Source organism: Oncorhynchus nerka, linkage group LG22 (genome assembly GCF_034236695.1).
Source record: "Oncorhynchus nerka isolate Pitt River linkage group LG22, Oner_Uvic_2.0, whole genome shotgun sequence".
NCBI classification, from domain to species: domain Eukaryota; kingdom Metazoa; phylum Chordata; class Actinopteri; order Salmoniformes; family Salmonidae; genus Oncorhynchus; species Oncorhynchus nerka.
In genome coordinates this window covers 53,843,921-53,960,516 of record NC_088417.1, presented here as the reverse complement: position 1 = coordinate 53,960,516, position 116,596 = coordinate 53,843,921, and the positions used below count along the sequence as shown (strand labels likewise).

Here is a 116,596-nt window from a genome sequence, read left to right as displayed (position 1 = left end):
TATCACATTTATGCATGCAAACACTTACTTACACTACTGATTACGGACGACACAGACCATTGTTAATTGTATTTTGTTTACTTCAGGTAATACACATTTTGTTATTCCTTGTCTCCACGTTGTCTCCCTTTTTGTTACGGACTTTGAGCCGGTTCGTGACAGTTGTCACTATTATTCTACAATGTAGAAAATAGTAAAAATTAAGAAAAACCCTGGAATGAGTAGGTGTGTCTAAAGTTTGGACTGGTACTGTAAGTATTCACACCCCTTTGCTATGACACTCCAAATTGAGCACAGGTGCATCCGATTTCCTTTGATCATCCTTGAGATGCCACGACAGTTTGATTGGAGTCCATTTGTGGCCAGTTATATTGTTTGGTAATAATTTAGAAACACAGCTGTCTATATAAGGTCCCACAGTTGACAGTGCATGTCAGAGCAGAAACTATACCTTGTCCAAGGAATTGTTAGTAGATCTCAGAGATTTGTGAGGAGGCATACATTGCATTCGGAAAGTATTCAGACCCCTTCACTCTTTCCATATTGTTAGGTTACAGCCTTACGGATTAAATACATTTTTTCCTCAATCTACACACAATGCCCCATAATGACAAAGTGAAAACATTTGTTTATACATTTTTGCTAATTTATTAATAAGATGAAACACGAATACCTTATTTATATAAATATTCAGACCCTTTGCCTTGAACCGAAATTTAACTCGGGTGCATCCTGTTTCCATTTATCATCCTTGAGATGTTACAACAACTTGATAGGAGTCCACCTGTGGTAAATTAAATGTATTGGCCATGATTTGGAAAGCCACACACCTGTCTATATAAAGTCCCAGTTGACAGAGCATGTCAAAGCAAAAACCAAGCCATGAGATCGAAGGAATTGTCCGTAGAGCTCTGAGATAGGACTGTGTCGAGGCACAGATCTGGGGAAGGGTACAAAAGATATTCTGCAGCATTGAAGGTCCCCAAGAACACAGCGGTCTCCATCATTCTTAAATGGAAGAAGTTTGGAACCACCAAGACTTCCTAGAGCTGGTCCCCCGGCCGAGAAAGGCCTTGGTCAGGGAGGTGACCAAGAATCTGATGGTCACTCTGACAGACCTCCAGAGTTCCTCTGTGGAGATGAGAGAACCTTCCAGTAGGACAAACATCTCTGCAGCACTCCACCAATCAGGCCGTTATGGTAGAGTGGCCAGACAGAAGCCACTCCGTAAAAGGCACATGACAGCCTGCTTGGAGTTTGCCAAAAGGCACCTAAAGGACTCTCCGACCACGAGAAACAAGATTTTCTGGTCTGATGAAACCAAGATTGAACTCTTTGGTTTGAATGCACATCTGGAGGAAACCAGGCACCGCTCATCACCTGGCCAATACCAACCCTACGGTGAAGCATAGTGATGGCAACATCATGCTGTGGGGATGTTTTTCAGTTGCAGGGAGTGGGAGACTGGCATGAGTGAGGGAAAGATGAACGAGCAAAGTACAGAGAGATCCTTGATGAAATCCTCCAGAGTGCTCAGGACCAGACTGGGGCGAAGGTTCCCCTTCCAACAGGACAACGACCCTAAACACAAAGAAGTGGCCAAATTACCAATCTGACAAAACTACTGAGCGATTTATCTGAGATGGGAGAACCTGCCAGAAGGACCAGTCTCTACAGCACATCACCATCCTGGGCTTTGTGGGAGAGTGGCCAGATGAAAGCCAATCCTGAGAAAAAGGCACATGACAGCACGTCTGGAGTTTGCAGAAGGCGCATGAAAGACTGAGCATAAGGCAATGGTCTGATGAGACCAACATTTTACTCTTTGGCCTATGTGCAAAGTGCAAAGTCAGGAGAAAACCAGGCACAGCTCATCACCAGTCTGACAACATTCTTAATGTGAAGTATGGTAGTGGCAGCATCATGCTATGGGGATGCTTTTCAGCAACAGGGACTAGGGGAATGGTAAGGTTAGCAGGAGCAATGAATGGAGCCAAATACAGGCAAATCCTTGATGAAGACCTGCTTTAGAGTTTACATTCCAATAGGACAATGACCCCAAGCATACAGCAAAAGCAATGCTGGAATGTCTAAAGAAAAAGAATGTGAAAATCCTTGAGTGGCCCAGCCAAAGCCCAGACTTGAATTCCATTTTAAATCTGTGGAAAGACCTGAAGATTGCTGTTAACTGCCGCTCCTCATCTAATTTACGAGTTTGAGAAAATCTGCAAAGGAAGAATGGGAGAAAATCAAGATGTCAAAGACGATCCAGTAATACCCAAGACCACTCAAAGCTGTAATCGCAGCCAATGGTGCTTCTACAAATTATTGACCCAGGGGTGTGAATACTTATGTTAGATACTTCTTTACCTCATTTTCATTTTTTTATAACTTTGTCATTATGGGATATTTTGTGAAGATGGCTTAGATATTTTTTATCCATTTTGAATTCAGGCTGTAAAAACAAAATGTGTAATAATTCAAGGGGTATGAATAGTTTTTGAAGACACGTGTTTGAAATGATTGACACCCTTGATAAAAATGTGCAAGGGTGTCTAATTTTGGACCCCACTATGTATAAGGAGGAGAAGGAGGGTTAACACAGTTGTGTAATTCCTGGCTTATGAATAGGGTGGGTTTGGGGACTATGTGCCAGTTGATAATGCCATGTGAAGACTGAGGGTCTTGTTTTTTTAAACGACAACTACTAATCATATAATGAGACAGACGTGATTACACCAAAGTTAGATTAAATGTACTTCCTGAATTGACCCCAACCCTGGACCACACATTGGCAGCCATTTCTGACAGATAAAATTGAAAATAAAATCAGGTTTAATGTTTTATTTGAAAGTCAAGCCACAAGTTGACATAAAATACAAAATGAAAATAAATGATTTCCATAACTATAAAATAACCACAGTGTAACCGATAATGAAATCAAACAAACATGCACGGTAACAAAAAAAGAACACTCAGATAAGCATAGAGTACATAAAATACAGCCTTCTGATATCTAGCTATCAGTAAACATATCAGTGTTAAGCGTAGAGAACACAAGGTTAATTGGATATATAAAATTAACAAGAGTATAAAATATTGATAAAAGATAGGCTACTCGTTATAAAGACCTTAGTATCTTCTATAAGTGTCACCATGCAGTATATTCCAGCCTCGAGTTAATAAACATCCGCAGAAAAGTACAAGAGAATCACAAGCTCCTTCATCGAACGTATCAAACTCCATTTTTGAAAACATGGCCACCACAGAAGGTGTCTCATGACTTGGCAAATTTGAGTGAGCAATGTCATATAATCTACATAATGCTATCGTAAAGATGACGTAACACCTAGCATAAACATGTATGACGTTTCATGACCAATGTCCTTTAAAGTTCACATGCAGCGGTATGCAGGCTAACAAACTCCAGGTAGCTCCGAGGCTAAATGAGCTAACATAGGTAAATCATTGCACCGTGGTGATGTCTGTGTTCAACTGAAACATAGAAAGTACTGTTTGGCCATTACACAGGCTTTAATAAAACACATAATCCAAATAAATCGTAAACACAATACAAACACTCGCTGCAATCAATTATTTTCGGTATTCCTCACATTTTTTACGTTGTCCATCTCTAACCATTTTTTTTTGCTTTGAAATTTAACTGGATAAGTATCTGACAAGTATTCTTGTGGACCATTGCTTTAAAATGTCTCTCAACTATTACATGCTCTTGCGTCTGAAATGTAAAGAATATATTGTAATGACCCTGGACTTGATAAGCACAGTACAATCCCTCCCAACTGGGATAGCCCTATTGTAATTGTGGATAGGGTGTTCATCTTTAGGCTAGGCAACTGGTGTTCACAGCCCACTACAGACTTAGCACAACTTCCACATTTATCACACTGGACGTCAGAAGTGGGATAAGTGATCGTGGCTTTCGAAGGTAAGTCCTGTAAACGGAGGGGGTACTGATGAACTTAAGAGTGTAACGATCCTTGAAAAGGTGCCTAACGATCTCTTCCAGTGAGGATATCCTTATTGGGATCGGGGGGAGTAGGGTGTTTGTGTCACGATCAGGCGACTGGGGTTTGTGGCCCACGAGGGACCTTGTGCTACTTCCTTGTGTGTCACCATATATCTACATTTGTCACAATAAGAGTCCTGCAGTAGTGGACAAACACTTTGGCTGCTGCCACTTTTCATATACAGTACATACTGTTTGGGATGCTGAATTCAAAAGGTTCAGAATCTGTCAAATACATGCAAGTATGCAACAGAAGCCGTCAATATATGAAAGTAGTAACACTGTTTACAACACTTTGAATAAAAAATAGAATATCTTTGAAAATCAAACTGTGCAAGCTGATTTGAAGTAATTTGCTTCATGCATTGATTGGTGTTATTGGTTTGATATAAAACTGGCCAAAGTTCTGAACATTCTTATGCGTTTTGTGTCCTTAAAACATTTGCCATGGACCATCAGAAAAATATATACAGAGACAGAAAAATCAGATCACCGAATTGACACTCCGCTCACCAAGGGTAAACCAATCGTACCTTTGAGTAAGTGATGATTCTGGCAAATGACAAGAACGTGCAATGTTAACGCAATGAGATCTCAACCAGCAGGCGTGTTTGACAAAGACACACAAAAAGCATATTGGAAGGAGAACGGCTTGACAATGCCCACAATGTTTAACTAGTTATTGTATGTCCACAAGAGTGGCAAACAAAGCTAATCTACTGCAGAACCTGAACCAACAGTACATTTTGGCACATATTTTTCTTGAGTTAAAAAGATGATACAACCCCTTGGTCCTGGTGACTATTATTGGTTCAGATATGGTCAGAACAGACGCTGTAATACTGCCACTAGCAATAGCTAACGATAAGGACTTGGGCAAACTACCTAACTGAAGACATTGTTTGTCTGTGGGGGTCACAACAAGATTGTGAAACTGAGTCGTATGAATAACTAAAATGGCTGCTGCTAACCTGCCCACCACGGGTGCCCCTGGTCAGAGTAGAGCCGAGCACCAGTCTGGCTGAATAGACACGCATGGCTACATCCTGGCAACAGAAAACCAACCAATCCCCTTATTGACAGGAGGACCTCTTCACCTGGCATGGAAGATGAATCTGCTTGGTATATGGTCATATTTTAACCCTGTGACACCTGTATGCGCTCTATGGCACTCTATTGCCTTTACCGTAACCATGACCCTTCTCTCCATAGCATTATATTCTCTGTAACACTTTAGAGGATAAACAGAACGTTAGCTTTTGGGGGTGATCTTGAGGCTCGACTTCGTCTCGGGCCTAACGACACCGGCGCCAATATATCCCCACAAACACCGGCTTCTCAGGCATTATCATCTCAAAATGATCCTGACTAAATTACAGCCATTATGAGTAACTTGAACATTTCCTTCAGAGAGACAAAACATCTAGGTTATTATAGTTGTGATTTAGTTTTCGTTTATAGATTTTTTATTTAAAGTTCAGTTTAGTTTCAGCTCGTCTTCAGACAAATGTAATATTTTTTTTAAATGTACTTTGAGTTGGATAAAATAATTTCTATATCATTTGTTATTATTTCGTGTCAGTTTAAATGTGTGTGTTAGGGACAGAAAGTAGCATTATGCATGTGTGGCAGGCCTATAGTTTCTATTCTTGGGGGGGGGGGGGTATGTCACTTCTTGTCACTGGGGGACAATAATACATAAGGTGATGGGTCAGGCCATAGGTTTGTTTTGGTTTAAATTCTAAATGAATCTTAATGTGACTTGGATTTGAAAGGATAATCGTCTGTGTCTAACTCATTCAGACATTCCTACCACACCGTTCAAAGCTCTGATTGTTGTTGATCATTCTCTTGCCAGTTCTGTAATAGTCTGATAGCCTTGACTATGTTCACCCCGTTGTCAGTTACGACAAGGAGGATCTTCTCCTCTGGTATGTCACTTCCAGTCAATTACCTCTCCGGTGTATAGATGCTAAATCCGATGGAGGTTGGAGCAACGCATGCTGTGCCTTGTTGGAGGAGGGGTGATAGAAGCAGGCTGATATACCCATAAATGAAGTAGTCATTCCTTTCTTGCTCCATCCGTTTACACACGGTCATTTTGTCATGCCTCTTTCAGAATCTCCTTAACTTTCTGGGTTGCTGTATCCATTTGCAAAGCAATCTACCTGTTTACTCTAGCAGCGCCAGGTTTTACATTTGGGATCAGGTGGTTGGTTGAATTATCTGAAGGCTCGTAGACTTGCCAGACTGGATTAATAAATGAACAAGCGCTTCTTCTCTTTTTTAAAACTTGAATTAGGTTCTGATGTTTTTATTCTTTTCATGATAACTGCTAAAGTTGGTTGCTGTTGACGAGCAGATACTAATAAGCCGGTAGCTGGCTTTATAATGAAAGTGTATGATTCTTTGTGGGCACAGTTCAGATGAACGTTGAGGTTCTTTGGGTGTTCTCTTTAATCTCTGTCCCACACGTGCTGCCATCTTCTGACACTCCAATACATTTTATTTTGTCCTTTCTAGCAATGTACTCAAAACAACCGATGCAGACATTGTTCACGCCTATGGTTCACATTCACGCTCGGATTTCTTCCGTTAGCTACAGGTTTGACGGATGCCAGTAGAACGCTACCTGCCCGAATGCATAGTGCCAACTGTAAACTTTGGTGGAGGAGGAATAATGGTCTGACTAGGCCCCTTAGTTCCAGTGAAATCTTAACGCTACAGCATGCAATGACATTCTAGACGATTCTGTGCTTACAATTTTGTGGCAACAGTTTGGGGAAGGCCCTTTCCTGTTCCAGCATGACAATGCCCGCATGCACAAAGCAAGGTCCATACAGAAAGGGTTTGTCGAGAATTTTGTGGAAAAACTTGAGTGGCCTACACAGAGCCCTGACCGCAACCACATTGAATTGGAACGCTGACTGCGGGCCAGGCCTGATCGCCCGACATTAGTGCCCAACCTCACTAATGCTCTTGTGGCTGAATGGAAGCAAGTCCCCCCAGCAAAGTTCCAACATCTAGTGGAAAGTCTTCCCAGAAGAGTGGAGGCTGTTATAGCAGCAAAGGGGCACCAACTCCATATTAATGCCCATGATTTGGAAGGTTCAACGAGCGGGTATCCACATACTTTTGGTCATGTAGTTTTAAAAATGTTTTTCTGAATTATTTGATTTCAGTTTACTAAATTGTTTGTCCAATTTTTGTTTCTATTTTTTTGTTTCAGTTTTTGTTACGATATGTTACTTGTATAACATATTGCCTTATAACAAGACAGTTTGAAGTTTCGGCTTGCAAAGCAGCTCTGCCAATATCGGCACCGCTGTTTACATGAATGAATTTGGACGATTCTAATTATGCTAACTACTGGCAGATTCTGTCGCCATGGGCCTTCAGACACAACTCAAGGTAAGAGTAATTCCACACAAAAATAGATTTAGCATGAACTATCCCTTTCAGAGTTTTTCTTTAGCAACCAGTTTAGTCTCTCTGTCTTAGTCTGCAACTGAACAACATAGAAGGAAATACATATGTCACACAGCACTTGAATGGCATTTTCGTCATTTGAAGCAACGAATGACAGTAAATAGTAAAAACATATTGTTATTAATGGTGGATGTCACCGATCAGTGCCTTAAAAAGTGACCCTTTTAAACATCTTGATATGACATTGATATGAGGTGCAATAGTGTAAACATGCTGATTCTTCAACACGACCCTTTGTTTCCCACACTGAAGATGGAAAGAAAAATATAAAATAGTAACAATGGAAGAACAATACAAGGCCATGTACATATCATTAAAAATGATCTATGCGAGACACATTAATTCAATAAATGCATGAATAAATATATAAATATATAAACTGTGATGACGCAATAAATAAATCAAATGCAATAAATGCCGTTGTTGTTCGAGTAATGCAAAAAATAGAAACGGCGTAGAAACAAGTAAAAGGGATTGATGGTTCGATAAAGAGAAAGCGAGAGATCGGGCGGTCGAAAGCTCTCCGCATTACATTCAAAAAAATCAAATGTCTCTGGAATGATTCTTAACGGACGTGGGATCCCACGTCAGATCCTGCTCTAGAAAAGTCTCTGCAATCATATTGCACTTTTGAAAAGATACTTGACAATATAGCGTTTGGGGCTTGAATCTCCTTGTGTATCTTCTTTCTCCGCCGCTTGCCACTGTCAGAGGTGTAATAAATATATAGATAAATAGCCTGTGGAAAGCAGGTCAAAAGAGAAAGTGCGACATCATCTACGTGAGAAGAGATGCTAACGGTTTTGGGGACTGTACCAGTGATGCTTCTGAATGATGTGATAGTCTGTCTTGGCCAGACAAAAACCCCACTCTTTTCACACTACCATTTCAAATAGTTTAAAATGATGCTAATCCAAACTGTGTTCCGGTCGGGAATAGCGGTATCGAGTCACAACAGAGTCAGAGCCAGGAACAAGGCTATGGCACGCTGTTTTTGGCAGGAGTCGACTGATGGATTTCCTGCCTCTTCTCTCTCTTCTTCCGCTCATCCCTCCATCCAGCCGTGGCCGTGAGCCTGTCAGAGCCAGGCGAGGTGCATGATGTTCAAAGGCGCAGGCATAACACGTACAAATGCATGCACACACACACACACACACACACACACACACACAACAGCTGCTGTGTCTCTCAGTTCACGCGATTCAGGTCAATTGACAGGAGTCCCATGACTTAGGAAGCGTCAGGCAGTGGCGTTGCCATAGAGATGACCGACTGACGTGGCACGGTGGCAACGGCCGCCGGCAAAAGAGAGAGGGAGGGAGGGCCTGGTCCGTCTTTGGTCCCGTAAAGCACTTGAACATGGCACTCCACTGGAGTATATCAAAAGCGCCGGTTGCTAAGCTAAGAGTGTGATGTTATATAAAGGTAAATTAAATCAAACATGTGTGTGTAAACGGGGCGTGTGCAATGCAGGCAGAATCTTTTTGCCGTGCTAAACTCTATTTTGTCCATGGCAATCTGTAGAAGCGAAGGGTAGCGTATTCTGAGGGGATGGGAGTGGGAAGAGGGGAAAGATGTGATGGAGGGGGGAGGAGGCAAGGCTACACCCAGTGTACCACCCAATACAATGACCCCCCCTCCCACCTGACATATGGCTGGTCACAGGCTCCTAAAGGGACCCACTCAGCCTTAAGGCGATGTATAGCCCTTAGAGACGCTGGCAGATGCATGAGGGGTGCAGGAGCATGTTAAAAGTGTGTGTGTGTGTGTGTGTGTGTGTGCATGAGATAGTTGAAGGCATGTAGAGAGAGTAGTCTTGCCTACTACTTACTAAAACGATATACATAATGTGTACTAGTCATACTATTACTATTTAGAATGTACTGTTTAGTATATGTAGGCAGTAAGCTTAAAGAAAAACATACCAGGCTCACCCATACTGAGAATGTGACATCTAACGCACAATTGCTTTGTTCCCCACCATTCTTTCATTTTGGTAGCTGATTATCAGCGGTTTATCGGCTGTTGTCACACCTACGTGGGTCTGAAAAGACACTTCTCTTCCTCAATAGTGTGCAGTGAATTATACTAGATGGAAAGATTAAATGAGTATGACATCCTGGCATTTAAAGCAAACAAAATGTTCAATATTTCACATACTATAAAACTTTATATTTTCGCATACCCAATCAGCCTACTATTTGGAACTCAGACATGGCCTGTGTGTTTGTGTGTGTGTGTGTAACAGTGAGAGAGTCAGAAAGAAAGCTGTGTGTATATGTTGAAGGGGGTGTTGGGTTGGGTGGAGCAGGGGTGGGGGGGGATTAACCGTTTAACTGATGCTCGGTTTAGGGGGGCGAAAGGTCGTCAAGATGACAAAGGTCAAGCTCCTTCGACATCTCATGGTGAGAGCGGCGTCATATGTTGATGAGTGTGATGCAGGTGATGAGGCGCACGGTGACCGTGCCCGGGAGGTCGTTGTCTTGGCGGTTGCCCTTGTCGCGCAGGTGGAGTGTGTGCTGCTCCTGCCGGTCGTTTGGATCACTGGACAGGGTCACCTGACCCAGGAAGGTATCCACAATTACATTCTTATTGTAGATCTATTATGGTCCAAGGAGAGCAGAGAAGAAAGAGACAAAGCGGGAGAGAGGGGAAGCATAGGAAAAGTGATTTTCAAAAAGTTAAGAGTAAAACATTCAAGAGATAGAGGGATACATACTGTATGAACACAGACAGACAGATACACAAAAAAAGAGTTCCTCCTCTCCGTCTGTGCTTACCTCAATGTGGATGCCTTCCTTGGGCTTCTTGCGGTAGAACAGGCCTTTGACATCGAAGTTGGGGCTCCGCGTGTCCTTGTGCACTGGCGAGCGCACTCTCTCTCCCTCACAGGTGATGATGACGTACGGGTCCGAGGCTGGGAGGGAGAGGGAAGGAAGGATGAGGGACAGCTGTCAATCTCTGTATCGACATGGGAAGTGTAAACGTGTGTGTGCATGTGTACTCAACTATGCAGGCCAAAACCAACTCGAGGTCTAAATGAATCCAATCCAAGCAGACAGGTGGGTGGAGAAGGGCTTTAGTTGCTTGTGCTACTAGGTAGGTAGAGGACACGGGGAACTATAGAAGACTATAAATCTGAAAGGGAGGGTTTCAGCCATATGGAAAAAGGTATTCCTAGACATAGCCCTTTGTGGAACCATTTTGCTTATATCTATCCAATCCTCTTCGATCTACATGAAGCTAGGGGTTAAGGGTTAGGACATGGGTATTCAACTCTTGCCCTACGAAGTCCAGAGCCTGCTGGTTTTCTGTTCCACCTGATAATTAATTGAACACACCTGGTGTCCCAGGTCTAAATCATTCCCTGATTAGAGGGGAACAATGTAAAAATGTAGTGGAACTGGCTTTGAGGTCCAGAGTTGAGTTTGAAGGGGTTTAGGGGCTAGGGGCTGTTTCTGGGCTGAGCCAAAGCCTATTGGACTATTAACTGTGCAATATGTCTAGCTGTAGCTAAGCCGCTAGCCACTAGGTGATGCTGATGTACCTCCTTGTGTTTTGGCCGGGTGCCTCTTCTTGTTGGGAATGAGACAGTGCAGCTCTGTGTATGACCAGAAGAGTTCACCTTGCAACACATGCTGGGGCACGGAAAAACACACTCGCACAAAATGTACAGTACACACTTAAACTCAAGTTACCCATCAGCAGAAGAGTTTATTGTGTCGACCAGAACCTTTCCCCTCCAAATATCCCCTATCCTTTCCAGCATGGTCCAGTAACAATGGTGGAGATACAACCGGGCCATCCTAGTATAGCTCGTGTGAAAATGGTCTATGCAAGTCAGCTCCCAAAGCCTCCCTTCGACATGGGTGCATACTGTAGCTTACTTTACTGTAGGCCTACTATTTCCTACTGGAGCCTTACTAGCTTACCTCCATTAGAGTCCTGGCCCTGGAGTCCCTCAGCACTCAGAACATGGACCTGGGTGACCAGCTGGGGGTAACCACACATGCCCGTCCAACACGTCTGTGGGGGTTCATCTAGGTTCAACTCTCTGTTGGGTAGGGAAAGAAAGTGAATATGGGTGTCATTCATTTTGGTGAGAGTAATGGCAGTGGATGACAAATGACGTGAAAAGGGTTCTGGGTCCACTTAGAGAATCAATTCAACTTTATTCATAGAAACCCATACAATTCAACGTCAACAAGCTAAAATCCTTTTATAGAAACCCATACAATTCAACGTTATCAACAAGCTAAAATCCTTTTATAGAAACCCATACAATTCAACGTTATCAACAAGCTAAAATCCTTTTATAGAAACCCATACAATTCAACTGGGGTGCATGTTAAAGGGACCCTCCACTTTTTTGAAGTATGTAGTAAACTGCAAAAAATACTTGAACCCCAAGTGTTGTAAAATACCAAGATGAACTATCCCTTTGTAAAGGAAAGGAGGTTAAACGGAAGGGGTGTGGGGGTGAGTCTGTATGTCGGCCGGCTGGTTTACTTGCAGTCTGAAGGCACGTCGGTGAAGACCCGCAACAGGAAGTCGCCCTGCTGCCCGGGGTCAAAAGTCGTGGGGATGATGACGTAGCGACCCTCCTTGAGCTCCTTCCTGAGGAAGACGCAGCGCGAGTTGATGTAGATGGAGCCCGCCACCTTCTGCTGGGCCGTGTGCATGCGGTACTTTCTGTTCAGCTCCACCTAGAGGACGGGTAGGGACATGACATCAGGGTCACATTTTAAAGGGAGACGTTCAAGGTAGATATGGCATCATCAGGCAGAGCAAGTATAGAGGCAGAAGCAGGGAGACAGATATAGGAGGTGGAAAGATGGCACATGCAGGGACTGAACCAGGATCCTTACGTCTTATCTTTTATGTTATGAGTAGCAAGGAAGTAAAGAGATGGCAATACCATGAAGTAAAGCATGAAGAGGCAAAAGGAAAAATTCATGTGGAGCGACAGTGTGTTCATCTTCCTGTGTATCCATCTGTGTGTGTCCATCTGGGTGTGTGTTAACATCTGCGTATGTGTCTCTTAAACTCGGTGAGTCTGTTCTCGTGTGTGTGTCTTCATCTCTGTGTGTGTGTGTGTGTGTGTGTGTGTGTGTGTGTGTGTGTGTGTGTGTGTGTGCCCGCATACCCGGTGAATGTCGAAGCCTATGGCCAGGTTATCTCCTTTGCCCTCTTTGGTGGTGGCTCTTCTCTCCTTCTGCTGCAGGGCGATCAACACCTCATCCTCTACCTTATTCACATCAAACACATACTGCAGAGAGACATAAACACACTAATTAGAACAATCTCCTCAAATCAAATACAGAATATGCATTACATGCAAAGACACCAACAGAAAAACAACAAATAAACTTACACAGTACAAAAACACTCCTACCCAGCCTCCCACCATCCACCCACTTCCACACATCCTCCACCCTCATGCACCCCACCTGTGGGTTCTGGAGGAAGGTGGCCTTGTGGTTGATGCATCCCCCAGAGCGGTTCCTCAGAGGGTCTTGGCGGGGGACCCAGGAGCCCCTCATCACTTCCTCCTCCCATGTTTTGTGGATGCTCAGATAAGAGGTGTTGATGAGGCGGCACAGGATCAGGTCCGTGAAGTACTGGCAGAAGTCATCAAACGTCATCCTAGGGAGGGAGGGAGGGAGGGAGGGTATATTTAGGAAAGTGCCGCTCAATCAGTTAATAAAATTCAGATGAATTAACTAGGGCTGGTTTCCCGGATACAGATTAAGCATAGTCCGGAGCATGCTTTTTAGTCCAGGCCTAGGCTTAATCTGTGTGTGGGTAAATGGCCCCTAATGTTTTAATGGGGTGGGTGTGTGTGTGTGTGTGTATGGTGGTCCCTCTCACCAGAATTCTCCGTCATCCTGCACGGTGACGCCCAGCTTCTCTCTCTCACTCTTGCTCACCTTCTTCCACTCCTCTGAGCTGGGGGCACAGACATGAAATTACCTCATGTTCGACAGTATGACACAAACGAAATTACAGAGCAAACACACCACTGAAAAACCCTTTGGATTGGAGATTCCCGAAGTTCAGCACCACATGACAACGGACAGCAATTTTCTCAGGAGCAGTCATAGATTAAAACAGGAAGACTTACCCCGGGAAGTAAGAATTGCAGGTATCGGCAATACATAGCAATTGTGTGTGTGCCTACGTGCATATGAAAATAAACCTCTCTTCTGTTTCTATGAAATTACTGCCAGTTCCACAACTTCTGTGGGACTCTGTGACAAACTTCCACATTAAACAATAAAATTACATTTCTCCAATTGTGATCAAACCCCAGATATATTATACATGCATTCCTATGACTATATGAATGAAAGGAGACGACTCCTTTAATAACACCACTCAGTCACTTCCCCTTTAAGAACTAACATCTCTCTCCTTTACCTACTCAATAATTCAGCTGCCTTCATGAGCGAGCCCTACAATCTCTGCTATGTCATTCAACCTAGCGATAAACAATAGGACACAACAGGAGGAGGAAGAGAGAAGCTCTTAGTCTTCTCCCCATCCTATTACATGATAAATGCCATAAATTAACCGTTGAGCGTGTGATTTGATTATGTTAGATATTTTTGGGATTCTATATTTTTTTTAAACTGTGTGCCTTCAAAAATAATAACTGTATTATTATAATCTTTACATTTTTTTACCATTCAACCAAGTTTATGTATAACAATACGACTCGTACACATCTGATTAACTCAGTTCCAAACAGTTGAGTTAATGGAATTCACTCCACAATATAATAGTCACTGTACTAACAGCACCCCTGCAGATATCGGAATGACATTGTAATGGCTTTCACTTTTTGTGTCTCCTTCTTCTGCATTATTACTGAAATGTAAAAAAACAAATGTAGAGCCTACCCTTCATTTTCCCTCCACATTGTTGTTTTTCTTAAAATAAATAAATAAAACAAAAACACACATTCACAACAGTTAATTTATGGCATTTATCACCCCCCCTCCCCTCCTCCATTTCAGAAGATGGAGAACACCTCTTTCTCCACCTCATTACTCCTACACGGTCTAGTCGTTTCGAGGCAGTAAAGGCACTCTGAATAGGAGAAGCTTTCATTAAGCAGTGTTGTGTACATCGAATTAGAATAAGAATTCTAAATCTAATACTATGGTTGTGTAGTACCACTTCCGGGCCTGAGGAGGCAGTGTTGTGTATTTACCTGTCGCTCCAGGGCCCGCTCCACTCCTTCTCTCCCCAGGGGTTCCTCATGCGGATCATATTGAGCTTCTCTGACTTGAAGAATGCCAGCAGGCCCTGGCCCAGACGCACCTTCTTCACGTCCGTCACTGCGTATGCGTGGCCCTTGACCAGGCCACAGTCTAGCCGTGCCTCCATGTCCTCCACTGTGGTCGCCTATGAGACAATTAAATCAATTAATTCATTTAGAAATATTTATTTGTGCAGCACATGTCATACACAGAATGTAGCTCAAAGTGCTTGAGTTGTGACAAGGGGCGTGCAACATGCGACAAAATGAAAATGTGCATTCAGAATTTTTTTTGTATGATGCCTATTGAACAAGGCCCAGTCAAGTTGAACTGAGAATTGGTTTGTTTGAATTGAGCTTGCGGCCTAGACGGCTGGTGCTGTCCCTTGCTACTTGATCATCAAAGTATCATTGAGCACAAGACCCAGATGTAATGAGCCTGTTTCACAAACAAAGTGTGATGCAACGACAGCAAGGGAGCAACTACTAAGGAGACAGAAGGGGGAAAAAGGATAAAGAAGACAGGAAGGTAATGAGGGAAACCAGGGTCGTTTTCATTAGTGCACAACGTAACAAAATGTTTTGCAACGGAAAACAAAAACAAGTGTTTTTTATTGGGAAAGGGGAATACCTAGTCAATTGTACAAATGAATGCATTCAACTGAAATGTGTCTTCCACGTTTAACCCAACCCCTCTGAATCAGAGATGCCTTAATCGACATCCATGTTGGATGAGATCATTTAGTCCCTCCCCGTTTCAGTCCATTTGGTGCCTACTAAATATGACCCAGGGGATCCTACATAAAAAACCATACATGACTGTTCCTGCATGCACAAACCCTTCTCATTGACCTCATAGGCTCTCAACTTAAGCATACTTAATTGCGTGCTGATGGGCCATCAACTGTGTATGCGCTTCCCATTGTATTCAAATTGGTTGAGTATGTTGGCTACCAGAACATTCACACCTGGCCCAACGGGAAAGCAGTTGTCTGGACTTCAGAGAGCTAGGCTTTTGCTTAGTATGAAAACAATATTTGAGGTAGATTAATGATATTAATAATCATATTACACATTGTAAGTTTCTAGGACATACCAGTTGTTCACAATTCAACCGAAAGTTGTGGAAGTGAAATGTCTGTCTCCAATGGTAAAAATGAAAGGCAATTCTATTTTACTAGGCAAGTCAGTTAAGAACACATTCTTATTTTCAGTGGGTTAACTGCCTTGTTCAGGGGCAGAACAACAGATTTTTACCTTGTCAGCTCAGGGATTCGATCTTGCAACCTTTCGGTTACTAGTCCAACCCTCTAACCACTAGGCTACCTGCCACCCCATAAATTGAAAACATTTCTGACTTGAAACTGATAGTTGGATAAAAATATACTAAATTGACAAAAAATATTTCCATTTGAGATTTTAGCCATGTCATATTGACCAAAAGCGGAGTAAACAAAATGCATATATTTTATATGATACTTTTAGCATTTAAAAGAATGAATTACATTTTTCATTTCTCTAAGATATTATCTTGTTTGTACTTGATGTAAAGAAGTGACATTTCATATCACTATGTGAATGTGTGTAAATACCATATAAAATACCACAGAATTTTAGGTAAGGGGTTAATTGTAGCAAATGTTACGATTAACCCCCTTTACAAATCAGAGTCTAATCTGAGTCTAATGAGAAAAAACAACTAACGATTGTCATCAATTAAATCAATCAAAATATCTCTTCTTACTGATAAAAATGATGTATGAATAGATAAATGTGGAATGTTCGGAAGGTCAATAATCAGAAAGAGAGGTGGCAAGAATATTTAGAATTCGGCCTGAACATCATTTAAAATAAAAAAAATAGGCCACTACCTTATTCTGCCTCGGCCCGTAGGCTCTGTGGAAGACGTGCTTTGAGCATTTGCTACCACACACATCATTTTTCAAACCATGCTTACAAAAAACAGCAAAGGGGGGAGGGGAAGACAAAAAGCAATTAGGAGTCTGGGGAGAGATGCACGAGTGTGGCTTTTAAGATGCCTTTGTTGCATTCCAAAATCAGACCTCCTCACAACAAAAAGCCTGTGCGTAGTCAAGCATTTTTATAATGTTGCCAGGACGTTACAACCATAACCAAACAACAACCACCAAGTCATGGGTCATGTCCGAGGAATTAAGGACTAGGGTTTTCGGTGCGGCCAGGGCCGTTCGTCTAGCTGACTCGTTTGTTTAGCCATTATATATTTTTTCGTGTCCATTCGGTTGTTATTGTTCCGTAATAGAGCCTAATGAAAACTCATGAATATAAAAGGCCTATCGCTGCCAGTTGAGCTAGTGTACTTGATTCGGAATCACACAATGTTGGACTGTAAATGAGTTCTAGTGCAGAAGTGGACGAGCGCAGACAATCAAAAGGGGGGACTCAGTGCCTGTGTTCCAAATGTGCAACTTATTACCTCTACAGAGTACTACTTTCAATAAGGGCCCATAGGGTTCTGGTCAAAAGTAGTGCACTTTGTAGGGAGTAGGGTGCCATATGGGACGCAGTCAGTGGCTGCCCGGGGGAGAGTGGAACTCGTACAAATGGAGCTCCCAACAGCAGATGTTGCGTATTGATGAACAGATGAATAGACGGACTGACGGATGGACAGATAAACAACAAGCAGATTGAGGATGACAGGTAGATGGATGGATAGAGAAGAGGACGGTATTTGCATCCTGAAAGTGTATATGCACTCATACAAATTCAGGTCTCATCAGCAGAGAGAAAGCCTTGTATGATTACATTGATAGATGATAGATAGATGGATAATCACAAAGGATGACATTTTCCTCTTGTAAATGTAGACTTTGCATGAGCCAAGTAACCGCAACTTTGGAAATAGACGGGATGGCACATTATCATGGTGATTGCCAAACGCTGTAATTTGCGATTTATGTTGCAATTTTTTGGTGTTCCAAATAGCACAAGGCAGAAAAAAACATTTTGCAATGGAAAACAGGAAGTACAGGCAGTACCTCCCTGTTTTCAAAGCATTTTTTCTCATGTTTTGTATTGAACATGACCTAGATCTCCTAACTGACCCCCTGGCTGCCCCTGATCCAAAATGGCTGCCTAGTACATCTCTTCCCCCTGAGTGACTCACCCGGATGGAGCAGCTGATGAGGCCATCCCGGTTGTGGACCTTCAGCACTCTCTCAAACAGCTGGTTGCGGGCCACCTCGTCAGTGGCCATCTGGCCCTCCAGCAGGTCCATGGGCTCCGACACGCCCCCTGTGAAGTCCACCAGGGCATCCGCCGTGTTCCCGCCATCCAGGGCCTCGTAGCAGCCGTACACTCTGCAGGGACAGGTCGAGGAAGAGGAATACATGTATGAGTTCATCTCTCTATCTACAGTGCACAGTTGACAACAGAATGACAACTGAACCTCTTGTTTGACTCCATATCTCAAGATGTGATGTGACTCCACATCTCAAATCATAAAGACAGTGGCTAGTAGATACAGTATCATGAATCAGTTAAAATAGTGACAGACAATAATAAGCCTAATTCTAAGACATTAAAGGCTTATAAGATGTTATAAAGCATTATACCTACAGGCATTAAGTAAAGCGTTACCAATTGGAAATATTTATTTACCTGAGTGAGTGAGTGCATCCTCGTTCTAAAGACTTTTTCTGCATTCCTCAAATACCGGGAGAGTAAAACATACAGTAGCATTTGATCCTATTCTAGATGATATTCCCCAGGGCTACTGAGGCTGCTACAGTCCTGTATCTCTTTATCCCTGCCCCTAGGTGTTCATTACATTGTAATGTTGTATTACACATTGTCCAATTGGGACAACAAATTGATTGATTGCTTGATGGATGGATGGATTGAACGTTTAAAACATTTTTCAACCAGACTGTACGACACATTTCCCAATTTGGACAGTAAAGCCATTGATAGATTGATTGATTCATTGACTAACTTGGCATAGGCCTTCTCCACCAGTGCGCTCCAGAACTCGTTGCTGTCATCCGAGTGGCAGTAGACCAGCTGGTTGTCCACCGTGGGAAGCCGGTCGTCGATCACCACATCCACCCACTCTCCGAAGCGCCAGAAGCGGAAGTGGAAGATCCCGACGTACGACTCGGGTGTCTCCGTGTCCCACTCCTGCTCTTTCCAGTCTGGGATGACCTGAAGGGAGGGAGGGAGGGGGGTGGAGCAGAGGGAGAGGTCAGAGAAGGAGGGGGTGGATGGAGATGAAAGTGGGAAAGAGAGAGGGGAAGGTTGGGAAAAGGGCGGAGGGGGGTGGGGGCGTGAAAGAGGGAGTGGGTGTGGGTAGGCAGGACGCGTAGAGGGAGGAGGGGGAGGAAAAAGAGAGTCAGAACGAACAAGCCGCGTGTCGGCTGAACTCGTAAATACCACACCCCCTTGTGAGTGAGCCTGTGATCCCTGCTGGACATACCTCTTGTCTCCAACATGTCACCCCCGACTAGCCCGCTGCGTTCCGGAGGATTAAGGGAATAAATGTAGTGTATCACCTGGGCTCTGGCAAGTATACATCCAGAGGAGGAAGAATACATGGAACAGGACAGAGGGACGGGAATGATTAGAGCTGCAATGAAGTACCAGCCAGTCATCCCCTTCCCGGGGGCTCCCCCTCGGACTGCGATGGGCTGGCTGGGGGGCAAACAAGACCGCACTTAGCCCCCTCGCCCACACACCCGAAATACCCATCAGCCATCAGGGCTAAACAGGAAGTGTAGTAATGAGACGCCACATAATGAAGATGTACTGCGGAGTGCAGAGGGCTAAACTTGATGGAAATGAACCACTGTTCCTCCACTGCCCTTGGAGATACATGCTGGGGAGTGGTGGACTAAGAGCCCTGGTCGGTGGGTCAGTTCTGGCAGGGTGGTTCTGATGTGACCTTTGTTCTGCAGATCAAGGGGCTGTTCTGTGTGTGTGTAGCAGCTCCTTTAAGAGGAGAGGATAAAAAAAACAATACTGCACCATAGAAACCCCAAGTCACGTGAGAGCCCTTAGGAAGCCAGTGACACAGAGAGAAAGAGAGGGGGTGAAGGAAAGAGAGAGAGTGAGAACGAGGGAGGGGGGGCATCAATCTAGGGTTTCATCCAGAACATAATATAGCTCTATAATAACTTTACTCTCTCTGCAAAGGATGGACTGGACTCTGGCCAGAAACAGCAGAAACCCCATCCTCCCTCTGCCTAATGTTCTGAACATTGCAGATAGAAATATATCAGGTAGAACATAGTCGTATGAAAAAGTTTGGGCACCCCTCTGAGGCTGCATAATAATTGACTCTGTCGTCACAGAAAATGATCACAGTGGCAGGCCATTCATTTTCTAATAAAAGCTGAGTACTGGGGAATTGTCAAGACAAAGATTTTTAGTGTAGCAATATTTAGTTGTATGAAATTAAATGAGATGTGAAAAATAGGCTATGCAAAAATGTGGGCACCCTTGTCATTCTGTTGATTTGAATACCTGTAACTACTTAGCACTGATTAATTGGAACATACAATTGGTTTGGTGAGCTCATTAAGCCTTGAACTTCATAGACAAGTGCATCCAATCATGAGAAACAGTATTTAAGGCTAATTGCAAGTTGTTATTCTCTTTGACTCTCCTCTGAAGAGTGGCAACATGGGGGCCTCAAAACAACTCTCAAATGACCTGAAAACAAGGATTGTTCAACATTATGGTTTAGAGGAAGGCTACAAAAAGCTATCGCAGAGATTTAAGCTGTCAGTGTCCACTGTGAGGAACATAGTGAGGAAATGGAAGACCACAGGCACAGTTCTTGTTAAGGCCAGAAGTGGCAGGCCAAGTAAAATTTTGGAGAGGCAAAGGATGGTGAGAACGGTTAAAAACAGCCCACAGACCACCTCCAAAGACCTTCAACATCATCTTGCTGCAGATGGTGTCACTGTGCATCGTTCAACAATTCAGCGCACTTTGCACAAGGAGAAGCTGTATGGGAGAGCGATCCGGAAGAATCCTTTTCTGCACACACGCCACAAACAGAGTCGCTTGAGGTGTGCAAACGCACATTTGGACAAGCCAGCTTCATTTTGGAATAAGGTGCTGTGGACTGATGAAACAAAGAGTGAGTTATTTGGTCATAACACGACGTTATGCATGGCGGCAAAAGAACACAGCGTTCTAAGAAAACACTTGGTGGGGGTTCCATCATGCTGTGGGGCTGTGTGGTCGGTGCCGGTACTGGGAATCTTGTTCAACTTGAGGGTCGCATGGATTCCACTCAATATCAGCAGATTCTTGGGAATAATGTTGAAGAATCAGTCACAAAGTACAAGTTACGCCGGGGCTGGATATTTCAACAAGACAACGACCCAAAACACTGCTCAAAATCTACCCGGGCATTTATGCAGAGGAACAAGTACAATGGTCTGGAATGGCCATCTCAGTCCCCAGACCTGAATATCATTGAGAATCTGTGGGATGATTTGAAGCGGGCTGTCCATGCTCGGCAACCATCAAACCTAACTGAACTGGAATGGTCCAAAATACCTTCAACCAGAATCCAGGCACTCATTAGAGGCTATGGGAAGCAGCTAGAGGCTGTTATTTTAGCAAAAAGAGGCTCTACTAAATATTGATGTGATTTTTCTATTGGGGTGCCCAAATTTATGCACCTGTCTAATTTTGTTTTGATGCATATTGCACATTTTCTGTTAATCCAATAAACCTAATTTCACTACTGAAATAAAATGCTCAAAAAAATAAAGGGAACACTTAAACAACACAATGTAACTCCAAGTCAATCACACTTCTGTGAAATCAAACTGTCCACTTAGGAAGCAACACTGATTGACAATAAATTTCACATGCTGTTGTGCAAATGGAATAGACAACAGGTGGAAATTATAGGCAATTAGCAAGACACCCCCAATAAAGGAGTGGTTCTGCAGGTGGTGACCACAGACCTCTTCTCAGTTCCTATGCTTCCTGGCTGATGTTTTGGTCACTTTTGAATGCTGGCGGTGCTTTCCCTCTAGTGGCTCAGGTAGTGCAGCTCATCCAGGATGATATATCAATGCGAGCTGTGGCAGGAAGGTTTGCTGTGTCGGTCAGCGTAGTGTCCAGAGCATGGCGGCCAGTACATCAGGAGACGTGGAGGAGGCCGTAGGAGGGCAACAACCCAGCAGCAGGACCGCTACCTCCGCCGTGCAAGGAGGAGCACTGCCAGAGCCCTGCAAAATGACCTCCAGCAGGCCACAAATGTGCATGTGTCTGCTCAAACGGTCAGAAACAGACTCCATGAGGGTGGTATGAGGGCCCGACATCCACAGGTGGGGGTTGTGCTTACAGCCCAACACCGTGCAGGACGTTTGGCATTTGCCAGAGAACACCAAGATTAGCAAATTCGCCACTGGCGCCCTGTGCTCTTCACAGATGAAAGCAGGTTCACACTGAGCACGTGACAGACGTGACAGAGTCTGGAGACGCCGTGGAGAACGTTCTGCTGCCTGCAACATCCTCCAGCATGACCGGTTTGGCGGTGGGTCAGTCATGGTGTGGGGTGGCATTTCTTTGGGGGGCCGCACAGCCCTCCATGTGCTCGCCAGAGGTAGCCTGACTGCCGTTAGGTACCGAGATGAGATCCTCAGACCCCTTTTGAGACCATATGCTGGTGCGGTTGGCCCTGGGTTCCTCCTAATGCAAGACAATGCTAGACCTCATGTGGCTGGAGTGTGTCAGCAGTTCCTGCAAGAGGAAGGCATTGATGCTATGGACTGGCCTGCCCGTTCCCCAGACCTGAATCCAATTGAGCACATCTGGGACATCATGTCTCGCTCCATCCACCACAGACTGTCCAGGATGCTTTAGTCCAGGTCAGGGAGGAGATCCCTCAGGAGACCATCCGCCACCTCATCAGGAGCATGCCCAAGCGTTGTAGGGAGGTCATACAGGCACGTGGAGGCCACACACACCACTGAGCCTCATTTTGACTTGTTTTAAGGACATTACATCAAAGTTGGATCAGCCTGTAGTGTGGTTTTCCACTTTCATTTTGAGTGTGACTCCAAATCCAGACCTCCATGGGTTGATACATTTGATTTCCATTGATAATTTTTGCGTGTGATTTTGTTGTCAGCACATTCAACTATGTAAAGTTGAAATCATGGAAATTGTCAGGGGTGCCCAAACCTTTTCATACGACTGTATATGTTTTTCCTTCAGATTGAATAAAGCTGACACGATTTCCTATTCTTTCTATTTCTATCTGAAGTTAAAGTTGAGCAAGCTGGTGGTGGGAGAAGTCAGAAGTCGGGGTTATTGTAATGGCTGTAATGGAATTAACGGAACAGGTATCAAACACATTAAACACATTCCATGTGTTTGATACTGTTCCTTTCCAGTGACACCAGCCTGCACTGGTTACTTGGCAGACTGACAAAGAAAATCTCCGATTTCGGTCACACTTAGTTAAGTAAAGTATGCGAGAGAGGCAAGCCTACGCTAGCCGAGCACAACGACGGTACAAATGTGAGACAAAACAAATATGTGACAAACACACAGCTGTCCCCTGTTCCTCCAAGGGCAATCCCCGCGTCGCTACTGCAGATGTCATTAGCTCAGGTTGCCTAGAGCTCATCTTGCCAACCAAGAACGACAAGACGGCAAGGCCCGCCCCTCATCTCAGGGTGCTGTGGGTGTGCACAAGTGTCTTCCACTCACACATACTGCACTCAATAAAGAAAGAGGTAGAAAGAGATAGGAGGAAGAGGCCAGAGTCCAAAGAAGAGCTGCATGCGTGTGCCTACCTGATCCGGTGACAGAGAAAGAAAAGAGAGAGAGAGAACGTGACCAAGAGAGAGTGAGGATTCCTGAGGACTCAGTCCAGGCAAAGTGTTTCCCGTTTCCCCCTATCGACCCATCACACTCTTGAACCTAAACCAACATGGCCTCCCAAGTCACTCTGGAGCTGCCTTTCAGGCCCGACGCCCATCTGACCGAGGTGATGCGTCAGCGGGCCCAGTCGCTGCAGCAGCGTGGCGGGAAGAGGCAGGACGGCGAGCGCCTCCTCCGACCACACGAGGCTATCTACCGCCTGGACTTCTCCCAGCAGGCATTGCGTTTTGCCCACTGGGGAGTGAGGCTGGTACGCTCAGGCCGCCTCACCGTGACTGCCACCTCACAGCTCTGGACGCCCGACCTCACCCACCTGATGAACCGCCAACTGCTGGAGCCGGCGGGGGTGTTTTGGCGAGCTGAGAGCGACGGCGATGACACACCCGTGCACCAGTATGAGGCAGACGCCCAGGAGTTTGGTGAGCGGATCGCCGAGATGGCGAAGGTGCGGAAGACAATGTACTTCCTGCTGGCATTTGAGGAGGGTGTTGGTCCGGACGCTGTTGAATGCTCCATCAGCTTCCAGGTGGACCAGAAGTGAAGACTGTAGGAGGAAATGGCAGACGGAGGGCAAGGTACAAGGCAGACATTTTGGTTATGTTTTATTTAATTTGACTATCCTCTGGCCTTATGAGCAAGTACGTTTGCCATTTCTCTTTTTGTTGCCTTTCTTCATGTTTTTCCACCTCAACCAGTCCTCGTCGGAGAACAACTTTGTTTTTCGTTTAGAATTTCAGTAATTTTCTACATATGATACTTCTTCTTAGAGTTAGAGGTAAAGACGTTAGGGTTAGAGCACGGGTCTCAAAATGACGACCTGCGATCCAAATCTGGGCGATTTAATGTGGCCTGCAGTAGTTGTTAGAATGCTGTACCACAGGGGACAGGACAGACAAATCGACCGACCGGAGAGACCACAACTACTCACGTCCTCTGGGGTAGAGGAAGGATAACACCTCAACACCCTCCACTCCCTTGACTCAATCACTTCCTTTTTAACACTCTCTTCCATCTCTTCATCTTCCTGTCTGAAACAAAACACAAAACCTTTATGGATTGCAATATGCCCTTTCTACTGTAGGTAGACTTTCTGTAGGGATTCAGGTAATACTAGTCTAGTGTATCAAACGACTGGAGCATTTCTGATGTTGAAATGACTATTAAAGATGCAGTAAGTGCTTCACCTGTGAGTGGACTTTTAATCTTCAATCATGTTTCCTTCAAATCTTTGTAGAGCATTCAGAGCCGTACTGTAGCTACAGTCAGTCGAGTCTAGATATGTGATTATTCATTACTTGTAAGGTTTGTTTGATACCATAACGTGACTAATTAGAGAATGACTACTTGTGTGTAATTGATGTGCATTTGAATAAATCGTAACAAAAAGACAAAACGGTTCTCTGTGGCATTTCTAACAGACTAGCTACACAACGTCAGCTCTGATGTTTTTCAATTTCAATGTGTGTGTGTACGCACGGATGCACATGTTTATGTGTTGGGTGTCTGCCTGCCTGTGTCTGCGTGTGTGTGTACTTACGGATCTAATTTTTTCTACTGGCGTCTGACAAAAACAGCCTGGACTCGTCCAAGAAGAAACACTCGCTAAAAATTTTCCTGTGATGGTTTTTTGCTATGGTGTGCCCTAATGAACACGACACAGACTGGCTTCCTATTACCTCATCCATCTCCGTCTGGCCCCGGCCCGAATGACAAACGTCAGAGAGGGGGATTATATCTCCACAGCAACCGGCACTTAAACTCCCTCCCTCCCAAAGGTCACCCCGTATTCATAAACATGTCAGAACAGAAGTGCTGATCTACAATCAGTTCAGCTTTTTAGATCATTATGAATAAGATACATGGACGAGGGGGGGACCTGATCCTAGATCAAAGCTCTGAAAGGATTTATGAATATGGACCGAGGCCACCACAAAGACAGAGCTGAGGAGTGGAGAGGGAGAGATGGAGGGGAAAGGAAAGAGAGAATATGTTGGTGTGTAGGAGAGACAGAAAGAAAAAAAGAAAACAGAAGGAGAGATGGGCACCACAAGCTTGTGCACACACCCCCCTCCCACATACACCGAGTCACCCACTCATTCACCACAGAGGCATAAATCAACGCCTGAAATCACAAACAGCCACCTGTTAGATTGACTGTCTCTCAACTCAAATCACATTGTATTGGTCACATAAACATATTTAGAACTAGATTGACTCTCTCTCTTTGCGGTTGACCACTTTTCTCCCAAATTATTCTCAAACGCCATTCCTTTTGTCAGTAATGGAAAAGCAATAGCAGCAGAGTACACTGACAGTCCCCTGAGTCTCAATTAAGAGAATGGCCTGCAGTCTAAGAGTGTAATTATTAATCTGACGTCGTCTCCATTGTCCTTTTCTTCCTTATTCAATAACATCAGCTCACAATCACACTTCTTCTCTCTCATACTTACAGTTGCCGGTCACACACACACACACACACACACACACACACACACACACACACACACACACGACAGACACTATACATACACACACCGCACCAATGCTAATTAGTCCTTTGCACATACCAGCTTCCTGGGGGATCTACCTCTTGGTTGTTGTATGTACCGCTGCCCCGTGCCTAGTGTAACTAAACCATCACTGCACTGCTTCCATCACGGAAATGCATGGTCACACACGCATTAAGTTCATCTTGTTGTACTGTTGGACAACATGCCTTTATCTTCAATAGGTCAAAGTTGATTGGGTTGTATCTCTATGTAAATCATTAATTCCTCATCCTCATTCTGGTGATAGAAGTAGTTGTGGTCCTGAAAACAAAATAGCTGAAATAGCGCAAGCTTCCAAATATGTTAACACATCTTTATGTAGAGTACATTTTAAATAAAAAAACAAAAAGCTAATTACTGAGTTGTAACACTTTACTTAAAGCATGCAGGTATAATGCTTTCTAAATTGTTATAAGCCTTTATAATGTCTTATAACAAAGCTTAAGTCCTATTTGGACGGGATTAGTTTTACTGGGAGAGCTCAGGTAATGTAATTATGTGCACGAGCACAAATGACCACATCTGTCATTTTAGTCCCGTCCGAATCTGCTATGTCAGTCATTTTTAATTGGCAGGAAGGTTATTAGCCTCGAGGCCGATACGTAAAGCTTAATGAAGAGCAGTGATACTTGCAAGAGCAGTGTGCACGTTTCTTATTTTTTCTCATATTATCCCAGCCCTAAAAACCTAATGTTTTTGGCAAACTCCCAGCTCCTCTAATAATACTTATCTCGTGCAAATCGTCATCACTGTGTTTTGAGGGATATTGCAGGGTTTAACAGGCTAAGGACATGACAGCAAATGTATGTTTAAAAGCAACTGTGTTTTGAGGGTTTGCAGGGTTTAACAGGCTAAGGACATGACAGCAAATGTATGTTTCAAAGCAACTGTGTTTTGAGGGTTTGCAGGGTTTAACAGGCTAAGAACATGACAGCAAATGTATGTTTAAAAGCAACTGTGTTATGCAGGCAAGAGCGTCATTTTATGTTGCATATGGGGGGTGGGGGTCAATGGGTTCACTCTCGGGGGGTCCGAGGGCATATAATCAGAGTACAGGCAAAAACATTTGTTATAGCATGTGGTCAGAAAAGATTATGAGTTGAACTGATAGTGCCTTATAACTTAAATGGCCTTATAACCACCGTGGGGCGGCAGGTAGCTTAGTGGTTAGAGAGCTGGGCCAGTAACCGAAAGGTTGCAAGATCGAATCCCAAAGCTGACAAGGTCAAAATCTGTCATTCTGCCCCTGAACAAGGCAGTTAACCCACTGTTCCTAGACCGTCATTGAAAATAAGAATTTGATCTTAACTGACTTGCCTAGTTAAAAAAATATTTTTAAATAAATAAATTCTCACCTAATGACCTGTTCGTCCTCTCCCTGCCTCAACATGGGCGGTGCTCTCTCACACACTCTCTCTACTGCCTGTCTCTGACCCTTGCCATGACAAACAAATCAACTCAGAATGCAGTCATCAACTGTTTTGTTGCACTTGGGCTTCAAGTCAGCAAAGAAGAGGAGTTGAACTGATAGTTCCTTATAACTTGAATTCTCACCTGATTACCTGTTCGTTATCTCCCTGCCTCAACATCAGCGGTGCTCTCTTTCTCACGCTCTCTACTGCCTGTCGTTGACCCCTGTCATAATCATATGACCAAATACCATTATCATATGACAAAAATGACTGGCCTTAGCAATGATGGGGTTAGCTTATTAACACGAATTAGACTGCTTTTATTACCTAAATTATTTATAGCTACCAATCTATTATGAATTGTACAGTGTGCTTAGCTAGCTAGCTATGTAAACATTCATTCATTTACTTACAGTCCTCTCCACTCCCCAAAATAATCTTATTTCCTGCACTTTTCTCCTCTTTGGGGTTGGCACCTCCATTAAGGGCACTAGCTACTTTTACACCAGGGTGAACACTAACTCACTGCGTGCTGCTTATCTGAAAATGCTGTTGAAAAGGAAAAGGATTGGCCTCCCGAGTGGCGCAGTGGTCTAAGGCACTGCATCGCAATTGCTAGCTGTGTCACTAGAGATCCTTGTCCCATCCAGCTCTAGCGACTCCTGTGGCGGGCTGGGCGCATGCACGCTGACACGGTCGCCAGCTGTACGGTGTTTCCTCCGACACATTGGTGTGGCTGTTTTCTGGGTTAAGTGGGCATTGTGTCAAGAAGCAGAGCGGCTTGGTTGCGTCGTGTTTCGGATGACACATGGCTCTCGACCTTCGCCTCTCCCGAGTCCGTACAGGAGTTGCAGCGATGAGACAAGACTGTAACTACCAATTGGAAACCACGAAATTGGGGAGAAAAAGGGGTAAAAGTACAAAATAAATTTAAACAAAAAATAAAAGGAAAAGATCCAGATAGTTAGCTTTGGTGCTGGTTTAGCTAGCTAGATAGCTAACGTTATACGGTTTTACTCTGTTTAAAACTATTTTTACACAATATTATATCTTCACCAATGGGTCGCTAGTTACACAACAACAGGAATACATTTATGAAATGTTCATGAACTTTTCCTAGTTTTAAACTTTCAAAAAATGTTTACATTGTAGTGCTTGTGAATACCTGTCCTCAGCAAACACCACAAAGAGAAAGAGAGAGAGTGGGTTGTGCGTGCTGCTGAACTGTTACTGCAGGCCAAACCAATGCATCGCAGACCAATGAAAAGGTTAAGAGGAGAAATTGTGTGTTTCTCTAATCTCCTTACAAGCCGTTCTCAACTCTTTTCCCATTTAACACCAACGGGCCGGCTGCCTCTTGGGATCGGGCGCATTTGGCAGCAGGGGGATCCAATCATAAAATTAGGAGTACTGTGGTGCAAAGCCACATAAATCCAGTAGCTGCCTGGAGCTTTACAGTGCAGAATGTTTTTCAAATCAATCAAACTCATCATGGTATATTATTGGGGGTCATGACCCCCGTCTACGTCCACCGTCAAGTTGTGTCTAACTCAAGTAGCCTACAAATCAATTGACTGTTTTGTCACATATCAACTTTTCCCGTGCCTAATTCTCTTTCAAAAGAATAGGAGGGCGATATTGTGCCAATTAATTCATAAAATGCCAAATACGTGAGTTCATTAAATATCTGCATAGACTACAATTCATGGTTCTTATTGATACGCATGATTATTCTGGCTTTCTCAGAACTGTAGGCCATTAAGCCAATATTAGGCTTTCCCTAGACAAGCTGAAACATCTTTACACTAAGAACATGACATTTTGAAATATAATCATTTTCTTCGTTCGGTAAAACTAATCCCATCCGAATGGTCCACTGGAAAAAACGGACATGCTGGGATAATAATTTCATAACCGACATATAGTAATACCAGTCCTGAACTAATAGGGCTTTAGACCTACAACATGGTACACATATAGTAATACCAGTCCTGAACTAATAAGGCTTTAGACCTACAACATGGTACACATATAGTAATACCAGTCCTGAACTAATATTGCTTTAGACCTACAACATGGTACACATATAGTAATACCAGTCCTGAACTAATAGGGCTTTAGACCTACAACATGGTACACATATAGTAATACCAGTCCTGAACTAATAGGGCTTTAGACCTACAACATGGTACACATATAGTAATACCAGTCCTGAACTAATAGGGCTTTAAACCTACAACATGGTACACATATAGTAATACCAGTCCTGAACTAATAAGGCTTTATACCTACAACATGGTACTACAGTCCTGAACTAATAAGGTTTAGACACATACAACATGGTACACATATAGTAATACCAGTCCTGAACTAATAGGACCTACAACATGCTTTAGACCTACAACATGGTACACATATAGTAATACCAGTCCTGAACTAATAGGGCTTTAGACCTACAAAATGGTACACATATAGTAATACCAGTCCTGAACTAATAGGGCTTTAAACCTACAACATGGTACACATATAGTAATACCAGTCCTGAACTAATAGGGCTTTAGACCTACAACATGGTACACATATAGTAATACCAGTCCTGAACTAATAGGGCTTTAGACCTACAACATGGTACACATATAGTAATACCAGTCCTGAACTAATAGGGCTTTAGACCTACAACATGGTACACATATAGTAATACCAGTCCTGAACTAATAGGGCTTTAGACCTACAACATGGTACACATATAGTAATACCAATCCTGAACTAATAGGGCTTTAGACCTACAAAATGGTACACATATAGTAATACCAGTCCTGAACTAATAGGGCTTTAGACCTACAACATGGTACACATATAGTAATACCAGTCCTGAACTAATAGGGCTTTAGACCTACAAAATGGTACACATATAGTAATACCAGTCCTGAACTAATAGGGCTTTAGACCTACAACATGGTACACATATTTGGGGCGGCAGGGTAGCCTAGTGGTTAGAGCGTTGGACTAGTAACCGGAAGGTTGCAAGTTCAAACCCCCGAGCTGACAAGGTACAAATCTGTCGTTCTGCCCCTGAACAGGCAGTCAACCCGCTGTTCCTAGGCCGTCATTGAAAATAAGAATTTGTTCTTAACTGACTTGCCTGGTTAAATAAAGGTAAAAATAAAAAAAATAAAAAAAATAAAGTAATACCAGTCCTGAACTAATAGGGCTTTAGACCTACAACATGGTACACATATAGTAATACCAGTCCTGAACTAATAGGGCTTTAGACCTACAAAATGGTACACATATAGTAATACCAGTCCTGAACTAATAGGGCTTTAAACCTACAACATGGTACACACATCCAGTAACTTGAAGGTGTCATGAAAGAATGCTAGACATTCATTCTTTCAAAACAACCGGGTGGACCGGAAAAGTCTGCTTTGATACTTAAACACCAGACTGAGTTCTAAGCTTGAAGGATGCCACAAAGGACCATGGCACTTCAACTCTACTGAGAGTATTAGAGATAGGTGTTGATTTATCCTAATGATGCTTCTGGTGAGAGGAGCTTTCCCCTGTTTATCCCTTCACCACCAGGTAATGGGGCCTAATGGGTATTGTGTGTGTGTGTTATAGTTAAGAGTGTGCATCTCTTGTTTAAGATCACATGTCACACACGTGCGCACACGACCCTTCCCACCCACAGACACACTTACTTTAGACCACAAGGACTCTCTGGAGGCCAGGCTGGAGCACGCTGCCACAAACCAGCAGTTTCCCAGCTGGCCCTGGTGCAGGTCGTGCGCACTGATCCCATCCACAAACAGGTGAGGGTCCTCAGAGAGCTCCTACACAGAGAAAAGGAGGGAGAGTGAGAGAGAAGGAAGAAGGGGGAGGCAGGGGAGAGGGAAAGGGAGGGAGAGAGAGTTAGAAAGGTTACATGAGGCCTATCAACCCCAAAAAGATGTGAGGTTCGTCAGTGCGAAAGGGAAGAACGGAAAAAAGGGATTGTTAGACAGGTGGAGATGAAGAAAAAGAGTGAGAGCGCGAGAAAGAGAGAGTCAGTGAGAGAAGGAGAAAAAAAGAGGGAATGATATATAAGAGAAAGAGAGAGAAATATGGAAAGATGGAGAGAAAAAGGGAGAGGGAAAAAAAAGAGAAAGGGAGGGTGGGTGGAAAGAAAGATAGAAGACAGATGGATGGAGTGAGTTGCCAGGCATGGCCGGGACTCTTTAATTACGGCTCCTAATCGATGGGAATTTAGATGAGGCTCTGCAAAACACTCCACTTCTATCCATCACACACAACATGCCTCTACTGACAGACAGGAGAGAGGGGGAAAGAAAGAGGGCGAGAGAGAGTTCCAGTGAGTGAGCGGAATGAGGTTAAGAGAGTGAGAGAGAGAAAGTATATATATAGAGAGAGGGAGAGAGAGAGAGCAAGAGAGAGAGCAAGAGAGGGCCCCCGACACTGATAAGTCTGTCTCAGGTCTGAGAGGTGTTGTGGTGAATTATGTGACGACACAAGAGGATCTACAGGGTCACGGATTTATCTGGGCCGCGCTAACCTGAGCCCCACCAGAACAACCTCACACCAGACAGCACTAAAACTACCCCACATAGAGCTACAACTACCCCCGACCTACAACACAGACAGCACTAAAAACAACCCCAGACCAACAACACAGACAAACAGCACTAAACTACCCCACATAGAGCTACAACTACCCCCGACCTACAACACAGAGACAGGCAGCACTCAAACTAACCCAAGGTACAAGACTGGTTCTGCTTTAGCTGTGATAACAGTTGCATGGTTGAAGAGCAGACCCTTAAGCCATATTGCTAACTAGAAAATACTGTAGCTTTCTTAATTTGGGTCCTGGAATCCAGGCAAATACAGGAGTGGGCTAAAGCAGAGAAGACTTGAGTATTGACATGCAGGCTACTAAAATTCCTTAGAGGATCCCAATAAGGATCTGCAGTCAATAGTAATAGGTGGGAGACTGCATGAATGATGTATTTGAGGCTGCGTCCAAAATGGTACCCTATTCCCTATATAGTGCACTACTTTTGACCAGGGCACAGAGCTCTCGTCTGCCTTAGTGCACTATATAGGGGACAGGGAGCCTTTCAGACACACCCTGAGTCTATGTGGACAGTGATAAGTGTGACGTGCGTGTGTGTTATTATCTACCTCTCCCTTCGGGGGCGGGGGGCATGTGGTTTCTCACCCACCAGGTGTGAGGCAATTGTTATTTTCAGCCGGTGTGTGTGTGTGTTTGTGTGTGTGTGTGTGTAGGGACTTTCCCCACCAACAATGTGCGAACAGATCCCTGGTGCCGTGCTTAGTTAGATTGCACACAGGTGGACTTTATTCTCCATCTCCTAGCATCTCTTTCTCCCCCCGACCCTCCTCCTCCCTCTGCCTCCCTCTCTCTCTCTCTCTCTCGCTCCATCCATCCCGCTCTCCTGTGGGGTGCGATAATGAAAGCAGGAAATAGATCAATGTCTGATAGTAAGGGCAACAGTGATGTCATCACTGGCTTCTCTGACTAATAGATCTGTCCACAGCCCACTGATAGATTGCCAGGGAGGTGACTGCCTCACCTGGGGGGGGGGGGATATGTATATCTGACATCACTATGACAATGTGCTAGCAATGTTATTCTGAGTATCCCAAATTGAATAATATTGTAATAATTATTAAATGGGCAATTCCAGAGTTATGGATGTTGCATTAGCAAAATCACATTTGCACTCAAACTTTAATGTGATTCTACACCTGCATTGCTTGCTGTTTGGGGTTTTAGGCTGGGTTTCTGTACAGCACTTTGAGATATCAGCTGATGTACGAAGGGCTATATAAATAAATGTGATTTGATTTGATTAATGTCTCACAGACTGGAAAAACAAAATAGATATAACACTTTTGATGCGGGTGTCTATAGCACCCCTTGGGGGGAGCGGATACCCAAAAATGCAGACTTCTAAATATTGGCATATTGGAGAAATAAGGCAAATGAAAAGCGTTATGATGTTACATGAAATGGACAAGCTTTTTGGGGAGACTGAACATACAGTGGCTTGCGAAAGTATTCACCCTCCCTTGGCATTCTTCCTATTTTGTTGACTTACAACCTGGAATTAAAATAGATTTTTTTGGGGGGGGTGTATCATTTGATTTACACAACATGCCTTCCACTTTGAAGATGCAAAATATTTTTTTTATTGTGAAACAAAGAATAAGACAAAAAAACAGAAAACTTAACTATAAAGTCAATACTTTGTAGAGCCACCCTTTGCAACAATTACAGCTGCAAGTCTCTTGGGGTTTGTCTCTATAAGCTTGGCACATCTAGCAACTGGGATTTTTGTCCATTCTTCAAGGTAAAACTGCTCCAGCTCCTTCAAATTGGATGGGTGCCGCTGGTGTACAGCAATCTTTAAGTCATACCACAGATTCTCAATTGGATTGAGGTCTGGGCTTTGACTAGGCCATTCCAAGACATTTAAATGTTTCCTCATAAACCAGTTGAGTGTTGGTTTAGCAGTATGCTTAGGGTCATTGTCCTGCTGGAAGGTGAAACTCAGTCTCAAATCTCTGGAAGACTGAAACAGGTTTTCCTCAAGAATTTCCCTGTGTTTAGCGCCATCCATCATTCCTTCAATTCTGACCAGTTATCCCACCCCTGCTGATAAAAACCATTCCCATGGCATGATGCTGCCACCACCATGCTTCATTGTGGGGATGGTGTGCTCAGGATGATGTGAGGTGTTGGGTTTGCGCCAGGCATAGCGTTTTCCTTAATGGACAAAAAGCTACATTTTAGTCTCATCTGACCAGAGTACCTTCTTCCATATGTTTGGGGAGACTCCCACGTGCCTTTTAGCGAACACCAAATGTGTTCGCTTATTTTATTCTTTAACAAAAGGCTTTTTTTCTGGCCACTCTTCCATAAAGCCCAGCTCTGTGGAATGTACGGCTTAAAGTGGTCCTATGGACAGATACTCCAATCTCCGCTGTGGAGCTTTGCAGCTCCTTCAGGGTTATCTTTGGTCTCTTTGTTGCCTGATTAATGCCCTCCTTGCCTGGTCCATGACTTTTGGTGGGCGGCCCTCTCTTGTCAGGTTTGTTGTGGTGCCATATTCTTTCTATTTTTTAATAAGTGACTTAAGGGTGTTCCTTGGGATGTTCAAAGTTTCTGATATTTTTTTATAACCCAACCCTGATCTCTACTTCTCCACAACTTTGTCCCTGACCTGTTTGGAGAGCTCCTTGGTCTTCATGGTGCCATTTGCTTAGTGGTGTTGCAGACTCTGGGCCCTTTCAGAACAGGTGTGTATATATACACTGAGATCATGTGACACTTAAATAAAGTCCACCTGTGTTCAATCTAACTAATTATGTGACTTCTGAAGGTAATTGGTTGCACCAGATCTCATTTAGGGCCTTCATAGCAAAGTGGGTGAAGACATATGCAGGCACCACCTTTCATTTTTTGAAACAAGTTTTTTCCCTTCACTTCACCAATTTGGACTATTTTGTGTATGTCCATTACATGAAATCGAAATAAAAATCGATTTAAATTACAGGTTGTAATGCAACAAAATAGGAAAAACACCAAGGGGAATTAATACTTTTGCAAGGCGCTGTATTAGCAAAAGTCTGGGAGTTTGTCATTCTTAGGTAACCCTCCGTTATGGATGCTACAGAGTCTGAAATAAACATTTAAATCATAAAGATGTGTTCATGGCAATCTATCATAACACATTTGTTGTCATTTGGAATGCTTTAAAATGTCAGCAGAAGGCATAGTACCTTAGGATTGCATAATCATTAGGTAGGCTGAATAGTATACACAGCCGGGCACCACACCCTAATAGATACTTTATCTTAATATATACACTGCGTATACCAAACATTAGGAGCACCTTCCTAATATTACGACATGAGGCCGTGCAGTATCATGCTCAAAACATGAGGTGATGGCGGCAGATGAATGGCACAACAATGGGCCTCAGGATCTCGTCACGCTATTGCTGTGCGTTCAAATTGCCATCGATAAAACCCCACCGCCACCATGGGGCACTCAGTTCACAACGTTGACATCAGCAAACCGCTCGCCCACACGACTCCATACACGTGGTCTGCAGTTGTTAGACCAGTTGGACGTACTTCCAAATTCTCTAAAACGTTGGAGGCGGCTTATGGTAAAGAAATTAACATTAAATTATCTTGCATCAGGTGGACTGGTGGACATTCCTGTCTGGTGGACATTCCTGCAGTCAGCATACCAATCACAAGCTCCCTCAACTTGAGACATCTGTGGCATTGTGTTGTGTGGCAAAACTGCACATTTTAGAGTGGCCTTTTATTGTGCCCAGTACAAGTTGCACTTATATAATGATCATGCTGTTTAATCAGCTTCTTGATATGCCACACCTGTCAGGTGGATGGATCTTATCTTGGCAAAGGATAAATGCTCATGAACAGGGATGTAAACAAATTTGTACACAACATGAGAGAAATATGCTCTTTGTGTGTATTGACAATGTCTCAGCTCTTTTTATTTCAGCTCATGAAACCAACACTTTACATGTTGCGTTTATATTTTTTGTTCAGTATATATTTTTTGTTCAGTATACTACTGCCATATATGACAAATGCATTTCAGCATATATTTCCCAAGAGAATCTTAGCTAGAGCACCTCATTTTCCAGATATCAACAATTGCACCAGTAAAGGTCTGAAGAATACATCTCAAAGCAAGCACACACAATATGATGAATGCATCCGTTATGGATGTTACACATACCATAACGCTGACGATGAAGCGGCGAGAAACCAATTACAGACCATATGAAACCTTGATGAAAGTTAGCTTTACAGAGAACGTTTCAAGATGATCCGATGTAAGGTGCACGTTTCATAACAAAGCGTTCCGGATGTTCCATTGCCTGTCCTAGTCACCCCCCCTGTCTTTACAAGACTGTCGATCAATACAGCTCAATACCGCTGTGCTGAAATGGGTTGAGATGAGGTCGTAAATACAGTTCAACGTCGACTCTGAAGTGTCGGCTGGTGGTGAGAGATGGACTGAAGACGAGAGAGAGGGAGAAAGACGGAATGTTTGTGAAAAAAAAGGTGTGTGTGCATTGCATGCATGTGTGCATGTGTGCGTCTGTGTCCACACCACACCCAAGGTCAGTAATCTGCTGATGCAGATGAAAGCAGGTTGCTGCAAAAAGCAACTTTTCATCAGCGGAGAGGAGAAGCCCACCACTGCACTGCCACTGTAGAGTCCCCTGGAGACCTCTCCACCATCCCTCTCACCTCTCCTGTTACTCAAAGGCCACTATGGAAGTAATAACCGTTAGATGCACATTTTCTCTACATGTGCTGCCATAGAAATATAATGAATAGAACGTGCGTCCCCATTGAAGTCGATGGCGGCATAATGGGTGGACTGGCAGCCATTGCGTGTGTACCCATAGGAGCAAAGCAGGAAGTAAAAACAGGAAGCGTACCTACCCATCAACATGGGCTGTGATTTGTTGATTCAACTGACATTACAAAAAATACATTTAATTGCATTAGCCACCCCAGCTAGCACATTTGGTTCTTTGGAAGCTGTGGGAACGTCCATTTTGGTTTCCTATTGGTTCAGGGAACGAAACCATACATTTCCTGACCGGCAAAACTGAACTTTCTTTAAAAAACATTCTGAGAACGGAAGAGAAAATGTCACCTGTTCTGGGAACATACATTTTTGGGTTGCAGGGAGCTTCTAAAACCGTTTTACTATGATTCCCTGAAAGCTTTCTGCTAGCTTATTTTGGGTTAAATGTTTTGAATTCCAAGCACAGATAGAACACATGGAAATGTATTTGCTTAGGCATTAATCATGCAAACACATATGTTTTTTATTATAAACTGTGTGGTTCGAGCTCTAAATGCTGATTGGCTGACAACCGTGGTATATCAGACCTTATACAACGGGTATGACAAAACATGTATTTTTACTGCTCTAATGACATTGGTAAACAGTTTATAATAGCAATAAGGCACCTCGGGGTTTGTGATATATTGCCAATTTACAACGGTTAAGGGCTGTATGAAGGCACTTCACGTTGCGTCTTGCCTAAGAACAGCTCTTAGCTGTGGTACATTGGCCATATAGCACACCCCCTGGGGCCTTATTGCTTGATTGTGTCATGGCGTCAGTGGGGTTCGAACCTATCATTTTCTGTTCTCTATCTATGGAATTAGTTCACTGCGCCTCCAGGATGGAGCTAGCATGCCACGTTTAAAAAAAAAACTCATACAAAGCTGTTCATTTCAGTCTACGCAAACAAACCCCATTTCAAAAGAAGATAAGCACTCATTTAAGATCAGATGTTTAGTGGGCGCGGCCAACACACGGTACGTATACATTTTTAATAACATTCTCTGACCGTTACTACATTCTTGTGGTTTTTAATGGAAATGTTTTAACATTGAGAATGGAATGTATTATTTTTTTTTATAAATTACATCCTCAGAACGTTCTCTGAACATTACAAAACAATTTGAGACCATGACTTTAAATAGAACCATGAGGAAACGTTATGATGATGTACTGAAATTCGCACAGAACATTGTTTAACGTTCTCTGAACAATTTGAGAACATTCCCAATGTCGAAGCAGCTGAAGAACATTCCTAGAACATGAACAAAATGTTAATTAAATGTAACCATGTTTGAACTTTAAGGAAACGTTCTGTTAAAATAATGAAGTCATGTTTTTTTTGTCAAGTTCCTTAAATGTGCTGAGAATGTTTCAAAGCAACTATCCTACATCATTCCCAGAAAGTTGTTGGAAGGTTGTATGCAAAATAACCATAGGACAACCACACTCTAACCTAGCTCTAAGAAACATATGGTTCTCAGACCGTTATGTGCTAGCTGGAACAGACTATTTTACAGAGGAGTATGTTCACTTCCAATATTCACTCCCAATATCTGTTGGGTGGATTGGCCCGGCTGTAAAAATAAAATTGCCTACTGATCTGTCTGTCTCCCTACAGGGTAAGAAATAAGTGTCATGGCTAACCAAATCATTTACCTCGTACTGAAGAGTCGCCACTCCGCTTCATAGTACCTATGTGACCAAATCAGTCGCCGCCCAGCAGCCAGAGTCATAACACCAGGCTAGTCGAAGACGGTCAGACAAGATCAATAAAACTGCCACAACGATCAGGGAGCTCATTTAGCCCAGATAGGTTTGGCTTGGGAGGACAGCAAAGCGAGCCCAGATAGGTTTGGCTTGGGAGGACAGCAAAGCGAGCCCAGATAGGTTTGGCTTGGGAGGACAGCAAAGCGAGCCCAGATAGGTTTGGCTTGGGAGGACAGCAAAGCGAGCCCAGATAGGTTTGGCTTGGGAGGACAGCAAAGCGAGCCCAGATAGGTTTGGCTTGGGAGGACAGCAAAGCGAGCCCAGATAGGTTTGGCTTGGGAGGACAGCAAAGCGAGCCCAGATAGGTTTGGCTTGGGAGGACAGCAAAGCGAGCCCAGATAGGTTTGGCTTGGGAGGACAGCAAAGCGAGCCCAGATAGGTTTGGCTTGGGAGGACAGCAAAGCGAGCCCAGATAGGTTTGGCTTGGGAGGACAGCAAAGCGAGCCCAGATAGGTTTGGCTTGGGAGGACAGCAAAGCGAGCCCAGATAGGTTTGGCTTGGGAGGACAGCAAAGCGAGCCCAGATAGGTTTGGCTTGGGAGGACAGCAAAGCGAGCCCAGATAAATGGGCTCTGTCTTTTTATTGCTTGTCAGTCATGTCATAGATAAACACAACTAATCTGTAGTCCAGAGTGGATGTAGTAGGGAGAGAAGGCTGAGAGGGATTGCAGTAGAGAGCCGAGAGAGACAGAGAACCGAGAGACAGATAACCGAGAGGGGAGAGAGAGAAGGGAGAGAGAGAGGAGCATTTTATAGAGGCCTCTTATTTATGCCTGCATGCTCCACTGTCTTGACTTGTGGTCATAAACATACCCAAGTGCCGTTTAAAAAACGTAGCACTAAATGCTGTTTGTACTTTAATATATTTTTTGTGACCATCTTTTTATTTAGTTTTGTCATTTATCAGAGGGGGTGTTTACAGGTACAAAACAATCAAAGACATGCATACAAAGATAACCCCAACCCACCCAGCAACCGAAGAAGCTTATCAGTCACCCTCCCACGCTTCCATCCATCCATCCGAGTCTCCCCATACATTCCCCCCAATCCCCCTGCCCTTCCAATCCCCTAGCCCTCCCAATGCTAGCAGATACCCATAGACTTAGAGGTCATTGCGCTAATGCTAGTTAGCGTTGGCTCACGAAACTAACTTCCTTCATTCTTGACACCGAGACATAAAAATGGTATCCACGAGTTCCTCTGACTCTTGGGAAGTTCCATTTGACTAATTGCCAAAAATCACGAAGTATCCCTTCAAATACAGATTGTAAACAAACTGAAAAAGTATAAGTTGATGTTTCGGATGTGTACTCTAATAACTCACCTCTTCTCACTATCTGTTACACATTAAAACCGTGAAATTTCAACTGCTTGAAGTATTGGGGAAGACATATTTCAGACCATTAGCATCTTGCCTTAATACCTGAATACTGAAATAACTCAACTGAAATTGCCTGAAATTGACCCCGGAAAACAAGAAACACAAAGAAGCATCAAAACCATCAAAATAAAAACAACCACCATAAAAGAGAGAAAAAAAGAATGAGAAATGTGATAACAACAAAGGAAGATTGTGAATGGAACGGCTACTGCCATAGCAAATGGATGCCGTGCCGCACCACACTTCCCATTTCTAGCTGCTCAGAGACTCTGGAATAAGCGGCGCTCTGGTCAGGAAGAGAGGAGAGAAGAAGGGGAGAAGATTTTGGGAAGGGGAGGGATAATTAACTTGGACACTTCCTAACACTTTGTCTGGCAATAGGCACCAGCCATTAGCCGCTACAAGACGGTGCTTCTCTTTAGCATGTGTTGGTTTGGTACCTCTGTGGGAAAGTCTGAGTGTGTGTGTGTGTGAAGATGTACACACACACACTAGTAGACTACAGTCAGTGTTCTTGGCAAGCCAGGTGTCTTTGGTCTTCTGAGTGACTGCTACTATATAATCGGTGCCGAGGACTGGTCTAGTGGTAGTGCTGCCGGCCCCAGACCACACACCACACAACTTCGCCACTTTCTGAGTTGTATCCCTCTCCTTCATGTCCCCATCTCAGTTTACATCTACCCAGTATCAATCTATAAAAACAAAAACAACAAACCTTCACAAAAACTACTATAATTGGTTGTCATATTTCAGCAACTTTCTTCTCCTTTTTCACAGTTCTAGTGTGTGGTTTCATACAGGAAGTGAGGGTGTGTGTGTGTGTTTGTGTCTTAAGCGGTTAAAAATGTGTGTGAGCTAAACAAACTAATGTGCAACGCATTGGAAAGATGTTTATTCAATGTACAGTACCAGTCAAAAGTTTGAACACACCTACTCATTCCAGAATTTTTATTTATTTGTACTATTTTCTACATTGTAGAATAATAGTGAAGACATCAAAACGATTAAATAACACACATGGAATCATGTAGTAACCAAAAATAAAGTGTAAAACAAATCAAAATAGATTTAAAATCCTTTAAAGTAGCCACCCTTTGCCTTGATGGAATGTTTTTCCAACAGTCTTGAATGAGTTCCCACCTATTTTTTTTATTCAACTAGGCAAGTCAGTTAAGAACAAATTCTTATTTACAATGACAGCCTACCACAGCCAAACCCGGTCGACACTGGGCCAATTGTGCGCCGCCATATGGGACTCCCAATTACGGCCGGATGTGATGCAGCCTGGATTTGAACCAGATACTGCAGTGACGCCTCTTGTACTGAGATGCAGTGTCTTAGACCACTGCGCCACTCAGGAGCCCTTAGTGCTCAGCAGGTCACATTTACTGAGCACTTGTTGGCTGCTTTTCCTTCACTCTGTGGTCCAACTCATCCCAAACCATCTCAATTGGGTTGAGGTCAGGTGATTGTGAAGGCCAGGTCTGATGCCTCCATCCATGAGGTCTCCATCACACTTCCACAGCCTGGAGGTGTGTTGGGTCATTGTCCTGTTGAAAAACAAATGATAGTGGGACTGAGCGCAAACCAGATGGGATGGTGTATCGCTGCAGAATGCTGTGGTAGCCATGCTGGTTAAGTGTTCTCTGAATTCTAAATAAATCACAAACTGTGTCACTAGCAAAGGACCCCCACACCATCACACCTCCTCCTCCGTGCTTCAAGGTGGGAACTACACATGCAGAGATCATCCGTTCCACTTCTCTGCGTCTCACAAAGACACGGCGGTTAGAACCAAAAAATCTCAAATTTGGATTCATCAGACGAAAGGACAGATTTCCACCGGTCCATTGCTCATGTTTCTTGGCCCAAGAAAGTCTCTCCTTCTTTTTGGTGTCCTTTAGTAGTGGTTTATTTGCAGCAATTCGACCATGAAAGCCTCATTGACGCAGTCTACTCTGAACAGTTGATGTTGAGATGTGTCTGTTACTTGAACTCTGAAGCATTTATTTGGGCTGCAGCAGAAGTAACTCTGGGTCTTCTTTTCCTGTGGAGGTCCTCATGAGAGCAAATTTCATCATAGCGCTTGGTTTTTGCAACTGCACTTGAAGAAACGTTCAAAGTTCTTGAAATTTTCCGGATTGACTGACCTTCGTGTCTTAAGGTAATGATGGACTGTTGTTTCTCTTTTTTATTTGAGCTGTTCTTGCCATAATATGGACTTGGTCTTTTAACAAATAGGGCTATCTTCTGTATATCACCCATACCTTGTCACAACAGAACTTATTGGCTCAAACGCATTAAGAAGGAAAGACATTTCACTAATGAACCAAGACACACCTGTTAATTGAAATGCATTCCAGGTGACTACCTCATGAAGCTGGTTGAGAGAATGCCAAGAGTGTGCAAAGCTGTCATCTGTAAATCGGATAGATTTATTGATGGGACAAACAAACAAACGGCTTACATTTCGGCATAAATCGCCTTCATCAAAGCCTTGAGTCCTGTCATCAGATCCTTGAATATGTCCCTTTCCAAATAAACCATGAATGAAATTTTAAAAAGGACATTTCCTAAAAATATATATATATTAGTGTAAGAAGTAGTAGTAGTATTAGTGTGTGTGATAGCCAGAAAGCTCCCTCACCTGGGGTCTTTTCCAGTGCACGCGTCCAATCCTGTTGCCCTGGTAGAAGAGGGTGTCGTCCAAGGCGGGGAAGTGTGGGTCTTCAAACAGAAGGCCACTGGCAAGGCATTGCCTCTTCAGGGTGGAGTATTGCTGCCCCTCGAAGGCCTTCACTGACGAGAACATCCTACAGCCTGTACGGACCAGACACAAAAAACAGGGGGCTCTGTTATTGACGTGAACTGACCTCCTACCAACAAGTCTCTGATATCCTTGAAGATTAGCATGTGTCAGTTTTATAAAATTGTACCTTATTTGGGTAGGCTACACTATTGACAAATACTATTGGACAATCAATTCAGAATTGGGTGTTTCTACCAAATGTCTGTGGTTGGAAAAAGTGTATTCAACTTCCACCATTGCTTTAAGCTCAGAGCAAACTAAAAGTAAAATACAATTTAGCCTACTATACAGTAAACTATACAGTGCATTTGGAAAGTATTCAGACCCTTCACTTTTCCCACATTTTGTTACGTTACATTTTGTTACGTTTTTATTCTAAAACGGATGTCGTTTTTTCCCTCCTCATCGATCTACACACAACACCCCATAATGACAAAGCAAAAACAGGTTTTTAGAAATACTTGCAAATTAATAAAAAATAGAAAGACATTGTACTTTTGTTGAAGCACCTTTGGCAGCAATTACAGTCTTGAGTGTTCTTGGGTATGAAGCTACAAGCTTGGCACACCTGTATTTGGGGAGTTTCTCCCATTCTTCTCTGCAGATCCTCTCAAACTCTGTCAGGTTGAATGGGAGCGTTGCTGCACAGCTATTTTCAGGTCTCTCCAGAGATGTTCGATCGGGCTCTGGCTGGTAAAGTCAAGGACATTCAGAGAATTGTCCCGAAGCCACTCCTACGTTGTCTTGGATGTGTGCTTAGGGTTGTTGTCATGTAGGAAAGTGAATCTTCACCCCAGTCTGAGGTCCTGAGTGCTCTGGAGCAGGTTTAATCAAGGATCTCTCTGTACTTTGCTCCATTCATCTTTCCCTCGATCCTGACTAGTCTCCCAGTCCCTGCCTCTGCAAAAACATCCCCACAGCATGATGCTGCCCCCACCATGCTTCACTGTAGGGATGGTGCCAGGTTACCTCCAGATGTGACGCTTGGCATTCAGGCCAAAGAGTTCAGTCTTGGTTTCATCAGACCAGAGAATCTTGTTTTTTGGCAAAGGTGCCTTTTGGCAAAGTCCAAACGGGGTGTCATATGCCTTTTACTGAGGAGTGGCTTCCGTCTGGAAACTCTACCATAAAGGCCTGATTGGTGGAGTACTGCAGAGATGGTTGTCCTTTTGGAAGGTTCTCCCATCCCCACAGAGGAACTCTGGAGCTCTGTCAGAGTGACCATTGGGTACTTGGTCACCTCCCTGACCAAGGCCCTTCTCCCCCGATTTCTCAATTTGGCCAGGGGGTGGGTGGGGGGGGCAGCTCTAGGTGGTTCCAAACTACTTCCATTTAAGAATGATGGAGGCCACTGTGTTCTTGGGGACCTTCAATGCTGTAGAAATGTTTTGGTAGCCTTCCCCAGATCTGTGCCTAGACACAATCCTGTCTGGGCGCTCTACGGACAATTCCTTCGACCTCGCGGCTTGGTTTTTGCTCTGACATTCACTGTCAACTGTGGGACCTTATATAGACAGCTGTGTGTCTTTCCAAATCATGTCCAATCAATTGTATTTACCACAGGTGGACTCCAAATCAAGTTGTAGAAACATCTTAAGGACGATCAATGGAAATAAGATGCACCTGAACTCAATTTTGAGTCTCATAGTAAAAAGGTCTGAATACATATGTAAGTAAGGTATTTATGTTTTTTTATTGTCAATAAACAAAACAAAAACGTTTCGCTTCGTCATTATGGGGTTTTTAAGATTTGATTTCATCATTTTAGAACAAGGCGGTAACATAAGAACATTTGGAAAAAGGAAAGGGGTCTGAAAACTTTCCGATTGCCCTGTATATCACAAACCACAAACGGATTCTCAACCTGACTGACAGCTGTGCCTCAAGCACCATTGTAAACAGAGTCCATAAAAACAGAGCAGAAATATTTTTGCAGCTACAAAAGAATGGTGTTGGGTAGAAAACATTAGCAAATATTAAGTCCTTTGAGGTCAATTAGGAACAATTAGAAACAAAACTTCAGACAGACAGACACACACACAGAGCGAGAGAGCCAGACAAACCAATAATTCACTAATGGCACAAACACCCAATTGAGACTGTACGCACAATTCTGCAAAAATATACTTTGTGTACAACACAAAACCCCAAACAATGCATGCAGAGCAGAATTAGGACTATAACCGCTAGTTATCAAAACCAGAATAGAGCAGTTAAATTTTAAACCACCTAAAAAGGGAGTGATGCCCACACATTCAACCACAAGGCCCTCACCTACAGAGAGATTAACATAGAGAAGAGTCCCCTCAGCCAGCTGGTTCTTTGTTCACAAACACAAACAGACCCCACAGAGCCCCGGGACAGCAACACAATTAGATCCAACCAAATGAGAAAGCAAAAAGATAACTATTTGACACAATGGAATGAATCAACCAAAACACAGAGAAAATAGGAATGCTATCTGGCCCCAAACAGAGAGTACACAGTGGCAGAAATACCTGACCCAAAATTAAGAAAATCCTTGACTATTGTTGGAAAGTGACAGATTGACTTGAGCAAGTTTTCGTATGTTTATAATTAAATACTGTAAGTAGCCTAGAAGTAGTGATGAACGTTTTATGGGTTAGATGGAATGATCTGCAGTACCAGTCAAAAGTTTAGGCACACCTACTCATTCAAGGGTTTTTCTTTATTTTTTACTATTTTCTACATTTTAGAATAGTGAAGATATCAAAACTATGAAATATCACATATGGAAACATGTAGTAAACCATTTAAAAAACAAAACAGATCTAAATATATTTTATATTTGAGATTCTTCAAAAGTAGCCACCCTTTGCCTTGACGACAGCTTTGCATATTCTTGGCATTCTCTCAACCAGCTTCATGAGGTAGTCAACTGTAATCCATATCAATTAACAGGTGTGCCTTGTTAAAAGTTAATTTGTGGAATTTCTTTCCTTCTTAATGTGTTTGAGCCAATCAATTGTGTTGTGCCAAAGTAGGAGTGGTATACAGAAGATAGCCCTATTTGGTAAAAGACCAAGACCATATTATGGCAAAAAACAGCTCAAATAAGCAAAGAGAAACGACAGTCCATCATTACTTTAAGTCATGAAGGTCAGTCAATCCGGAAAATTTCAAGAACTTTGAACGTTTCTTCAAGTGCAGTTGCAAAAACCATCAAGCACTATGGTGAAACTGGCTCTCATGAGAACCGCCACAGGAATGGAAGACCCAGAGTTACCTCTGCTGCAGAGAATAAGTTAATTAGAGTTACCAGCCTCAGAAATTGCAGCCCAAATAAATGCTTCACAGACTTCAAGTAACAGACACATCTCAACATCAACTGTTCAGAGGAGACTGCGTGAATCATGCCTTCGTGGTCGAATTGCTGCAAAGAAACCACTACTAAAAGGACTCCAATAAGAAGATACTTGCTTGGTCAAGAAACACGAGCAATCGACATTAGATCGGTGGAAATCTGTCCTTTGGTCTTTGTTAGATGCAGAGTAGGTGAACGGATGATCTCCGCGTGTGTGGTTCCCACCGAGAAGCATGGAGGAGGTGTGATGGTGCTTTGCTGGTGATACTGTCAGTGATTTATTTTAGAATTCAAGGCACACTTAACCAGCATGGCTATCACAGCATTCTGCAGCGATACACCATCCCATCTAGTTTGCGCTTAGTGGGACTATCATTTGTTTTTCCAGCAGGACAATGACCCAACACACATCCAGGCTGTGTAGGGGCTATTTGACCAATAAGATAAGTGATGGAGTGGTGCATCAGGTGACCTGGCCTCCACAATTCCCCAAACTCAACCAAATGAAGATGGTTTGGGATGAGTTGGACCGCAGAGTGAAGGAAAAGCAGCCAACAAGTGCTCAGCATATGTGGGAACGCCTTCAAGACTGTTGGAAAAGCATTCCGGGTGAAGCTGGTTGAGAGAATGCCAAGAGTGTGCAAAGCTGTCAAGGCAAAGGCTGGCTACTTTGAAGAATCTAAAATCTATTTTGATTTGTTAAACACTTTTTTGTTTACTACATGATTCAATATGTGTTCACAGTTTTGATGTCTTCATTATTATTCTACAATGTAGAAAATAGTAAAAATAAAGAAAAACCCTGGAATGAGTTGGTGTGTCTAAAGTTGACTGGTACTGTATGTGCAATGGTATTTGGTCAGCGGGAAAGTAAACAGGGGGCCTGTCCATAAGGGTGGGAGCTATGTGTTCGAGCTGATAAATCATATTTTAGTGTCCTATAGCACTGTCTTATATCTTAATATGGTTTCATCATATTTTCTCAATATGTTTCATATCATTATATTATCTTAGTATGAATAGATGGCTCATTTGTTAAATAGAAATATGTGTTTTCCCTGTGTATGAGAAGAGCAATTATGTAGTGGACTGACTCCCTAATCTCAAGGTCTCTGCTGACTGATAAGAAGACCGGTGAGGTACGTGAAGGAGTACCAAGGTTCCAGACTCAAGCTGGGACAATAACACCATCTGCCCAGCCACAGAGATGAATTGTTCATCCTAGACACAGAGTCTGTTTGGGAAGAATTGGGGGGGGGGGGGGCAGGTCTGCCTATGGGCCCCAAGCTGCACTTCTTAACCTCCTGCCAAATGGATGACCACATTAGAGATACATATTTCCCACAGATCACACAGACCCACAAAGAATTTGAAGACAAATCAAACATTGATAAACTCAATATCTTTTAGGCGATATACCGCAGTGTACAATCACAGCAGCAAGATTTTTGGCTCATTGCCATGAGAAAAGGGCAACCAGTGGAGCAAACAACTTTGTAAATACCACTAATATATAACTGTTTATCTATCTTCCCTTACTATTTGTACTACTACTTGCACATAGCTAATAATATAACACTTTAAATGTGCAGATTGTTTAAACCTTTTTGAGTGCAATATTTACTGTTCAATTTTAATTGTTGTTAAGTGTTTTCTCACTTTTGTATATTGTTTATTTCACTTGCTTTTGCACATGTTTTTTATGCCAATAAAGCCCCTTTGAACTGAATTGAGAGAGAGAGCGAGAGAGCGAGATTGAGCTGTTGAGGGAACAAGCCAATGTCTTTGGAGCGACAAATCGACGAGCTGTTGATGACCTCGCCATATGATGTGACAGGAGACCAAGAACTTAACAAATCTCCATAACCATAGACACCAAGCAGGATGTTTTGTTCTAGGTTAATTTGAAACGTATGATTTTCTACTGGCCTGTGATGACACAAAATGGCTGCCAAATTGCCTACACAGTACACACAGGTCCAACAGGCTTACATAGAATGAGTTGACTAATCAAAAGGCAAATCTATCAAGGCTGAGGTCAATTCAGGAAGTGATTTTAAATCACTTTAGCAATTTGAAATAAACTTTTGAAATACATAGCTTCTACTCCTCAGTTCATTGACAACTCATTGAAAGAAGGTGTTTTTTCATATTATTTTTTAAAATAGTTATTTAAGTTAACTTCCTGAATTTACTGTTTCAATTCGAATTGACCCCAGCCCGGATATCTATTAGCTACACAGCTGGTTTATTTATCTTTTTAAATCAGATTTAATCATACAACAACTAAATCTAAAGGCCATTGGGAAATAAACCAATGGGAAGGATTTTCTGCATGGCAACTAGGTTAAAGAAAACACTGTTCTTTTGCCTGTGGGGAAGAAGACAAGTAATGATATCTTATGGAGGGCCAGAATGGGAAGAGGAGGTGTGTGTGTGTGTGTGTGTGTGTGTGTAGTTAGGCTACTTGTCTTTTTAAGCATGTAACATTGTCTCTGTCTGATGTTGACTGTCAGTCTCAAATGTGCCAGGAATACACAAGACAAACTGAATCACGGACAGATCGTTCTCCACAGGAGCATGGAAAGATGGATGGCAGAAGCCTTTAAGAGGCTAACTTCAGACCAAACACACCACACACTTCAATAACTGCCAGAAATGAACCAGAAACACAAACCGCAAGATTAAAAGACCCACGATGAGAAGAATGGAAGTAGAATACAGAAGCACATAGACCAAACAGTATACTTCCCCCTATCCTTTAGGTTTTTAGCCTCAAATTTTGCTCCAAGGTGAAGATTCCCCTAGATACAGACTCAGGATCAGCTTCCTATCTCCCAATTCTAACCATAACCATTAGTGGGGAAAATGCTAAACTTACCTAAAATCAGCATCTAGGGGGCAACTTTACCCTACTCCTCTAAGCCCAGTCTGACCTGCTGTGACATATTCAAAACAACATTTGGTCTTTCAAAAAAAAAAATCCTGACATGGACATGTAAATGCAACAGAAGCACATGAAAGTCAACACTGAATCAAAATGAAATAAAACATTTAATCAAAGGAAATACGGCCGTTAAAACAAAATTCTTTACACCTTATGGCATTTTATTTAAAAAAAAGGTTATCTTGAAGTAGTCTCCGGCAACATGGGATCACAGAAAATGGAGGAATGCCAAATCCAAATCAAAATGCCAAATCAAAATCACAACACCTAAGCTGCTGGCTGTCAATCAAAGCTCCCAACTTCGAGCTCCGACCGTTAAACCAGTGAATTATTCATGTCCTCATTCTGCTTTTCTCCATTTATTAATATGGACTCACAGGGTGCATAATAAATGGCACACTATTTTCTATAGTTCCTATGGGCCCTTGTCAAAAGTAGTACACTTTATAGGGAATCGGGTGCCATTTGGGACACAGGCACAGCCTATGGACTTATAGTGCCATATGCTCTCAGAGCTGGGGACCTTTCCAAAAGCCTACCACCTACTAGGAACGGGCCCGTATTTATCAAGCACTTCCAGAGTAGGAGTGCTGATTTAGGATACGTTTTGGCTTTTAAATCACAGTTAATAAGATCACATGCACAGGGGGAGCCGTATCCTAGATCAACACTTCTACGTACTCTCTCAAAATCAACTTCGCTTTACAGAGGTGTTTTCATCTGGTACAAATCTACTTCAAATGGAGGCCATCACCACCATTTGAGAGGCTAACTATTCGGTTTGCCCTCAATAGCTGCCATCAATATCCATCACAGATGGATAAATACGACATTTGATATTGTCATAATAAAATAAATAGCCTACTCCTAATATTGACGAAGGCAGCTGATTCAATTCAGACTCACTGATTGCATTTATCAGCTGAATACGTGGGGAAATAAAGAGGTTGCAGTTAGAGCCAAAACATGACACAGATGGTGCAGACCAGTCTCGATCGAGACTGCAGCGGGAAAACCCCCATGCGGGCACACGCCCACTCTTTTCCATGCAAGACGAGCACAAATGGGTGGATGGCCAGAGCTCGGGGGTGAGGTTTGAGAACATACACGGTCATGTATTTGGTTTAGCAGCAATCAACAGCTAATAGGTCAAACGCTAATATGTAATTGATTGGAGAGAAGTTTATGAATTTGAATAATAGGTCTACAGGCTAATGGTAGGCATAAGAAACATGTTACTATTCAAAAATATTAGCATCATTAGCTTTACTTCGTAGCCTATTGTAACAAGTGTGGTTTTACTGGATAGCCTACAAGGTATTGTCAGACACTACCAATGGAGCAGGTCATTAGTGTGCCAACTTCTTCCACTACTATAAAAAACATGTTGACAACTAAAGCAAGCACACATTTTCTTCAGGAAATATTTTCTAGTTCTGTGTGTGAATTAGAGGTCTAGTCACCTTAACAAATCTATTATAATCCCCAATACATTTGTATTCACTCTTTAAATGAGACTAACAAGATGCAAGTTGGGTTAGATCCTGCTATTATGAATCCTTAGATCTTTCTTTCTTCTTCTGATCCTATAGAAACTTGTCCCAGTCTCCACACCTGCCTGTCTGTGTTGTGTGACCTCGTCACCTGAAGCATTTACATCAATGAAATGGTTAGTTTACCTTGTCATTGCACAAAAATAATATATTCATCACATCATTTACTTCATCATTAATTAATCAACACGTTTTACATAAATGTCATCATTGGAAATGTCCAGGTGGATGATAGAAAAGCAAGTTATTTTTCTGAAATGAATTACTCATTTTCAATTTATTACATTTTGTAAAAGGTCACCAATGCTCCTTCTCGTGACAATTTGATCAATTATACTTTAATTATTTCATCATGACATTTGCTGTAAAATACAGTGTTCTCAGAAAGTATTCAGACCCCTTGATTTTATTACGTTACAACTTTATTCTAAAATGGATTTATCTATACACAACACCCCATAATGACAAAGCATAAACAACTTTTATATTAAAAAAATGCAAAAAAATAAAAACTGATATCACATTCACATAACTATTCATGACCCTTTACTCAGTACTTTGTTGAAGCACCTTTGGCAGCGATTACAGCCTTGATTATTTTTGGGTATGACGCTACAAGCTTGGCACACCTATATTTAGGGAGTTTCTCCCATTCTTCTCTGCAGATCCTCTCAAGCTCTGTCAGGTTAGATGGGGAGCGTCGCTGCACAGCTATTTTCAGGTCTCGGGTTCAAGTCCGGGCTCTGGAAGGGTCACTCAAGGACATTCACAGACTTGTCCCGAAGCCACTCCTGTGCTGTCTTGGCAGCATGCTTAGGGTCATTGTCCTGTTGGAAGGTGAAACTTCGCCCCAATCTGAGGTCCTGAGCGCTCTGGAGAAGGTTTTCCTCAAGCATCTCTCTGTACTTTGCTCCATTCATCTTTGCCTCGATCCTGACTAGTCTCCCAGTCCCTGCCGATGAAGAACATTCCCACAGCATGATGCTGCCACCACCACCACCACCACGCTTCACCATAGGGATGGTGCCAGACGTGAAGCTTGGCATTCAGGCCAAAGAGTTCAATCTTGGTTTCATCAGACCAGAGAATCTTGTGTCTCATAGTCTTTAGGTGCCTTTTGTCAAACTCCAAGCGGACTGTCATGTGCCTTTTACTGGGGAGTGGCTTCCGTCTGGCCACTCTACCATAAAGGCCTGATTGGTGGAGAGCAGCAGAGATGGTTGTCCTTCTGAGAGTGTTCTCCCATCTCCACAGAGGAACTCTAGAGCTCTGTCAGAGTGACCATCGGGTACTTGGCCACCTCCCTGACCAAGGCCCTTCTCCCCCGATTGCTCAGTTTGGCTGGGCGGCCAGCACTAGGAAGAGTTCTTGGTGGTTCCAAACTTCTTCCATTTAAAAATGATGGAGGCCGCTGTTTTCTTGGGGACCTTCAATGCTGCAGACATTTTATGGTACTCTTCCCCAGATCTGTGTCTCGACACAATCCTGTCTCGGAACTCTACAGACAATTCCTTCGACCTTATGGTTTGTTTTTTTCTGTGACATGCATGGTCAACTGTGGGACCGTTTATAGACAGTTGTGTGCCTTTCCAAATCATGTCCAATCAATTGAATTTACCACAGGTGGACTCCAATCAAATTGTAGAAACATCTCAATGATGATTAATGGAAACAGGAGGCACCTGAGCTCAGTCTTGTAGTTCTTATACAATTACCATCTACACTGAACAAAAATATAAAACGCAGCATGCAAGAATTTCAAAGAATATAAGGAACTCAAGTCAATTGAAATAAATAAATTAGGCCCTTAATCTATGGACATCACAGGACTGGGAATACAGATATGCATCTGTTTGTCACACACACAAAAAGTAGGGGCTTGGATGAGAAAACCAGTCAGTAACTGGTGTGACCATTTGCCTCCTGCAGTGCGACAAATCTCCTTCGTATAGTGTTGATCAGGATGGTGATTGTGGCTTGTGGAATGTTGTCCCACTCCCCTTCAATGGCTGTGCAAAGTTGCTGGAAATTGGCAGAAACTGGAACACGTTGTCGTACAAGTCTATGACGAGCATCCCAAACATGCTCAATGGACATGTCTGGTGAGTATGCAGGCCATGGAAGAACTGGGACATTTTCAGCTTCCAGGAAATGCATACAGATCCTTCCGACATGGAGACGCACATTATCATGCTGAAACATGAGGTGATGGCGGCGGATGAATACCACGACAATGGACCTCAGGATCTCGTCATGGTATCTCTGAGCATTCAAATTGCCATTGATAAAATGCAATTGTGTTCGTTGTCCGTAGCTTATGCCTGCCCATACCATAACCCCACCATGGGGCACTCTGTTCACAACATTGACATCAGCAAACCGCTGTCTGCAATCTGCCCAGTACAGTTGAAACCAGGATACATCTGTGAAGAGCACACTTCTCCAGCATGCCAGTGGCCATTGAAGGTTAAGACACTCAACTGCAGTCAGGTCAATGATGGATGGATTATCTTGGCAAAGCAGAAATGCTAACTAACAGGGATGTAAACAAATCTGTGCACGTTATTTTGGAGAACTAATGTGCATATGGAACATTTCTGGGATGTTTTATTTCAGCTCATGAAACATTGGACCAACACTTTACATTTGCGTTTATATTTTTGTTCAGTGTAGTTCCAATCCATCTCACTCAGAACAAGCCACATGACAATGAATCAGTGCACAAAATGTGATGATCAACGATTGACGCCATATTTGTTGTCTCAAATCAAATGCATACCAGCAGTTCTGGAGAACTGGTCACCATCTCTAAGTCAGACAGTACCATCCTCTCACCTCTGTGATGACGAGACCTGCTTGGCGAGACTACTATGAGAATGAAATGTCTTTATTACATATACAGTCAAGTCCATAATTATTGGCACCCTTGATAAAGATGAGCAAAAAAGACTGTATAAATGAAATACAAATATTATATATTGTATGCTAAAAGAAAATCTGGAAATTATATTATTTTATACTAATACAAATGTTCATTGAAAGACATTTTGTTTAACAAGTAAGGGAAAAAAGTGGGGGGGGGGGGTCAAACTTATTGGCACCACTGTATTCAATACTGTATTACCCTCCCCTTGCCAGGATTACGACACAGCATTTTAATAACATGTTTTATGAAACTGGAATCCACGATGGGAGGGCTCAGACCATTCCTCCATACAGAAGACTTCGAGATCCTTGATATTCTTTGTCTGCTCTTATTGACTGCCCTCCCCAATTCAAACCACAGGTTTTCAATGGGGTTAAAGTCCGGAGACAGATGGTTGTTGTAAAATGATTATTTTGTGGTCAATTAACAATTTATTTTGTTTAGTGCGTGGGGTTATTGTCTTGCTGGAAGGTCCACTTGCAACCAGATTTTTGGCTAAAATGTCCAGGGTCTTGGTAAAGTTCATGATGCCATTGAACTTAACAAGGGCCCCAGGAGCAGTGGAAGCAAAACAACCCAATAACATCAAAGATCCACCACCATATTTTACCATAGGTCTGAGATACTTTGTATATGCTTCTGTTTTTTTTATGCCAAACCCACCACTGGCATGTGTGGCTAAAGAGTTTTATTTTCACATCATTTGACCACAAGATCGGTTCCACGTGCCAATGCTGTTTATCTAACTCCAGGTAAGCTATGGTCAGATTACATTAAAATAGATCTCTTAAACCACGCACAAAAGTGGTGTGTTTGGAGTATTAAAAAAAATATGCATATTCAGAAAAGTACCTCATACCTACGGTAAAATATACTTTAAGGGCATCCCAGGTGGCGCAGAGGCCTAAGGCACTGCATCACAGTTCTGAGGCGCCACTACAGCCTCGGGTTTGTTCCCAGGCTATGTCACAGCCGGCAGTGACCGGGAGCCCCATAGGGTAGCACACAATTGGTCCAGCGTCGTGGGGGTTTGGCTGGGGGTATTTTATTAGGATCCCCATTAGCTGTTGCAACTCTTCCTGGGGTTCATACAAAACATGAAACATGACATAATACATTAATAGACAGGAACAGCTTAAGGACACATTTTTTAAACAGGTTTGCTGTTCTTGTAATAATGTCTCTATATAATACTGTACACTTTCTTGAATTTGTTCTGGATTTGGAGACTGTGAAAAGACCCCTGGTGGCATGTCTGGTGGGGTGTGTGTAAGTTACTATGCAAACAATTTGTTCTTATCAAAATAAGTGATGCAGTCATTCTCTCTTCAACTCTCAGCCAAGAGAGACTGGCATGCATAGTATTTATATCAGCCCTCTGATTACAATAAAGAGCATAACATGGCACTCTGTTCTGGGCCAGCTGCAGCTTAACTAGGTATTTCCTTGCAGCACTCGACCACAAGATTGGACAATAACCAAGATAAGACAAAACTAGCTTTTTGGAGTGTGGTGTCAAAAAAGCAGAGAATCTCTTTATTACGGAGAGACCTCTCCCCATCTCTACAACCATTGAATCTATATGTTTTGACCATGACAGGTTATCTAAGGTAGCACCAAGTAGTTTAGTCTCTTGAACTTGTTCAACAGCCACTCCATTCATTACCAGATTCAGCTGAAATCTAGAATTTAGGGAATGATTTGTACCAAATACAATGCTCTTAGTTTTAGAGGTGTTCAGGACCAGTTTATTTTCTGGCCACCTATTCCAAAAGACTGCAACTCTTTGTTAACGGTTTCAGTGACTTCATTAGTTGTGGTTGCTGATGCATATATGGTTGAATCATCAGCATACATGGACATAAATGCTTTGTTTAATGCCAGTGGCAGGTCATTGGTAAAAATAGAAAAGCGTAGAGGGCCTATAGAGCTGCCCTGCGGTACACCACATTTGATATGTTTATCATTAGAGAAGCTTCCATTAAAGAAAACCCTTTGAGTTCTATTAGATAAATAGCTCTGAATCCATGAGGTTGAAAAGCCATAACACATACATTTTTTCAACAACAGCTTAGGGTCAATAAAAATCAAAGGCTGCACTGAAATCTAACAGTACAGCTCCCACAATATTCTTATTGTCCATTTCTTTCAACTTTTAGGCTCTAAATATCAGAGTAAGAAATTGACGGACACTATGAAAGCTCCAAACAAGTTTATTTACACATTGGGTCAATACAGCGGCATAAGACAAAAACGTGGTTCCACCAGTGGTAGTACATATACACCACAATTTGGGTTGGAATTTCCTCCTCTTTGTTGCTAGGCAGGAAATTAAGTGACATGGGAAATAAACTGTTCCTTCTCCCTTAACGTGACCTGGGCCCCTTCCTTACTAAACCACATCTCTCCACCCTTATCTGTGCCTGCCAAAATGTGATCGTCTTTCCTTCACTCAGTACATTCCAAGCCTTATTGCCTCTACCATATACATTCCTCCTACAGATACCCATCAACTTCTTAAACCAGACTATGACACTCCTCATGTCTCTAGTATAACTAATGATTAATAATATAAGTTTAGAAATCCGAACCCATCACAACCAATCATCAGTCGTTTGTGTCAGTGCAGTACATGTTGAGTGCCCTTCTCTATAAGCATGCTGAAAGTCCGTTGTTAATTTGTTTACAGAGAAATAGCATTGGATTTGCTCAAACACCAGTTTTCCAACAGTTTGCTAAGAACTGGCAGAAAGCTGATAGGTCTGCTGTTAGTAACAGTAAAGGCCGCTTTACCACTCTTGGTTAGCGGAATTACTTTGGCTTCCCTCCAGGCCCGAAGACAAAGACTTTCCTCTAGGCTCAGATTAACAATATGACAGATAGGAGTGGCTATAGAGTCAGCTACCATGCTCAGTAGCTTTCCATCAAAGTTGTCAATGCCAGGTTTGTCCTTACTGATCGATTACAATTTTTCCACCTTCTCCCACACTAACCATACAAAATTAAAACTTGCAACACTTTTCTTTCATTATTTGTTTTTTTATGCATGAATATTATTTTTATTTTTTTCACCTTTATTTAACCAGGTAGGCTAGTTGAGAACAAGTTCTCATTTGTAACTGCGACCTGGCCAAGATAAAGCATAGCAGTGTGAACAGACAACAACAGAGTTACACATGGAGTAAACAATAAACAAGTCAATAACATAGTAGAAAATCTATATACATTGTGTGCAAAAGACATGAGGTAGGCAATAAAAGTGAATAATTACAATTTAGCAGATTAACACTGAGATGATAAATGATCAGACGAACATGCAGGTAGGGATACTGGTGTGCAAAAGAGCAGAAAAGTAAATAAATAAAAACAGTATGAGGATGAGGTAGGTAAATTGGGTGGGCTATATACCGATGGACTATGTACAGCTGCAGCGATTGGTTAGCTGCTCAGATAGCAGATGTTTAAAGTTGTTGAGGGGGAGAAAAGCCTCCAACTTCAGAGATTTTTGCAATTTGTTCCAGTCGCAGGCAGCAGAGAACTGGAAGGCAAGGCGGCCAAATGAGGTTTTGGCTTTAGGGATGATCAGTGAGATACACCTGCTGGAGCGCGTGCTACGGGTGGGTGTTGCCATCGTGACCAGTGACCTGAGATAAGGCGGAGCTTTACCTAGCATAGACTTGTAGATGACCTGGAGCCAGTGGGTCTGGCGACGAACATGTAGCGAGGGCCAGCTGACTAGAGCATACAGGTCGCAGTTGTGGGTGGTATAAGGTGCTTTAGTAACAAAACGGATGGCACTGTGATAAACTGCATCCAGTTTGCTGAGTAAAGTATTGGAAGCTATTTTGTAGATGACATCGCCGAAGTTGAGGATCGGTAGGATAGTAAAACTGTCTAAGTTTTGCGGCGTGAGTGGAGGCTTTGTTGTGAAATAGAAAGCCGACTCTAGATTTGATTTTGGATTGGAGATGTTTGATATGAGTCTGGAAGGAGAGTTTGCAGTCTAGCCAGACACCTAGGTACTTATAGATGTCCACATATTCTAGGTCGGAACCATCCAGGGTGGTGATGCTAGTCGGGCGTGCGGGTGCAGGCAGCGAACGGTTGAAAAGCATACATTTGATTTTACTAGCGTTTAAGAACAGTTGGAGGCCACGGAAGGAGTGTTGTATGGCATTGAAGCTTGTTTGGAGGTTAGATAGCACAGTGGCCAAGGAAGGGCCAGAAGTATACAGAATGGTGTCGTCTGCGTAGAGGTGGATCAGGGAATCGCCCGCAGCAAGAGCAACATCATTGATATATACAGAGAAAAGAGTTGGCCCGAGAATTGAACCCTGTGGTACCCCCATAGCTGGCTTACTGTTCATTGTTTGCCCACTTTGCCAATGTAGTGATCAAAAATAATAGGCAACATCAAATAGTTTTGTGATGAATAAGCCATTTGATTCAATGAAAGTTGGAGTAGAATGTCTTTCCGCCCATAATTTTATTTAAAGCACTCCAAAGTTTTTTCCATCATTCTTTATACCATTGATCTTGGCTTCATAATACAGTTTCTTCTCCTTTTTGTTGAGTTTAGTCACATATTTTCTCAATTTGCAGTAAGTCAACCAGTCAGATGTGCAGCCAGATTTATTAGCCACTCCTTTTGCCCCATCTATTTCAAACAACGTTTTTCAATTCCTCATCAATCCATGGAGCCTTTAAAGTTCAAACAGACAGTTTCTTAACAGGTGCATGTTCATCAATAATTGGTAGAAGCAATTTCATAAATTCATCAAGTGCATCGTCTGGATGCTCCTTATTAATCACATCAGACCAATAAATATTTTTATTTGGGGGATTTCTTAAGTTCATTGTGCTCTAGCGACTCCTTGTGGCGGGCCGGGCGCCTGCAAGCTGACCTCAGTTGTGAGTTAAACGGTGTTTCCTCCGAGACATTTGTGCGGCTGGCTTCCGGGTTTAGCAAGCATTGTGTTAAAGAAGCAGCACAGCTTGGCGGGTCATGTTTCGGAGGATGCATGACTCAACCTTCGCCTCTCTCGAGCCCGCTGGGGAGTTGCAGCGATGAGACAAGATTGGATATCATGAAATTGGGGAGAAAAGGAGCAATTTTTTTTAAATAAAATGCTTCAAAACTGCAACTTTTTCTCTACACCCAATGGCAAAATGTCACTCAGGGCCTCCAAAAGGCTAATTAGCTAATACTAAAACTATTCATACAGAAAAACATTGCTTTTCAAAGTACCATTTAAGCCTTGCAACAGAGAACCATATACTGTAGGCCTGTCTCAGTTTTGGAAATATTGGTGATACACTATACTGTATATAAAAAAGTGTCTGTATATTCCTTCAAATTAGTGGATTCTGCTATTTCAACCACACCCGTTGCTGACAGCTGTATAAAATGGAGCACACAGCCATGCGATCTCCATAGACAAACATTGGCAGTAGAATGGTCCATATTGAAGAGCTCAGTGACTTTCAACGTGGCACCGTCATAGGATGCCACCCTTCAAACAAGTCAATTCGTCAAATTTCTGCCCTGCTAGAATTAGCGTGGTCAACAGTAAGTGCTGTTATTGTGAAGTGGAAACGTCTAGGAGCAACATCGGCTCAGCCACAAAGTGGTAGGACACACAAGCTCACAGAACGGGACCACCGAGTGCTGAAGCACGTAAAAATAATCTGCAACACTCACTACCGAGATCCAAATGTGCCTTTGGAAGCAACGTCAGCACAATAACTGTTCGTCGGTAGCTTCATGAAATTGGCTTCCATGGCCAAGCAGCCACACACAAGCCTAAGATCACCATGTGCAATGCCAAGTGTCAGCTGGAGTGGTTTAGAGCTCACCACCATTGGACTCTGGAGCAGTGGAAATGCGTTCTCTGGAGTGATGAATCACGCTTCACCATCTGGTAGTCCGACAGATGAATCTGGGCTTGGTGGATGCCAGGAGAATGCTACCTGCCCCAATGCATAGTACCAACTGTAAAGTTTGGTGGAGGAGTAATAATGGTCTGGGGCTGTTTTTCATGGTTCAGGCTAGGCCCCTTAGTTCCAGTCAAGGGAAATCTTAATGCTACAGTATACATTCATACATACATACTAGACAATTCTGTGCTTACAACTTCTTAGCAACAGTTTGGGGGAGGCCCTTTCCTGTTTCAGCATGACAATGCCCCTGTGCACAAAGCGAGGTCCATACAGAAATGGTTTGTCGAGATCGGTGCGGAAGAACTTGACTGGACTTTACAGAGCCCTGACCTCAACTCCATCAAACAACTTTGGGATGAATTGGAACGCAGACTGCGAGCAAGGCCTAATCGCCAAACATCAGTGCCCGTCCTCACTAATGCTCTTGTTGCTGACTGGAAACAAGTTCCCGCAGCAATGTTCCAACATCGAGTGGAAAGCCTTCCCAGAAGAGTGGAGGCTTTTATTGCAGCAAAGGGCGGACCAACTCCATATTAATGGCCATGATTTTGGAATGATATGTTTGACGAGCAGGTGTCCACATACTTTTGTTCATGTAGTGTATGACATTTCTAGTTCTATAGTCAATATGAATCATCCAGAATTTTGATATTACACTACAGACAACACATTTCCACGTCAGTTTGGAAATCAGTAATCATCTGAAAATAACAAATATACAAAGTCAGTATATGGTTTGTCATTGCAAGGGTTCATTTAATGAGACTAATAATATGTGTTAATAAATAATATAATAATGCAATTCAGACATTTTGACCAGGGCCCTTAAATGTAGTACAGTAAATAAGGGATTTTCATTTGGTCTTCTGATAGGACACGGACAAAGTGATTGTCTCTAGGATGAGGACTGCCAACATCCTGATTACACCTATGGATCTGGAGGAACAGTACTGTGTACACACACACACACAGAGAGAGACTCCATCTTTATCTTGGTGGTGTGGTAGTGCAGAGAAAGACAAAGAAGAGAGCGTGAGAGAAAGAGATCCTCTTTTTCTTAGTTGGTGTGGTAGTGCAGAAAAAGAATGTGCAAAAGAGAGAGATACGCCTCTCTCCATCTCCCTGTGTGGTAGTGCAGAGAAAAAACTGAAAGAGGGGATACCTGCACTGGTTGGCTGGTGGAGGGGTGCACCACAGGCCGGCAGGGCCTTCCCCCTCTCCCTCACCCCCTCCTGAATGTGTTATGAGGAGGGCTATCCCGGCCAGCAGCATTATGCCATACTTACTTCCTCTCTGCAGTCTCCTCTAGCAAGCTAGAAGTTGGCCGATCCATGCATCTGACATCAGTGGTGTATTCATGAACCTGAAATGTTCAGGCCCCGGTTTCCCGATAGCGAAGGAACTTAGGCTTACGAGTGTTTTAACAATACATCTGTCCTGCAACGCGCAATATTTAAATAGTGTTTCCCAAAACACCACACAGAGAGAACATTTGCTAAGTGTGTGTGTTGAGGAACGCATCGATACCGATTAGATTGATACCGCTAGGATCGAAAGAAAGCTGATTGCAGCGCTGCCTTTCTCCATTCAAATCTTACCTTAACCTTAGAACTATTCCACAATAATGACAATGGACCAGCTCCTACAGAGGTATTATCACCTATGGCTGAAAATATTAAGACCCTATAATAATGCATATGGCACATCATTGCGCACCTGTCAGGCTACACAAAAGTTACAGACAGTAGCCAACTAGAAAAAGAAATGGAATGAACATGAAATTGATTTTAATATTAATATGAAGCCTATACTGTAGGTAAGCTATTTATCTTTAACTGCAGTCATCTCAGTTTTTATTTGGAGCATTTTTTTGTCCTTTAATTGTTTGTTACAATTGCAAAAACGTTGGCAACTTTGTATTTGTAGTCAACTTCGTTGTGAAGTTATCGGCGCTCACAGAGAGACAGATAGAATCAATATTTTATGTTTAGCGGTAATAAAGTGAAGCAGTAGGGGAAAAAAACTAATCTAACGACGAACTTAGCTGTTCTACGAGTGGTCTGAGGAAGTCGGTAAATAACAAGTGTTTACATGTGCAACTTTAGTAAGGATGAGTTTGGGAAAGAGCTCAGATTCAGCGATGTTCCTATGAAGGTTCTAACGATTAACTTAGCCTTAAAGCTAGGAGGGATCCAGCTTCTGTCAAATTAACGTCAGATAGGATAACTTACGCAGCAGGATAATAACGTAACAGGAGAATTAAGTTAAAGTCAGAAAAGGGATACGGTTAGCAAAAAATATATATATAATTATGATGTACAATTGGTAAAAGATGGTTCCGTCTAGTTATGACCTTAAGATGCTTTTGGGAAACCGGGCCCTGAATGTTGCATATAGAAATAGAATGAATAGAGACGACACGATTTCCTATTTCTGACAGACAATCATTTGCGCTCTATACAATTAATTTCCATGGGAACGTTCCGTTTCGTCATCCTCCGTCACTCTCTTAACCTATCAGCCTACATGCATCATAATTTGCTATAACTAATAGGCTGGCCTTTATAGGCCAGATGCATTAGTCATAACAAAAGATGAGTGCATTATGGCAGTGTTTCCCAACCTCGGTGCCTGAGTACCCCCAAGAGCACAATTGTAACCCCAGACAAAAACACCTGATACAACTTGTCAAGGTATGCTTGTCCAGGGCCACAACAAACATATGTAGCCTACTGTTGGGTGTACTCGATGACTGGAGTTGGGAAGCTGCATTGGGGGGACAAATAGGCAAGGCTTCTTACAGGAGAGAGAGAGATAGAGATAGCATCCAGTAGGCTATATTAGTTGTGTCACATGGACCTACATTTAAGAATCATCAAGGGAGTTTGTTGTTATTCAACATCGGTCAGATTTACATAGTTTTACAAATGGCTTGCATATGACATAATTTAAGGCAATCAGGCCTATTGTAGACATTTCTTATTTCGCAATGGACTGTTAGTGTTCTGACCTAGATCTATGTGACCATTTGTCTGCCTTTAACAGTAGGCTATTTACTCAAGTCTGTGTAACTGTTGAGGTGAAAGACTGAAGGTTTAGACGGTCGTAACGGTAATAATAAGAGCCTATAATTTGGACACAGCTGCGTCTGGTAGCTATGGGAGACAACTTGTCTAGCTACCTATCCATCCACATCGCTCCGGCCAACTAGCAGTCGATAGAGCAACGGAATTAAATGCAGGGTCGTCGGGCAAGGAGAGGACAGTATCCTCGTGGGTGTTGGTCTTAAAACCAGAGAATTATCAACTTGGTCCTCGCATATCAGAAGGAGCAAGTTAGCAATGCATTCTCCTGAAATATCAAAATGATCAAATAAGCACCACTCTACTGCAAGCCCTTCTGGAAGGCATAAATAAGAAAATAGGGTTATAGCAATAGTGGCAAACTGTAGCTAGAAATCAAGGTTGCAGCGGTAGTCTATTGTTTGGTGGGATAATATGTTGTTATTCTGTTGCCAATTGTGGAAAGAGCAGATCCTAGCTAATAACCACATATTGAAAGACTTCCTTCGCGCGTGGTATCCCACAGCAGTGCACGCGATGGGTCAAACAATGCTCCCAACGGACGGCGAGGCATAGGCTAACTCCGTTGGTAATGGATCATGTCTCGTATATGCACCCTGCTTTGAGCACAACACAAGCCCCGGCAGCAGCTCGCATGACTAGCCTACTGTATTTTCCTTCCAACTACTGTTCCCGCCTCCCATCACCTCCTCAACCACAGTCACTCGTATTGCACGGATTACAAAAGCGGCATCTGCAGCGAGGTCCCTAATGCAAATGAGGCGGTGTTGTTTTACTGTTACCTGAACAGAGCTCCTCTCCCTTGGGCGACGTGTTCTCTCTGTTCCTCCGGGGATCCAGCGGGTCGGGTATGGCAGTCCCAGCCGGGGCTGCTGTGATTCCTCCTCGGTCCTGCCTGAGCAACGCACCCCCACTCCGAACCGCTTGCAATCTCGCTCTCCCCTATGGAAGGCCAAAAGGTTCAAATCGTTTTACCCGGAACATGTCTACACTTTGTCATTATCATGTTTCACTTGCTTTTTAAAAAGTGTCAAAGGTAGATTTTCTTAACATGTGTTTTTTCCCACTTGTTCAGTGTGCGTTTACAGGTGATTTGAACGCTCGTAATGATCATTTTTCACTTGCTTTTTTCAAGTGTCAAATGTCATTTTTACACGCGTTCTAAACACCTGTCCAGTGCACATTTACAGGTAGCATTTTTAAAATTATTATTCATGGGTGACTAATAAGCCCAAGCAGTAAGCTAGGCCATTATATACGTTATAAAATATTGAAAATGTATAAATAAACTCAGCAAAAAAAAGAAACGTCCCTTTTTCAGGACCCTGTCTTTCAAAGACAATTCATAAAATCCAAATAACTTCACAGATCTTCATTCTAAAGGGTTTAAACCACTGTTTCCCAACAATTAATGAACATGCACCTGTGGAACTGTCATTAAGACACTAACAGCTTACAGACGGTAGGCAATTAAGGTCACAGTTCTGAAAACTTAGGGAAAAACCCACCGTTGCTGGACCAGACAGGACTGGCAGAAAGTGCTCTTCACTGACGAATTGCAGTTTTGTCTCACCAGGGGTGATGTTCAGATTCACCTTTATTGTCGAAGGAATGAGCATTACACCGAGGCCTGTACTCTGGAGTGGGATCGATGTGGAGGTGGAGGGTCTGTCATGGTCTGGGGCGGTGTGTCATAGCATCATTGGACTGAGCTTGTTGTCATTGCAGGCATTCTCAACGCTGTGCGTTACAGGGAAGACATCCTCCTCCCTCATGTGGTACTGTGATTTCCTAAAAGGCAGGAATGTCAGTGTTCTGCCATGGCCAGGGAAGAGCCCGGATCTCAATCCCATTGAGCACATCTGGGACCTGTTGGATCGGAGGGTGAGGGCTTGGGCCATTCCCCCCAGAAATGTCCGGGAACTTGCAGGTGCCTTGGTGGAAGAGTGGGGTAACATCTCACAGCAAGAACTGGCAAATCTGGTGCAGTCCATGAGGAGATGCACTGCAGTACTTAATGCAGTACTTAATGACTGTTACTTTTGATTTTGACCCCCCTTTTGTTCAGGGACACATTATTCAATTTCTGTTAGTCACATGTCTGTGGAACTTGTTCAGTTTATGTCTCAGTTGTTGAACCTTGTTATGCTCATACAAATATTTACACATGTTAAGTTTGCTGAAAATAAATGCAGTTGACAGTGAGAAGATGTTTATTTTTTTGCTGAGTTTATTAAAAAGAAATCACTATATTGGGGAAAATAGTAGTGTGTGTACACTTTGTCACTGGTGTAAAATTCCAAATGCTCTTTGACGTACAAAACTGTGTATGTGACCAATACACTTTTATTTTATTTTATCACTATTTGAAGCCCTTATTCCCACAACAATTGAAGTGTAATTTAAATTTAGAACTGACATAAAATTCATTTTTTATATGCAGTCAGCCACCTTGCATACATCATTCACAAATGTAAAAAAAGTAATAGTAATTTAAAATATCCCAATCCCAATCCAGGAAAGGAAACACAAACAATAGGAAAGGAAATGAGGAAAGGAAGCTAGGAAAAGTAGTAGTAGAGGAAAGGGAGTTAAGAACAAAATGGAACTGAACAGCATCGGCAGTAAACGGTTTCTGTTACAAAACGTTTTGTGACAGACTAAACGTTTTGCAATAGATTTTGTGTAATGATTACACCCCTGATTGTACCCCTCGATTTCCTGGGGCATTTTCAGTAGGCAAATGTTGCCAATAGAAATGTTATAAATAGAGCTGACATGATTTGTTATTCTACAGTCAGTGAGGCTTGTTTGTTCCACACAATACAAGGTAAGGAAAATGGATTTCAAGACAAAGCAATTCATAATGACAGACTATTGCTGAATCTCATACAGAATATGGTCGTGACTGGATACCACAGTTTCACTCGAAAAGTTTGTGTGAACAGCCCATTTGTGTTTCCCAGTTGAGGCTGCTTCCCAACTTCAGACATACTGCATGGTGACTATTCGTGCATTTCCCTGTGAAAAAAACATAGAAAACACAGGAAAGTTTAGAATAATTCCTGTTTTTCAGTAGTAGTTGATGTTAATTGCGTAATGTAAAACAAATCATTCGTCATACATTACATTCATACTTGAATGTCCCTGCAGATTTTTCTATACACTCGACCCTGGCCAGTATTTATCTTCATTTTATATTACTGAATGGCATGTTAGTGGGAAGACAAATAAGCCATATTAAACAACTGTGTGTGTGGCACCATTGGTCGAGCTTAAGGCTGCAGGGAAAACTCACTGCTGGACTATGCTGACCACCGTCTCCCTTCCCATTTACCAGAATTGTGCTTTTGTGCTTACATTTTTTTTTTTTCTAAAAAACACGTTGTAGCACTCTGGTGCACTGCAAAACATTACCCATTCTGTATCTTACACACTGTCAAATGCAATGGAGTGTGTTGAATGGTTGGTGTTCATACAAGGACATGTATACAACTAGACATGACCATCTCAATGACCAGATAGCCGTCTTGGCCCCGTACATAGGCTTACGGTATGTGTCCTCCAGATTGAAGGCCTGTCTAAGAGTAGAGCAAAGCAACTAGTGAAGTACTGCTCTGTTTTAGCTGTTATGGGCAGCCTAGCTGTGTAGAGAAAAGTGATTTAATGTAATGTAATTTATGATTTCAAATAAAGTACCGGCATATAATGTAATCTTCAATCAAATGTTTGTATGTGTGTGTGGTTTAAGTGAGGGATCAACAGCGTGGCCACTTTTGTTGGGTTGTATTGCAGAAATCTCACAATGAAAGCAGTGTGTGTTCCCTCCGATACAGTATGTCAGAGGTTGGCAATCCTGGTCCTGGAGTGCTGCAGGCACCTTGTTTTAGATTTAAATGACCTTGGAAGACCAGGTGTGTTGAATTAAGTCAGTAGCTCAGTAGCTCATGGTTTGGGGTACAAAAATGGGGATAGAGGAAAGAGAAAGAAGGTTTAGGGGAAAGACTGGCGAGCAGAGGCAAGTAGGCCAAACCATTTATACAACGAGATGTGGCAAAATAATGTATGGCATGTTGTGATGCCTTGAGAAAGCGTCGGTCTTCCTTTTACACTCAACAATGTCTATGTGTTTATGCATATAAATGAAAGGCTTGTTGTGGTATTCATATAATTACCTGAAACTCATCTGTCCAACAAGATCCCACACCTGGAACTTAAGGTTCTTGCGAGTCACAGTCTCCACGTTGAAGCCGATTGCTGTACAACACAATGACAGAGATGAAATACCTTGAGCTATAAGCACATAAGGAATGCCCTTTAACCATCCACTGTATTTATGACATGTGAAAAGACCATTTATTATAGTGGAGCACACAACAACATAACAATCTATTCTCCCATGAACCTGGAACTTTCCAAGTAGAAATAAATGAAAAACAAAAGCGTAACGTACTGGGAATTAAATAGATAACAAAGTCAGTTACAGTAACATAACGATGGCGCCATACATTTCTATCACAAGTTGCTGGGCTGACAGGTGGCATGAAATGACAAATAACTTGTCAGAAAAGGGCGAAATCTTTACTATGAAATTAGTAAACAAACTAGGTACAACATCCTCTTGGCTAGTCAGTAAAAAAGAAAGATAACCGGCTAGCTAGCTAACATACAATAGAATGGTAAGAGAAGATAGTTAGCACAACATGCTAGCGGACTTATAGAAGAGAAAAACACATTCATAAACGCTATACAGTACTAGTTGTAAACCGCGATGGAATGTATAAAATTATATCTAAAATCTGGAAATAAAATAGCACACTTACAGATAGGTAACGTTAGCGAAAGAGCTCCTCCATCGATGTTTTTTGATCTTAAGCTTGCTTGAAGATATCAATCAGTGGGCTTCTATATTTATAGATACTGTATATTAACACAATTATAATTTTCTAAATATAAAGGCTTTACGAAAAGCTTTATGGCTTTTGGAAAAGAGAAAATCAACCATATAATTGTCCTTCAACTGGGAAATTCCTACTTTGAAAAGTAGCTTCACAGAAGACACGCGTTTCCTACACTTGGAAATGCAAACACAACAGGTGAAAAAAATCTAGGGTAAAAATGCTCACAATGTGTGAAATTAAGAAGATGTGTTTTATTCACCTGTTCATGCAAAAAGGACATGCGGAAGAATTAAGTTTAAAAATGTACACCAATCGGTTAGAAAGCATGAATGTTGTACTTTCAGACGCATGAAATTGTGCTACCGCACACGTTTTGAACGTCTATGTAGTAACTAGCACAATTTCAAGGGTCTGAAAGTACCACTTTGTAGCCCCTCCCTTGTCAATTTCCAGGAGTTTGACTTTGTTTGATACCCGTCTGGTCAGGGTGAATTGCTTACTCGGGGGGGTGGGAGATGTTGCTAAATATGGATAAAATTGATAAAATTAGTAAATTACATTTACTAATGTAAACAATAGAGCAAGGCGAAATTTAAAAAAGTGTTTCCATGTTGCATTACAACTACAAAGTTGACGCTCACTAGCTATCTTATTTTCATTGAAATAGCATAGCTGGCTAGCTAGCTAGCAATAGTCTTCTGTCTTGCCTGTAACTAATGGTTGTTACTTTTGGAATCGTAGCAATAGGTCTTTGTAATTGTCATTTGGTTGAGACTAACATTAGTTTGGAAAGTAATTGTTTACTTTGTGTATATTTGTTGTGTAATTGGTTGGCTTTGCTAGTTAGCAAGCTGAGACGTATTTGCTCAAGTTGGCTAGCTGGTAGCTCATGTTTTAGGAGAACAGGCTACCTACCTGTAGAATCTAGACAATAGAGAATGGGGAATAAGATCTGATGTGCAGCTGCTTCTATCTGGCTGTTGCAGTGCCCAGACGAGGTTAGAGCAAACCGCTACAGAGACAAAAAGGTAAGATCTCTGTCTTGCGTAGCTAGATTTCAAGGTTGAACCAATGCAATACATTATTTTATTGGCTTGCTAAATGAGCTGCTTTTCCTGAAAATGTATATCTGATAAAGTTGTTAGTTCTAGTTGTTGTTGTACTTATGCAATGTCCAGGAAATGTTACAGCCACAACATCATAATCAAGTACTCAAGCACCTGCAGACTAGCAAGGAGGAAAGCCTATAGAATAGTACTAGCTATTTATATCCGATAGACATTTTATGCGCTTGCTAAATGAGCTGCTTTTCCTAAAAATGTCTCTGATAAAACTACACTCTTAGAAAAAAAGGTGCTGTCTCTAGACCCTAAAAGGGTTATTCGGCTGTCCCCATAGGATAACTTTTTGAAGAACCCTTGTTGGTTCCAGGTAGAACCTTTTTTGTTACAAGTAGAACCATTTTGGGTTCCATGTAGAACCCTTTCCACAGATGGTTCTACATGCAACCCAAAAGGGTTATACTAATGGGACAGCCGAAGAACGCTTTGGAACCTTTTTCTCTAAAAGTGTATCTAGTGGTTGTTCTAATGCAATGTCTGCTAAAATTATGTATGTTTTGTACTGTTACTTTTTACATTCTGAAACATTGTCATTAGTTTTGGACTAGACTATGATATGGAAATGTCTACTGTAAATACTACAATTTTTGTCCCTGGCTGGATGAAGTGGGCGGGGGTCGGCCCCCCCTGTCTGGAGGTCAGCTCCTGCTCTCTGGGTCAGCCCCAGCTTTCTCCGGGTGTATTTAGGTGGTGACCCTGGTGACCACGGGCAGTGGTCGGGCCCTCTCTCCAAGGTCAGCCCCTCCTCCCTGGGTTGGCCCATCTCTCTCTGGCAGTCTCCCATACTCTCTTCCTGGTGCAGAGTGCAGGGCCGATGTAGTGGCTACACCTGGTGGTTGGGGGCAGGAGGATGGCCACCCTCTCCGGGTGTTGGCCCCCCTCTCATTGGATAGGGCCCATGCCTCTCTGGAACTCTCCCCCGGGGGTTCGTCCCTCTCCCCACTTTCTCTGGTGCAGGGAGCTGGGTGGATCTAGTGGCGCCCCTGGTAGCCGCAAGCAGGGGTTGGCCCTCCCCCCTGAGTCGGCCCCAGCCCTCTCCGTCCGTCTCCCCCCCCTATTTCCCTGATTCAGGGAGCTAGTGGCCCCCCTGGTGGCTGTGGGCGGGGGTCAACCCCCCTCTCCCTGGGTTGGCCTCATCCCTCTCTGGCCTTCTCCACCAATATCCCTGGGGCAGGGAGCTGTCTGGATGTATTGGCACCCTCTGTTTGCCGTTGGCGAGGTTTGGCCCCACTCTCTGGGGGGTGGCCCCCTCTCCCTCGGTCGACCTCAGCCCTCTCCCCTCATCTCCCTGGCCTGGTGCAGGGGCTGGCTGGATATACTGGTGCCCCCTGGTGGCCATGGGAGGGGGTAAGCACCCCTCTACGGGGTTCTGGGCCCCATCCCTGGGAAAGCCTCAGTCCTCTCTGGCCCTCTCCCCATATCATTGGGGAAGGGAGCTGGCTGTATTTGCGCCCTCTGGTGGCCTTCAGGGCGTCATCCCACCCAGTAACTAGAGCGAGTCTCTAGACAGAGTCTCTGGGTTAGAGCGTTAACATCGCCTGTAAATGCACACTTGGACAGATGTCATGAACATGTGTAAAATTTGACCATAACGATTGTTCAAATCACCTGTTAATGCACACAGGACAGGTGAAAAAAAATCACATGCACAAATGACATTTGACACTTGAAAAAGCAAGTGAAAATGATCATTACAAGCATTCAAATCACCTGTAAAAGCACACTGGACAAGTAGAAAATGCACATGTAAAGAAAATTACATTTGACACTTGAAAAAAAATACTAATCACAAGTGTTGCATGTTTCTGGGAAAGACGATTTGAACCTTTTGGCTTTCCATATGTCCCTCTCCAAGTGCACGCCAGGGAGGAGCCTACAAGGAGCTGCGGACTGAGCATGTGCGGTGTCGGTGTTGACACCAAACGCACACTTAAAGCAAGTGCAAATCTTATTAAACGGGCAAATTTTGTGATGGTCTGCTCAGACTTTAAAAACATTATGCGCGAAATGTCTTCAATACTCTATTAATGTTGTCTGATAAATGCAATGGATGAGTGTTGGTAAGAAATCACATCACTGAATTGAAAAATTGTTGGCTGCACTCTGCCCCACTCGTGTGGTCAAGATGTGCAACAGATAAGAATACTGTGTAAAAAGATTAACCCCATGGACTGGAATGAACCTATAGCGCAAGGGACCAGGCATGTGTCCCAATTAGCACTACTGTTTTCCGAAGAGTATACTTGTTCTCTTTCCTTCATGGACTTGGAAATGACTGCTATACGGAAACTCTGTCTAGCCCATGCCAACACCAATTAAATGCGTCTACATTTGTGGGGAGTAGTGAATGAGAGCAAACTTCTGGAGGAAAGAGAGATTATAAAGGACGCATCCCGACCATAGGCTTCTTGTCTAGAGTTAGGCTATAAACCATATTGCACACACGGGATTCGAAGTGGGTATTGCAGCAGGCAGTTTTTCAGTTCATAAAGCAAACCCTGAATAATTCGATTAACTGTTTGTAGTTATACATGTGCTGCGTTAAGCAAGTCGAAATGACAGTTTCTTAGTTCCGACTAGCATGCGAACACTGCATTAAAACGTGACGTCGTTCCTGGACTTTCCCGGACCCAGACTAACATTAGTCCTAGATTGTTTAAAAAATATTCTCAATGGAGAATCTTCATTGAAAGTGCACTTTATTCCAGAACTAGGTTTAATCTGGGGTGGGGGAATTGGCTCCACATGAGTTAACAATAACTTTCAAAAATCTTTTCAAAAGGACTCCATTTGACAAATTCCTAAATAAATAAACTTGCAATGAGCATGACACAATTGATTTGATTCGTTCACCCACCAGGCCATACTCAACATCAGCATTCTTTACAAACCAGCTGTAACCCCAACAGAGATTTAGCACCATTTAAAATGACAGCGACGGAATCAGAATTCCCGAAATTTAATGCCGCATAGCAATGGACATATGCTAGAAAATGTAGTTACGTGCACCTTTTTCCTGCTTTGGGAAGTAGCCCAGGGTCGAATGACAACGTTGATTTTGACGGTCATATTTTTTTAATAAGGTGCTGTTTATTTCATCATTTCATTACATTTCTGTACACTCCTTTAGCTCTGTACTGTAGTAGTTACCATCAGAACCATGTATAGAGAAGGTTATATACAGTATTTGGACATTGACATGTTTTGGATCTGTACTCCAGCATTTGAAATGATACAATGACTATGAGGTTAAAGTGCAGGCTATCAGATTTGAGGGTAATTTCATCCATATTGGGTAAACCGCTCAGAAATTACAGCACTTTTTGTACATAGTCACCACATTACAGAAGAACAAAAAGTATTTGGACAAATAATTGTGCCTCTTTCTCAATTATTATTTACGATTCATTCATTATTATCTGCATCCACGTTAAATATAGAAGTGTTTAGAAACATTCACAAAAGAAGTGACTCCAAAATGACAATGCATGGTAAATAATGGCTTTCTATTGGGCACAATATAATCTAAAACACAACCAAAACAAACTGCAATTGCATCCAACAATTTGTAGTCACGGTGTGCTAAAAATATGGGACCAAATACTGTTGACTACTACTTTAAATGTATTTTCTAAATGGTTCACCCGATATGGATGAACATACCCTCAAATTAAAGCAAACAGTCTGCACTTTAAAATCAGTCAAAACAGAAAATGTGTGTCAGTCTCTCTTGTGAACATTTCTGAATTACAATATACACTGTGGAGCCAGTTTCCCCAACCCAGATTAAACCTAGTTCTGGAATAAAGTGCACTTTCAATTAAGATTCTCCATTGAGAATATTTTTTTAAATCTGGGACTAATGTTAGTCTAGGTCCAGGAAAGTCCAGGAACGACGTCACGTTTTAATGCAGTGTTCACATGCTAGTCGGAACTAAGAAACTCTGAAATTTCGACTTGCTGAACGCAGCACATATATAACTAGTTAGTCGAATGATTCAGGGTTTCCTAGTTCCGACTAGCACGTGAATGCAGCAGCATTAATTCTTTGTTCTTCACCACAAACAAAAACATGTCCGACAGCTTGGCTCAGACAGTTGCCAGAGGACACAGCTTGTTCTGTTGAAGAGGTCCGGCGACTAGTGTTGGCCAGGCACAAAACTTGGGACTGTAGATATGGAGGAAAACAGACCTCCTACCGTTCTTCCTTCCATGTCATTAGAGAGACCTAACAACCATCGCCACTCCAATAGTGGTGGGGTGTCTATGGATGGTGGTGCAGTCTGTGTGGTGGTTGGTTGACAGTAAGGCGAACGCCACATTAACAGAGACAAACCTTCACAACCACCATCCACATCCCGTCTACAGACAAGGAAATGCCTCTTAGACAAAACCGATGACTGACACTCGGTGGGTGTGGACTCCTGCTGAGAAGCTCAAACTCATTTCTTTTTTACCCTTTCATTTCCCCACACAAACTCCTCCTTTTATACATTTCTGTAACTCTGTCCTAAATCAAGTCTTTATTTCCCCACATGAATAGATAAACAAATTATCAAAGGTCAACTTGAAAATATTGTTATTGTCCATCAGGGTTGAACCCCCACGATACAAAGATGTTATTTTTCTCTAAGACGGTCAGGCCTGGAAATATTTTATTGTCCATCAGGCCTGAAGAACCACCGTTATACGTCATCACCACCGTTACGCCATGTAGATGAAGGTGTTGAGATCCGTCTCGTCCCGCTTGATGTACTTGTGCTCAATGAGCCATTCCATCTGCTCCTTGATCATCTTCTTTTGAGGTAGGAACATGTTTTTGAGGATCTCGACCAGCTCTGTCTGCAGCTGGGCGTTCGTGATCCGCTTGCGCATCTTCATGATTTGGATGATGGCCTCCTGGAAAGGGAGAGACCAGGAGAAGAAAGAGAGGGTGAATCTCAATTGTACTGTATTCCCTTGATACCTTGCATCCTCCGTCCTTGCCGCTTTCTCAAAATGCATTGTAGGAGAAGAGCCAAGGGGAGAAACCGCAGATCTTCTGCCTCAATGTGCTTTGAGAAAGAGACAAGGATGTGAAATCAAAAAATCTTATTTGCAATGACCTTTAAATGGGGAAGCCCTTATACAGTACCTGTGTTCTCAATATCCTGAGCTGGACGATTCCCTCGTTCTCCTCCTCCCTCATTCGCTCTGTGGTGAGCTGAAGCCGGCCAATTAGGTTAATCTTCCCCCTTTTTTGGACCTTGGAGTTTTTTCTGGACACACACACAACATTTAGAGGTGGTACTAGTGGGTCTTTGTGCCACATACTAAACTCAGCAAAAAAAGAAACGTCCTCTCACTGTCAACTGTTTATTTTCAGCAAACTTAGCATATGTAAATATTTGTATGAACATAAGAAGGTTCAACAACTGAGACAAACTGAACATGTTCCACAGACATGTGACTAACAGAAATGGAATAATGTGTCCCTGAACAAAGGGGGAATCAAAAGTAACAGTCAGTATCTGGTGTGGCCACCAGCTGCATTAAGTACTGCAGTGCATCTCCTCATGGACTGCACCAGATTTGCCAGTTCTTGCTGTGAGACGTTACCCCACTCTTGAAAGGCACCTGCAAGTTCCCGGACATATCAGGGGGGAATGGCCGTAGCCCTCACCCTCCAATCCTACAGGTCCCAGACGTGCTCAATGGGATTGAGATCCGGGCTCTTCACTGGCCATGGCAGAACACTAACATTCCTGCCTTGCAGGAAATCATGTACAGAACGAGCAGTATGGCTGGTGGCATTGTCATGCTGGAGGGTCATGTCAGGATGAGCCTGCAGGAAGGGTACCACATGAGGGAGGAGGATGTCTTCCCTGTAACGCACAGCGTTGAGATTGCCTGCAATGACAACAAGCTCAGTCCGATGATGCTGTGACACCCCCGACCCAGACCATGACTCTCCACCTCGAAGTACAGGCCTCGGTGTAACGCTCATTCCTTCGACTATAAACGCGAATCCGACCATCACCCCATGTGAGACAAAACTGCGACTCGTCAGTGAAGAGCACTTTGTACCTGTCCTTTCTGGTCCAGCGATGGTGGGTTCGTGCCCATAGGCGACGTTGTTGCCAGTGATGTCTGGTGAGGACCTGCCTTACAACAGGCCTACAAGCCCTCAGTCCAGCCTTTCTCAACCTATTGCGGACAGTCTGAGCACTGATGGAGGGATTGTGTGTTCCTGTTGTAACTCAGGCAGTTGTTGTTGCCATCCTGTACCTGTCCCGCAGGTGTGATGTTCGGATGTACCGATCCTGTGCAGGTGTTGTTACACGTGGGTCTGCCACTGCGAGGACGATCAGCTGTCCATCCTGTAGCGCTGTCTTAGGCGTCTCACAGTACGGACATCGCAATTTATTGCCCTGGTCACATCTGCAGTCCTCATGCCTCCTTGAAGCATGCCTAAGGCACGTTCACGCAGATGAGCAGGGACCTTGGGCATCTTTCTTTTGGTGTTTTTCCAAGTCAGTAGAAAGGCCTCTTTAGTGTCCTAAGTTTTCATAACTGTGACCTTAGTTGCCTGCCATCTGTAAGAGTCTTAACGACCGTTTTACAGGTGCATGTTCATTAATTGTTTATGGTTCATTGAACAAGCATGGGAAATAGTGTTTAAACCTTTTACAATGAAGATCTGTGAAGTTATTTGGATTTTTACGAATGAAAAGGGACATTCTTTTTTTGCTGAGTTAGATGATACAGGACAACCTCCAAGTCTAGAAATTCAACCTGTAAGATACAGTGCATTCAGGAAGTATTCACACCCCTTGACTTTTCCACATTGTTGAGTAACGGAATTTCAAAATGATTCAAATTAGATTGTGTGTCACTGGCCTACAGATAAAACCCAATAATGTCAAAGTGGAATTATGTATTTAGAAAAATGTGTTGAGTCGATTAGTATTCATATTGTTATGGCAAGCCTAAACTTCAGGAGTAAAAATGTGCTTAACAGGTCACATAATAAGTTGCATGGACTCACTGTGTGATTTTTCAATGACTACTTCATCTCTGTACCACACACATACAATTATCTGTTAAGTCCCTCAGTTGAGCAGTGAATTTCAAACAGATTCAACCACAAAGATCAGGAAGGTTTTTCAATGCCTCACAAAGGGCACCTATTCGTAGATGGGTAAAAATAAAAAAGCAGACATTGAATATCCCTTTGAGCATGGTGAAGTTATTAATTAGACTTTGGATGGTGTATCAATACACCTAGTCACTAGAATGATACAGGCATCCTTCCTAACTCAGCTGCCAGAGAGGAAGGAACCGCTCAGTGATTTCACCATGACACACACACACACCTGTGCTTTATAAAGGGTGGCATAAGAAACGCTTAAAAGGCCTTATAATTTGTTAGATACTACTGCACTGTTGGAGCTAGGAAAACAAGCGTTCCCCTACACCCGCAATAACATATGCTAAATTAGTGACCAATAAAATTTGATGAGGCCAATGGTGACTAATGAGTGTGATAGAAAACTGAGGATGGATCAACATTGTAGTTAGTGCACAATACTAACCTAAATCAAGAGTGAAAAGGAAGTCTATAGAAAACAAATATTCCAAAACATGCATCCTGTTTCCAATAAGTCACTGAAGTAAAACTGTAAAGAATATTCATATTTTCAAGCATGGTGGTGGCTGTATCATGTTATGGCAGGCTCGTCATCGGCAAGGACTAAGGAGTTTTTTAGGGTTAAAAGAAACGGACTAGAGCTAAGCACAGGCAAAATCCTAGAAGAAAACCTGGTTGTCGGCTTTCCAAAAGACACTCAGACAAACCCTTCAGCAGGACAATAACCTAAACCACAAGGCCAAATCTACACTGGAGTTGCTTACCAAGACAACATTGAATGCCTAGTTACAGTTCGAACTTAAAATCGTCTGGAAAGTCTATGGCAAGTATTGAAAATGGCTGTCTAGCAATGATCAACAACCAAATTGACAGAGCTTGAAGCATTTAGAAAAACAATAATGTGCAAATATTGTACAATAAAGGTGTGCAAATCTCTTAGACCCAAAAAGACTCACAGCTGTAGTCGCTGCCAAAGATGATTCTAACAATTGACTCAGGGGTGTTAATACTTGTGTAAATGAGATCTGTATTTAATTTGCAGTAAATGTACTAACAATTCTAAAAAATATTTTTAATTTAGCAATTATGGGGTATATTTAATCCATTTTGAATTCAGGATGTAACAACAACATGTACAATAAGTCAACGGGTATGAATACTTCCTGAAGGCAATGTAAGTAAAGTTAGCCCAGAGAGCCAACTCTGTGACGGTGGAGAGCCGGGTTGCAAACCCCATCTGGTCACACATTAGGGAACACTTACATTAGTGAAAACTCCTGATTGACATAGAAGAGGGTGCCCTCTGCAAAGTCTTTGGGCGAACCCACCACTGGGTCGTAGGACAACACCTGCCGCTTTAGCTTGGGGAACGCTACCAGGGACTGAAGGAAAAGGAGAGAGGGAGGGAGGGAGGGAGAAGAAAAAAGGAGAAAAAATGAGAGATAGAGAGAAGGAGAGACTAGAGTAAACTTAAATGAGTGGATATTTGTTTTGTAGCTGTGAGGAGCATAGAGATTGAGAGTTAACAGGATCCCACTTTAAATGAAATGCACATTTTAAAGGCTTCATCTATGCTTTAAAAAGGATTCATAAATGTGGCATAACTACCGATTTCAAATGTGACAACCCACTGTCAAATATGACAAACCTGTGCTTTATAAAAGGGTGGAATAAGAACCGATTAAAGGTCTTATAAAATCATATCAAATTGAGGCTTCACAAAGCATTTATAACCCTGCCATGTATCTTGGTAGAGCATTGCAATGCCAGGATAGTGGGATCGATTCCCAGGACCACCCATCCGTAGAAATGTATTCACACATTACTGTAAGTTGCTTTGGATAAGTGTCTACTAAATTGTATATATTATATTACATTACTTTAAAACATTTCTACACTGAACAAAAATAAACATGAAACAAGATTTTACTGAGTTATAGTTCATAAGGAAATCAGTCAATTGAAATAAATTCATTTGGCCCTAATCTATGGATTTCACGTGTCTGTGAATATAGATATGCATCTGTTGCTTACAGATACCTTTTTCTTTTTTAAAGTAGTGGATCAGAAAACCATTCAGTATCTGGTGTGACCCCCATTTGCCTCAAGCAGTGAAACATCTTTGGAGTCGGTCAGGCTGTTGATTGTGGCCTGTGGAATGTTGTCCCACTCCTCTTTAATGACTGTGAGAAGTTACTTGCTATTAGCGGGAACACGCCGTCGTACATGTTGATCCAGAGCATCCCAAACAAACTCAATGGTGACATGTCTGGTGAGCAATGTTCCTTCTAAGCTGCGCGCAGTATCCCCGGGACTGCCGAGCAACTCCCCGGGACTGCCGAGCAACTCCCAGAGACTGCCGAGCAACTCCCAGAGACTGCCGAGCAACTCCCAGAGACTGCCGAGCAACTCCCAGAGACTGCCGAGCAACTCCCAGAGACTGCCGAGCAACTCCCAGAGACTGCCGAGCAACTCCCAGAGACTGCCGAGCAACTCCCAGAGACTGCCGAGCAACTCCCAGAGACTGCCGAGCAACTCCCCGGGACTGCCGAGCAACTCCCCGGGACTGCCGAGCAACTCCCCGGGACTGCCGAGCAACTCCCCGGGACTGCCGAGCAACTCCCCGGGACTGCCGAGCAACTCCCCGGGACTGCCGAGCAACTCCCCGGACTGCCGAGCAACTCCCCGGACTGCCGAGCAACTCCCAGGGACTGCCGAGCAACTCCCAGAGACTGCCGAGCAACTCCCAGAGACTGCCGAGCAACTCCCAGAGACTGCCGAGCAACTCCCAGAGACTGCCGAGCAACTCCCAGAGACTGCCGAGCAACTCCCAGAGACTGCCGAGCAACTCCCAGAGACTGCCGAGCAACTCCCAGAGACTGCCGAGCAACTCCCAGAGACTGCCGAGCAACTCCCCGGGACTGCCGAGCAACTCCCCGGGACTGCCGAGCAACTCCCCGGGACTGCCGAGCAACTCCCCGGGACTGCCGAGCAACTCCCCGAGACTGCCGAGCAACTCCCCGAGACTGCCGAGCAACTCCCCGAGACTGCCGAGCAACTCCCCGAGACTGCCGAGCAACTCCCAGAGACTGCCGAGCAACTCCCAGAGACTGCCGAGCAACTCCCCGAGACTGCCGAGCAACTCCCCGAGACTGCCGAGCAACTCCCCGAGACTGCCGAGCAACTCCCAGTGCACTATAGGCCTACTGCTGGCCAATCAGATGGCTCAGATGACCGTGTCCGCAGTAACATAGCATGCATAAAAGCAAGCTACAGCAAAGATACTGAGATTTCAAAACGCTTAAAACCATGATTAGAGACTGTCAACAAATACAGCAAAGAGATGCTGTTTTTATGAGTTCATGTTTAAGTTCAGCACTGTCATTACTTTGTATTCAACACTATTATAAGACATAAAATCAGTGTATATCCTATTTTCACTCAGCGCTACAACAAGCACTGCAGCAGTAATGAATGTGTATCTATAGGCGAGTGTTATCATTAGTGGCTTGGGTCTTTAGAGGAATTTCTCATTTTATCTGTTCATAGGAACAACATGAATTTGTGCATGAGGCAGAAATAATGCGGTGCGACTTGAGTTGCCCCATCAGCTTGAAGACAGTGTCCCTTTTTAGTCAGTGTCAGTGGAGATAAGGGAGAACGGAGGGATGCTGAGAGGCGGACCCTCAGTCTGCTGCGCTCTCCCTCCGCAGAGACTGACCATCAGATGCAGATACGGTCAGTCCAGTAAAATAAAAAGCAAACTATTTAAAATGTATGCTCACTCAGCTGTGCTTCACAAGTAATATAACAACGGATCTATTACCGGTGTGATCATATAGCCTACCTGAAATGTTGAAATATATTTTTTTTAAGTGTCTCGAACAACAATGTATTAGTAGCAAAGCCAATATGCAGTGATAATGTATTGGGCACATATATTACTGTAGCAATGAGGTTTGTGCAGTAAAACTCGCTATTGTTATTTTACTGCTGCTCTTTAATTATTTGTTACTTTTATATTTAGGCATTTCTCTTAACTGCATTGTTGGTTAGGGGCTTATAAGTAAGCATTTCACTGTAAGGTCTACACCTGTTGTATTCGGCGCATGTGACAAATTTAAAAACAAATAATTGTATTATTATTATTGTTAATGTTGCATAGGCTTTTGTTTTCAAGTCATGTTTAAAACAAAATATGAGGTAGATCAGCTTGTTTCCCTTGCTAACACTAGCTTTCATTTCCATTTACTATAGCAATTGTGATCGAATCAACACAATATTAGCCACTTTCAATGCAACATACCATAACCAAGAACTATGTAAGATATTTTGTTGTAGCCAGAACGCATCAGAGTAGGATTCTATTGCATTGACACGCACTACACAGTCCGTACTCTATACAGACCAGTGCGGCCTAAACAATCAGAGCTGCAGTAGGCCTATAATCCAAATAGACCATTGCCATATATGGATATGTGCCATTTACTTTTAACTGGACTGTGTTTACAACATGAGCGGTTGTGAGTAGAAGCGCTTGTTTTGAGATAAACGCAAGAGCTCCATGTAGCCACGTGTGCACATTTTGTTCATGTCCTTTGCTAGTTATTGAGCTACTAGCCCAATTATAGATACTTTGTAGTCAGCAATAGGTAAGTGATTGCTTCCTACAAGAGCACAAAATATGTACATTTTCTAGAAAAGCAAATCAGGTAGAGCATTTGATTTTGTCTTAAAGGGACATTTTGAGACAAACTTCAATAAGCTAAGTAGCCAATAGGCAGAGGGTAGCATAATTTGTCTGATTCTCTGTAATAAATGGTATGAATAATATTGCATTTTATTTTGTAAAGTGGTTTCTTTGCATCAAACACCACAACATTGTCGGTCACCTCCTTGTCTGAAGGACAAGAAGATTAACCTGTTTATGTCAAGCCCTCCATGTTTTATTTTTCCCCCCAAAAGTCTCACAGAATGTAGGCCTACATTAAACACTACACATTGGCTGCAACTGTAGACTGAATGATAGAACAGCTATTTCCATGTGAAAATGTTACAGGATGCATTTATGGTAGGCCTATAATACACTGCTCAAAAAAATAAAGGGAACACTAAAATAACACATCCTAGATCTGAATGAATGAAATATACTTATTAAATACTTTTTTCTTTACATAGTTGAATGTGCCGACAAGAAAATCACACAAAAATGATCAATGGAAATCAAATTTATCAACCAATGGAGGTCTGGATTTGGAGTCACACTCAAAATTAAAGTGGAAAACCACACTACAGGCTGATCCAACTTTGATGTAATGTCCTTAAAACAAGTCAAAATGAGGCTCAGTAGTGTGTGTGGCCTGTATGACCTCCCTACAACGCCTGGGCATGCTCCTGATGAGGTGGCGGATGGTCTCCCGAGGGATCTCCTCCCAGACCTGGACTAAAGCATCCTCCAACTCCTGGACAGTCTGTGGTGCAACGTGGCGTTGGTGGATGGAGCGAGACATGATGTCCCAGATGTGCTCAATTGGATTCAGGTCTGGGGAACAGGCGGGCCAGTCCATAGCATCAATGCCTTCCTCTTGCAGGAACTGCTGACACTCCAGCCAAATGAGGTCTAGCATTGTCTTGCATTAGGAGGAACCCAGGGCCAACCGCACCAGCATATGGTCTCACAAGGGGTCTGAGGATCTCATCTCGGTACCTAATGGCAGTCAGGCTACCTCTAGCGAGCACATGGAGGGCTGTGCGGCCCCCCAAAGAAATGCCTCCCCACATCATGACTGACCCACCGCCAAACCGGTCATGCTGGAGGATGTTTCAGGCAGCAGAACGTTCTCCACGGCGTCTCCAGACTCTGAGCACGTGACAGTGTGAACCTGCTTTCATCTGTGAAGAGCACAGGGCGCCAGTGGCGAATTTGCCAATCTTGGTGTTCTCTGGCAAATGCCAAACGTCCTGCACGGTGTTGGGCTGTAAGCACAACCCCCACCTGTGGAAGTCGGGCCCTCATACCACCCTCATGGAGTCTGTTTCTGACCGTTTGAGCAGACACATGCACATTTGTGGCCTGATGGAGGTCATTTTGCAGGGCTCTGGCAGTGCTCCTCCTTGCACAAAGGCGGAGGTAGCGGTCCTGCTGCTGGGTTGTTGCCCTCCTACGGCCTCCTCCACGTCTCCTGATGTACTGGCCTGTCTCCTGGTAGCGCCTCCATGCTCTGGACACTACGCTGAGACACAGCAAACCTTCTTGCCACAGCTCGCATTGATGTGCCATCCTGGATGAGCTGCACTACCTGTGCCACTTGTGTGGGTTGTAGACTCCAACTCATGCTACCACTACTGTGAAAGCACCGCCAGCATTCAAAAGTGACCAAAACATCAGCCAGGAAGCATAGGAACTGAGAAGTGGTCTGTGGTCCCCACCTGCAGAACCACTCCTTTATTGGGGGTGTCTTGCTAATTGCCTATAATTTCCACCTGTTGTCTATTCCATTTGCACAACAGCATGTGAAATGTATTGTCAATCAGTGTTGCTTCCTAAGTGGACAGTTTGATTTCACAGAAGTGTGATTGATTTGGAGTTACATTGTGTTGTTTAAGTGTTCCCTTTATTTTTTTGAGCAGTGCATGATCAAACGACCACTGTTAAAACAAACTTATATCAAGTACAGCCTCAGAGTTCATAGCAAACGTGCAATGGAAGTTGCACAGAATTTTCAAATGTTCAAGTTAGCGCTCAGCAGACTTGAAATTTGCTCAGTGACTAAAAGAGGGGGAACATTGCTGCTGAGTATGTATGCAGGTCATGGAAGAACTAGGATATTTTCAGCCGTGCATTATCATGCTTAAACATGAGGTAATGGCGGCGGATGAATGGCACGACAATGGGCCTCAGGATCTCGTCACTATCTTTTTGCATTCAAATTGCCATTGAAAAATTGCAATGGTGTTTGATGTCCAAAGCTTATGCCTTCAAATACCATAACCTTACTGCCACCATGGGGCACTCTGTTCACATCAGCAAACCGCTCGCCCACATTGCCATACACGCAGTCTGGCCGGCCCAGTTGAAACCAGAATGAATCCGTGAAAAACACATTTCTCCAGCTTGCCAGTGGCCATCGAAGGTGGGAATTTGCCAACTTAAGTCGGTTACAACGCCGAACTGCAGTCAGGTCAAGACCCTGGTGAGGACGACGAGCACGCAGATGAGCTTCCCTGAGACGGTTTGTTACAGTTTGTGCAGAAATTCTTAGTTTGTGCAAAACCACAATTTCGTCAGTTGTCCGGGTGGCTGGTCTCAGACCATCCCGCAGGTGAAGAAGCCAGATGTGGAGGTCCTGGGCTGGTGTGGTTACACGTGGTCTGCGGATGCGAGGCCAGTTAGACATACTGCCAAATTCTTGAAAACGTGGGAGGTGGCTTATGGTAGAGAAATGAACATTCAATTATCTGGCAACAGCTCTGGTGGACATTCCTGCAGTCAGCATGTCAATTGCACACTCCCTCAAGTCATCTGTGACATTGTGTTGTGTGACAAAACCACACATTTTAGAGTGGCCTTTTATTGTACCCAGCACGAGGTGCACCCGTGTAATGATCATGCTGTTTAATCAGCTTCTTAATATGCTACAACTGTCAGGTGGATGGATTATCTTGGCAAAGGACTAATGCTCAATAACAGGGATGTAAACAAATTTGTGCACAACATTTTAGATTAGTAAGCTTTTTGTGCGTAGGGAACATTTCTGGAATCTTTTATTTCAGCTCATGAAACCAACCCATTACATGTTGCGTTTATATATTTGTTCAGTATAGGATGGCCTAACCGCTTTGGTGCATAGTCAATATTGGACCTGACCTCAACCTTCACCAAAACACTCTGAAGTGCAGTCATGCACTGCAAAAAACATAGTAGTTAGTTATTTGCCTACTTTGGTTTTCCCCCCACAAACTCAGTTCTCTCTGTTTAGTTTTTCCAAGTTTCGGATTTCCCACATGTACCGGTATTTATTTTTTATTAAACTAAATAATAAAACAATTTGAATTCTATGTTCACAAGAATGCTTAAACCACATCAGGGGATGACTTTTGAAGTCTGGGGAAAATGTTTGGGGTGTAGTTGCCCTTAATTCAGTGAGCATGCCCTCTGTTTGGTTAGCGGGTTTTCTGTAGTGCAGTAAGCCACGTGATGATTATGTATTCCAAATACAGGGATTCGCATTGTGGCAGCCAATGGAATGTGTGAGGTAAAAGGCCAGCAACACGCTGTATTATTCAGAGCCCCGTGAAATTACACCGTATACACATTCTACAGACTGAGTATTACATACAATACATTTACAGCAGCACACAGAATAGTTCTTGCTCTTCACCGGACAGATGTTGCTTTCCGGTTTTGTGATGAAACAAACATATTTGAATGTATTCCTCCACTGTGTGTATATCACGGTGGCGTATGAATGAATGGGTTATAGAGCAAACAATGCAAATATCACAAAATAGGAAGTAAAATAGTATCTAAGCCAATATTTGACTTGTTTCAGCAAAGTAGGCGTACGTCGCAAGTCACTACTTCACAGGAGTGCCATTTGAAGGTAAAGTTTTATTTTTATTAAATTGAGTTTGTCAGAAATGCCTTCTGGAACATGTTAACTTTCATGTGCCTTAAAAACAAACGTGTATGCCATCTGTAAATACGAAAATTGTTAAATTACGAGCCTAGTTGGAAAAAGCCGGCAACCTTCCCACTAACCATAATTGGCTGAGATGATGAGTGGGCTGGACATGTCGAGAGATGAGTTTGGATTGGTCTGCCATGTAGCACGCTTCGGTCTATAATTTGAGCAGGTCAGTATGTGTAGGTAATCCTTTCTAACGCTGCTTTTTTGAAAGATATCACGTAGTAGAACTGCATAAATGTTGCTCTCCACTTTTATTTAACTTGGCAAGTCAGTCTTATTTACAATGACGGCCTACACCGGCCAAACCCGGATGAAGCTGGGCCAATTGTGTGCAGTCCTATGGGACTCCCAATCACGTCCGGTTGTGATACAGCCTGGATTCGAACCAGGGTGTCTGTAGTGACACCTCAAGCGCTGGGATGCAGTGCCTTAGACTGCTGCGCCACTTGGGAGTTTCTGGAGGACCGAGTATTGAAAATCAGTGGAATTAGAGTGTATCAGAGCTGGAGAAAATTCAGGCGTTTGATTGCAAATATGCAGCCAGAGTTGAAAACAGAACACACAGAAGTCTCCAGATTACATCTTCAAACTAAGGGCATCTGTGACAGAGAAGGAGAAGCGTTCATCCATGTATAAGGGTAAGAGAATCTAGCTAGCAAATTTCTTTAGATATTGATCATTTCTAATTTTGTCAGAAAGTCAAGTTAAAGTGTACTGTTAGCTAACATTAGCTGGCTGGCTAACTAACATCACGTGTGTTATCTGTGTAGTAATATTATTCGTATCTCAGAGCTATTTGCATTGCTAGTTATAGCCCAATGTTAGCTACCTGCAGATTCAAGCAGGGTAGTAACGCTATGAGTTGGGATTATGCTTCATTGTTTAGCTAGCTAGGTCTAAACAAGACTCCACTATGCAATGAACTATTTCAATAGAATGCTTATGATGTCACTGCGATAGACGTATATGGTAAATTCGCTCTGGCCATCTCCTCCGATTTCAGAGAACTCTAGTCTTAGTGTGCCAGAGTGCAGAATAATTACGAACTCTCAAAACCCGCTGAATATGGCCGGTGTCAGTAAACGTTCGCAAAAAAAAAAGCAACATTACATTTTTGCCAACAGCACAGTTGCAGTCACCATCGCTTTGGATAACATACAGCCTAATCAGCTCTGCTAGGGTGAGTAAAATGGTCAGACTGGTTCTCTCATTTGTCTGGTAGCTAGCCAATGTTAGCCAGTTAGCTTGGGTGTTTGACTGCTGTTAGGTCAGAACGATCGGATCAACTCTACTCCTCGGCCAGAGCGTCCAGTGTGCACTCTGAACGCTCAGAGCGAAGCGCTCTGAATTGACAAACGGACAGTCTGACAACGCCCAGAGCACACTATGGCACTCCAAATTATATTGAAACACGCGTAGTATAAGCCAGCCTTTAGTGATGAAATATTTGATTATTTAGTACATAGCCTCACATGTGAATTCTTAAAGAGATGGGCAGGGCTAAACATTAAGAGGGTGTGAACGATGTTGAATGGTTGTAGACAAAGAAGAGCTCTCCAGTAGGCATCAAAACATTCAAGGGCCATTTTCTCAAAAACCTGAGGTTAAAAGTTAATCAACTTTCAAAGCTAAATGACTTTCCCATTGTTCCTCAACTGCACTATATAAAATACAATTTTCTAGTTGAGTCTCTACGTTTATCCAATGTATGAAACATCATTTCAAATTTTGCAACATAAGACCGAATCAAGCCGGTCGGTAAACATATGTACTCCATATACAGTGATTCGCACTGGGGGTATTTGTGTGACCTTGGAACATGTTTTAAAACCCAAATTTAATGCAAATGTCACTTAAAGATGAACAAATATGAATCATTGGTAATGTTTAGACAATTATTTTTCATATATCATGAATAAATACAGGTTGACACTTTACTATTACGTGGGGGACATTTATTTTCAAAATTCTTAGAAATTCCGTGACCCAGAATAACTCTTTTAGTGTTGTTGACGAGATGCTGATCATGTGATGATCAGTGCCCACTTGTGGTGCCACTGGACAGCGAAAAACACAAATTATTTATTGTAATTTGTAGTAATTGAGTTAGCTACTGTACAGTATGCAATCTAACTGTCATTATTTTTAAATAAATAGCAGGCTCAGCTAATTAAAAATCCTCCTAGATACAGCCACATCTCCGTCACATTAGATGTTTAAGTGAAAGAGGAAAATAAAAATACAAAATCGTATGGAGTTTCCCCTCTCCCCATTTAGAGTTTGTGTTGCAGCACAGTCTTATCCAGATGGTGTGACAAAGGCATTTCCTAACAGACCTGCCAACTTTGTTTGTAGTTATGTTTAAGGTTGGAACCATCATGCAGTATCTCCAGCAGGCAGAGGCGCAATAATTATTGTCTGACAGCTCAGGGACAAGCTACACTATTCACAGCCCTGTGTAATGTTGAATGTAATTGCATTGCTGTACTTGGAAACTTAATGTATTTGTAGCTTTTTTTTTTTTAAATGTACAAATAGGAAAAGTATGGCTTAAATATGTCTTTAATGTTTATTTGTTTTAGCTGTTAGTGATGTAAACTTAAATGATCACTAAGCCTTTATGTATGTGTTATGAATGACCAAAGGTGCCTCACTTCAAACAAAGTATTGCAGGATACTACATAAAATGTTATGCTGAGTTATGAAGGTTATCATGATCCACAGGTTACTGTAGGTATTTAAATGGGTTAATGGACCTGCAAAGCTTGTGTTTGTGTCAGAACCAAAATGTTTGAGTAATCTGACCTGAGACTAACTACTGCACCAGGTATTCCTCTTCTGTTCCCATGCTGGAGACGGGGCTTGATGACAAACTGATACGAATTGTAGCAACATTTTGCGGCTGATCTTTCAGCGAGGGAGTGGGTGAATGTGTCAAAGACATGGCTGGGCACAATACCGCACGGTATGGCTCGTTTAGGTTGTGTGCACGTGTGTGTACTGAGGAACATCTAACTTAGTTCCAGAAGAAAGACAGTTCTTCAGGTTGTGGGCTTTCATCACGGTAAGTGTTTCTTGGTGTAATGTCGTCCCCAGGCTATTGCACACAGCACATAAGCCTGGGATATCAACCAAGTTAGTCACTCGCACTAAGGCTTGGGTAAAGTATGTCATTTTTTGACTGTGTTGTGACAGTGACAAAATTATGGCTAAACCCTCCACATTTCTGTAATTTGTATTTTAAACCTAACCAATAATGAAGACCCAAGTTTGATGTGTTGGTCCACCAGACCTCTGCACTTTAGAGCGTATGCCATCAATCAGCACAATATGCCCCCTCTTTATAAAGCACATTTAGATCATATCTGACATATTGGGTTATGTCACATGGGTGATTATGTGAGTTATGCCACATTTATGAATACAGTTATAGGTTTGTAACACATATAGTGCTTATGAAGACTTCATAAGCTGAACGTCAATTAAAGCGGAACCGATAAGGTCAAACCATCACAGCTAGACGTCAATCAAAAAACATTTTAGAAAGTACTAATGGTTATGGTCACATGGAAACTGCAGGGAGGTTTCAGTTTGTAGCATATCAAATCAATAAAAAACAGGTTTTCCTGAAATCCCGGATGGAAGACACCCGGAATAGAGCAAGGATATGCCACCAATCCAGAAACCATCCTACTTGGATTTCGGGAAAACATGGTCATTTTGAAAATGTTACAGCAATCTTGCAACCCTAGTCCTTACGATAGATAACCCTTTGACATCCATCTACCCTTTGACACCGTGCATTACCCAGAGGGTGCGTCGGAGCTCGGCATCAGGCAGCTCCGTGGCCAGCTTAAGGTTTTCAAAGCTGATCCTCTCCCGAGGCCTCTGGTTCCAGGCAAACAGCACAGCCAGTTGGAATGTGGTCACCTCCAGGTCGTACTGGCCCACCTCATTCTTAAATGTGATCTGGATAGAATTACATAGGATCTCTATTAGAGGTCGACCGACTAGGATTTTTCAACGATACCGATTATTGGAGGACCAAAAAAAGCCTATACCGATTAAACTCGGCCGATGTTTTTATTTTATTTATATATATGACAATTACAACAATACTGAATGAACACTTATTTTAACTTAATATAATACATCAATAAAATAAATTTAGTCTCTAATAAATAATGAAACATGTTCAATTTGGTTTATATAATGTAAAACCAAAGTGTTGGAGAAGAAAGTAAAAGTGCAATATTTGCCATGTAAAAAAGCTAACGTTTAAGTTCCTTGCTCAGAACATATGGTAGTGGTTCCTTTTAAGATGAGTCTTCAATATTCCCAGGTAAGAAGTTTTAGGTTGTAGTTATTATAGGACTATTTCTCTCTATACCATTTGTATTTCATATACCTTTGAATATTGGACGTTCTAATAGGTACTTTAGTATTGCTAGCCTAATCTCGGGAGTTGATTGGCTTGAAGTCATAAACAGCACAATGCTTGAAGCACAGCGAAGAGCTGCTGGCAAATGCAGGAAAGTGCTGTTTGAATGAATGCTTACGAGCCTGCTGCTGCCTACCACCGCTCAGTCAGACTGCTCTATCAAATCATAGACTTGATTATAATATAATAAACACACAGAAATACAAGCCGTATGTCATTAATATGGTCAAATCCGGAAACTAGCATTTCGAAAACAAAACGTTTATTCTTTCAGTGAAATACGGAATCGTTCAGTATTTTATCTAGCGAGTGGCATCCCTAAGTCTAAATATTGCACAAGCTTCAATGTTATGTCATAATTATGTACAATTCTGGCAAATCCATTATGGTCTTTGTTAGGAAGAAATGGTCTTCACACAGCTCGCAACGAGCCAGGCAACCCAAACTGCTGCATATTTCCTGACTCTGCTTGCACAGAACGCAAGAGAAGTGACACAATTTCCCTCGTTAAAAGAAATTCATGTTAGCAGGCAATATTAAATATGCAGGTTTAAAAAGATATACTTGTGTATTGATTTTAAGAAAGGCATTGATGTTTATGGTTAGGTACATTGATGCAAAGACAGTGCTTTATTTGCGAATGCGCTTGTTAAATCATCACCCGTTTGTCGAAGTAGGCTGTGATTCGATGAGAAATTAACAGGCACTGCATCGATTATATGCAACGCAGGACAAGCTAGATAAACTAGTAATATCAACCATGTGTAGTTAACTAGTGATTATGTTAACATTGATTGTTTTTTATAAGATAAGTTTAATGCTAGCTAGCAACTTACCTTGGCTCCTGGCTGCACTCACATAACAGGTAGTCAGAGTCCTTGTGGAGTGCAATGTAATTGGCCATAATCGGTGTCCAAAAATGCCGGTTACCGATTGTTATGAAAACCAGACCTAATTAAAATCGGCCATTCCGATTAAACGGTCGACCTCTAATCTCTATGGTCTGGACAGAGAGGAGGCTGGAGGGGTGAAGGTGCAAGAGGCTGACCCACCCCCTAGGCACTCCTGTGTTTGTGTGTGTGTGTGGGGGGGTGCTTTATACTCACAATGCCATTGGACATGAGGTGATGCCAGTGCAGTTTCCTGCCACTGTGGTTCTTCTTGTAAAAGTCCTCCACCTCGGGGATCAGGTCCTCCAGCTCGGTGGGCAGTGACACAAACACCTTCTCGGAGCTCCGCGACCACGCCCCCGCATTCAGGATCTTGATGTTGACAGAGTCCGCTGCACAAGAGGGTTAAGGGGATTACATTATTTCACACACACACACTTGTATAACTACTAATTCATTGTTTTATACAATATATTTGCCACATTTGATCAGTTTCTAGAACGAAAGATTCCCTGATCAAGATATGTCATTTTTCGATACGTTGATGAAAAGCCCATGTCCATTCCAGTGTTCTATTTAATTATATAATATACACACTTTCAAGTACTTGAGCTGTGCTTTTTTGGGGGTACTGGTAGTGGAGCCAGTGGAATAGTGCAAACTCCAAGCAAAATTCCCAAAACATTAAGGACTGTATCAATAGTAGTTTTATTGCTTTTCACTAGGTCTCATCCAGCCACATACATCAAACATTATACCCCCAAAATGTACAGGTACACCGGTTTGATTCCTGCTGGAACCAGAAATACAAGACCTGCCAACCTCACCAGATGGATGGTCTGACATTCTTCTGTAGAATTCTGATACAGAGCAGAATTCATGGTTCATTCTATTAAGGCAAGTCGTCCAGGTCCTGAGGTAGCAAAGCATCCCAAAACCATCACACTACCACCACCATGCTTCACCGTTTGGTATGAGATTCTCTGATACAGAATTCATGGTTCCTTCTATTAAGGCAAGTCGTCCAGGTCCTGAGGTAGCAAAGCATCCCAAACCATCATCATCCTTGACTGTTGGTATGAGGTTCTTACTGGAATGCAGTGTTTGGTCTTCACCAGGCATAATGGGACCCATGTCATCCAAAAAGTAGACTCAAATTTGCCAAAAAGCACCTGGATGATCATCAAGATTCTTGGAAGAATGTTCTATAGACAGATAAGTCAAAAGTATAACTTTCTGGAGGACATGAATTTTGCTCTGTATCAGAGAATTCTAAAGGACAATGTCAGGCCATCGGTCTGTGAGCTGTAGCTGAAGTGAAGCATGCAGCAAGAATGATCCAAAATACACAATCAAGTCTACATGAAAATGGATAAAAAGCATGGCCTTGTCAAAGTCCAGACCTAATCTCAATTGAGATGTGGCAGGACTTGAAACGAGCAGTTAATGCTTGAAAAACAAAAAATGTTGCCGAGTTACAACAGTTCTGCATGGAAGAGGGGGCCAAATTCCTCCACAGCAACATGAGTGTTCAACAACTACAGGAAATGTTTGGTTGGAGTCATTGCACCTAAAAGTAGCACAACCAGTTAGAGTGTAAGGGGGCAGGTACTTTTGAATGTGAAAGTTGTGTGATTGTGAGATATGGGATAAGCTGGAAGATTGATATTTGGATAATAAGAGGATGTAGCACAAATGCATAATAGGTTACTAGAGATAAAGTAACATAATATTAAGTATAATGGGTTATTATGATCATGAGAAGCATGAATAGAAACATCTACAACCTGAACCCCCAAACGTAGACATACTAAGTGGAGTAAAAAGTATTCTGTTCAGTGGTCCTTTGAACATGATTTTCTGTTAACTAAACTTAAGGCTACAATTTATTGTGCTCCCGATGGAGTTTAGACATCCCAAATGACGTTCTGAACTAATTTGTGTACGCAAAATGGAGACGGCAGGTTTCCCTGTTGTCTCAGATGCCAGACTTATTATGGACGGAGCAACTCGGGACTAAAACAGTGCCCATCCAGTTAATACATAATGATCCCTCCAAAGCTTTGCGTATGAATCTTAAAATAGACATTTAATAAATATTGGAGCAGAAAGTGAATATCCAGAGATATTTATTACCAGAGTAACTTCTCTAAAAAAGGTATACTAAAAAGAAAATTGCCTTCCAATATGGAGAAAGTTGTTTGTTTTGTTTTAAACCTTGCAGTAGAGGGAAAAGCAGAAGATTGATCCGTGTGTATTAGGAGCAGTGATTGAGAATGTGATTTTTCAGCTGGAAAGAAAAGGATTTTATTGAAGGAAACAGATTATGGAGATTAGTGAAAGTAACAAAGTGAATGGTAATTGGCTTTCAGATAGCAAACCAATATTTTTTAGTAATTAGAAAGAGTAAGAGAGGAATTGAGCATTGGGACTGATGTTAGATTCGAGGCTGCTCACTCTTCCAAGGCCCGGTCCACTGCTCTCGTGTTTAAGTCATCTGTTGTTTGGATTAGAGATAACCTTCCTGTGGAACAATAGATAGCCGCCAGTACACACTGAACTCGAACAGGCTGTGAGACACACACATTGGGGAAATTTGGGACAGTTCGTACAGAATTGTATGTCAAAAAGAGCACAATTACAAGAGAGTTGTTTACTTTAGAAGGTGCCCAATTCATCCATACAGGACACTATCATCAGATGTGTCTGAAGTATAATTCTGTACACGCATGGGTTTGAGACTTCCTGCCCAAGATGCAGTAAACTCAATGATTAAGAATTTTTAGGACTGATTAAAATGGAGCATAGTGAAAAGTATGTTTATTTTCTTTCTTCCAAGACCAATGGAATGTGCGCTACCAAGTTTTTTTCTTCTTAATGTTTATCAATGATTCTGTAGCTCCCCCTTTTGAAAGGCTTCCTGAGGCAGGTGCCTAACTCGAACCCGGAACCAGCGGTTAACCTCTTGGGCAGGGGGCAGTATTTTCACCTCCGGATGAAAAGCGTGCCCAAATTAAACTGCCTGCTACTCAAGCCCATAAACTAGGATATGCATATAATTAGTCGATTTGGATTTTTTTTTTAACTCTAAAGTTTCCAAAACTGTTAAAAAAAATAATGTCTGAGTATAACAGAACTGATATGGCAGGGAAAAACCTGAGGAAAATCCAACCAGGAAGTACTATTATTTTGAAAGGCTGTTTTTCCATTGAAAGCCTATCCACCATTCAAAGACTTAGGACCCAGTTCACGATCTCTATGGCTTCTTCTACATGTGGCCAGTCTTTAGGCATTGTTTCAGGCTTTTACTCAGAAAAATGAGGGAGATACAGCACTTTCAATCAGTGGCCAGTGGAAATTTCCAGACATCAGCCATGCGCCCTGATCAGGAACGCGCCTTTGTTTCTCCTTTCCTATTGACAAAGCTTTTGTCCGGTTGAAATATTATTCATTATTGACGACAAACAACCAGAGGATTGATTTTAAACATCGTTTGGCATGTTTCTACTAACTTTTATTGTACTTTTTAAAACTTTTCATCTGGACTTAGTGCCCGTGCATTTGGATTACTGGACAAAACGCAAACAAAAAAAAAGGTTTTTGGTCATAAAGAGGAACATTATCAAACAAAACAAAAATGTATTGTCTAAGATGGAGACCTGGGAGTGCCACCAGATGAAGATCAAAGGTAAGTGATTAATTTTAATGCTATTTCTGACTTTTGTTTTGGAAAATGGCTGTATGGGTTGTGGCTAGGCGTCAACCTAACAATCGCAAAGTGTGCTTTCGCCGTAAAGCCTTTTTGAAATCTGACACAGTGGTTGCATTAAGGAGAAGTTTCTTTATTCATATGTTTAACACTTGTATCTTTTATCAAATGTTTATGATGAGTATTTCTGTTATTTGATGTGGCTCAGCACTTTCACCGGATGTTTGTTTGAGACAATGCATTTCTGAACATAACACGCCAATGTAAACAGATTTTTGGATATAAATATGAACTTTTTTCGAACAAAACACACATGTATTGTGTAACATGAAGGCCTATGAGTGCCAACTGATGAAGAGCAAAGGTTAGTGATTCATTTAAAATAGCTATTTCTGACTTTTGTGATACTTATTTACCACCATCATTTGCAAATAAATTCATTAAAAATCCTACAATGTGAATTTCTGGATTTTTTTTCTTCTAATTTTGTCTGTCATAGTTGAAGTGTACCTATGATGAAAATTACAGGCCTCTCATATTTTTAATTGGGATAACTTGCACAATTGGTGGCTGACTAAATACTTTTTTGCCCCACTGTACATGCCAGCATCCAAACAGAACCCACCTATTAATGAATATTTGTTAGTGGTTAATACTCTGATTTAGAAGTGTGGGTCTTTTTATTTGGTTTTTCATGGGTTGGAAAGGATGTTGTACACAATTTAACATTTCTATTGTCAGAGTTTTGGTTGCACACATGTAATTGCTATTGATTCAAAGACATTTTCTGAAAAACCCAAGGTAAACCTGATAAGACAAAATGTTTGAAATGTCTAAAAAAATAATGGTTAAGGTACAGGAAAACCAACTCACTTAATAGGGCTGACTGACCTCTGTTCTGACCTCCGTCTTCCTGGTGAGGCCTGATCACCTTCACGAGGAAAACAGGAGACATTTTTTTATGGGCTATGTAAAAACAAATCATTTAGAAGTTCATCAATAGTCCTATGTGAGTCGAACCACGAGAAGGACAGAGAGCTGACTAGTCTATTTTACAATTATCTTATGGGATTCATCAAGAGATAAATCAAAAATAATCTGATTTGGTACTTTAATTTAACAGGCAGCAGTTATTTTTGGATGCATGAATCACGATGCGAGTCAAGTGTCCAAAAGGGGGAATTACCAGTCCCCTGGGGCCCTTCGGTAAATATGCAAATTGATTTTTCTTCACATGCTTGCCTGTAAAAGAGAAAAAGAGAAGTTGGTAATGGATGACATTTACTTCAAATGCATTGAAGTTTTCCCCACGTCGAGGGATGTGTATTGCTGTTGATTTTCCTTTAATTTTTGTCCTGCTTCAATAACAAATCTCACCAGATTGTCTGCTGGATGATCGGGATTTCTCCATAAGGCTTAGCCCTCTGACTCCCTGACCTGTAACGCCGCAGTGAGATCACCAAGATGATAGGGAAGTATAAGACAACAAAAAATGTTGGGGGGGGGTTCAACTGTGTGTTGTCATTCTAAACTAAACGGCTGTTCTGGTTTGTCCTCTCTCAAGGTGATGACAAAGGGAAAACAGGTTTACAGAATATTTTGCAAATGTATAAAAAAATAATCTGAATCTAGATGCATGGAAGATAATTAGGCTGAGAACAGTGTGAACCTCAACATCCCCTTTAACCGTCTGAAAATGGCATTCAGTATGGTCCTTCACTTCTACCGTGAGACCTGAGTCCGAGCCAGCAACCTGTACACAGCTGCCGAAAGCTATCAACTGCCTTCTCTCATGCTTTTTCTCTCAGGAGTACTAGTAGGAAAATGGACAAAGACCATGACTAAAGGACAGTGGCGTTTATCAGGTGAGAGACATTATCAAGGGGCATCCACTTTGAACATGTGCCATTAAAAGGTCAAACTGAAACTCTATATTGAAGAACATGCAATGCCAGGAAAGGAAGAATGAGATCCGTGAAGAGGGGTGTTCAACCGTGCCCGTAATTGATTTAGGCTTGTCCAAAATGGTTTATTTGGGGTATCAGGTTGATTGTGGAGGTCTGCACACTGCAAAATGTATAGTAATTTATCTCAATGCATTCTTAGTCTAATCAGTCATTACCACGAGTGATGAGAAAAGTGAGGATCTTAAATGAAAAAGTGATCGAACCTACATGAAGCACTGTCGTTATAAATGTGTTTCTCATAATATATCAATAATTATGGATTTAGAAAAGGCAAGGCCCCTAGAGACAGAGCTGTGCCCTAAAAAAATAAGAGACAGGATTGTAGCTTGCGCTAACCTCGCCCCAATCTCATTCTTATCAAGGTTGGTGTGAAACTGTTATAACAAGTGTTCTCTCGCTTCCCTGTGAAATTGTATTAACTTGCTGTAAGGGGATCTGTGCCTCTGGCTGATGAGATTTCAACAGCGATGATGTTTTCTGTTCCTCCAGAGGATGGTGAAACAGATGGCAACTCTGGATGAGCCCCCATTTCCCACTGTAGATTGAAGGTTCTATCATTACTCATCGTCCCTCTTTTAACAAGTTGAGGGTAAGGTCATCTAAACCTTTAATCTGTTTACATTATGTGGAACACTGCGCTGATGAGCAAGCACCAACCTTTTGAAGATCTTAGCAGAATTATGATAAACAAAAAAGGTAAATGCAACCCGATTGTGGTAAGAAAAATTGAAACAAATGGTTAACATTGAGGTGAATAAATCTCTCAATCTACAGATCCGCTGTGCATGCATGCACATTTTTGATATTGACTCCTACTTTATTAATGGAATCTTTCCTATGATTCTAGTATTACCATACTAACTGGATTGTACAACCCAGAATGAAGGGTTTGAAATGTCTTTTTTTTCTGTTCTAATTTCCCTTACTTTAGAGTGTAAAATATTTTGATATAGAAGCTCAAATCTAAATGCTTACATTAAAATGTAATGGTTATCACACACGAGAAGAGGATGGAATGTAATGGAACAGTTTGTGTTTGCGCTTTTCTTATAACACATTTCTGTGTTCTATTCATGTGCTGTTCTATAAAAAAATATGTTTTCATGCAAGTGGCTGACTGTACAAATCCTCACTATCAGTAGCTGCAATTTGGCAGGACGCACAGACCTTGTTTTGAGAACAAACGAAAGATCTCAGTTTCAAGGTCTCAGCTTAGAGAGAAGAAGCCTCGTGAGATATTGGTCTGTCACATGGATGAAGAAAACAGTAATGACGAATGAATTACGCAAATATAACTACTTGTCTGTGTATTGCCGTATACAAGACAACTGCACTGCCCAGGCAGAGCTCTTGATTGACATGTGGACTACGGTGTATTGAGTTGGAACCTCTCCAACATGCTGACAAACTATGATTCATTTAATATTGACTTTCAGTGTCCCTGTGTAAGAATTCACACAACAAATTCAATATGTCTCGTCAATGGTGAACTGACTGTCACATCATTAGCAGACTACTGTTGACATTCAGCTACAGTGCTTTCAGAAAGTATTCAGACCCCACATTTTGTTATGTCACATCCCTATTCCAAAAATGATTAAAGTGTTTCCTTAATCTACACACAATACACCATAATGACAAAGGGAAACAGGTTTACAGAATATTTTGCAAATGTATAAAAAAAAATAAGAATCTGAAATACTTTTACATAAGTATTCAGACCCTTTGTTATGACTCAATTGAGCTCAGGTGCATCCTGTTCCCATTGATCCTTGAGATGTTTCTCCAACTTGGAGTCCACATGTGGTAAATTCAATTGATTGGAAATTATTTGGAAAAAGCACACACTTGTCTATCAAAAGTTCCCACAGTTGACAGTGAATGTCAGACAAAAGCCAAGCCATGATGTCAAAGGAATTGGCCATAGAGCTCCGAGACAGGATTATGTCGAGGCACAGATCTGGGGAATGGTACCAAAAAAAATGTGTGCAGCATTGAAGGTCCCCAAGAACAGCGGCCTCCATCATTCTTAAATGGAAGAAGTTTGGAACCACCAAGAATCTTTCAAGAGCTGGCCGCCACAGCCAATCTGAGCAATTGGGGGAGAAGGGCCTTGATCAGGGAGGTGACCAAGAACCTGATGGTCACTGACAGAGCTCTTCTGTGGAGATGGGAGAACATACCATAAGGACGACCATCGATGCAGCACTCCACCAAATCAGGTCTTTATGGTCGAGTGGCCAGATGGAAGGCATTCTTCAGTAAAAAGCACAACAGCCCACTTGGAGTTTGCCAAAAGGCACTTATAGACTCAGACCAAGAGAAACAAGATCCTCTGGTCTGATGAAACCAAGACGGAACTCTTTGGCCTGAATGCAGACGTGACGCTTGGCAGGTAACCTGCAACCATCCCTACGGTGAAGCATGGTAGTGGCAGCATAATGCTGTGGGGATGTTTTACAGTGGCAGGGACTGGGAGACTAGTCAGGATCGAGGGAAAGATGAACAGAGCAAAGCCCAAAGTAATACTTGATGAAGTCCTGAGTGCTCTGGAGCAGGTTATCAGTCTGGGGCGACTGTTCACTTTCCTACAGGACAACGACCCTAAGCACACAGCCAACACAACACAGGAGTAGCTTCAGGACAAGTCTTTGAATGTCCTCGAGTGGCCCTTCCAGAGCCCGGACTTGAACCCGATTGAACATCTCTGGAGAGACCTGTAAATAGCTGTGCAGCGATGCTCCCCATCCAACCTGACAGAGCTTGAGAGGATCTGCAGAGAAGAACGGGAAAAAGTCCCCAAATACAGGTGTGCCAAGCTTGTAGCGTCATACCCAAGATTCTAGGCTGTAATTGCTGCCAAAGGTGATTCGAGCAAAGTACTGAATACTTGTGGAAAAAGGGGTCTGAATACTTTCCGAATGCACTCTATATCAAGAGAACAGATCAATTGATTAAATTAACATAGGCCTACTAATCTTTAACCGTGTAACATAACTTTCTATGAAGGAAGGTATTAGCAGAACAACTCTGCTTCCATCCACACAGTGACGAACTGAACTACCGCAACACCACACGTTCCCTTGCTCGTCAATGTGCTTGCACCTACTACTGTTGCGGCAATGAAAGCATGTGCGGGCAAAGCGTTGTCGCCTAGTTTACTAAAATGTTGTAGCTAACTACCTTAGTCGTAATGACGCCTTAGCTAAAAAGGCACAAACATCAAAATACTTTGTTGTGTTAAAGTGGAATTCAAATAGATTTCATTCTGTCAACCACCTACACAAAATGTCAAAGTTGTCTAATATTTGTAAAAAAAAAAAAATGTTTTTAAAGTAATACGAATGTAACACTATAATGTATCTTGATTAAATAAGTAATCAACACGTTAGTCACACGCAAAAGTTGAGAGCCAAAACACGACCCTGCCAAGCTGCACTGCTTCTTGACACACTGCTTGCTTAACCCAAAGCCAGCCACACCAATGTGTCGGAGGAAACACCTTCCAACTGCCCTTCAAAGTCAACTTGCAGGCGCCCAGCCACAAAGTTGCTGGAGCGCGATGGGACAAGGAAATCCCGGCCGGCCAAACCCACTGATGATGCTGGACCAATTGTGCGCCGCTTCGTGGGTCTCCCAGTGAAAACAGCCTGGGATCGAACCCGGGGCTGTAGTGATGCCTCAAGCACTGCGATGCAGTGCCACTTTGAAGACCCTGTTAGAAATAGCCTTAGGCAGCGAATACAGCTGTAAGTGTTTCTGGGCAAAAGCTTTCTAAGAGCTTTCCACATCTGGATTTTGCAACATTTGCCCATTGTTATTTTCAGAATTCTTCAAGCTTTATCAAATTGATTGTAGCCATAGATTTAAGTCAAAACTAACTCGGCCACTCAGGAACATTCACAGTCTTCTTGCGTTTTAGATGATTGCCCTGCTGAAACGTGAATGAATCCCCCAGTGTCACGTGGAACAAGAACTGAACCAGGCTTTCCTCTAGGATTTTGCCTGTACTTAGCTCCATTCCGTGTAGTGCTGACCCTGAAAAAGTCCCATCCTTAACAATTACAATCATAACCATAACATGATGCAGCCACCACTATGCTTGAAAATATGGAGTGGTACTCCGCAATGTGTTGTATTTGCCCCAAACACAGCGGTTTGTATTCCCATTTTTTGCAGTATTACTTTAGTCCTTCTTGCAAGCAGGATACATGTTTTGGAATATTTTTTATTCTGTACAAGCTTTCTTTTCGCTCTATCAATTAGGTTAGTATTGTGGAGTAACTACAATGTCGATCCAGTGTCAGTTTTTTTTCCCATCACAGCCATTTAACACTAACTGGTTTAAAATTTTAAAAACTCTATTGGCCTTATGGTGAAATCCCTGAGCAGTTTCCTTCCTCTTTGGCAACGGAGTTAGGAAGGACACTTGTATCATTCTAGTGACTGGATGTATTGATACACCATCCAAAGTGTAATTAATAACTTTGCCATGCTCAAAGGAATATTCAATGTCTCATTATTTAATGTCTGATTTTTTTACCCATCTACCAAATGGTGCCCTTCTTTGCGAGGTATTGGAAAATCTCCCCGGTCTTTGTGGTTGAATATGTGGGCTTGCCATAACAACAGAGGTTGAATACTTACTGACATGACATTCCCACTTTTTCATTACAGTTGTAAAAGTTTCTAAAAACACAATTCCATTTTGACATAAGGGTAGTGGGTGTAAAAAAAACTAAATTGAATCTATTTTAAATTCAGGCTGCAACAACAAAATGTGGAAAAGGGGTGTGAATACTTTCTGGAGGCACTGTACAATTTTAGAAAATGTATTTGGCAAACAATTCATTTTCCCTACCTTTTTTCCCCTAACATCAGTGGTATCAGCGGATGGGGAGGGGAGTGGTGGGGTGAAATAATTACGATGATTCGGTTGCAAAAATCTTCTAAAAATGGTAGCAAACGGAATGGGGAGGAACCTACCCGAATTTGACCAAGAGAAACCCTTCTTTTTACTCGGTTTGCTTCCGTTCATTACGGTAAACAGTTCCCGTAATAAATAAGCTCCTGCCATGCAGCTGGAGGGAGGAAAATAGTATGAGGGCCGGAGTGGAGAGCTAAGGATTGTCTCCTCTCCTAAGTCGTCTGATTGGTTCAGCTCCAAATTCAGACGGTTGAGTCAAACACTATGTGCCAAATAGAAACCTATTTGAGTATTTTGAAGGGTAGTTTTCGTACCAGCTTACTTTGACCTCAAATTGCGTGCATGGTACGCAACATGTGTGCAGGTTGGCAGGTCTGCAATACGAAGACGTATGCCAGGGATCATCAACTAAATTCAGCCGCGGGACGATTTTTTCTTGAGCACATGGTCGGGGGCCAGAACATAATTACAAAGCATTTGACCGCAAGAACCACAAACAGATATAATACTTGACCCAAACAATCATTTTAAACCTTGCTTACATTTTTTCTCAGAAAACTTGGGGCGGCCAATTAAACCACCTGTGGGCCAAAATCGGTACACGGGGCGCCAATTGGGGAACCCTGATGTATGCACTCACTGTTATAAGTCGGTTTGGATAAAAAGCATTTGCTAAATGGCATAATAATTATAGATCGTATATTAGTTACATACAGCTACCTGGTTTACCTGATAGGGCCACCTTGTTGTGTTTGTGACACTCTTTGAAGTTCTGGTTGAGGTCCTCGGATACCTTGATGTCCTGGAACATTCGAGCCAGCTTATTCACGTAGTCAGCAGGCATGCCTACCTCCTGCAATCAAGGGTAGGGGACATTGGCGACATGCTATAATTTTAAGTACGTGAGGTGGAACAAATGCACAAATAGGTAGCATGTGCACACACACAGTATCTCCCTTCCCATAAGACTCCGGCACACATGCAAGTACCCATCTAGGTATTGGCTTAGAATATTGGCTTAGAATTCCGTGGCATTATAGTATGAAGAATACAATTGAACATAGCTGAATAAAATAGGACATTTTCTCCCCAAAATTTGCGAGGGAGTGTGCACGTGCAGCGATTCAGGTGTTGAGCGGTTAACAAAGAAAACGGTCCTCCTATATGCTTAATTTAGAGTTATTTATGTAACTTCAAAACGTTAGGATGTGTTAAAGAGCAGACTATATAGCTAGCCTAAGGCGGCATGATGGGAGTAATGATTTGAAAAAAGTTGCATGAAAGGCATGAACTCTGCTCGGTTTCCTGTGCAGGGTGCACAAATGTGTGGAATTAGTTGATTAGTGGCCCACAAAAATATGTAATCCGTAGCCTGCACTCAAATAGTGAACGCAGTAACGTTTTTAATACGCAAGCATAGGCGGCGCGACCATAAGGCTAGGGGAAGCTTTCCCTAATTATAGTGCCTAATTAGCCTTCGCTTGTATACACACGGAATAAATAAAATATATATTTTTTAAAGTCACTACTAAAAGCATGATTTGGTCACAGAGAATATTTAGTTTATTTTTTATTAATTGTTTTGGCTATAGGTCAGGAGGAAAAGCAATTTGAGCAGACTATTGTCGAGTTGCGACTGTCCGAAAAGTAGAGGCCAAGCCAGGCATATCGCAATATTTCAAAAATACAAATTGTGGGAAAACAGTTGGAAAACAAATGGTTTATCCATCTTTGTTCGGTCAGTGCTACTTAAGTTTGTTTTTGGACAATCATTTCCACCTCCAGTTTGGATGGAGGTCATATTCTATTTGTGTCTCCCCTTCTCGTAGGCCTATTATATGGACAAAGTTGTTTTTGAGCTTTTTGTTAGTCGGTAGAGTAGCCTACCCTTTAAATTTGTCCTATTAAAAAAAAAAAATCTGCTAAAGTGTAGTAAAACTACATGAAATGCATTTAGAAAAAAGGCCCATTTTATTCCTATGCAAAGAAATACAAGTGTCTGATAAAGCCTAGGCCTAACTCTATGTAATGCACGCTCAGCCAGGCATTGAACAGTTTGAGAACAGTGGAGTTATATTATCCGCACAAATTATAACTATCCAATCTACTCATCACCTTATGAATAGTAGGCCATCTTACATAAAATCGGCAAAGATTATGCATGTGATGCTTTATTGTAAAGGTTCATTTATGGTGAAAATGATCTTCCCCAAACTTGAAACTTACACGCCACCCATGTATACCAGTTAGCCTACACCGGTTGTAAAGAAGATTCATGCGTTTCATTTTAAGAATTGAGCAATAAATATAGCAGCATGAGAAAGCTGGTATCCTATTTTAAATAGTGGTCAGTCAAAGCTCTTTTCACACAGAATTGCACAATGACTGGGTTTATAAGAAGACATTTCACTAGGCTCTGGGCACTCTAACCATGTTCCAGGGGTCCTAGGCCTATAGGCTACGTTTGCAGTTATTTGGCCACTTTAGTTGATACAAACCATATAGGCCTATGGGCTAGGCTACATGACTTGTGCGACTATAATTTAGGAACAGGAATGCGCTGTTTCTTGCCTTTGATGCCCAGCATGTGCACTTTCACAAGTGATAATATTGTCACCCAGCAGACTATTAACTTAATCTGGTCTTTATATATACACTAAATGTGTGAAATTAGTTTGATTTATCGGAACAGGGGCATTGGAGAAAAAAAAATACATGTCATTTCTGCACTTAAAATAGCGAATGGAGGCCACTTTTCCCATGGATCATTTTCATGCCAGCCAGGTAGGCTATACTCCTGTTGTAAAGTGAAGCAATGTGCTTAATATTAGGAATGTTTAGAAATAGATACTAGGCCTAGCCTATAGAAAGCGGATGGAACACTCTTTAAGAGGCCATCAATTCTGTTCTCACGCAATTGCACAGCCTATAGAAATGTTGCACAACATGAGCTCTCATTAAGTATTTGATTTGAATACATTTGCATTGATATTAGTGATTAGAGGGACAATAGTGTGCCAAGTACCAGGCCATTAGCGACTGGCAATTAGCAAGTGAGGTAGGCTAATAATGACCATCAGAGCAGTGACAATGACTAAACGGTCACCGTAACAGCCCTACACCGTAACAGCCCTACACCCACAGCCCGTACCCGGAGCCACTCCACCATGTTCTCCTCGATTTCGCTGTCAGCGGAGATGTCCAGGATAAGGCGTCGGGTGAGATGGGCTTTGTGGTAGCGCATGAACACGTCTTTGTTCTGCACGTACTTCAACACCAGCAGCTGCAGGAGAGCACAGAACACCACCGTGCAATCAGGGTCATATTATAATATGACATTAAGCAGACGCTTTTATCCAAAGCGACTCAGTCATGCATGCACACATATGGATGGTCCCGGGAATTGAACCCACTACCCTGACGTTACAAGCGCCATGTTCTACCAACTGAGCTACAAAGGACCACATTCATTAGTGCATACAGTAGCACAAAATGTTTTGCAATGAAAAACTAAAACAAGAGTTTATTGGACAAGTTCAGGTAGTCTCTCCCGGTTTGTCTGTTTTCCTCTATTTGGTGTCTAATGAACATGACCCAGCTAAGATTGTCCCGTCCAAAGAAGAAACAAGTGTTTGCAGATCTGAAAAGAATAGAGGTATAATACAGCATCCCCCAGTACCTGCTAAAACAACGTGAGAAAAACAGAGTATAAAGCAATGACCACACTAAACTTAAAGACGAACGGGGGGGGGGGGCGAGGCATTGTATGTGAACGGATGTCATCGCTCATGTCCTTTCCTACTGCTCCGCTAAAAACCACTCCACGCTCAGAAAAAAATAAATAAGCCTCTCCAAATTTGCTTCTTCCATTAAAAATCACATTAACAAACACCCATCTATTTTTGTGACTACCTGGACCTACCAAATGTTTTGAAATGTATTGAAATGAAACATGGATTTGAATGAAAAGTATTTGAATAAACATCGATGTAAGAAGCGAACAGTTTCAAATATCTCGTATTAAACATCATAAACACTAAATAGGTCAGGAGCCAGACAGGGAGCCTAAGAAGGAACAATTACAGCTACATTATTTCAATTATTTCCAGGCTATAGCCTACAAAGAAATGCATTGTGAAGCTTTTGCGAGTGCGACACAATTGTCTGGTAGGGACATAAAGCGCGCAGCATTTAGAGTTAATTAGGAACGTATTCAGACCCCTTCACTTTTTCCACATTGTTACGTTACAGCCTTATTCATTATTTCCACCTCAATCTACACACAATACCCCATAAATGATACAGCAAAACGTTTTAGAAATGGTCGCTTAATCATTTTAAAAGAAAAACTTAAATACCACATTTACACATCAGACCAGATAATCTTGTTTCTCATGGTCAGAGTCTATAGGTGCCTTTAGGCAAAGTCCAAGCGGGCGGTTATGTGCCTTTTACTGAAGAGTGGCTTCCGTCTGGCCACACTACCATAAAAGCCTGATTGGTGGAGTGCTGCAGAGATGGTTATCCTTCTGGAAGGTTCTCCGATCTCCACGGAGGAGCTCTGTCCGAGTGACCATCGGGTTCTTGGTCACCTCCCTGACCAAGGCCCTTCTCCCCCAATTGCTCAGCTTGGCTGGGCAGCCAGCTCTAGTGTGTGGTTTCAAACTTCTTCCATTTAAGAATGATGGAGGCCACTGTTCTTGGGGACCTGCAATGCTGCACACATCTTTTGGTATCGTTACCCAGATCCGTGCCTTGGTACAATCCTGTCTCACCGCTCTACGGACAATTCTTTCGACCTCATGGCTTGTTTTTGGCTCTGACATGCACTGTCAACTGAGGGACCTTACATAGACAGGTATAAATTCATTTAAATTTGCCACAGATGGACACCAATCAAGTTGTACAAACATCAAGGATGCTCAACGGAAACAGGGTTTCACCGGAGCTCAAATGTCTCATAGCAAAGGGTCTGAAGACTGTTTTTATTTTTACCTTTATTTTACTAGGCAAGTCAGTTAAGATCAAATTCTTATTTTCAATGGCGGCCTAGGAACAGTGGTTTGTACAAACATCAGCCCAAGGCTGCTTCCACACCGATTGGGTCAATGCTTTTTTTAACGGGAGTCATCTGCTGCTGGATGAATGACAAGAGATGATGATTGTCTGATAAAAATAAAAAAACACACGGAAAATTGTTGACTTGACATATACTTCTGAGGGACAATAAACAATGATGTACGTCACATACGATTTCATCCGAGTACGCACGTGTGGCCGAAGCCTTAAGGAAAGCTTGCTGGAGTCATCAAATCATTACACGCACACACACGTACCACTTCCTTGAGCTTGGCCTCGATCTCCTCAGATGCAAGTTTCTTGCTCAGCGGGGTTTTCCTCAGCAGCATATCACAGTAGTTGGCCAGCAACTCTGGACACTTGGACTCTGGCTGAGTCTTCAGCCCCACCCTGACAGACAGACAGTACAGAGAAAGTAGAACTCGTAAACTCACACGTTCAGTCATTCACAAATTAAGCAATTAACAGTTCAGAAGTGGAACTTAAAAAACTTTTGTTTTAAGTATTCAAGAAAAACACAAAATATCTACCCCCCCACCCTGTTGAATGCTCCCACAGTTTTATCAAGTGCAACATCAATAAATTCTGTAGCAGCCTTCAACAGTATGCCGGTATCAATTTTGAATTCAGTGAAGCAATTAAAGTATACAGTAGAACTCTTACCCTTTCTGCTTCAGCGGAAGTTCCAATTTAAAAATAGCAGCGTCATTCACAACTGCTTTGTAAGCCTAAAAAGAGGGAGAAAAAAAAGTGTTACATACACAGTGACAACTGCAAATACAGCGCATAAATTCATTGACAACGTTGTGTCAATGTTGGACAAATGTTGACGGAACGTTGCGCTTCCATTCATTGGCCATGTTGAATCAATGCTGGAAAAACATTGTGCTGACCTTGTCTCGGGCTGTGAGGAAGCGAGGGTCGTCCTGAAAGGCATCTTTAACCAGCTTACTGAAGCGGTTGAACAGGGTGAGGAGCTGCTCCACGTACTTCTCAGAGTCCTGCGCGCGCACACAGAGAAAACTACAAAGACTAGTGGATTGTTCCCGTCACCTTTCAGTAAATACATCACAAAAGTAATATGCATTTAATATCGCTGTTAGTGTAAGATATCTGTGTGTGTAAGCAGCTTATGTATGTGTAGCACTCACAGAGGTGATGGTCTCGGCGGAGGCCACCATGTCGGCCAGCCCAGCAGACATGATGTGTTCCTCTAAGTCCTTCAGCATGGGCTCGATGCCACTAGGCACCTTGTCCATCAGAGAGAACATGAGATGGAGCTCTATAAGGTGGAGGAAAGCTAGTCAAACACTGTCCATGGTAAGATACTATAACTATAATCATTAGAGTCTAGCTGCAGTATCAAACAAAGGGTACGCAGCAGCAATTGATGGCCAGATTTGAATAACTAGGTTGGTTTCCGTTGACTGATTCTCCAGTCAACATGCTTTTTAGTTCAGGACTATGCTTCATCTATGTACAGTATACCAGCCCTTAAAGTTAAACATCACAGTGGTGGTATATTATTGTCAGTTAGACTTTACAGTCAAAGGCCTAGTTCTAGATCTTACTGCTATACACCAAACAAACAGATGCTCCAAAAGGCACACATTGGTTAATAGTGACACACAAGTAGGTAGACACCTGGTTAAAACTATCAGGACATACACAATACAGGGTGGGTTTATGGTCAGACACTGATGTTTGGGGGGGTGATGATGACAACGTGTTGAATGACACACGGAATGGGCAAAGGCAGCGTTTGGTTGGTTGACGAGGACAAATTGAAACAGGAAGTGGAGGACGGTGAGGTCATTTCCTGGTTTGCAAACCTGAGCTGGCCGAGCCTTTGGTGCCGGGAGCGCTCCGGCCGTACTCACTCTCTGTCTCGTTTCGCCTGATCATGCCTGGACACTCGGCCAAGATGGTCTCCTTGAAGGACGTCACCAGGGCGTTCACGCAACACTCCATCAGCTGAGGGGGAATAGAAAAACCATGGGTCGCTCATCTCATCACATATTTTCAAAATCTAATTGATTTGAGGCCTTTTTTTATGTTTAATATCAGCAGTTGTCAAAGTGGTTTTACAGTAACCCGGCCTAGAACCCAAAGAGCAAGCAGAAGGAGAATGTCAAGAAAAACCTAGAGAAGAAACCTAGAGGGGAACCAGGCTCAATCATATCAATAGCAGGGAGGTAATGTTTCTTCACGGAACGGAAACGTCTGTAGTGTCCAAACAGTTTAGGCTACAAATTTATCTGAAAAATACGACACTCACAAACTCAGTGTTCTCCATTTCGCTCTACGACCGCCACAAGTGTCACGGGGCTCGTCTGACGGTAATCCAGTACCGGGCCGAAAAATACATTTCCACATCAAAGATATACTGGTGATTCCCCCGGAGCTCTCTCTCAGATTTAGAAGACAGTCAAAGGAAGCATGTTTTGACTATCTTAAATTCAATGTGTTTCTACAGGCTAATAGAAGGCCAAATTCAATGTTTAATCAAATCTTTTTAAAATTTTATATACACTATCATTCAAAAGTTTGGGGTCACTTAGCAATGTCCTTGTTTTTGAAAAAGCACATTTCTGGTCCATTACAATATAAAATTGATCAGAAATACAGTGTAGACCTTGTTAATGTTGTATTGTAGCTGGAAACTGCATATTTTATGGAATATCTATATAGGCGTACAGGGGCGCATTATCAGCAACCATCACTCCTGTGTCCCAATGGAACGTTGTGTTAACTAATCCAAGTTGATCATTTAAAAAAAGCTAATTGATCATTAGAAAACGCTTTTGCAATTATGTTAGCACAGCTGAAAACTGTTGTTCTGATTAAAGCAATAAAACTGTCCTTTAGACTAGTTGAGTATCTGGAGCATCAGCATTTGTGGGTTCGATTACAGGCTCAAAATGACAGAAACAGAACGTTCTTCTAACACCCATCACTCTATTCTTGTTCTGAGAAATTAAGGCAATTCCATGTGAGAAATTGCCAAGAAACTGAAGATCTCATACAACGCTGTGTACTACCTTCACAGAACAGCGCAAACTGGCTCTACCCAGAATAGAAAGAGTGGGAGGCCCCGGTGCACAACTGAGAAAGAGGACAAGTACATTAGTGTCTACTTTGAGAAACAGACACCTCCCAAGTCCTCAACTGGCAGCTTCATTAAATAATACCCGCAAAACACCCGTCTCAAAGTCAACAGTGAAGAGGCGACTCCGAGATGCTGGCCTTCTAGGCAGAGTTGAAGAAAAAGCCATATCTCAGACTGGAAAATAAAAAGAAAAGATTAAGATGGGCAAAAGAACACAGACACTGGACAGAGGAACTCTGCCTTGAAGGCCAGCATCCCAGAGTCGCCCCTTCACTATTGACATTGAGACTGGTGTTTTACGGGTACCACTTAATGAAGCTGCCAGTTGAAGACTTGTGAGGCATCGGTTTCTCAAACTAGACACTAATGTACTTGTCCTTTTGCCCTTGTCCTCCCACTCTTTCTATTCTGGTTAGAGCCAGTTTGCACGGTTCTGAAGTGAGTCTTCACTGACATTTACAACCTCTCCCTGACAGAGTCTGTAATAACTACATGTTTCAAAAAGACCCCCATAGTCCCTGTGCCCAAGAACACTAAGTTAACCTGCCTAAATGATTCTGCCCCGTAGCACTCACGTTAGTAGCCATGAAGTGGTTTGAAAGGCTGGTTACGACTCACAACACCATCATCCCGGAAACCCTACACCAACTCCAATTCGCATACCGCCCCAACAGATGATTCAGTCGCACTCCACACTGTCCTTTCCAACCTGGACAAAATAAACACGTATGTGAGAATGCTGTTCACCGACTACAACACAATAATGCCCACAAAGCTCATCACGAAGGGAATAAACCCTTCCCTCCGCAACTGGTCCAGGACATCCTGACAGGCCGCCCCCAGGTGGAAAGGGTAGGCAACAACACATCTGCCACGCTGATCCTCAACACTGGGGCCCCTCAGGGGTGCGTGATTAGTCCCCTCCTGCACACCCTGTTAACCCACGACTCCGTAGCCAAACACGACTCAAACACCATCATTAAGTTTGCTGACGACACAGTGGTAGGCCTGATCAGTGAGAACGATGAGATAGCCTATAGGGAGGTCAGAGACCTACCAGTGTGGTGCCAGCACAATAACCTCTACCTCAATGTGAGCAAGACAAAGGGGCTGATCATGGACTAGAGGAAAAGGCGGGTCAAACAGGCCCCCATTAACATCGATGGAGCGGGTCAAGAGCTTCAAGTCCCTTGGTGTCCACATAACCAATGAGCTATCATGGTCTGAACACACCAACACCTTTCCCCCTCAGCAGACTGAAAAGATTTGGCATGGGTCCCCAGATTCCCAAAAAGTTCTACAGCTGCACCATCGAGCATCCTGACCAGTTGCATCACCGCATGGTATGGCAACTCCTCGGCATCTGACTGTTAGGCACTACAGAGGGTAGTGTGTACGGCCCAGTACGTTGCTGGGGTCAAGCCTCCTACAACCCAGGACCTAAACTCAGCAAAAAAAGAAACGTCCTCGAACTGTCATCTGTTTCTTTTAAGCAAACTTAACGTAAATATTTGTATGAACATAACAAGGTTCAACAACTGAGAAAAACTGAACATGCTCCACAGACATGTGACTAGCAGAAATGGAATAACCTGTCCCTGAACAAAGGGTGGGTCAAAATCAAAAGTAACAGTTAGTATCTGGTGTGGCCACCACCTGCATTAAGTTCTAGAGTGCATCTCCTCCTCATGGACTGCACCAGATTTGCCAGTTCTTGCTATGAGATGTTACCCCACTCTTCCACCAAGGCACCTGCAAGTTCCCAGACATTTCTGTGTGGGGGGGGGGCTAGCCCTCCAATCCAACAGGTCTCAGACGAGCTCAATGGGATTGAGATCTGGGCTCGTTGCTGGCCATGGCAGAACACTGACATTCCTATCTTGCAGGAAATCACACACAGAACGAGCAGTATGGTTGGTGGCATTGTCATGCTGGAAGGTCATGTCAGGATGAGCCTGCAGGAAGGGTACCACATGAGGGAGGAGGATGTCTTCCCTGTACCACACAGCGTTGAGATTGCCTGCAATGACAACAAGCTCAGCCCGATGATGCTGTGACACACCGCCCCAGACCATGACGGACTCTCCGCCTCCAAATCAATCCCGCTCCAGAGTACAGGTCTCGGTGTAACGCCCATTCCTTCGACGATTAAAGTGAATCCGACCATCACCCCTGGTGAGGTAAAAATCAAGACTCGTCAGTGAGGAGCACTTTTTGCCAGTCCTGTCTGGTCCAGCGACGGTGGGTTTGTGCCCATAGGCGACATTGTTTCCGGTGATGTCTGGTGAGGACCTGCCTTACAACAGGCCTACAAGCCCTCAGTCCAGCCTTTCTCAGCCAATTGTGGACAGTTTGACCACTGATGGAAGGATTGTGCATTCCTGTTGTAACTCGGGCAATTGTTGTTGCCATCCGGTACCTGTCCCGCAGGTGTGATGTACCGATCCTGTGCAGGTGTTGTTACACGTGGTCTGCCACTGCGAGGACGATCAGCTGTCCGTCCTGTAGCACTGTCTTACGCGTCTCACAGTACGGACATCTCACTTTATTGCCCTGGCCACATCTGGCTCTTTGCAGGATGCTGAAGGCACGTTCACGCAGATGAGCAGGGACCCTGGGCATCTTTCCTTTGGTGTTTTTCAGAGTCAGTAGAAAGGCCTCTTTAGTGTCCTAAGTTTTCATAACTGTGACCTTAATTGCCTACCGTCTGTAAGCTGTAAGTGTCTTAACGACCGTTTTACAGGTGTATGTTTATTAATTGTTTATGGTTCATTGAACAAGCATGGGAAACAGTGTTTAAACCCTTTACAATGAAGATTTGTGAAGTTATTTGGATTTTTAGAGTTTACTCACTGCTTGTACAGAGTTACATTGACGTCTCGTCTCCAAATAGCGCAACGCCCGTTTCTCCTCCTCTCTCAACTTGGCGTCTGCCTGTTAGAACACACAGAGATACACATGTTGGTTCCCCTCAGATGGATAGCCTAGATTACAGACAGTTGCTGAGAAATAGAGTTGCAAAATTCCAGTCACTTTCTCCAAATTCTTAGCTCTTCAAGAAATCACAGTTGGAAGATTACTGAATTTCCTGTTTATTCCCTCCTGATGCCAAATATTATTTTGTAACCCTACTGAGAAACCACAAGGGAACTGCAGAAACAGTACTTGTCTCATACCGATTGTTTTCGACCTCTGATCTCTGAAATCCAAAACAAACCGTAGCCACTCACGTAGACCTGAAAGGATCAGATATGTTAAAGTAGTGTGGTCATTGCTTCACCTTGCCATCTGATAGGCAGCATGAGATTTGCGCCATATGGCTTACACCTATGCAAATGTTTAAAATATACATGAGCTTCTGAGAGGTTTGGACTTGGCATGTCCATTTGGAATTCTGCTTATAACTTGACGTGTGGTGTATGATCAAGGGGCCTTTTTAGGGTGGCAAAATTAGAGTAAATTAACAAAAATTCCCAGGTTTTCCAGAAATCCCAGTTGGAAAATTCCTGGAAAAGGGAGAGAATAAGCAGGAAGTCCAGGAGTCCTTTAACTATAGAGTTTCCAGAAAACCATCTGGGAATTTTTGAAAAGTTAAAGGATCCTAGTACTACTCACGTATTTCATGTAGTTCTGTACTCCGTTCTGCTGCAGGTAGGAGGGGGCCTGTGTTCTGTAGAATCTCTCAGTGGAGTCCATGTAAGCCTTCTCAAAGTTGTCCCTGTAGATCTGCAACTTATTGTCTGGGTTTGAGCACAGGTTCACTGCAGAGGGAAAACAGGGATGGAGGTGCCCAGGGGCCAAGTTCATTAGCATGCAACGTTTTAGAAATTAGCATTTCTTAAAGGATGAGTCCAATCAGTCCCTTCCGGTTTCAGTAGGTTCTCTTCCGTTTGGTGAGTTATGAACACAACCCAGGAGAATTACAGGCATCTTTGTGGAGTGGGGTTAAGAGTACATTTTTGTCATTCACACTACATAGCTAAATTCTAAAATGTTAGTACCTCACATTTTCATGTACAGCCTGCATTTGTCATTGGGGGTTTCACACCAAAATTCACATTGAAGGTGAATCCAATTTGGCACAGGGATTTGGTGAATCAATCCATTGGTATGGTTTACATACACCAAAGATCTGGCTCAAGTTCATTACACACCATTCTCTCACAGCTAAAGACAGTGATGTTTTGCTCACCGTAGGACTCCCTGACGCCGATGACCAGCTGAGAGTCGAAGGCCTCCCCCAGGCGCTCGGCGTGCACCAGCTTCATGGCGCTGTCCTGCAGCCTGTTCTTGATGTTGGAGAAGATGGACTCATTCCACGTGTCCAGCATGAGCTGAGGGCATATAAAATGAAGTTTAGAAGAACATTACATACATCTCAAAAAAATTATATTTGTCTTTTTGCTTAATCTAGTGCCTTGCTCAAGGGTACAACTGCAGGCAATGGCATGATTTGACAACAGCATCCCCCCTGTTATGACATTCTGTCCCTGTCAATCTCGGGATTTGAACCGGCAATCCTTCGGATGTTACCAAATCTCACTACATTCTACTCCCCTTGCCACCCCAAAGCTACAAGGTAATAGAAGATACAGTACATTACACATGAGCAGGGAAAGAGGAAATCTATAGGCGGCAACATTTCCTCATGCCAACTGGAAATTCTCTTATATCATTACAAATACAACCAAATACTGCTGCTACCCTGTTTGCAATGTAATCTTTTTCCCTCAACTTCTTGTTGCTACCCAGTTAGCACGTGATCATCTCTCGCATTCCCATCCCATTTCCTCACCTTCCGTACGATGCTGTCCTCTACGTTAGACTTCTTGTTGCTGCCCTGCTTGCCCATGAGCGTGATCTCCAGCTGGCAGAAGGGTTTGGGCAGGATGTCGCACTGTGTGAAAAACTTCCGCCACTCCACAATGTAGGCCTTCAGCAGTGCCGTGTCATCCTGGTGACTCAACACCCGCTGTGGGGGAGAGCGCAGGGCCCTGTTATGGACTTTATGGCGTTGAAAAACTGGGGGTAATAGACAGTCTGCTTGGTTACTCAACACGTGAGAGCAGTTGAGGGCATTGTTATGGATTATATAGCTTTGAAAATGTTGGTCATCAGGGGTAGGCTAGTAGACTGCATGGTTATTCGGTAGCCTACTGTCACAGCTAGCTTGATAGCATTAGTGGTACTCAGTGAGGGAATAAATAGCACAGTCCATTCAATGGTAGCAAGACCAAGCAGGCCTACCTACCACTTGTGCTTGCTTGATGAAGTCTAAGATGTCTGCCTTCAGGGCCTGGTGGATCTTGGCCGGTCCCTTGTCATCCCATAGGCATACTGCATGGACGTCTCTATGGAAACCAAGAGATCGGATGAGGGAATTGGAGGAGAGGGACATGTAGTTCAAGTTGAGACAGGCATTAACGGAAACGCCTGGAGTTAGCAAAATGACAGCAATTTCTCTTGGGGTATAGTCTATTAAGTGATGCGAAACATTCCGAATGTTGAAGTTCGAAAAATAACGGATAGAGCAGACACCACAATTCCTTAATATATCTGTCAGTAAGACAATCTGTTCTACACCATACATTTGTATTTGAACGTTTTGCAACAGGCTCTTGGGTCATATTCACTAGGAACCAAACAGAAGCGAACTGCCTGGACTTGTCAAATAAGAAACACTTGTTTACAATAGCAGTTGCAAAACTTGGTGTGCACTAATGAATACAACTTCTGTATGACAGAGCACATGAACATGGACTGCGTGGCCATACTCACGAGAAGAGGTCAAACCACTGCTGCTTGGTGACTGACTCCTGACGGAGCAGCTTCAGAACGATGGGACGCATCAAATCCCACTTGTTTTCGAACTGGAGGGAGCCTTTGTTCTGGGTGAGAAGGGTAGAAGTGTCACCTCTGGCTATAGGCTGCCTAGCAGTTATGACAACACCAGAGTGAACCGCAATTGTATTTACTTGATCCTCCTTCTCAAAACGGAATATCATATGTCAAGAACCTCAGATTTTCTGCTCCAATGTGCTTTGAGAAGCACATGAGAAGGGAGGATGTGAGAAATCAAGGACATATCATTGACATCCCAGTAGTTGCTTTTATGTTTAGGCAAGTTAGCCTACAACATATGCCGTTAGACAAGCCATGCCATCACTTATCAACCCACTATCTGAAAGGTACTTCAATCCTGATTTACTAGCATCTGTTTTTCCAGGATGTGTAACTAATCCAGTCTCCAGTAGGCTCTTATGTGAGGGAATGTTGTATGTAGTAGTAGACATGACTAGTTATATGTCCTCATCAAATAGGCCTACATTGTATCACACATCAGTAAGCTAGCCCCACAAAAATATATGTAGAATCAATTTTGCGCCAGTGTCTCCTGATAAATAATGTTATCGTAGCTAGGTAGCTATCGGATGTTGCTGGCAAGTAGCTTTAGCCTACCTTTGGTGTCTCGAAAATCAAATCTAGGCAGTGATTCAGTGTTTTATCAGACAACTACAGTACTGTAGCTCGCTAGCTAGACTGATACAGTAGATTTAACGCTAGCGGGGGGGAAAATGAGCAGACACTAAGTTAACGTAGCTAGTTACTGTGCCATCAGTGCCATATGTCTAGCTAGCTAGCAGCAAATTTATGTGTTTTCGTGAAAAAGATGATCATTTGTGAATACGTTAACTAATGAGTTCCTTAGTCAACGATAGTCATGTAAAGTTAAATGATAGTGTTAGCTAACTGTTACGAATCTAGCTATGTGTGGACTACTGGTACGTGTGGACTACTGGTGCAGCTAATTAGCACCAGGCTAACGAACGTCAATGAGGTGTACACAGCAGTCTTTCATTGCTAGCACGGCAAACAACTTCATATCACCTATATTGCAAGGCCATCTTTAGGTATGTGCGCTTAGCAACGTAGAGTAAGATATCCACAACTATGCAACAGACAATGATTTATGTAACGTTAATCAAATGTATTGAATTGAGCAGCCTCCTACCTTTAGCAAATTAGACGTCGCCATGTTCAGGACTACGAACATGAATTTATTCCCTCGAACAATCTCGCGATATTTACGGTGTTTTAGTTGCTAAAAGGAGTTTAACAAAATCTGGAGAAAAAAATGCATGTTTCCTGATTGATGGTTTATCATCATATTCCGTTTTATTTTTCATTTTTAGCAAGACTAAACAAAAATCCATACGTGTAATTAAAATGAATGTTGAAATAGTCTAATAATATATACTTATCAAAAAATAATGTCACCCACTAAAAACTATGAAACACTGGAAAATAAGTAATAATATATTGTGTGCAGTGAAATGTGTCTAAACATTCATTAAAACATTTAATTTAAAATAGCTCAAAAAATCAACAGGTGATCTCTCCCTGTGCGCTGCGACCGAGGAAATTAGATCATTTTGGAGTCCTAGTCTCGCTCCGCACTGACGCATTCGAAATAGCATACCAACTTTACTTTTGGACAAACAGAAAAAATACAACAGGCAAACGCAGGTAAGGATCTTTACTATGCTATGCGAGAGTCACGGTATCATACCTAAAAGGGCATGAACGTTTATAAATATTTTTTTTTCATTTTACATTTTTACATATGCTCATTTCAAAAGTATGACAAACTGTCTTAGTTCTACAGGCCTATGCCAATAACTCATATATACACTTGCCATTTGGTTTCTTAATGTTATAGGCTAATGGACAAGCAGTGATACAATTCATATATAGGTCTACACTACAGTATATTGCATGACAATTCAACTTCCATCAATTCTTAATGATCAAATATTAACTTTCTGGA

The 116,596-nt window shown here is 42.6% G+C and overlaps 3 protein-coding genes and 2 long non-coding RNA genes across 13 annotated transcripts; 2 read left to right on the top strand and 3 right to left on the bottom strand.

The window, feature by feature from the left end:
• Positions 1 to 2,829: 2,829 nt before the first annotated feature.
• Positions 2,830 to 43,135, bottom strand: LOC115105341 (calpain-5-like). The gene is given in 13 exon segments (XM_029627274.2): positions 2,830 to 10,119; positions 10,300 to 10,436; positions 11,452 to 11,573; positions 12,029 to 12,225; positions 12,666 to 12,788; positions 12,970 to 13,165; positions 13,391 to 13,468; positions 14,736 to 14,929; positions 17,929 to 18,121; positions 18,757 to 18,965; positions 31,341 to 31,472; positions 42,870 to 43,087; positions 43,090 to 43,135. Coding segments are annotated over 13 exon segments (2,028 nt in total). The 3' UTR covers positions 2,830 to 9,936.
• LOC115105342 (olfactory marker protein-like) lies at positions 23,506 to 25,068 on the top strand. Its single transcript, XM_029627275.2, has one exon. It carries the CDS (start codon positions 23,725 to 23,727, stop codon positions 24,214 to 24,216), a length of 492 nt encoding a protein of 163 aa, XP_029483135.1. The 5' UTR covers positions 23,506 to 23,724; the 3' UTR covers positions 24,217 to 25,068.
• Positions 43,136 to 65,316: 22,181 nt separating the features above from the next.
• Positions 65,317 to 69,153, bottom strand: LOC115104637 (uncharacterized). Of its 2 annotated transcripts, XR_003859785.2 has the most exons (4): positions 67,966 to 69,153; positions 67,629 to 67,710; positions 66,981 to 67,062; positions 65,317 to 65,826 (listed from the first exon to the last, which is right to left on the bottom strand). It is a non-coding gene; the product is annotated as an uncharacterized LOC115104637 (long non-coding RNA). The 2 variants fall into 2 exon arrangements; XR_003859784.2 differs by having other exon boundaries at positions 67,629 to 69,146.
• A 4,178-nt stretch (positions 69,154 to 73,331) lies between these two features.
• Positions 73,332 to 115,846, bottom strand: LOC115105339 (cullin-5-like). Of its 8 annotated transcripts, none has more exons than XM_065007248.1 (22): positions 115,781 to 115,846; positions 114,547 to 114,656; positions 114,020 to 114,119; positions 113,564 to 113,740; positions 112,961 to 113,102; positions 112,384 to 112,529; positions 111,622 to 111,702; positions 107,492 to 107,633; positions 106,811 to 106,941; positions 106,553 to 106,660; positions 106,323 to 106,387; positions 105,917 to 106,049; positions 103,732 to 103,863; positions 101,310 to 101,433; positions 95,064 to 95,123; positions 94,873 to 94,928; positions 94,560 to 94,617; positions 90,194 to 90,369; positions 88,454 to 88,615; positions 77,220 to 77,338; positions 73,962 to 74,085; positions 73,332 to 73,726 (listed from the first exon to the last, which is right to left on the bottom strand). In XM_065007248.1, the coding sequence occupies exons 1-22, from the start codon at positions 115,820 to 115,822 to the stop codon at positions 73,532 to 73,534; spliced, it is 2,583 nt and encodes an 860-aa protein (XP_064863320.1). In that variant the 5' UTR covers positions 115,823 to 115,846; the 3' UTR covers positions 73,332 to 73,531. The 8 variants fall into 8 exon arrangements, with proteins under 8 accessions (XP_064863320.1, XP_064863321.1, XP_064863322.1 ...); XM_065007249.1 differs by having other exon boundaries at positions 107,540 to 107,633; XM_065007250.1 differs by lacking the exon at positions 95,064 to 95,123.
• Positions 94,873 to 96,762, top strand: LOC115105340 (uncharacterized). The gene is made up of 2 exons (XR_003859855.2): positions 94,873 to 95,551; positions 96,143 to 96,762. It is a non-coding gene; the product is annotated as an uncharacterized LOC115105340 (long non-coding RNA).
• Positions 115,847 to 116,596: the final 750 nt, after the last annotated feature.

Coding starts and splice junctions, on each gene's coding strand:
- LOC115105342 (XM_029627275.2), top strand. CDS start 23,725: ATGGCCTCCCAAGTCACTCTGGAGCTGCCTTTCAGGCCCGACGCCCAT.
- LOC115105339 (XM_065007248.1), bottom strand. CDS start 115,822: ATGTTCGTAGTCCTGAACATGGCGACGTCTAATTTGCTAAAG. Junction 94,929..95,063: donor ATCATCCAGCAGACAATCTG/GTGAGATTTGTT, acceptor TCTCTTTTACAG/GCAAGCATGTGAAGAAAAAT. Junction 88,616..90,193: donor ACCTCATGTCCAATGGCATT/GTGAGTATAAAG, acceptor AATTCTATCCAG/ATCACATTTAAGAATGAGGT.